General features: G+C 29.1%; 1 protein-coding gene across 1 annotated transcript; it reads left to right on the top strand.

The window, feature by feature from the left end:
* Positions 1–4,524: 4,524 nt before the first annotated feature.
* On the top strand, positions 4,525–118,291 carry Dcr-1 (Endoribonuclease Dcr-1). The gene is made up of 14 exons (XM_067280334.1): positions 4,525–4,831; positions 9,888–9,983; positions 21,801–21,951; positions 35,218–36,692; positions 42,546–42,694; positions 76,996–77,140; positions 77,227–77,302; positions 92,312–92,451; positions 92,521–92,700; positions 101,414–101,627; positions 101,703–104,521; positions 111,265–111,430; positions 111,519–111,594; positions 117,527–118,291. The coding sequence occupies exons 2-14, from the start codon at positions 9,888–9,890 to the stop codon at positions 117,696–117,698; spliced, it is 5,859 nt and encodes a 1,952-aa protein (XP_067136435.1). The 5' UTR covers positions 4,525–4,831; the 3' UTR covers positions 117,699–118,291.
* Positions 118,292–121,747: the final 3,456 nt, after the last annotated feature.

The raw sequence follows: 121,747 nt of genomic DNA on the forward strand, positions 1-121,747 counted from the left end.
TTATCCCCTATAACCTTCGGCATCCGAAAGCCTTAATTCATTCATCAGCTGGTGAAAGCACGATTGTTTAGCCCGTTGATTTTTATTTCGCCAAGTTTTAACCCAGCATGAACGTTTTTTCTTATTTTTCTCTTCGTATATTCTCGCCAGCTCTAACAAAATTATTGCCTTTTTTCTTTGATTCATTCCAGAAAAGGAACTGCTTGCTATTTTAATAAGAAAAGTAGCTAAAATTCCGTAAATACTCTGAAGTAGAACGTAAAACGGCGGTACACTCACGAAAGTAGACAAAACAAGCTACTGTAACTTTATTGGTTTATTATAGGGTCACGTGTTCCGAGTTGCAACGTCAACGAACAATGTGTGACCACGAGAAGACGCGCACGACTCGCGCTTGTTGCAGTCGTGGTCGCCTGCGCGGCTGGAAATCGCATAGTGTAACCAGGGCTTAAAATATTCATTAAGTCCGACCACACTGGAGATATGACACATGACCCCTTCTATGTCTCTACCTTGTCGACCTTTAATAAAGAACCAAAATTTAATAGCATGAATGCCCTTTATACACATGCTACTGTGCCAAATTTTGTTTCTTAAACTTTACTCATTCTGAGATATTGTTTAATAGTTCAGAACAGAATAAAGAAATTAAACAAATTAGACGCCAACGTACGCGCGAATTTTTCCCTTTATTTGACATTTTTTGGGTTTATAGGATCTCCAAACGTATAGATTTGTAAAAAACTCGGAGAGTCAAATGTGACACGATTCAAATACTTTTTCGTTTTTTATATACATAACAAGTTGGGAAAGTAAAAAAGAGTCGGAGTCGGGGGGGATTTTTGACGACTCCGACTAAAATACCAAAACTCCACGACTCCGACTCCACAGCCCTGATTTAAAGCGTTAAGAAATCATACATAAAATTAAACAAAATTTTCTATTTATATTTAACATTGCTTTTAGTCCACTTTAATGGACGGCCGGATATCCGCGCCGTCAAGGTGGCAACCTACCGCTCTGGGGAAGAGGGGTCGAATCCGAACGGGTCGGACAAATCCTCAGGAATTTTTCGGAGGGTGGTCCGTCCGGATATGTTGGGTCCTGACCCTCACCACATTTTGGGCTTGGCCGAACCCATAATGGGCTAGCTAAAAGACGCCCTCTTAGTGCCCATAGCGCGGAAAGGGTTTTAAAAATGTCCACTTAATAGCTTATTTCTATTATCAATAGCTTTTTTCTAATCTTAAAATTATAACAATAAGTTCAAGATTTGAATAAAACTATAGAAAATTTTCTGAGTAATTAATGATTTTTAGTTTTTCGAAACAAACCGTTATGAAGCTGTGTTTTTATTGCTCTGTGGGCGCTATCGTGACCTTTTTGAAACTCATTGTAGAACCGGCCAAACCCCCAATGGGATCGATGGTGAGGGCCCACAAGGACAGAGCGCTTGAAAAATTCGCAGGTATTTCGACTTGTCTGGATCCTATTCCGGGTCCCGCAGAATGATAAACTGGTACAGTACATCGGACCAGTCACGAAGCTATTGAGCTACCACACAGTAGCTTGAAACTTTTGCTGGGTGAAAAATGTTTGAAAGTGCATATGTGGCATATGTAAAACGCTTTAGAGATAGGCAAGTATTCTATTACGTACGAATCCGGACGAACAATTCCTTAGAGCCGCCGCAAACACAGCTTTGCGGCGGCTCTAAAATTTAAAACAAAGTAAGCGATCAAAATATTCTTTACGTTTTGTTGGTAAACTAAAGCGGAATTTTTGCTACAACGGGATTATTAGTGTGTGGTAGATCACTAAGTCTACTTAGAAAAAAATAAATCTTTTGAATTTCTTTAACTTTATTTAAAAGAGATGGGGCTGTCGTTGACCAGACTGGCAGACAGTAGTCATATACGGATTGGAAATTCGTAAAATAATGAGCTCTTAGTACTGACCCAGACAATATACAATAGATTTTGTATTATACTAAATTCTATGATATTCTGTGAATGTTTGGACTGATTTATGAATTAAACGTCAGTATAAATATTTCCTGATAAATAATAAAAGGAATATTAATAAAATTACAGAAGCCAATTTTGCCAATTATTTTCTAGAAACAGAAAATAAAATAAAATAAAATAAGATTTAGGTTTTCTTAATTTTACTTAACATTTTTATTAGTTTTAAAAGATATTTCCACACGATGTAGGTAGCACGCTTTTACTTTCCCGGCTATATAAACATAACAAGGGAAAGTAATGGAATCGTGTCAGATTTGAACCTCCGAGTTTTTTGCAAATCTCCACGTTTTGGAACCCACTGAATCCAAAAAGTAAAAAAAAAAAGGCAAAAAAATTCCGTGGATATTTATGTGTGCATGTGTGTGTTGGTGTCTATGTCGATTAATATCTCATGACGGGGTGAAGATAAAGATACAAAATTTGGCATGGTACAGGTACTTGTATATAAGAGGCATTGACGCTATTAAATTTTTAGTTGTGAAAGGTCAAGGGAATGGAAAGATAGAGGTAGTCACGTGATATATCTCTTAAGACTTAATGAAGATTTTACTTGTTATTAGCATTTATAGTGTTTCATACAACTCCTTTCTACCCTCAAAATTAAGTATTTTGCTATTTTATAATAATTAAAAATATAAAGTTTTTATAACAAAATCTCATAAAAGCTGGGAAAGTTACACAACTCGTTGCTAAAAGTTTTTCTTTACGTTAGGGAAAGAATTAAACTTGTGTAAAAACAATTGAAAATACTCTGTTTATAATTTAAAATATAAAAACCCTTACAATTACTAACAAAGTGGGCATTTCGAACGAATTTGAATTAGTAATTTCAAAATCAATTATTTTCTCAATTCTATAGTTCCGCAGTTTAGTAGTTCTTGCAGTATCTTAATGGCGGCGCGACGGTGGCGCTACAGTACGAGAAAATACACGAACCTTCTCTTGAAACTTGTGGATACTGTATAGTCATACTGACCTTGCCACTAAATATCACGTTACATAAAAGCTAGAAGTCCGCGCTCTATTCATTTTTTAAGGCTGCCAGGACATACGCCCTCGTGTAGCAGAATTCAAAAACACGTTCTGGAAATTTGTGGATAACCAGCCTGCTTTCGGCTTATATCTTATCCACAGCGCTTCAGGTGAGCAAAAGTGGCTCTAGACGTAAAATTTCACTTTGCTCTCTAATCATATTACGCAGTTACCTTGATATACATTATCGGTACAGGTTCGGACAAGTACAGTACAATCTCACTCCAGTAAAATTCTTTCAAATGAGCTTTTTTTGGAATGAGACCAAACTGAGGTTAAGCGTTACAGTGTAAATACATAACATTGTAAATATTTGATCCACGTGCCGAACCGCCCGGATCCTGGGCGGTTCGACACGTGGATCGAATCTAAATATCGAGAATCATTCTCAAACCTTACCCATGCTGATAGAGTGGCAAATTTTATTCCAATTCAGCTGCATTTATTCTATTCTATGGCTCGCTCGTAATAAGTGAGATTGTGCCGGTCGTATAGCTTTTAGATTAATTATACTGGTGAATCATTTAAAACAATCAAACTATCATAATATTCATACTATTTTGCATACCGTAAAATAAATTGCAATAAACGAAAGATGCTAAAAAATTAAATTAAAAATATAATTTCTCTACATATGAATACTGAATAGAGTTCTACCAAGTGAGCTAAGCTGAGCTACAGCTCAAGATTTTAACGATCAGCTCAGCTCTGAGCTGAGGTCCAGAATCGCACTCACAGCTCAACTTAGCTTCGGTCCACATTCCAAATTTTTAGTAATCCAAGATATTCTCGGTTCCGTTCACCTCGAATTATCGGGACTGTACTGTACCGTACTACATGTTTTGATAGAAATGATTTTCGTTATTCGTATCGTTTTAAAATGTTACCCTTTGTTACGTTTAATAATTCTCTTAATCTAAAAAATTTTATAGTTCAATTGCTTAATGTTCGAGTATTTTTAATTTGAATACTCTCATTTTAATAACAAGTAAATGAAAACATAACTAACACACTGTGTATCCGCTATTAGAGAGATTGCGGCCGAAGTTTTCATCTGTAAAACGTGAACGTCGAACGTCGAGCGCCACTATCTTGTAAGCGGCGCTCGACGTTCGACGTTTTACATGAAAACTTCGGCCGCGACTTTGCTACTATTACAGATGCAATTTAATTTCAGAAAATGGGCGTTATTGCAACAGCTCTCAGCTCCTGTCCAAATTCACAGCTTAACTCGGTATTTCCAAATAGCTGAGCTTTGCCTAACTCTAAATATGAATAATAAATATATTTTAAAGAATTATTGATAAGTAATTTTAAGAAAATATTCTGATCTTATTTCTTTATTTTCGTGTAGAATTATTTAATTTTCTATGTTATTATTATTATTATTATTATTATTATTATTATCATCATTTTGTTACATTATTAATTATTAGGATTTTGGTTATGTTTTATTTTAGCCCATCAGATGGCATCGTCATTCGCCATTTTGATTACATATTTTGTTCTTCCAAACGGAATCACATGCATGATCGGAATTATAGTTTTGCATTCATATAGCGTTTTAAGTAGAACATGCCTTTTTGCTGGGAAATTTTAAATAATGACACTTTTAAATCTGATTGTAATGTTTGCGTTTCGGATCTTTCAGTAGATCATTTTTTTGAATCGAGTTCCTAAATTGTTTATGATTTAAAAATGCTATAAATAAGAAATTTGAAATCAATTCTATTTAAATTGTGGTGAAGTTAACATTTGTTCACTTTCTGAAGGTAAATCTCTTTGATTTAACTCAATTAATAATTTTAAATTTAAATTTAAATTTTCTTTAAATCTGTTAATTGTGATGTAAAGATGCAAGTATTAATTTTGTGTTTTTGATTATTATTATTAACATATACAAGTATAATAAGCAAAGGAACTTTTTATTATATGATATTCTTAGTGTTATTTATTTTTTAGTAACTAAAATTAAACTTTACAGATAGCTTTTTGAATGTTTAAAAGATGATCAATATTTTTATTCTTTTAATTAAGTTATATAATTTTAGCTATTTACATTTTTATAGCTCTTGAAAATTACTTAAAATTGAATAGAACATTCTAGAATTTTTCTTTTGCTTGAATTTAATTTCTTACCTTTTTCAAATCTAAACATTCTGCTTTCATATGATGATATATTTTTACCATTAGTGAACATTTTAATGATATGGTTTAGTATTAACAAAGTTATTGAAATTATTAAATGGTTAATTCCTTTAAAATTGTTAACTGATTAAATGGATAATGCAGATAATTGGGAGAAATGAATAGCAAAGAAATTTTAATTTGTTGTTTGCTAAATAACAAAGCTTTTACATATAATAACAACAATAAAGTCATCTTATGTAACAAGGATAATAGGATATGCAGCTTATTATTTTGTCATAATAAAGGCCGAATAAGATTTATTAGATATTTTAATCTATTTTATGATGAGAAATTAAAAGATGCAAATATTTTGGTAGACTGGGAATATGTTAAATTTTCAGATTCTTAACTTATAGTATTAATAATAATACAACATTTTTTAAAAATTATTAGTATCATAATGAAAATATTATGATTTTAACAGCCTTTTATATATTCTTTCTGTAATATCTTAACTTTTAAATTGGTAATCTATGACATCTAAGGTCAAAAAATGAAGAATGATGATTAACAAAAAGAGATCTGAAAAAAATTTTAATATGATTTCTCTAAACAGAGATTCTAATTTTATCTTATGATAAATTTTTGATATAATTAAATTTAAGATTGTCTCTTTGTGAACTTTTGGCTGTCTATTAATTACGTGTACGGTTTTTGAGTCATTTATGACTCCCTTCCTCCACTTTCTGTACAATGATGTATTTTTGGCAAACTCCATCCCGTTTAATTTAATGTACTGTACAATAATTCATGGACCCCCAACATTGAAGAAATAACTTAAAATATGTGTAGAATTTTTTAAAATGATAGTTTATTCAGGACTAGTAATTAGGCATGAAAAAACAAATTTGTGTACCACTAAAAAAGACCATGTAGACAATCCCTTGATCCCCTCCTTCCCTTCTTATCATGTACAGTACAATGATATATTTTTTGTGATCCCCTCTTTTTTAAACTGTACATGTAATTAATGGTTGGTCCCTTTTCTTATTTTATCAAAGTAATCACTATGATTAATTATAATATAAAAAGATTATCAATAACCGTAGAACTCTGTATAAAACAATTATTAAATACAAATCAGTTTAATTTTGGAAAAATTTATAATATTGACATTTAGATTGGTTGGTTAAACATCTTGGTGCAAAAACTACAAAGATCATAGTTTGTTAATATTCATATTTATTAAATTAGGATATGATTCTGTTTGTATGTACAATATCATAACCAGAAAAAACTATATAAAAATGGTGGTAAAATAATTAAAGTTATTTAAGTAAACTACAGAAAATATTGAAAGATTTAAGACAATTCAGAAATAATTTTATAATTATAAGTCTAGTCCTACAAAATTACAAAAATGATAATCAATTATGTTAGAAATGTAATAGAATCACATTAAAAGTTTCACATGAAACTTAAATACCTTTCAGATAAAGCTTTTGAGCAATTATGATGATATCACATTAATTTAGCTTAATTACTTGACACATTACTAATTATTTTAGCTAATATACTGTATAGTACAATGGTACAACATATATACATTTTTATTTATTTATTTCTTTGACTCTTGCTGCTCTCCGGGACTTAACAAGGCCTTTAAACCTGCCCATCATGGGTTTGGCTAGGCCTACATTGGAAGTGCCTGGGTGAGGCCTAGCATGTCTGGAGCAAGATCACCTCTAAAAAATTTCAGGGTTTTTCAACCATCTGGACTTGATTCTGGTTATTCCAGAGTGACAGGCTGATTCCTTAACCACCTTGACCATCTGGCTGTCACAATATTTGTACTATAAAAATTGTCTTTAGAAGTGAATATATTTAAAATTAAATGATATAAAATTTAGTCAGAAGTTAGAATATAAAAGGAAATATTTTAAATTTATTCTGAATTGTCATTTTATTGATTAAAATTTTTAAGACAAATTGGTTTAACATTTATAAATGTGATTTCATTTATATATTAATCAGATATGCCAATATTCATTATATATTAATAATAATGATTGCTACAAAGTCATTAAAGGCCAAATAATCAATCAAGAAGTTACTAAAAAAATGTCTATTTATGAATTGGATAAATATAAATTCAGTGTATTGTATTTAAACAATATATAGATATAAATATTAAATAATTATTAATATATGTAAAGGCATTCAGATTTCAAATTTGTCATTGAAGTTTTAAAATAGCTGAAATTAGTTGGATGGGATAAGTTACCACTATATAATATATAATGGTAATATATAATGGTAACTTAATGGTAATAAGTTATCATTTTCATAATAAAAATATATAACAAGTTGTTCAATTTTGTTCAAGACCAATGTAGAAAAAAAATTACATAAGTAATTTTAAACATATAGTCAACTATTAATCAAGTTTAAAAAATTTTTTTTTGAAATACTTTAAACTGTTATTTTAAAATCAGAATTAACTCTGTATACTCTTTCACAAATAAATTATGATACATTTTTCAGTATAAATAGCAGTGTTCTGATATACTGTATTAATCTGTAATGTCTTCATTTTCATACTTATTTTATTCAACTGAACTAAGTTCTGCCAGTTATGTGAACTGTTTCAATTTTAATTAAATTTTTCACATAATGAAGTTTTATATTTGTAAAATTACAGAAGAGATTTTTTTTTGTTTGTTTTATATAGCTGTTAAGTTTAGATATTTTGTTAACCCCAACTTCTATCTTATGATTTCATAATTATGAAAGTTACAACTAAGTCATATCAACAAATTAATAATTTATAAGTATAAAATATTTGTAAGATTGTATTAAATTATTTTTAGGATTTAACATACATTATTATGTGATAAAATTTGACTGGTTTATACTAAACTGTGAAACAAGTATTTAGTCAACCTTGTTAATTATGATAATGTAATAAATTGACTTTACATACCTCAATTAAGAAAACTGTTTAGTATGTTCATAATGGATATGAGATAAGAATTTATTAGTGTAATGGGATATTATACCTCAATAACTTTATATTGAACTGCTGCACTTTTGCAATGTAAAGATATAGCTACCTTATTTCATTGTTTTATTATATTTACTTTCTCTTTTTTTATACATGTACTTAAAAAATTTTAAATTTTATTCATAATTATAAATGTCATGAAACAAGCAAAACTGTATTAAATTTAGTATTATAACCTGTAAAAGATATTCTGTATTAGTGTCAGACTTCTTGTTTTTGACATTTTTTTAATGAACTTAGTTCATTATAATTTTTCATCTGTATGAAGTTCAGCGTTAGGTTTTGTTTTTTAAAATTAGTACTACAATATTATAATACTAATATTATAAAAAGCTTTATGATTTTTAGTTTATGAGTCAGTTATAATATTTATAGTAGTACTTACATTTTCTATGATAATTTTTGATATAATGGCATATAGTTTTGTGCTTACCAGTTACATTTTCACTGGTAAAAAAAAATTTGTTCTGGTTCCATTATAAAAAGTGTTAATGTGTAGAATAATTACAAAATATATTTTTTAGGTATTAGAAGGTTTACTTTGCATTCTTTAGTAAGAAAACTTTAATTTTTAAGTTAGATTAGTTATGTTAGGTCAATAAAAATTTGCTGGTTGAGATTTATTTCATTTCTAAAAAATGTTTGTAAATAAATCTCAATGCTAAACATATATAACTATTTAGATAGAGTTAGATAGCCTAATAAATAGGATTTAACAATTTGGAGGGCTTTTCTGTCGGCCTTGGTATAAGCCCTCCAAATTGTTAAATCCTATTTATTAGGCTATCTAACTCTATCTAAATTAAAGTTGTGGGCTAAAAGTGTCATTCATTATTATATATAACTATGTTAGTTTACAGTTATATAAATTATGTAGTACTAAAATACATACATAAAAGAAATATTATATAAATTATATTTTTATATATTATATATAAAATTATATATAATTAATTAAATTTTAAAGCTGGAGATTTTAATGAAAATTTCAAAAATGAAAGATTTTAAGGAAATTTAATGTAATTTAGTAATCTTTGAAATATTTTCTTTTTTATCTTCTTACTCTGTATTGATGCAACATATCAAAGAACTTGTGAGTCTAGCAATTGATTAATTTTGTGTGAATATTTAGTCCTCTTTAGGCATTTGAAAACAACAATAATTCAGACATGCGAGTCTAAGTGTTTAGTGCAAAACAATGAGTCACAGTAGTAGTTTCCCAAAATGAGAATGAGCAAGATGCTGCAAGACTTCATGCACCTTACAAAATATGATGTGGATTTAGAGCACAATTAAGAATTTTTATTTTATGTATTTTCCATTTTTTCCCCCCTGATAGTGTAAACCCTGAAACTGCATGTGTCAAGTTTTTATATGTTGGGGTCTTACTGTATTTTAAAATCAATTGCATTATTATAAAATTATACAGAAAGTATCTTTGATTGTATCAATTTTATGCAAAATTTACATTTGAAGTTACATAACTGGATACAAAGTTAGAGACTGCATATATATATAATTAATAATAATAGTCTTACTTCTTGAAAGGAAATGTATATCAATTTATCAATTTTGGAGAAAAGAATGCATTTTAATTTTTTCTATATTAATAATTATTAATTTTTTTTAAATAGATGGAGAGTAAAATTCCTGAATCATCTACTCGTGGACGTCGCCAACATTTAGTTGAAAACGTCAATACTAAAACTTTTACTCCAAGAGAATATCAGGTTAATAATTTTTTATTTATATATTTAAAACATTTATTCAAAGAAAGAATAAAATGTATAACTTGTTTATAGGCATAAATATATATGTTCATAAAGTGAATTATTTTCACTGAATTTTTGTTATAAGAAAATATTTGATAAATTTAAATTATTAGCTACTTAACTATTATGTCAAAGAGAATGGCATCTAAAGACATTTAAAATGATAATGGAATCAAAAGTTGAAAGTATATTGATTATATAAATTTGATGTGATGTCATATGAGATGAATTTACTATAACATTGATTTGTAGTTTTTTAAATAAAGATGTTCAGCTATATTTTTTTAAAAACTTAATGATATCTTCATGTAATCCAGATGGCAATCAATTACAATGAAATTGGATTGATATTGAAAAATGGTATGATCTAAGGATGCACATTGAATTATCAAAGAAAAATTATTTGAGATTTAAAGGAATTTTAAATTTATGTTTTAATATTATAATCATATAAAATGGTTTTCTTCCAAAATATATATATATATTTTTTAAAGATTTTTATGAAATAATTAAAGTTTGATTTGATATTCTTGCATTTAAAATTTATTATGAGTATTGAACCGTATTTATATTCTTCATAAATCATATGTGATCTATGAGAATTAAAGATTTTGATAGAACATTCTTTACCAAATTTGAAATCACAAATTAATAATAATAAAAGTTCAGCTATGTTTATAAATTCAAAAAGTATTTTATTTATTAATTTTACCTTTAGAAATAAAATTGAACTTGTATTATTATTTTTCCATGAAAGTTTAATATATTTACTGGCTCTTCAGAGAATAAAATCAGTTAAAATATACTGAACAGTTTAAATAAAATTTGAGTTTCTTCATTTGTCTCAAAAACTACTTGAAATACCAGCACTTTCATCATTATGTTGGATATAGTTAAAATTTGTTACTTTATTAATTTTAACATTAAAAATGCAATTTATAATTAATATACAGGGTGTTCAAAATTAAACTTGACATTTCCCAGCTGGCTACAGCAAAAACTATTTATCTGAAAGTCAAGAGAGTTTGGGAATGCCTTAATGAGATGATGTGAATTTTTTCTAGAGCAAAAAAAGTTAGTCCCTAACCACTACTAGAGGATGTATTATAGCTTTAGACAGAACAAGGTCTATAAACACAAGGTCAGGACACCAAAGTTCCCTATGGAGCCATCATATTGGTTCCTTAGTTCCAAGGTCACGGTATAGATTTCATGCTCTGTACATGCAGTAAACCGCACGTTCCTTCGAGTTCAAGCCATGGAATTGATTTTATAATTTCAAATAGAGTATCTTTTCATTTAGAGGTTACTCTGACATATAATTAAAGGCTTTAACTAAATAGGTTTCAAAATAAAAAGCTGTCAATGGCTCATATGATACAGTACAAGGATAAATTTATTTAGTTTTGAAATGCAAAATCAGAGAAGAAATTTGGAGATACTTGTTAAAATAAGAATATATTTAATTTTCTATATACACATGCATTTTTGCATTACACAAACTGCAAACAGGACATCAGAGTAAACATTTTTATAAATTAAAATTAAATGAAAATAAAAGAAAGCTTTTCTCTCAAACTTTATATAGAAAGTAAATATTTAAAAGTGTTTGCAAGAGAAATTAAGAAGGTTCCTAAATGAGTGAAGTTATGCATATAAACTAAATTTAATTATTTTTATAGAGAATTAAATAAGTATAACAAAAAACAACAACTGTACAAGTAAACTGGAACTATACATGCAGAGAATCATACCTAAATGTAAAATTTCCAGTAAAGAAACACTCAAATTCAGTATTCGAATGTTTTCGACCACTACTTTATTGGCCCTCTTCAGGAAATGTGAAACAAAATAACTGTTCTATATATAGAATGTAGCTGTGGTCTTTGCTGGAAATTTTGCATTTAGGTGTGATTACTGTGTGTAAGTATATTTATAAAAATTTATTAAACAGTAGACAATACCAACAAATAGCAATATCAACTTCAACTTTATTTATTCTGTTGTTTATTTTATAGTAAAATGATTATTAAGCAACATAATTATTCATTTAAAATATGTAATTTGTAGTATATTCTCAATTATTTTATTTTAAATTCACAAACAAGATATTATAACAGATTTATTGTGCTTAATAAATCTTCTGTTGGCTTATTAAACAAGTCGTATTATGTTGTTACATAACATGTTAGAAGACAGTCTACAGATTGGTACTGATTCAAGAACCATGCTTTAATGTTATAATTACAAACATCTGTTAAACCATTGAAAAATTAAAACTTCTTTAGTCAAAACTTATAGTATCTTTGTACTGTATTGTGTATTTTATTTCTAAATTGAAAAAGTGAAGGATATTAGCTTTTGTAGTACAAGGATAGATTTTATTTTGAAATTTGTCAATTTCTATTGTACACTTTCAGTTTGGAATGGAAATAGTGAAAAGAAAATAGAAGAATTAATGAAGTAAATGATTAAGTGTTACTAAGTGAGGACTTACTATATAAGTATCAGTTCATTCAACAACATTTCATTATAACATTGAGAAAAAATACAAGTACATTAATTGCATTCATTATACTTTCATCTTTTTTCAAATATCTTGAACCTACAGTATATCCATATTAATAATATGTAATATTCATTTGTGGTTGACTACACCTATAACACTATAGTTATGGAACTCAAAATCAAGTATAAACACAGTGTTTATGGCACGGTTGACACAAACACTATGTTTATATATGATTTTGATTTCTATAAGTATATGGTTATAGGTGTAGTCTAACCACAAAATACCATATGACAATTTGTTTATAATTAGCTATTTATGGCATTCATGAAAATTGGCCCACTCGTTCTGCTCATATGCCAAACTTCCATTCATGCTACAATCACCTATATTATAAACTAATTGCATAATATATTATTAATTAATGTCAGTGTACTGTACAGTACATAGGTAGATCTAAAAAAAGGTTATAGGCAGCATTTGAAAAGTAATTAATGTGGAGAGAATATTTTTTCCTCAGAGTGGAGACAGATGGTACTAGTTGTCTTACACTACCTACCCTCACAAGCACTGTAAGTTTGCTGATGCGTCAGAGTGATTGAAATGGCAAGACATTTAGAAAAGTGGTCTCGCTTGGAGGTGCGAGCTGTGATTCGTTTCTTATGGGCATCTGATGCAAATATTCTGGCATGTTGAGTGATGTCATTCTGGCATTGTCATATGGTGTCATCCTCCTGCATGACAATGCTAGGCCCCATACTGTTTGCAAAACTCAACAATTGCTGCAAAAGTTCAAGTGGGAAGTCTGGAGCCACCCCCCCCATACTGCCCAGATTTGGCACCCAGTGGATATTTCCTTTTTTCGAAAATGAAGGAACACTTATCTGGAACAAGGTTCTCTTCAGTCATGTGAAAATGGCTGCTGAGAACTAAGCTCAATGGGCAGGGATGGGATTTCTACCAAGCTGGGTTATACAAGTTGGTCTTGCATTCAGATAAATGCCTAAATAGATTTGGTGATTATGTGGAAAAGTGATTGGCAAGTATGCCTCTTAATTCCCTTTTGTATTTTCTGTCTATTATTAATAAATAATTTTTTATTACCCTTGTAACCTTTTTTTTGGATCCACCCTCATAAATTGTAAATAAACTTGCCCAGTTTGTATTCACTATTTTAAATTTATACAAGTGTTCTCTGTAATTTATTGGAATTACCAATTATTTGTTTTTAACCTATTTGGTGATAGATGGCATTCCCTTACAGTTTTCACTTTGAAAATATTTATTCTTTACTAGTGATGGTAAAGATGAATAATAATGAGGATTAACCTCCCTCTCCACACCACTCATCACCACTATGACCTCCATCTCTTGTTTATCCAATTTTTAGTGAATCAGTAATTATCTTGCATATTTTTATTAATCTGTCTTAATTGGAATATGTATAGTTCACATTTATTTCAATGGTTTTAATATTAGAAGTGTTTTAGGTTTTCATTTAAAAACTTGATGATGATTTTGTAACCAGAAATATGCTATAGTAACTTAACTCTTGTTTACATTAGTTAGCCTATGATAAAATTGGTTTTGTTATACATCCAATTCTGTTTTTACACAATAGATATATTCTTGAAGAATATGCATACAAAATTCATGAAAAAAATACTGCATCTATGGAAAAATAAAGATTGTTCCAGACCTAAAAGAAAAAGCAGCAAAAAATAATATAGCAAACTATATGAAAAATCATGTTAGAATCTTATTGTTTTTATGTGCTTGCAAAGATCGCACATGTATTAATATATAAAGTAAATTATCATTTGAAAAAATAACATGTTAATAATTCATAAACAAAAATTAGGCAAAATAATGAGAGTTACATATAAGAAGATTTTATTCATTATTGCTCTTAAAATAAATGTATATATTTGCTTAAGACAACAATATTAGTGCTATTACTTTAAATATCTTGATCATCATTGTCTTCTTTCATGGTGAAATTTTTTGTGATCTCTTGAACAAAATTAGCACTAATCTCCTGTGATGCCAGTGTTTCAACTACCAAAATTACAATATTTCAGTTGTAATCGATAAAACAAAGATTTGAAAATTATAACTTTCCATTTATTGATTTTTCAGCAAAATAAAATAAAATTCATGCACATACAAATTTATTAAGTTTATTAAGTTTTATTAAATTTTTTATACCATTGAACATCAAAAAGCTACTTTTCACTTTAAACACCAAATTCAAAATGTTGACTAAAGCAAATTACCTATTGAATAATATACTAATTTCCCAGAAATTTCTTTTCTCATTGGAACCAAAAACAACAACAAGGAAGTGAATAATGCAAAAGAAGTGCTGCCTACACTGTAATATGAAAAAATATTCTTTAGAATGTGGGTCAATTGTGCATTAAAAAAAAAAAGTGTGTGTAAAAACAGAATTGTGTGTATTTCATTTTGCTAAAAAGTTAGTTTCTAAAAATCCTAATGATGACATATGAAGACTTTGCTATAAAGTTTTATTTATAATTTAGAGTAAAATAAAAAGTAAATATAATTAAATTAATATATTTCACTACTTTGTATGATTATTATTGTCATTATTATATTAATTCATAGAATAAAGACTTTACAAATGTCTCCATTTATAAGTTTTTTGAATTACATTAAATTACATCAATTAGTTTCAGTGTTGTTGATCATTAATCCACTTACCAGGTATTGAACAAAAATATAATTGTAGTATAGAAAGATTTGATTATAATTTTATCCATAATCGTAGATTATATACAGTAAAACCAGTGTAAACCAGAACTGCATGGTACCAAATATTTTTTTCAGTTTGGCAGGTTTTCATTTTGAACAGGTTCTTTTTAACATAGAAAATCATTCCGTACCAAATAACTTTTTTGTTTAGTCATGTTTCCTTATTCGGGTTCTATTTTGGACAGGTTTTACTATACTGTATTAACAAAAGTATTAAATGGAATACTTTTGTTCATAATTTATGATAATGGATTAATTTGGGCATAACTTATATGCAGTGTTTTTTCTTACTTATACTAATACTTAAATATGCCAAATATGTGATTTGGCATATTAAAAAAATGAAAGAAAAAAAAAATGTATGTCTTCTATGTTTAAAAATCAGTAAACATGTTAAAATTTATTCTAAAATGTCTGTTTCTTTTATTTTCAATTTAAATCAAAATTCTCAGTTAAACAATTGCTTATATTTAATTACATAATTATTTGTAAATTGCATAGAACATACATTTTGACATTGTTTTAATCATCAGTTTGTAGGAATCATTATCAGGGAATTATGTTAATCATACTACTATTGAATAATATGAAAGATGAAGCAGAGAATGATCTTAATTCAAATGCATTTTTTTTAGAGCTTCTGTAATGAAAATAATTTTTCAGAAATATTCAGATTCTAAATAATCATAGACTAAATATAGGAAGAGGTTTATACAAAGTAAAAAAAGAAATAATAATAATAATCCAAACTTGTCATGCAAGTTACAAAATAATTAAATTTATTGAAAGTTGTAAGTTATATTAGCTTAGTGGGAGAGCTTTTGGATGAGGAATTCTCAAAGTGTCTTTAAAGTACTCTAGTATTGATGGAACTTCATTACTTGAACCATTCTCTTGAATAGATGTTTTTGATAAGTCACTATCTTGTGACTTTTTATGTAACTGGTATATTTTATGAATCCTTCTTAATGATCATTCCTTTTTTTTTTTTTTTTTTGAGAGCTGTGTTGTGATATCTTATAAAGTTAGAAAGGTTTAGGTTATTTTTTTATGGATCCATTATTACACTTAACAAAATAGCATTATCTTATTGCAAGTAAAAGATGGCTGATAATTAAAAAATTATAAATAAATTTTCAGAATTTAATAAATCATATTTCAGATATAATATGTTGACATTTCTTGATAAAACTTTTATTTTGATTTTTATGTATTTGTATATAAAGATGAGCCTCAAGTAATTTGAATTATTTTGATGATTGCCAAAATGATATATATTGTTGTTCCATTATATTCTTCAAGCACATAAAACATAGAAGAATTGAGTTGATTATCATTTAAATTCTATATAGTTCATTATTTAGCAGAAATAAAGTAAATGGGATAGAAAAGGCAATTATAAATAAAGTGGCAATTTAAATTACTGATACTATGATTCAAGAAATTCGTAGTATTAGGCCTGAGCTTTACATTACTTGAGAATACAATTGAAAATGACATAGCTTAATAGTTTTTATGCTTTTATTTTAATAAACTTTATTCAAAATAAAGTTGACAATATTTTAACCTATTTTGTTTTTGCTAAGGCTTTTAGTTGTACTTTAATGAATAATAATGTTTTGTAAGTTATATCACAAAATGGAAGTTGTCTCATTGACATTATTTTTAATCTTTAATAAAAATGACTAATAAATGAAAATGTAATGCCTAGAAAATAGAGCATGAATTTCTTTACTACAAAGAAAGTGAAAAGTGTAGCGATACATTTTTAACTAATTAATTTCATCAATTTCTGTCAGGATTCTGAATCAGCCAACCTGCAAGATAAATGCTTAAATTGTTAAACATAGAATGTTTTAGAACAAACCATGTAAACAGAATCTTTGAATGTGGCCTTGTGAAGTAGTTTGATGAGTGGAACATTTGATGTAAAGTACAGGTATCACTTGTAGTGATGGGACAATTAATTGGAATTGGAAATCGGATGATTTTTGGGAATTGGAATCAAGAAAATCTCATTACAATTTCTGATTCTTAAAAATGATTCTTCCACATTTTATAAGCAAATTAACTATTTGTTTCAGTTGAAGATTAAAAATTTTTAAAATTATGATACTAACAATTTAAATATTAGTTTATTGGAAACTTTCATGTCGACAAAACAGAGTATGCGATGCCCCATACGTGATGCAATGTCCATCATGGTGGACTTTTCTTTCGTGCAGTCATAGTGATGAGAGATTGCCCTTAGTCGATACTAACTGTTCCCATTTTAGGGGAGATAGGTCGATAGGCCATCTTGACTGGGAATCTATATAATATATAATATTTGTGTGTGGTGGTTCTATATATATAACATAAATTTTAAACTTAATTTGATTTACAATTTGAAAATTTTAAAACAACTTTCAAACAGTTTTTAAAAACATTTGTTTTAATTTTCATTTGATTTAATTTTAATTAATTATAATTTTTTAAATTAATTGCAAAACTATTTCTTTTGCAATGTAACTATAGAAATTGTTTTAGTGTTGTTTTGCACAAAAGATAATCAAATTTAAATTTATTTTAAGTTTTTAGTAATTTCATTAATTTTTGTTTTTTATAAATTTCTCATTTTTAAAAAATTTTAATTATAAACGTGTTAGCCTGATAGTTCAATGTTATCTTGTTTCAAATCAAGGCTGGTGGTTGGCAAAATATATTTAAGTGTTGGAAAAACAGTTTAAAATGTATACAAAATTATATATTAATTGAAAAATATTATATAAAATTATTATTAATATTTAGTATGTTTATTTATAATGATAAAACTACTTTCTCATTATAATAATTATGAAAGTTTTTATGATTCATAGATGACGCCATAATACATTAAATTTTCAAATGTGATTTGTGCAATGCTAAGTAAAAATACTTGTTCACACTAAGTTTAATGTGTTTTGAGTTTTAAAAATTGATTTTTCAAGGTGTGTTGGTCAAGACATTTGTGGCTGAAGTGAATGAATTCAAAAATTGGTTAACTCGTGGTGATGATATTTGTTCAGTTCGTTGCATCATTTGCTGAACCTCATTTAGTATTAAATACAATGAAGTTAAATCATTTACGAGATATGTCCATTGCAAGAAGCATGGAAAAAGCACATCGCATCTACATTCCTTTTCCCAGGTCATCACATCTGCCAATAAAGCAGTTTCTAAAGATGGTGACCCTAGATGAGATGATGGGATAGTTTTTGAGTAAAAATGGAATTAGCTGTAATTTCTTTGGAGGTAGTGTTGCAATATTAGCTTTATCTGAAATAAGATTACAAATTTATTTTGTAGTACACAATAAAAAGCATGGGTATCCACATATAAATGGAGAATTTTCACATTTCTTTCAAAAAATTGAATCTGGATTTCCCAATTGTTTTTCATGCTTAAGCTTTGTTTATTAATTAATGAATGTACTCATAATGTATAAATCGTTAATTTTTCTAAACTAAGATAAACTTTAGAAAATATTCAAAAGAATCGGAATTGCGAGTTTTCAACAGAATGAAAATTGAAATTGGGGAAATTTTGGTATTGTCCCATTACTAATTCCTCATACAACACAGTATTTCTACAACATGGTTTGAAAATTGCAAATATCTCCCATACAACACAATTTCCAGTTTCACTCTTAACATGGTTTTGGAAATCCTCCACACAAAATTTCACAATTTTTAAGTGTAAACTTTGTTATTCAATATTTTTTTAATTTAAGTATGCGTGTTGTCTCAAATTTGCCCATGGATTTTAGAATAATGAAATTTTCAAATTATTTTATGCTTTTTGTCAGGTTTACTTCAGTGAAAACTGATAGTGCACTTTCTTTTTTTTTCCTTGTCCTAACTTTTTTATCAACTAGATGTCATTGTCATTGCTTTCAGATTTTAGTCCTTAAGACTGTCACTGTGTTTTCTTTTTGTAGATTCTTTTTGTATTTAGTAAAGTTTATTTAAATTTTAGGTAAGTGTTATTAAACACTTTTTAACTGCAGGTATTACTTACCTACAAATGATTACTTCATTCATAAAAATGATGAACAAAATACAGGGATATCTAAGTACTTGAACAATTCGGTATTCGAACACAAATTCTGGAAAAAGTCACTTGGTATTTGACTGAACAAATGAGACTCACTAGAACAAATTTTCTATGCTAAAAATAAAAAATACAAAAATGTTGCTGATACTTCTGATCAAAATCAACAAAAAAGTTGAGATGAAGATATTTTGTAAAAAGAAAACACCTTCATTTAACTAAAATCGATATTAACAAGTAATGCAGTACTTTTAATTGTGATTGTTAATTAATTGATTGGAAATAAATTATCAATTGCTTTAATAAACATATTTCTCTTAGTAATGAAAAATAATAGTATACATTTGCTAACTTCTGGAACATAATTACTTCATACTATACGAAGCAAAGGACTAATGCAAAACATAACCCTATGTTTTGCATTAGTCCTTTGCTTTGTATAGCATGGATTTGCATAATGCGGCACTTTTTTTTTTAACTATTGTGTTATACGAGGGATACCTGTATTTATCTTGGAATGTTGTGAAGAATGCCTAAGTTTGGAGAGGCATAATAAAAGATTTGTTATTCAAAAGTGTTTTTGACTGATAATTGTAGAGTTGAGTAATGCCCTAGAATAGAGTTTTCTTGGGATGAATGCTAACTTTTGAGAGATCAGTTGAAGTCAAAAGGAAAGTTGGAAGAATGATTTGATTGTTTGATCTAGGTTAGGGCATTGCAGCTAAAATACAAAAGTTTTAGTATAGCCATAACGTTGAGATAATTAATTGATCAGCTTCTCCATAGAAGATAAATCAAGCATATGTTCCAAGCATGGAATTGGGCCTTTACTGACACTTTTAGTTTGATTGTTATCAAAGTACTCACTCAAAATATTATCTGATCTATCTTCAGTTCAAGATTGTATATGTATTTACTTTTAATGTTTGTTTTTGTCTTCATATATTGTTGATTATATAAATTCAGAAGAATCTGGAAATTTTCAAAACTGAAAAAAATAGATGTGGTTACAAAGGATATATATTGTCAATAGTTATCAAGTTTGATTTTCAGGTAGGCTGATGCTTAGCTGAAGCAAACTGATACATAGGCATAATCACATTGATTTTTAATTTTTATCAGTTTGTTTTCAGGTAATGTGGAACCCTGGCAGTAGACTTTTTGAGAGTTAATGTTGGTGCTTTGTTTTTAATGCTGTCATTAGTTATCAGTTTACAGTAGATTCAATAATTTTAAGGCTAGGTTCTCAGATTAACTGTTCAAAAGATACAATAAAATTGTCTGATAATGGTTTCATCATAATTTTACCAAACGTCAAAAGAAATCTTAATGAATCTTATCTGATATTTGGAACTTTTTAGGATTTTCATAATAATAAATTTTAAATTACTAATATATATATATATACATACATACATACACACTTTAGTGATTATAATAAATGTTGAATTGTGGTAATATGTCAAATTTACTTTAAAAAATGATTTCTCAATATTTATAACTATAATATTTTCAAAAATTAAGATTAATGTGAAAATAAAATATTTTAATTGATGATAATTTTAAATGATAAGCTCTTCCTTAAATAAAATTTAATCTTATACTGTGAAAATATAACAATATTTATCTAATGGAAATAATTTGTATTAGAAATCAATTTTATTTTTAAAACTTTGTAAATCATTTCTCAAATATATTTGTTTATCATTTGAGTAAGTTTACATAGAGAATGTATACATTAATCATGAATATTTTACTTATATTTTTTTGTAAATATACCAGTTATCATTGCATTATATATTCTAAGTTGTATTAATCTAGTACTTCATAATACATTATGATTTCAGTGTAACAAATTGCAATATTTCAATATTGAATAATAAGTTATGCAATTTTTTTCTTTCCAACAATTAATGTAACTACAGTAGAGCGTCGTTTATCCGAATCAATTGGGGGCTGGGGTTGTTTGGATAAATGATTTTTTCGGATAACCAATTATGTACGAAAAAATATATTAACCTATCTGATGTTGAAATTTTTCTCTGTTGCGTGTCGCTTTGTGTTGAATTTTTCTGCATTGCATGTCGCTTCGTGTTGAATTTTCATCGATTTTAAGCCTAACGAAAATTTTTATAATAATAATCAAGGCTATTGTATCGTTAAAAATTATTTCTTTATTTTGTACAAACAAAATAAATATATTGAAAAATATAAAAACAAAAAAATTATACTTTATAAGTTAATCTAGTATCAAAAACGTTCGATTCAGCACGACACAGTCTGACTGGAAAGCTTTCGGATAACAGACGTTTCAGTTAACCGGCTTTTGGATAAATGACGCTCTACTGTATTTCATTTTATGTCAAAAATGTAAGAATTTTAATTTTGATTTTTATAAATTTTTTGTTTTTAAATTATAGCTTGAAATTCTTGATGCCGCACGAAAGAAAAATGTCATTGCCTGTCTTGGAACTGGTGCAGGAAAAACTTTTATCGCAATAATGCTGATAAAAGAATTGGCACATCAAATTCGAAATGGAGAAAAGAACACAGTATTTTTAGCTCCAACAGGTTTGTATTTAACAATGCTTCTTCTAATTTCTTAAATATATTTTTATGAAATATACCATTTTTAAATCTTTACTCTTTGTATAAGAATTTAGCATATTTTATCACATTCGTCATATAGTAAAAAAAATAATCAAACTGAACAGCTAACACTTAAACATATGTTTCATGAGAATGGCCTGTATGAATAAAAACAAAGGAAATGCTATTAAGCAGGTGTGTTAAACTCATTTAAACAACAGGCTATTAATGCAACTGGTAAAATTCATGTGGGCCACATCACATTTACAAATTTCTTTAAAATTATAATTTGAAGTGAGAATGCAAGAATTAAAATACATTATTAGGGGAATTAAAATACATTATGTAGCTCAGTGAATTCAACTCAGTAATATATATATAGTATTGCTTTTATTTAAACATTTATTTTATTTAATGTACATATTTATAAAACTAAAATTAATTGTTTTCACTGGAAACTTGCTCCAGTTTATCTTTCTCCTCTAGTTTGTTCTCAGTCTTTGAATCCAGATATTGGAAATCTTTATTATGGCAGATAGATGTTTATCAGTTAATCTTGATCTGTAAGCCATTTTATTTCATTTCAGAGCATCATGGCCGTGGGCCACAAAAAATCACATCGGGGCTGCCAGTTTGACACCCCTGCTATTAAGCATATAGTAGAAGTAAAAGCAAATGCTTTGAGCAAAAGGTAGAAGCAAAAGCATTTTCTCTGTTTGGTATGAATAATGATTATCTTATACTTCTGAGCAAATGCTTTTGTTAAATGAGTAAAAGGTTCTCAACATGTAAGTTATGACACATTTAATGTTGTCCCTATGTTCCATTTTATTAGCTGTATTAAATTTATATTAATCATATATGTGTTGGCCGTTGTTAAGTAGTATAGATATAGATATCCAACTAACATCAGTGGTAGTGAACGTGCATCTGGCATTGCAGGTAGCTGTATGTTTAATGTGGATTTTCCTTTTCAGTTAATGTACTCATCACCATGAACTCTAGGTTTTTCTATTCTTATGTGAGTGTATTTTCTCCACAACATTGCTCACAGTTTGTGACACTATTGATTGTTCTGAACCAATTTCTTCTCTTATGCCTTTTTGGAATCCAGGATATATATATATATATCTTATATCTAAATATCTTAAACATATTTTCATTTTTTGTAAAGAACATTACCGTATGATTCAGTTGTCACTCCTAAAAAAGTATGTGTCAATCATTCAATACTTTCTTCTTCAAACTTAATGCCTTGAAATCACTGACTTGTGGAGAGGAACGAAGTTTGTAATATTTATCCTTCTTTAGATTAACTACTTCAGCTGTGGTTAAATGTTAATAGAAAATAAACCTAGATAAAAGAACAAGCCATATTTCTTGCAGTTGAGTCTATATTTGACTAGATGCATGTATTTTAAACGATATGCTTATAATTCAAAGTAAATGCTTACTTTTATTCATATGAAATACTTATTACTAAAGCAAAACTTTCATTCAAAAGTATTTATTTCATGCTCATAAGTTTAAGGTTTTGCTTTATTTTTATTCATATGGCTCAAAGAATTTTCTTCAAATTACACAAGAATAAGGTAATGCTTGTTTTTCTTCATACGGCTCAATGTGTAAATTAAACAAAAATTCTATTAAGATATAATGATATAAAGCATTAATATTGCACAATAAGGGTTAACTTATAGTGAAGAAAATATCTTTAAAAAAATAAGCTGATTATTAATGGTTTATTATATTGAGTTATTCTACGTGGCAATTGAGTTACATTTTGAAATAGTTGCTTGGTTTACAGAATATAAAGAAGAAATATCATTAAATTTAGAAAGAGTGAATGTAAATCAATGAATTTATATAATAGAAAATTATTATAAATGTTTATACAAATATTTTTTTATGCAATTCAGAGTAATAATGCTGGAACAACTAACATCAAAACCATACCTTTCATACTTTTCCAGCTTGGGTTTAAGATAAGCAAACAAAGTTTTTTAGTTTATTCATAAATCTAATTCAGATTTAGCATTAGCATTCAAAAAATACATTGGTTCTGAAATTTCATAGAAGAATGTTAAATGCATTCTATGATCTTAATGTTTAAATTTAAAATATTCAATATATAAAAATAAGTATACTATAAAATACCCAAAGTGTAACTGAAATAAATTATTGAATATAATTCAGCACATATTGGGCCCTAATAACTTGCATTTTTTTTTTTTTTTCTATAAAACTGTCCCTTGTTTCTAGAGCAGGGATGGGCAACTTTTTTCTATGTAAGGGCTGCGACTGCGACTGTCAATCTGTGGGCGATATATATCATGCTCTCCTGGACTGCCTGAAGCACGACGCCACCCGCCAGCCGCTATACCATCTCAGCATTCAAAATGGCCAAAACTGGCCACCCAGCCTAGATTTTTTTCTGTTCTAAGGAAACTTACCACATTTTCGAGACTTTCACCAAGAACTGTGGACTGCTCTCAGCTGTAACTAATTGACCGCACCAAGCTGCAACAACATCAGCAATATTGGCAGCAACAACAACTACTATACCAGCAACAACAGTAACAGCATTAGCAACATAACAACATCAACAATATCGGCAGCAACAACATCAGTAACAACAACAACTATATCAGCAACAACAGTAACAGCATTAGCGACATCAATAATGACAACAACTACAACGGCTGCGGCAACATCAGCTCATTGATTGCATCAGCATGGTGGTGTTTGGTGACTCACTGGCCATGTATATATGTATATACATGTGTGTGTGTGTGTGTGTGTGTGTGTGTGTATATATATATATATATATTTTCATTCAGTCTCCAATGTACTCATCTATGAAAATTAACGCGTTCATCATTGCCAGAAAGGCAATTTGTTTGTTTATTTATGTTTGATTTATACTGTAACCTTGTTTAGTAATTTTGTATTGTATCTTGTACACTAGCAATTACTGAAGCAATTGCCATGGGCTCTCATGTCTTCTTTCACAATTTCCTATCCCCCTTTATTTCACACTTGGTCTCTCATTCCTTTCCTCTTCCTTCCGTTTCTTATAGGACTAAGTCTGCCACTAAATGAAACACAGCTCTTTACTCTTAAAGTAAAGTATGTAAGGACTGCATACAAGAGAAATTATTTATTCATATATAATTATAAATTAGCAGAGGTACACTTAATTAAACTTTTGAAACTAATGTAAACGTAATACACTATCTGGCCAAAAGTATCTGGACACCCCCCTAAAGAAGTGGATCTGGCAGGTGATGGTCTTTGATGTGTAACTTAAAGGTATAAAAGTGTTGGTAATGGTTTGTCAGGTCATATTTATGCGTTTGTGAGACAATGAGTAAGTCAAAGGAGCGTAGTGACTTTGATCGTGGCATTATAGTGGGATTCCACCTTTGTGGGAAATCAGTTTGTTCAGAAGCCAAAATTCATTGCGAGTGATGTAATTGTGAAGTGGAAATGTCAAGGCAGTGAAACTGGAAAAAAACGACGTGGCAGGCCGAACAAAATTAGTGAATGCAGCCGTAGAACTCTGAAAAGGGTAGTGAAACAAAATCACACGTCCTCGTTGGTTGAAATCACTCTGGAGTTCCAAAGGTCATCAGGCGTTAGTGTTAGCACTAGGACTGTTCATCAAGAGTTAAAATACCTGGGATTCCATGGTCGTGCAGCTGCTCACAAGCCGAACATCACTCCTCAGAATGCGAAGTATCAATTGCAATGGTGCAAAGCTCACCGTCATTGGACTGTGGACATGTGGAAAAGTGTTCTTTGGAGTGATGAATCTCACTTTACAATCTGGCAGTCCGATGGACGCATCTGGGTTTGGCAGATGGCTGGTGAGCGCTTCTTATGTGACTGCATTGTCCTGACTGTAGAGTTTGGTGGTGGCAGCATCATGGTGTGGGGTGTGTTTTTCATGGTTTGACCTGGGTCCCTTAGAGTTCATGTTTCCAACCACAGGAACTAAGATGTATGTGGACATTTTGGACAATGCTGCTCTACCAACTCTATGGCAATATTTTGGGGAAGGCCCATTTCTCTTCCAGCAGGATAACTGCTCCATTCACACATTGAGACTTGCGCAGGCATGGTTTGATGAAATGGGTGTTCAAAAACTGGACTGGCCTTCTCAGAGCCCCAATCTAAATCCCATAGAACACCTTTGGGACGAACTAGGATGCAGATTACGTAGCCAGCCACATTGACCATCCTCACTGCCAGCACTCACTTCAGCTGTGATGGACGCCTGGAAGTCAATTCCGATGGCCACTTATCAAAAACTAGCGGAAAGTCTCCCCCAGACATGTGCAGGCTGTCATCGATGCAAAAGGAGGACCAACATCATATTAATATATGCCTCAGGACTCCGAGTCCGTACCACTAGATGTCCGGATACTTTTGGCCAGATAGTGTATATCAGAAATATTTTGTTAAATATTAGTCATTGCTTGCTTTAAATTAGTTTTGATGTGTCTGTTAGCCGGTTTCTTGTTTTAATTTTTACTAAATTCGTTGTGGAAAAACTATTCACATACATAAGTTGTAGAAAATAATGTTTGAATTTTTGCTTCATACTTCCTTAAGCTGGGAAATTGATATATTTATTCATATTTTACACAAAAAATATTAATGCGGGCTGCAGGTTGCCCATCCCTGTTCTAGAAGGGTATCAAATAAGAACCTCATGCACCAGAAAAGGAGCGTTTTATAATTAATGCATTCATTTTTTAATGTTGCTTTGTAGATTTCTAGTGTTTTGAATGTTCTTAAATGCTGTTCATCCAAGACTGGTTTTATAATCTTATCTTCATTTAGTACTGCAAATACCCCAGGCTCCAATGCCAAAGTAGTTCTTTATGTAGAGAGAAAGTGCAAATTATTAGGGCCAGATTTGTACTTAATTATATTCAATAATAATTTATTTCAGTTACACTTTGGCTATTTTATAGTATACTTAATGTTTAAATTTTCAATACGTAAAAATAAGATCATAGAATGCCTTTTCCATATGTGGAATTTCAGAACAATGTATTTTTCGAATGCTAATGCTAAACCTGAAGCAGGTTTATGAACAAACTGAAAATGTTTGTTTGTTTATCTTAAATAAACCCAAGCTGGAAAAGTATGAAAGGTGTGGTTTTGATATTTTTTATGCATTTCATAAAATATAAATCAACATATAATAATGCATAAAATCATTCTTGTATAAAATGTCAGTCTGATAAAAGTAATAGAAGTTATAATTTTTTTTACAGCAAAGTACTAAAAAAATTTTGAACTGTTTCATTTGTTCATGAAAATGAATGTAAATAACATTTTAATAATTCAAAATTTTTAAAATTAAGATTTGATATTTATCTTCTTGCATAGCAAAATAGCATATTTTACACCACAAAATGATACTTGTGAATAATTTACTTGATTGCTCGCTGAATAATTTTACATGTTATTCCAAAGTGATTGCTTTCTTGATTCTAACAAAATTTAGCTGTTTTTAGAAAAACAAATAATATTTTATTTGAAGTTTCGTTTTATAAGTGTGTTAAAAATGACTAGAACATGAATGTGACAATCCAAAAAATGCACTTGCAAATAAAAACCTGATCAAGGAAAATTTTAATTTAATAATGAGTACTTATAACATAAATCTGTAAATTATCATGTGTAAAAGAGTAACTTTTCTTGTTATGGATATTTTTGTATAATGAAAATTTTTACATCTACAGACATCATAGCACTGTACTTAAGAAATTATGGGTTATTAGCTCTGAAGATAATTTGTTCTGGATGCAAACTTAGACCCAAATAACATTCTACTGATTTGGCATACTATCTAGAAATCTATTCTTTCAAAAAACAGCAGTCTTTCTGCAGATATTTTCACTGTCTCCTATTGATTTTCAATTTAACTATGGTGGTGGTAGTAGTAGTATTGCATCAATGACTGGATAGGTTCCAATCTATCTAAAACATACATTTTTACTATAAAGAATAAAAAAAGTGATGATTCATGAAAGCACTTCACTAAACTCCTCTACTTTCTTGATTGTTATTAGAAGAAACCCAAATTTGCTGTACAACTGTCTCGGAAATGAATTTATCCATAAACAAAGCTTGTAAGTTTAATGCTTGTGGCAGCATCCTTAATTAAATTGTTAATGATAAATTGAACTGTACTGTAGTTTCTTAATAGTATGTCACCATCTCTGACCATGTTACCCATCTTTATAAAAAGAACACTAGGTGCTCTCGGTTTAAACTCACTTATAAATAACAGATATTTCTTGAATGTTTTCTTTACATTTTTGGTCAAGTTGTTTACTTTTGAAAAGTTTAGATGTATTTCTTCTGTTTACCTGGTGAAACCCATAGAAAATGCATATAACATGAATCATGTTGAAATACAGGACTTTGAGTGCCTATTTTAGTGTATTAGGTGGTATTGTTATTAGCACTGAAGTGTTGTTATGTAAAATATCTGGCCAAAGCAAGTATACTGCTGAGTCAAACAACTTAGCAATAGTTGAATGAATAACAACAACCAAAATTCAATTTGAAAAAAGTTAGTAATTTCCAAAAAAAATCTTTCTCTAGAGCACCAACAATAGAGAGGTTGTGGTCAAAATCCAAACTTTAAACTTGTATGGCAAGCAGAAGTACAGTCAAACCTGTTTTTATGCGATGGATAGGGACCGCATAAAAAAAGTCTCACATAGAAAATAACTCAAAACCGTACGAAATAGAATTTATTGACAACAGATGTCAGCACTTGACTGCATCGTCTGGTCTATCGTCTGTTTTACATATTTTTGTCCAGGTGGTGTTTTGTTGACTTAAAAAGTAAATTATTTCATTTTTCGCATATTCATGCAATAATATTACTATAATAAGTGCATTTATGCTATAATAAGTTTATTTAGCTATAATAAGTCAGCGTGAGACATGACAAATCGCACGAGACTAGTTGCCAACTATACCGCACAAATAAAAAATCGCATTAAAAAAATCGCACAAATAAAAAATTGCACAAAAAAAGACCGCATAAAAACAGGTTTGACTGTACACGTTTAATGTTAGAACTCCAAGAAAAACACATTGCACCTCACGTTTACGTTGTGCATTGATTCATGAGATATTGTTGAAAAATGGCGGAAACATTCAAGAACGATGAAGGTTACCAGCAAATATAAATAAACAAATTAAACTATTTTAAAATATTTATAGGATGTTTAATAATGCTAAATAATTATTTTTGACTTTAATTAGTGTCATTTCTTTTACCATATGATATAATAGTAGGACAATTCCAATGCATTTTGCCCGTTTTCATGACATACTTTTGTTGACGGAAGTAGTGGCTTATATAAATCTGAAAGCAGCTTGGAAAATTATTTTTAGAAATTTACAAATGCTGTATTATGCTGTTGTTGGTAGAAGATGCAGTGAAAGAATAAACCTACTAGTACAGAATTATGATAGCTACTATGAACACAAATATATAAAAATTCTATAGGTATTTCACATCACTTGCAAAAAAAATTGAATAATTAAATAATTTCTGGATTAAAATCTTATGTTTGTTTACAATGTTATTCACAAATTCTTAAATAATCATTGTTTTTAATAAAATACATCATAATTTTAACCAAAAAAATGCAGATGTTTAAGTCAAACTTCTACTCACCATGCTCGATGTTCCAAACGTCATTGTCAAACTTCTGGAATTACAAGATGGTGGTGCTCGACATTCGACGTTCACATTTTTGAGACGAAAACTTTGGCCGCAACCTCTCTAGTGACATTTGTGACATACCTAGGAACTGTATCTGTGGGTTCATTTGAGAGATAACTAAATCATCTTGTCTGAATAAAGGAGGATGCACACATGTGACGTGGCAAGGAAAAGCGGTGTTGCAAACACATCTTCGCCGTGCGGCAGCACAACCACACAAGCAACAATCCGCTTACATTTTGGAACATGCGTTCAGTATTCAAGATGGCGAACGATACCGACACTGCCGCTATCCACGTGTTTACAAATTTTGTTTCGTACAGATTGCTTTATTTAACTAGCAGATTTTGTCGAAGATTTTGGATTAGAGATATTTTCTTAGATCGAGAAAGAACTGGTGTACAAAATACGCTTATTTCTTGATAAAGAATACTATTTCGAGTAAGATTCATTTGTTTATTTTCTTTGAATTAAATTATATATGATTATTTGTGTAGAATTTGTGTTAAATTTATTATCCTTTCCTCTTTATTCTAATGTTAGTTATCTTGGTTAACCACGTCTAACTTTCTGTCATTAAAACACCACGTGATTGCATTTTCTCACGTGACTACCAGACGAACTGTTATTGGCTGATAGAAACGCATCATGGGAGCGGTGGCCGCAAAAGATAAAATTCAACCAACTTTTGTGTTGCGAGAAAAGTGGCAAAAAATTGACTTCTGCGGCGAGAAAAAGTGATGTCAAGACATTCATTTATCACTAATGCAGTTATCATCATTTTATTTCAAATATACATTCATCAATGTCAAAATCATATTTTTTACTAATCAGTTTTTCATAAATTCTTTAAATTTGGATGGCTAATATTCCTTATTAGTATTAAAATTTGGATGATAATATTCCTTATCAGTTTTTCATAAATTCTTTAAATTTGGATGGCTAATATTCCTTATTAGTATTAGTAAAATTGGATGGCTTATATTCCTTATTAGTATTTACATACACTAATATTTTACAAAGACTGATATCAAAATCATTTTTTTTTTCCTGTTTTTAAATTCTTGCAAAAAAGTTGTGAAACATTTCTCTGTAATTTTTTACCTCTTCACTTCATCACTTTTCAGGATAGTACTATTATTACATTTCAAGTCATGAGAAAGGGTGCAATTATTACAGCATCAAAACAGATATAATATGACATGATAACTAAACTTCAAGAAAATTAATTGGTCACTACCATTAAAGAGATAAGTAATGCTAATTACTGTATGCTATTGTGACAGTAATTTTCTTATGAAATCCATTAAAGAAAAATTTATAAGTGTGACTATGAAATACAAATGCAGGATTTCTTAAAAAAATAATGAAGGCAAAGTTATAAAAAATGACCAAAAGTACTGCAAGAACCTCAAAAAATGACAATAAAATTATCTGTAAAATTAGCATTATTCATAGTACCTAGTGCTGGCACTTGTATGGATGGAGACATTGTTGTGCATAAATTCCAGGGAAATATGATCTTCAAGGGAAGGAGTTAATGCATTCTCCAACACTTCCTGGTAGACCTCACTATTCATGTATTCCATCATGGTGTATTCTTGTATTCTTTCCCGTTCATTAATTTTGTTAACTTCTATTCTTCTTTTGTTAAAGATGGCTTTTATTGCCTTCTGGTTGACTCCAATTTGCCTCTTTGATGTGAGCTAATTCTTTGATTCTTTGCTGCAGTGTGTGTAAACTCTCTTTATAAGCACCCGGAACACTGCTAGTTTATAACTTGTTGGGTCATGGGAGGTCGTTGTATTAACAACGTGTTATAGGTCAGCTTTCTGTACACTTTTGTAGCAATTTCCCCTCCTTTCTCTACTTCTATTGTTATGTCTAGGAAATGTATAGTTTATCATTCTTGAGTTCTAGGCTGAACTTGTCAATTCCAACAAGATGAATCAGAGACGTCAATTCCAACAAGAATTGACATCTCTGATAAATTGTTGTATGTCTGGTTTTTCTTTCCAGATAATGAAGATGTTGTCAACATATCGTGCATATATTAAGACATACAGTGAGTGATTGGTTAATGAACAAATCAGATAACGAACACTTTTGCGAAAGATTTATGTTTGGACAACAAACACATTTCAGATAACAAACACTTCACAGAACAAAGACAAGAAGAAGCAACGTAAAATAATGAATACCGATTGGTCTTCCCTTGTCTTCATGCAACAATTCGAAACTTTTCAGAGTGCGGGAGACATCAACATCAATGCTCAACCAAGTATATACTGATCAGATAGTATTCCTCCAAACTTTGAAACTCTCCTTTTGTAATTCCAGTTTTTTATTTTTCTGACAGAAACAATTCTTATATAGTATATGCGAGATTATCGGGTGGATACTCGTTAAGATTTGCATCAGTTTTTATTTTCAAAAGGTGAGAGTATAATAGCAAAGGTAGAGAGTGGGCAAAAGATGTCTGATGTTGCTGGGCAGAATGACTTATACAGGTCTACAGTAGGCTGCAGTTCAATCTTATCTAAGAAAGATACAGCATAATCAAAAAGACTCAAGCAGCTTAAGGAGTAACAAAAATCACATCTGAGAAATAAAGAATATTGAAGAGCTCATAATGGAACCTGAAATGGATCTGACGACAGAAGAACACCAATGTCTCTAATGAAGTACACCAAGAAACTTGGCAAGATATGTTTTCTTCTGAAAAAGAGGATTTATGCCAATATCTGCTATTAAAGATCTTTCGAAGAAGTGGGAGGATGTCAGAACAATGGTCAACGGTCTTAGAATGGCATCCAAACCAGGGTGAGGTTAATAGGTTTGGTGATCTCTAAAATTACAATGCTATTAATTACTTCTGAAAAATCCTGAAGAGAGAAAAGCAATCAACATCAAACAGATTCTTTAACCTCCAAGAGGAAAAAACATGACTAAAAAAATGCTAGACTGTGTGTGTGTGTATTTTTATTATTACATATAAATAAACATAGTAAAAAAGTATATATTTTTTATTTTTTGGGGCCTTCAGAACGAATCAATCAGATTCCCATAAAAACCTATGGTAAATCACTAATTGGTTAATGAACAATTCGGATAGTGAACAAAGTCTTGGAACATAATCTTGGATTATGTTCCAAGACTTTGTTCACTATCCGAAATATGATCCGGTTAACGAACATAATCCAAGATTATGTTTGTTAATCGATCACCCACTGTATACTGCATATTTTGGTATGATGGCCTTCTCTAAAGTCCTCAGGATCATCTCTCATAATGCACTGGATACAGGACTTTCCATTGCCACTCCTCTATGTTGAGTGTATGTTATTCCTTTAAAATTAAAGATCGATGAATAATGTCAGTTCTAGTATCTGTTTCCGTATTTTTCACGTTTTTGATCTTACTCATTAGGAAGTCTCTCAGATGGCAAAAACATGGCTCTAGTTTTATTGAAGGGTATAAAGCCTTGAAGTCTAGTACCGTCATGCAACTTCCATCTTTCAATTTCCTATTTTTAAATTTCTGGTGCAATTCTAGCAGATGTTTTATGCTGTACTTGTGTGGAGGCATGTGCATGTTAATGAAGTTTTTGAGTAACTGTTCTAGGAGTATCGTAGGGGAGCAGCATTTATCAACCACTGGTCTTATGCTTCTTTCTGGTTTGTGTGTCTTGGCAAATCCGAACAGTAGGAGCTGATGAAGAGGATACTACTATCTTTTTCATTCCAAGCTTTTTTGCGAGGGTTGTGTTAGAAAAGCATTTTACTCTTGCCTGTAACTGCTCTAGTGCATATGGGTGGGCTGTCTTGCATTGTGTTTCTTTTATGTACTTTAATAGAAGCTCATTATATGTAGATCTTTTCATTACCACCATGTCCTTCGATTTGTTTGCTCTTGTAAGTACTATATTATTTTGATTCATCCATTTTTTACTTTCTCTTATATTTTTCCATATTGTGCTACAGCCTGTTCTTGTACATTCATCCTTTATTTTAAATACCGTTTTCCATCTGAATACCTCTTTCTTAAGTTCGCTTATCCCTTCTAATGCTTGTTTTACATCGGGGATGATCTTTTCATACCTGAGCTTAGTCTGCGGTATGAATTTGGGATCAAATTTGTAGGCCTCATTGATACGTGCTGGTGGTGTAATGTTATCCCAGCATATCATCCCTGATTTAAGGTGCTTGCATCTTTATTCTGCTCTGTTGATGCTTCTTTATCCATTCCATTTTCTTCTTATAATTCTTACGCAATGTTTTTGTCACTTGATTCGCTAAGTTTGTCACTCTGTTATTGATGTCTTCTAGTAAAGATGGCCCTATTTCATTTATCTTGTTTTCTAATTCAACCAGTTTTTTCTGCAAGTAATATTTTCTGCAGCATGTAGTATGAATTTCTTTTCTTAAGCATAATACTCTTAATTTTGGAGTAAGAGAAGCACATCTGTACAGTAGGCATATTCTCCAAATTGACATAGGGACTACATTGCCATTTCTGCATTCCATCAAGAAGTTTGATTATTATTTAACTGCAGTTTGAAAAGAGTGTAGAATGTTAGGCCTACACATTTATTCTTTTAGCAAAATAATCTTTAATTATTGACAGTCTCATAACTTTTGGTAGATCTTTAATAATGGTAAATTCAAGTTGTTGAAACAGTTTCATATTTATATAGGCATTTTCTGAAGTTAAAGAATGCTTGCAGAGTGTTTAATTCTGCCATGACTTTGCTAAGAAGTTCCATTCAGTACTACTAGTGGTGCTGATCTATACATAGATGAAAAAAGCAATGGGAAGTGAGAACAAGATGGCAAGAGGCATATGATTGCAGGAGTGCAGTCACCTGTTAAATTGTCTATACTTTTTCTAAAGACAGAATTTCAAAAATTGCATAAATACTCGCAATATCTTGACCAATATGATGCAGTGTGCTGTTTGCTGATCCCAAAGAAAGTTTGTTGCAGAGAAAGAAAAATACCTGGACTTATATAGGGTCAGGATCAGCCCTTCAGTTTCCTAATTAGAGCTTTTTGTATGACAGGCAGTTTGTTATTAGAGAGTTTACTGTATATAATTTTTAAAAATTTGATCTTTTTTACATATCAAATTTACATGAAAACTAATTATTATATTTGAATGTAATTTTATAAACTTCTATTACTAAAAACATCTGCCATTGATACCTAAAAATTGACAATTTCAATCTTTACATATTTTTTTTTTGCTCTACAGTGAAATTTACTTTTCTGACTTAAGATACCTTTTTATAGATTGGATTGGATCACATATACAGATTTTAATATTAATTCTGCATATATTAGTGTATTCTACTTTTGTGTGATATTAGTGATTTAATTTATGATGTAAACATTTATCATTACACTTTTAAATTTTTTGTTGCTTGATAAGAAATTTGATATTTTTATTGAAATTTAACTTAATTTTTTTTTCTTTTTTAATAGCTCCTTTGGTTAAACAACAAAAACAAGTTATATCAGATTATACAGATTTGAAAGTTGGAGCTTATTGTGGAAGACAAGAAAAACATGAAAGTACATTGGAGTTTTGGGCAAATGAACTAAAAAATGTTCATGTACTAGTAATGACACCTGATATATTCAGAATGATTGTTTGCCATAATCTTTTGCCATTATCAAGAATAAATTTATTAATTATAGATGAATGTCATAAAGCTCGAAAAGCACATCCATATCGAGAAGTAATGAGGTATTTTGATTTATGTAAAGATGAAGAACATCCTAGGATATTAGGACTTAGTGCTTCTCTGCTGAACAACAAATGTAAACCAACAAAACTTGAAGAAGAAATAAAAACACTAGAAGATATATTAAAGAGTACTGTTGTTACAGCTAGTGATTTAATGACTGCTGGAAAGTATGGAACTAAACCAGATGAACATCTTACATTTTATGACGACTATAAAAATAATTCTATCCACTTTGAAAATATAATGCATGTATTACACAAATGTTTAGATTTCATTAAGGATTTCAAGTGTCCCAAAAATGATAAAATGCCTGTAGAAAAACTTCCTGATCCTTGTAAACAGCCAAAAAGATATCTTTTAGAAATTCAACATGTAATCATTACTTTAGGACCTTGGTGTGCTGTACAAACTGCAGAATTATTTAGAAAAGAAATCAGTTATATGATAGATAATATAGAATCTAAGGAACATAAAACTATGCTTATTATTGTTAATACCACATTACATATGATTATTGAATTATTCAAAGAACTGATAGAAAATGAAAATGATGATCTGCTCAGCGCTTCTCCAAAATTAAAAGAGCTATTAAAGATCTTAACAAATTTTAAGCCGTTAATGGATTCTGAACCAATGGAAAATAAAAATAACTTTCAAAATGGACTTTTAAATACATCTATAAATAGCCAGTTAGATGTAGGCGAAGAAAAAGTGGAACAAGAAAATAAAATTCAGCTAAATAGAAATGAAAAACAAATAGAGGATCTCAAATCAGAAAAAATGTGTGGTATTGTATTTGTTAAAGAAAGAATAACTGCTCATGTATTAAATTTATGGCTTACTGAAATCAGTAAGAAACGTGAAGATTTTAAATTTATTTCATCAAATTTTATATATGGCCACAATCAAATTCAGAGGAACTGTGCAACAAGAGAAGCTACAATGTCACTTCATAAACAGGAAGAAATTTTGTACAAGTTTCGTAACAAAGAATATAATCTCTTAATAGCTACATCTGTTGTAGAGGAAGGATTAGATGTTCCTAAGTGTAATTTAGTAATAAGATTTGACAGACCAGAAGAGTTTAGATCATATATTCAATCTAAAGGCAGAGCAAGAGCTCAAGATTCTAAATATTTCATTATGGTATCACAGATTGATAGAGTCCGATTTATTGATGACATGTTTGATTTTCAAACAATAGAAAGTGTAAGTAGTTAAATATGTTATTTTACAATCTGTTATAAAATTATATATAGATAATACATTAAATTTGATGATTTTAATATTTTTTCAAAGAAAAAGTTCTTAGTTTATCAATTATTTAAAATTTAATCTTTCTAATTTATTTTTTAATGATTTATGATTTTAAACTGTTATAAATACAGTTGAACTTGGTTAATTTGAAGTTCAAGAGGAGTGTAAAATAATTCAAATTATCCAAAATTCAAATTAACCAATTTTATTGATAATTATTAAGTAATACAGATATATGGAACTTACTTTGTTGTCACGTTTTCTTGTTAAACTTAACACTGAGTGAAAAGCAAAAAATGAAAGTGAAACTCATCTAGACTGCAAAAAGTGAAAAGTGATTGGAATTTTGAGCAACTAATCATTTATAAACATGAGAAGATCGAAACACTTCCCATATTGTTTTTAACCATTGTTGCATATTTATTACAAATATGAAAGATATATTAAAAAGAAAATGATGTTGGGTGGGAGAAATGTTTAAAAGGTATGAATTGCAAGAATATCATGCTAATTTTGACGATTACTCTGTTGTGTCATGATTTTGTAACCATCTTAAAAATCACTAGAAACACCTGACAACATAGAGTGGTGATATGGTGATATCATGCCTTCTTTTTTATTCCTTTTTCTACTTTGTTAATTACTTTGACTTTTTTCTCCAAAGTTAAAGAATTATCATATGATCTATGCTTCAACAAGATACAATACAGTTAAAAAAAAAAATGCAACTAAACTATATTACACCGTTATTCCAAACTACTGTACAGGAAAGGAACAGAACAGTAGGCCTACAATATATACTGTACTACAATAAATGATTACAGATAATTGCTAGCACCTAAAACCTAGCACATGACATGGTGAGAATTTCAAACATTCTAGAAATTTCAAACACATTATACATTTAACAACAGTAAGTCTCCTATTGAATTTTATCTATTTTAGCTTACAAATTAGGACACAAAAGGAAAAAGGACGACTGCAGAGCAGGAAAGAATTTCAAGAAAATAAATATTCTACTATGGTTAAAACTGTAGTAATTTTTGAAATATAAAGCTGCTACTGCTTTGAATTATACAAAAATTAAAAAAAAAACTTTTCAAATTAAACAGATAATTTTAACATTACATGCAATGGGATATTTGGGGAATTTGAAAAATTTGAATTATCGAAAAATTCAAATTAACCAAGTTCGACTGTAGTTTATTTCAATAATTTCAATCATATTACATGTGATTTTAGTTTTTTTGTGTGCTTACGAAGTTATTTTAAAAATTTTCAAGTTATCTTAAAATTCTGAGTTTTTTCTTTTGCCTATGATTATAATTGCTTAAAGCAATGAGTTAACTTGAAGATAATTAACTTAGGCTGTATTGTAACTCTAGTTAAGCTATTGAGTAGTTTTAGTCACTTTTATAAGGAAAAGTTTCAATTTGAAATTTTTGTAATATTTTTTAGATAAAACATGTTTATTTTTAAATATGATTTCTTATATTTCAAAGCAATTTTTTTAAAAATTGTATGATTTTAATTACAGCTTAAACTGTTCAGTAATCATGAGTTAGTCATAGTTATGGGTGTTGAGGATCTAGCAAGACTGGAACAAACATTATATATGTTGTATTTATTCCACTCTTGCTTAATTATTTTATTCATTTATTAATATATTTATAAAGTTTATTCATTTATTAATAATTAAATTTTGTTCATTTTTATTCACTTTTAATTTTATAGTCATAGTAATATATAAGCTCCTCCTTGTCTGATCTTGCAAAGAGTTTTTTCACATACTTCCTACAGTTGTTAAGCCATGATCTTCAGTGACTTTTCTAGCAGTTGGCTTCCATATTATTTTGAAATAATTGACATTTTTAACAGGTTTTGATTGTGTAAAGTATTTTGTCTTGCTGTGTGCCAAAAAGGTTTCAAAAGGTTGTGCCTGAAGTATATTAGTGGTACATTTTCCTGCTTTTTTACAAAATTAACATTTTGTTGTACTTAGTTACTAGGTGTTAGTCTGTAGTACCAGTGGGTATGTAAGAGTCTGGCATTTTCTTTTTCATCAATGGCTTGCTACACCAAGTATTTTTTAAATTTCTTCTCTGAATTTATTCATGTCTGGTATTTCAATTTTATTAGTATAGTGATAGTACTTCTTATCAGGCATTTCACTTGGGTCAACAGGCATGTAACTGCAGATTTTATTTCTAAATTGTTTACCTTTAACCAATGTTTGGTATGGAATGTCAGTTGTAATAGCAGCAGATGATCCAACAAGTTTGGGTTGTGTGTAAATATTTCAGGGAGGGATTGAATACTGGGTTTTTTAAATAAGAGATGACCACACATCATATATTCAGCACTTCCATGTTTTTCATTTATCTTCTAATAATGGTAGGTAGTTGACTTTTTCACTTCTGAAAAATGAAAAAGGTTTTTAAGTTGTTGTAGTTAGCTACATCTTTGTATGTAGTAATGGCTAATTCTGATTGCTAAGGTCTCATTTCTAACTCTCTTCATTTCAGAATTATTTAGAATTTTGAAATAAAATTTTACATGGTGATTCAACTGGAAACATGTTCAAGACATAAGCAATATACAACTGATAGGCATGTGAATAACACAACAATATAACAAATGCCAATTTTATGAGCTCTTAGGCATCCATTTTAGAGACTATGTGATGATTCATCTTGCAAAATTGTTTTTAACCACCAAACATATAATGTAATTGTTTTCTGTGTTGCTATTTGTTCCATAGAAATATGTGCTAAAAATTTAATTATTATTGTTTATATAACATATCAAAAATACTGAAATTGAAATTGTTTTGATTGTTGACAACAAACAATAAGGAAGAAATAAAATCCATTTAAAAATGAAGCCTTATATTGGTTGGTACATATGAAATGGCAGATCTTTACAGTAGTAATTAAAAACTACATGTTTTAGAAAAATAATTTATTTAATCAAAATTATATTCATAAATTTGAATGCATTTTTTAAAAAGAATAAATACTATTTTTGAAATTTTTTTTTAGAATCAAAAATTCTGCTTTTGAAATTTTTTCTTTCTCAAAATACTTTTTTTTTTTAAAGAACTAAATCTACATATTTAAATAAGTGGAAATTTATTGATGACAGTTATGGTGTATAAAGGTATTGCAGAATTTTATTGAAGTTCACCTTTTTGCCACCTTCTCCTGTTTGTAAATAATTGTATTATATACGAATCAATGAAATGCGATAATTTAAATCAACGTAAATTTTGAGCTTTTTTTGAAGCTTTGAGCAGACCGTGTTATATATCAAATCAGCATTAAGTGGGATCTTACTGTACAAAAATTAAATTCAATTATGATTGCAAAGAAAAATATGCAAATTAGAGAATTTTAAATGAGACTAAAAAGTGATATTGAATATGTTTATAAAAGTAGTTTTGATCATCTCATTAAGTAATTTAGATGTATATGACCTTTTATATTTTTCTTGTAAATGTAATTATATTTTACATGAAATGATATTTAATTATAATAGGATGATGCTGAGTAGAGATTATAAATTTTTTTTGGCAATCTATATTCAGTGAATTATATTGATTGGATGGATCCTCAGAATATGAAAAATTTAACATTGGTTGTTGATCACATTGGTTAACTTTTAATCTTAAAAATTGTTTATAGGTAATGCTATGCACTTAGAATATTTTGTTTTTAAGCAGTCAATTAATAAATTTTTAATAACTAGAGCATTATTATTAAATTACAAATCTATAAGCCATTTAGACATTTTGTAATTTTGAGTATTTAATAATTTGAAATGAAATTTTAACTTTGTTTATATAGAACAGAATTATATTAAAGAAACTAATTTTAGCTGTTTCAGACTTATTTATTTGATTTTGATATTACCAATCATACACACATTCAAATACACAATGCTAAACATATTAGTCAGATTTTGATTAAATTTAAAAGTAACAATGCTGAAAAATAATATTTTATATATTTTTGCTTATTTTTGCTTATATATTTCAGCTTATATAAAATGATGGTTAATGTTACCTTAGGTGCCAAGATGGCAGCTCGTCTCTGATTCCAGCAAGGAAACAGTGGGGACGCACGTTCTAACCTAACCTATTCTAATAAATTACCATAATTATTAGCAACCAAATTATTAGAATAGATTAGGTTAGGTTAGAACGTGCATTCCACTGTTTCCTTGCTGGAATCAGACGAACCGCCATCTTGGCACCTAAGGTAACAGTAACCAAAATGATTAATAACCTATTTATAGAATTTGAAATAAATTATCAGTAGCTAAAAGATGCTACTGATTAAAATGTAGTGACCAAGAAATTAAATAGAATGAAGAGAAAGATCTATGTCTAAATCTATAGTATAACTGGCATTTAACTAATGGCATTTTAACTAGGAAGTGATAAATTTTCTAGTGGAACATGTATATTATTGTCAGTAATTTTTTAATTCCATTAATTTATTGGCCAATATAGATACCAATGATGAAAAAATAATGAAACATTAGTTAAATAAATATTGAAAATTGTAGAAAAATTGAGTGAAAATTATTATAACAAAAAACTTTGATTGTTTTTAAAATTGCAGAGTTGAAAATTTGAATTAGACCTAATGTTATTGAAATAAATTAGAACTTTACATTTGACAGCTCTTGATTCATGTAGTTTCAAAGTTAACATGAAACATTATCAGAATTAGAATGCAATGATGGTACAGGCTTAAGTTTGTTTAAAATTTTTAATATATAAATTTTTAGAATTTTTTTTGATATCTCTCAAATATAGTTGAATTTTAAATCTAAAATGAGACTTTTAGCTATTGAAAATTTATTTAAAATCTTTGATATTATCAAATAATGACACAAAAATGTATAAATAGTTCTTTATCTTTAGTTTAGTTGAGTTTTGATAAAATTTAAGTTTGTTTAATGCCATATAATGAATGTATATTGGATTGACAGTATTAATCTAGAAATGGAACTAGGATACTTATAACTAGTCCTTACTAATATAATTTTGTTCTTTATAAAGGAAGTCCCAACTTTTAATTTTTAATTATAAAATACTTTAATATTTTCTCATGATTTATTATAAAAATGTCTCATTGTAAAAGAGTATAAAATTGGACTGAAAAATGGATTTGATTAAATTTTCTTCAGTAATAATTAATCTGTAAAAAGTTAAAATGTTAGAAATTTTGAATTTAATCAGGAGAAAAATATTAGAGGAAGTATATAATTTTATAATCAAACATAATAGCTAGATTGTTATTGGACTATAATATGGCTAATTAATTATTAAGCTTGCTTCTAGTCTAACTTGCAAAGTATCTTTGTAAAAAGTAAATTTTAATTTAGAATATTCTGAAATAAAAGATTGGCCTGGACTCCACTGTGTAGATGCTTCAGCAATTATACTGCCTAGACTTTCATCTAATCTTTGCTTCCAGATCAATTAATATAGAATATTCTAAATTAAATTTAACATTAGATGGTGGCTTAACTGTCTACCTCTATTCCAAATTCTTAGTATCTTAATAATTAATTAGTTGTATTATACCCAATACAAATCTGAATATGGTTTGATTGTTAACATATGAGTAATTATGATTTTATATTGTTGGAAGGTAATTTTTAAATTGAAAAATTACCATGTACTCTAATATATTAATAACAATTTCATTTTTAATATTTTAAAAAGTTTAAATAGGACTGTGATGTAAAATAATAGCAATCAAGCTTAAAGTTATTTATTTATTAATTTCTCAGATATTACAAAAAAAGTGCTATGAAAGAGAAATTCCAGTTGAAGACGTAGATGATAAAAAAGCAGATCAAATGAAACCAGCATACAGGCCCAATGATAAAGATGGAGCTGCATGTGTGTTGATGTCTACTTCAATACCATTGGTAAACAGGTGCTGAAAGTGCTTTGTATAATTTTTTATGGTGATTATCTCTTATTAATATTTAGTGGAATTTTTAAAAATTCTAAATATGCTTATTGGTTAAGGAAGTTTTCACAGATATGACAATTTTGTACATATATAAACAGAGTTAAAAGATGAAGTATAATAGCAAAAAACTCTATCATACTGTAATGATTAAAATTATTTATTTTAGTTTGTAGCTTATGCATCATAACTGATAATGAATGAAAATAGAATTTCTAATTCCCACATATTTATGTAACATTTTCAGTTATAAAGTAAATTTGTAAAAGAAAAATTTAAGTTTAAAAGATGCTAATAAAACATTCTTTTGAAATGTATCTGTGGTTATTCTTAGATTATTCAAAATTAGAAGTTAAATTTGTTAAATATTCATATATTTCAAAATATTTCTATCATCTAACATTTTAAAATTAATAAAGACTATTTTAATTTTATCAAGAAATTTGAAATAAATTTCTGCAATAATTAATTTTAATATTTTAAACATTTTTTTTTAATAAATATAAAATAACTTTTATATTTTTATAATTAGTACTGTTTAGTAGTAATCAATTTATGAATATGAAAAATAAAACAAACCTAGGTTTGTTTTATTTTATATGATATATACTAGCTTTACCTACAATAAATTACTTACATCATTTCAATGATGACAAGTCAGACATGTGATAAGATTTACCAGACAATTCTGATATAGAATAGATGGATTTTTTACAGTTAGATTAAAACAACATATTTAGTCTTCTCAAAGAGAAAATGTTAAAATATGAGCAGGTCTGAATGAAGAATGTTTCTCTGTGAAACTGTCATTATATATATATTTTTTTTAAAATGGATATTGATTTTATCAAAATGGCTATTTTTTTTAAAATCAATATTCTTAAAACTTCAAAATACAGGCTATTTATTCTATATATGTAATTTGGAATAAAATAGATAAAAATGCCACTTTTTATTGAGTATGTCATAAATATATTAATATATATTTATATTAACAATAAATGATGATATGCCTAACAAATAATAATAATGATAATATGCAATAATAACAAAATATTACTTTTAATACATTGTTAATAATATCTCTCTCTAAAATAACATTTTATTTGGAACTATTATTATTGATATATTCAGGATTGGTATATTTTCTAATTTAGACAGTTATATGCAGTTAGCAAATGGTCTACTTAATCATATAGCAAAAATGATTAAATATTAATATTAATAAATGCTGTTTTTGATATTTAAACTTATATAAGTATTTTACATATATTTGGTAAACAGTTTTGCATACTTAATCTCTTCTTACACTTTGTTTAAATATGAAAACTGATTCAAAATTCTTTTATACACAGTAGGTGCTAGTTACTGTGATTATATTTAATTAATATTGAAGTGAATAATTAAAAATTTTAAAATTTTGGTACAGTTGTTGTTTGAATAACATTTGTTTTTTTTTCCTAGTGATTTAATATAAGAAAATTGATAAGCTTTTATTTTTTTTTTCATGTAAAGGATGCCCAAAAAGTAATACAATGCATTTAGTTTCTCAGCCAAATTTAGTTGGGAAAAAGATTTTGCATGCTGCAACTTTCAAGTATTTTGCATTTATACACATATTTGCAACATTTCTAGATAGATAACAATAGTTAAAATTAAAGGTCTTTGAAAATAGCATCTGTGAATGATGCTCATTCACTTTGAGTTTATACTTGAGTTTTTTTTTAAATAGGAATCAAACAATTATGAATATTCAAAACACTTAAAAACATCTGTGATGTTTTTAATGGACAGTGGATAAAAGTACCATGGGCCACTTTACAAAGTAATTAACATTGTTAGAATAAAAATTTCTGATCTTCCATGTTCTGGCTGTCTATCAACTATTGTGATGTTTGCAACTCTGCACTAAGTCAACATTCTAGTTTATAATGATTGACAAATCATAACTATGGAACTTTTCATTAAATTTTGCAATGCTAATAGATGCATTGATAAAACCATTAAATAGTTCAAGCATACACTTGAATATCCTTTGGGTTCCTCAAAACAGAAGGAACAAAGAAGAATCATTATCTTGGAATTTCTTGTTTGTTAAAAAGTTGATGGTAAAAGTTTCTTGTTTAGCATTGCCATGAGTGATGAGGCACAATTCATTCCTTTAGACATGAAACAAAAGACAATCCTTGAAATAGCATCTTATGATCTTTCAATGGAAGAAACAGTTTAAGATAGTGAGATGATGGCAACAATATTCTAGGATGGTGAAAGAGTGATTCTCATATATGTGTTGTCAAGTGATCAATCAATCAATTTGGTTGTCTAGGTAAAATTTCTGAAGAATCTGAGGAAACTAAAGAAGCATTTCAAGTAGATTTGTCTGTCCAAAGACTTGACAAAAATCTCTCTTTGCCACAACAGTATGAAGTCTCACACAAATATATGTCTAAAAGTCATTACAAAAGTTCAGTAAACTATCCTGTCTAATCCACTTTACAATCTGAGCTTGCTTCTTCCAACTGTTATCATTATCATCATCTTCCAGTATGCATTTCCACTTTCAACTATGCACTCTAAAATGCAACTATGCATTTTTCATGATAAGAAGTTTAAAGCTGATGAATTTGTTGCAACAGATATCTACAGAATCACAGAGAATTATAAAGACATACTATGCCACTAAGATGGGATCTCTTACAACTTAGTGGCATAATCTTCTTTCAAATTGTAGACTTTACATTTTGTAATATAATTTATGTAACCAAAGATTCAGGTGACAATTTGAAATATGTATTTGAAAGTAAAAAAATAAATATTGAATGAGAGAAAAACTTGTTGCATTACTTTCTAGGCAGTCTTATATACAGAAGAAATCTGCTTATTGTAATCAGATACTGTTATCAGTTGGTTAATGTTATCAGAATTAGTGCATCCAAAAACATAAGTACAGTGAAGCATTGAAAATCTAGACTGATTGGGGCTGGATCCCATACAGATGTTCAATTTGCTCTGACTTTCAAATACACAGCAGAATCTCATTTTAATGAATCACTTGAGGTGCTGAAAAGCATTCATTATTCTGAAAATCTCTTAAAACACAAACAACAGATTTCCTGCACACATGGAAAAATATCTGTTGTTTGAAATTTTTTTTCCCTTTTTTAAAACCTCCAACATATAAGAAATATCAGCATTTTAAATTATTCAGTCTCTTCAGATCTCTATTCTTTATTCTATAGAAACACTTAACCAGTTCTTTAAAGATTAATTATTTTAAACATTATTTACTTGCAGTACATTAGTTAAATTGCTAGAATTTGTAACTTTAATTACAACCTTGAAGTCAGTGAAGTTTGTTCAAATTTATAAATGGAGGAAAAATAACTGAATTCATGAAAAAGTCAGAGAGACAGATTTTAACCATACCTTTATGACATGCACAAGCAGAGTGAAATATATATGTAAAGTGCAGCAGAACAGATTATGGTCAAATATGAAAATGGATCAGCAACAGCAACCAATGAAAGTTGTTCATGTGACATAAAATTAAAATAAAGCAACTATAATGTCAAACAATGCTTACAAACTGTGGCAGAATTCATTACAAATGTAGTGCTATTAAGGTTTTTATTGAGAAGTGGAATCCTAAATGCCACAAGACAAACCTGCTCCAGATCCTGTGCAACAAATTATCATTCAATACTACAAAAACAGGAATTTGAAGTGTACAGTTTCATCTACCAATTGATGCAGTTAACAGTCCATGATATGCTCATTAAATATAAATTAACTGGAGTCAGTTGTCCTGGAAAGGCAGCAGACAGAGAATAGATACTCAACACATGTGAGTGCTGTATGTTTTGTTGCCATATTTGCACAAACCAGCTTCTAACAGCTACAGATCTAACACAATGGGCAAAAGATACCTTCCAAAGCCTGTCTTCACGTGTCAATGTGCAGATATATTCACTGACTGAACTACAGTTTCTATAAGGTAAAGTGCAAGCTCTACCTCAATGTATCTGTGAAGAGAATGAATTTAGCATGGACTCTTTTGCATTTGGGTTGTACAATATGTTGTTAGAAGCAAATACTTGTATTATGGTCCAATGAGTGAATTTTCACCATTAAATATGATGATATTGCCAACAAAGGAGGACAAAAATTTTTCACCACCTGTTACACACACAAGGTGCAAAAGTCACAATTTTTAATGATGCTGCAATTTCAGCTAAAATTCGGGTCTCAAGGTTGTGTAATTTGGTCATTTCAATGCCTCGACAACTGGCTAGCATGATAGATGCAAAGAAGACACTGATTTATTAACATTAACATGATTGAACATGAACAATTATTAACAAGAACAACCTTTTATGAGCTTTGTTGGAAGTGACATTTTGGTCATGGCCTAGTATTTTCTTAATTTGTTAATTTTTGTTCCATATACAATTTCCTAATGGTTCTGGCAGTAGTAACACACAATAAAAAGCTTTGTCTTCAAGATCCATCTGTGCTTAATTATATTTTTTGTCTCTTATGCATTTGAATGAAGTTTACTGATTTTATATATTGTTGTATATGCTGTTTAGGATGGTTAAAAATAAAGAAAATAACTTTCTAATAACAATGAATGAATGCATGTATACTACATATAAAATAATAACAGTAATATATCTTCAAGTTATATAATTAATTGTATTTTTTTTTTTTAAATTATTATAACAAGTCCTATAATCTGTTAATAAAACCAGAATTTCTACTAATTGTTATCTTATTTACTTACCCAATGTTATCTGTCAGTTATCATCAGTGTAGGGTAGTCCCAAAGTAATTACAATAAGCAGATCCTACTGTATATAAAATTTGTTAGTGGCCAAAATTTTTGCATTTTTGGTAGTATTTGACAAATTGTAAGCCCAATCCAATATTAAAATGTTTTAATGGATTATTCATAATATGAGTTTTGTTTTTACATATTAAATTTATATTTAATTTTATCTTGTCAAAATAACCAATATATTGTGTAAAAATTTTGATTTAATATGGTTGTAAAGATGATGATGGATGTGATATTAATATTAGATTTTATTGGAGATTTGGATAATCTGTTTACATTTTTTTAATTATAGAAACCAGAAAAATTTTCATTCTATCAATTTTTAACTGAATTCAGGTCAGATTTGTTTTCAGGCTATGATAGACATTTACTTTTGCATTGACAGTACTAATTGGTAGCACAATAATGACAAATTTATAAATTTAGTATAAAATAGTATAACAGATATATTTATGTAATAATATATGGGAAATTCAACATTTTATTCTTCTGACACAAGGCAAAATCATATTAAAAAATATTTTATTTATTGATCCTGAATTGTTCTTGTTAATTGACTGCTAAGAATATTTAGATAATCCATGGCTTTAAATACCCCCATTTAAAATATAAATGGTCAATATTATAGTAAGAAATACAATTCCTCACATTATTTGGCTGATCTAATTCTTTATAACGCTTCTTTAAACAGAGTGTTGTTTTTCAGAATCACAATGCCTGTTATGTCAACATATAGAAATTTAAGTTTTTCAAATTAAATTATCAGTTTATTGAAAAAATTATCTTTTTCCAATCATAAAACATTTGTTTTTGATGTTCCTTTGCCTGCCTGAGATCTTTTATTTATTAACAGATGACTTAATCCTAATAGAAATTGTTATTTTTTGTCTTTTATACAGTCGACTTGCCTTAAAATGAACATCAATAAAGTGAATTCTTGTGTTAAACAAATTTTTCCATTGTCCTGGCAGAACCCCATTGTCCCAATGTTAATTTTCATGCAATAAAGTGAACAAAAATTTTACCAGAATTTGTTAAACTGAACTATAAATTACCTTCACAACCCCCAAGAAATAATCCTATTTCCAATAATGATTTTATTATTCATATCAAAAAGTGTAAAAAGAAAAGTACTGTAATAAGTGCTTTATTTTGGATAGAATAGATTTTCTTCTCCTAGTAAGAAAAGGTGGGTTCAACCTCTGATTGTCGAGCAATTCAGACATCTGGTTTTATTAGACCATTCTTCTGTACTTAGAAAACAGGAGTTAAAGTTTAAGGATATGTACCCATTTAAATGGATGCAGTCCCATGCAGACACATGCTATTTTGCATGACAGGGAGTGCATACAGTGATGCCAGGTTTGGTTACTTTGTGCCAAATTTAGCTCCTTTTTTACTCTTTTGGCAACAAAAAATATTTTATACTTTTTCAAACAATCTTTAACAGAAAAAAATTATAGATTTCTTATAGTTTTGCTTGGTCCAAACTTGGTTTACTTTGATATACTGTTCCAAACTTAAATGGCAAATACAGTTTCCTCCTCATTTGGTCTTATTTGAAAATCATTTAGATCATTAATTTATTTTTGTAAATAAATTTTATTTTATTTAACTTTATTTAGCAAATGAGCAATTATTTATTGTGACATCATCACAATGCTGGCCTGCAATTTTTAATCATATTTCTAATTTATTTAGTTTAAAATATATGCCCTCCCACCTCAAATTAGTACTGTAGTGTCTTGCCCCTGTACATTATACTTTTCCTTTAACAATATAGTCATGCTGGTCATCTATTAACAGCTTTCAGGGGAAAAGTTTTAAATTGAAATAATGTGACTTCCAGTTTGCATTAGAAGTTTGTATATATTTAAAAGAGGCCTTCTACTCCTAGGGTTTCCATATCTGGTCTTGGATTTCATCTACCTAACTCCATTCTTGAAATTAAGGAAAAACAGATGGATTAACAGTGGGAATTTTTAGGTCTACAATTTTTTGCAAATTGCAGCCCAATTAATTCAAAATATTGTAATTTAGAGATTTTGCCTATTAATCCTTAACTCCATAAATTATACAACTTTGACCTAGACTGAAAATCAAACTAACTACTGTTCCTCTAGCAATTTGTATTAATGCAAGTTGACTGTATATTATAGTTGACTAATGCAATAACTGGATTATGTAATATTTATTTTAAAAAAATATATTATTGTAAAATAACTTCAAGATTTTTAAGAGTGAGGCAATAATTTTGGCCACTACTGATATATACTGTACTAAATTAAGAAACAAGCATAAATATATACTAAGATTACTAAAAAGTTTTGAAGATATATATATATATATATATAAAAATTGTAAACATTTTGTTTTTTTGAGTTATGATTTTTAGTTTAATTTTACAAAATATTATATAGTATTGATCTTATCATTTATTATAAACATTTTACATTAGTTTTATTTTTAGTAATTTTATGATGTCTATATTAAGGTCAAATAATTTTCATTTATTCTGTTTTTTATATTATTTTGTTTTTACAGATTTATTATTTTCATTGCCATTGTTCAATATAAATTAAGTGTTGATTTTATAATTTCTTCATGATTTTAGTATTATATATAATTTTTATTTTCAAATTACTTATTATTTATTATGATTAAAATTAAATTTCAATATTTTAATTGTTCTAATGATATTTTTAATATAATTCATGAAAATCCAATGGATCAAATAGAAATACGTTTAGTATTCACTTGTTTGCATTTGAATAAGTTTTATAGTATATAGTTTATCAAAAATTATATTTTGCTCATGTGTAAATAATTTGAATATTGGAATAGTTTATTCATTTGCATATATTATTTTCTTCACTATCATAAACTAAATTTTTATATTAATATGAAATAATATAAAAATTAAATTTGTGATATTAGTTGCTATGCACTAATATCTACATGGCATGATTAATAAGCATGTTAAATAATGTTAATCATAAAGCTGGCATTTGCTGTATATAGAAGATTTATTGTTTTCTGTATTTAATAAATGACTCTTTTTGGAATTATGTATATCAATAAATTTAAAACACTGACCATAATTAAAATTACAAATTCTAATATAAGAATACAAATCTTAACTATACTATAATTAGTTTTATTTTTGTAACAAATACTTATAATATTCTGTAGATCCATTAATTTCACTAATACATCAACTAATCAAAAACAGTTTTAAAATGAATTTATACGATTTGTATTATTTGTTATTAAACTCAAAATATAATCATTAAACTAATTATAGTCTTTAAATATGTTAGTCACTAATATTCATTTCTATTCAAAATTTTGCCAAAAAATGAATTTTTCTTCTTTTTGCTTTACAATAAAATAATCTCTTAAATTTAAAACTTTTATCTGATTAAATCAGTTTCATTACATATTCTTGCTTTAATTTTGTTAGAGAGAAATTAATATTTTATAAACTAATTATAATCAGATTTTAATTCAATACACATAAATTAAATATCTACATAAACACCAGAGAGAGAGAGAGAAAATTGCATGTAAACAAATTTGGTATAGAATATTCTAGTTTGTGGATATTTTTGTCAAACATTATATATAAATCACTTCAAAAATTTTCATCTTTATTATATTTTGAATATTCACCAAATGTTTGTTATAACACATTTACAAGTGTAAATCCCATACAAATTAAAATAAATTGTATAGATTGATTTTGGTTTTTTCTTTCAGTTATCATTTTAAGCTAGGCATTAGAACTGAAAGGTCAAGTATATTGTTTATCTATCATATAACCATTTGAAGGATCAAAACAATCTATATGCATATTTTATAACTAAATATTTTTTGTGGTATTTGATCAACTAGACTCATGCCAAATTTATTTGCATTATAAAATTATATATTTGGTAGCTTTATTAGAACAGATAAATGTATTATAGAATTCTGGATAATTAGCAAAAATTATTTTTTTGCTCTTATTTTGTTAGTTGAATTGAAAATATAAAGAGCCATGAAGCAAAGAATTATCAAAGGAAAAAATATAAAATTGAAGAGATTAATTTTAATATGTTTAGATTATTGCTACTTACATTATCGTCAAATAATTCTCTAACTTGCTACAAATTTCATTCTTCAGCAATCTGAATTTTTGTTATCACACTGTCAAAGGAAGATGTCATAATAACAATTCACCATATACATTTATGATAATGTTTTTATAATTCTGCTGACTGTTACTCTTTAGATTCAATGCTTTCATGTTTGTTATAATGTGTAAATTGCTTTATCATTAGTTATTACATACAATAATAGATTACTAATCTAATTTTTTTAGAATAGCAGATTATAAATTTAAAAATGTGTGAGAACACTTTTTAACTAATGTTGCCAGCTGTAATTAGCTTAAACTGATTGATAATGATAAGTAAACCATTTCATATGTATGACATGGCATATTTGTGTAAATGGAAAAGAATTAAAACTTTAAACCTTAAACTTTGTAACAAAAAATTTTAAATATTTATAATTTTTTTTTTGGAAGATTTAATAAAATCTTTATAAGGGCAAAGAATAACCAATGTACAGAAAATTATAGTTTGGTTGAAACAAAATAATATGTGGAATTATAATTTAAAATATGATGTGTTCTTACAGTTCATTTAATATCTGATTATACTCAATATAGTTGTTTTTAAAATTATACTAAACAGCAGACCTGTAGCTATAGGGCTAGGAGGTAGTTAAGACCCCACATAGATTAATCAGCAGTACCCATATGCAGTATTTATATTATATTCTTTCACATTCATCATATTAACTTAGGTTACTGTTACTTATTTTTACACCAACTATAGCTAATAGATCTAATTCTGGCTGAAAAAAAGGAAAGAAAATACCAGTCAGTTTTTTGAGGTTGCCCCCTCTGGCTTTCAATGATTTATTCCTGGCTACAGGGCTAACAGTCATATTTTTTGAAAAAATGATATAGAATCATTAAGTAAAAACTGAAAGAAGTTGAAAGTAATTGCCAAAGAACTATTCATCAAAGCAATGAATATTATAACAAAAATAAACAAAGGGAAAAAATTTACAATTGCATTACTTTTTTCTTTTGATATATTTAAAAATACTTAAAATTTTCAAATCTTATATTATTATAAATTCAGAATTTTTAGTATCTCTGCATTGATATCAATTAAATCAACAAGATAAGAACAAACTAACAAAACATATATAATTTGCTATAAATGATACATTTACAATACAGCATGATAAATCCCCATTAGTATCAATAAAAAATAAAAAAAACAATTTTTGGATATAAATTGTTTTATATCCATAAATTAATACCAGACAGGAACAAAAAAAAATACGAAAGAGAGATTGTTATAATTTGAGAATAAGATATTGAGGAAGTAGTAGGGTCATAATTAAAATATCACTATTAAAAATACTGTAACAGACATCTAGTCAGTAAAACTGAACTAAACTTTGTAGAAAAACACCTTAAAACAAGCAGAAACAATTTCTGCAAGGAAAAAAATCCCAAAAATCAGTATTAAAGAAAATTTCTCTTTATGAACAAAGAGAATTGATGAGATCTCTTAAGTGCACAGTTGTCCCGAAATCTAAATATAGAATGTAATCAATAAATTTATTATGCTGTTGATTTGCATACACCAGTTACCTTGCTGTGATGTTGGAATTTTATAGCTTATAAAAGAAACTGCTGAATGTATTTTTCATTCTAATATTCAAAAAACTGTATCAATGAACAGTATTCTCAATAGCAGGATATAAACGATCTGTAATGATATACTTTTACAAACAGTGTTGTTCTATCTTTTATGGTTTCAAAATTAGTAACAATCTGAAAAACTTATGCTTCTAAGGTGTCCCAATGGCAAAAGCTATGAGGATTAAAATAGTTAAACAAGATTGGCATGCTATTGGAAATGCAAGATTAGTCATTTTTGATAAAGTATTGTTGAAATTTTGCATAGAAATGATCAAATCAATCCACCCCATTTTATTGCTGCTATAAGAGAGTGAAAATTACCATGTCTCACTACCTCTAAGCACATCCACTTTGATGATTCTTTAAAGTAGAACAAACCCAGTCAGAAGATGTTGTGAATTCATACTATGAAATAACTTTTGGCAAGTGTAATAGAATTTGGATTGTACAGGGAGTTTTTATTGTAGGTGTGGTAGTTATTTACAATTTCATTTAAGTGAAAATTGTTTATGCACAAAATCCTTTATGCTCATGCGTTGTCAGTCTCCATTCAAACAAGAAATGACAGAGCAAATGTCAGTCAGATTTGTGTATCACTAGAAAGCAACTATTAGGTTTGGCTCATAAGGATAAAAATGCAACAATTTATAAACAATTTTTTAAATGATGATTTAGGTTAGGATATATCTGACATCTTGACAGTGCATGTGAACTACTAGAACCTCATTGTGGGATTCATTGATCATTCCATAACAGTAAAGCTAACATTTTCAACATGTGGATTAACTAGTTTTCATCTTTTTCTTGATCTAATTCTTAAAACATCAATTTCTTCAGATTGAACATTCATTCTTCTGATAAAATATGGTATAAATGAACCTCTCCACAATTGCATTATGTTGTTGGAAAAATTTCTAAAGATAGTACTGCCATTGTTTTGATAATACAATTTCATATGCAAATGTCAAATGATTGCACTTATGCTTTCACCAAGTGAATGAATGGGCAAATTCTGCTTTGGTAGTAATTTTTTAAACTCTCACAAAAGTTGGTTCATGTTCCAAAGAATATTCCTATTAAGTTTTGATATGTTCAGCCACTAGATGTATTTGCAACAACTCTTATTAAGAATACAGTAGTGAACCGAAAATCGGAATCAATTGGGGACTGGGGTTGTTCAGATTAGGGATTTGTCCGATTACGGTTTATGTACGAAAAAATATATTAACCTGTCCGATGTTCAAATTTTTCTCCGTTGCGTGTCGCTTCTTGTTGAATTTTTCTCCGTTGCGTGTCGCTTCGTGTTGAATTTTCGTCGATTTTAAGCCTAATGAAAATTTTTATAATAATAATAATCGAGGCTATGATATCGTTAAAAATTATTTCTGCATTTTGTACAAACAAAATAAATATATTGAAGAATATAAAAACATGAAAATTATACTTTAGAAGTAAATTTAGTATCAAAAACGTTCGATTCAGCACGACACAGTTTGACTGAAAATCGTTCCGATTACCGGCGATTCTGATTACCAGGGTGCTGATTTATGAGTCTCTACTGTATTTTAATTATGATTACCTTGTACACTTCACATATTCCAAATACATCAGAAGATGAGTGAGAATAGAAAATTATAACAACTTTATACAAAGAATACATAATAGTAAAGATAAAATAATAGCAGTAGTAAAGTGCAAGGAATTAAAATGGATAGGCATGACATGCAAAACTATTGAAATTATAGTATTATAGTAGTATAAGAAGGAAGAATTTCCAGGAAAAGAACTGGAAAATTTTTTTATTTTAAAAGACACTTGTAAATTATAAAATGTTTATTATTATTATTATTATTATTATTTACTAAAGGCATTTTTATATTTTACTTGGAACTAGTAAAAAGAAACAATATAGTAGAATTTTGATTTTCCAGCACAATTTTTTTTTTTTGTTAGCACATTTCAAACCTGCATATGTTGTTTTTTTTAAATAATGGTTAAACTTTTAATAGTGAAATAAAATTTATTTTATTAATGTTTCATATATCATGATTAATGTCTAAACTATTTCAATAGTTTCAGCATTAAAGTTATTGAGATTTATCATGAGTTTTGCTACATCAATATTGAAATCGGGAAGAATTGCTCAAATAACCTGTAAGATATCATTATAGTAATGACAAGCAGTTACATCAAACTCAGTAAATTAATATAAAATATAAAAAGTTGTAATTCTAAAAAAATAAATCAATTTTAATTTAACAATTGTTCTGCAAAGCCTCTGTTAAAAATTTCAAATCAATTTCAATATGTATCATCATTGGTGATAAAGCGAGTAGGACTGTCTCACACCCCATACTACCATAATACCAAACCTACCAATGCTCTTTGATTTAGTCTATAATAATTAATTTCATAAAATATATCTTACTTCAGTTACTTCATGAAATATATAATAGTATTAAGTTGGAATGAATCAAACATGCCTAGATTTAAGTAAAACAGTTTAATATAAGCTTATCATTTGACATGAGTTTTATTAATAATAATAACAATTTTTATAAATATTTCAATAATCTAATTATATCTATGTCCTGTATGATTCATGCATTTGTTTGCATAAGTTTACTGATCACATATTTAATTTATAATACTATTGTACTATTCAACTCTTAGGTAGACTAATTTAATGAAATATGCATTGAACTGTAGTCTATATGTGAGGCACATTATATATATTGAAGTTTCCTAAAAAAAACCATACATTTTCCTATAAAGCCAAAAAACAAAAGAAGTATAATATATAGAACAAATTTATTCAAAGAACTTACAAAATAGATGTAATTAAATGTATCATATTAACCTTTTATTACCATATTTCTTTGATTCTAAGATGCAGTTTTTATCCATTCTGCTATCTGAAGTAGAGGTGTGTATTAGAATCAATGAAATATTCAAAACAAAAATCAGCAATCATTGCCAGTAGACAATGTTGTGCATTATGTACCATTAATAGATCTCCTTTTGATTATACTACTAAATATTCCTAACAATTCAGCTTTACTGGTAAGTGTATTTGAATTCCTTTTTTAACATTTTAACTTGCCTTCAAGACAATGTGATGCAGTATTAAAATGAATAATTACATATAAAACCATTATTAAAATGAATAGTTATTGTATGTGCTGAAAAGTATGGGAATAAAGCTCTGCAACATTACCGATTTCATTGCATTTGTATTGTTTTTCTTACTCATTACTTAAAAAAGCTTAATAAAATTTTAAAAATTTTTCTGTCCATAAAAAATCTTAAAATTCAAGTTTAAACTCATTGTAATTTATGTCTAAGAATCAAGGAAATAAAATGTTTTAATACATAATATTTCTGAAATTAACTTGTGATTATTTAGAAATTTGTTTGATAATTTTTCATATATTACCCAAATGCTTAGCAGTGCCTTTCTGTTTTTTATTCATTTAAATTTTTGAAAATGTTTAATGTGCAATTTTTTTAATATATAAACAAACAAAATATTTCAGATATAAACAGTTATCAGTATAATGAGTAATAGCATCATAACACATAGCATTAAATAATGATAATTAACAAGTTTTACAAATATGGTGCATTACACAATGTTAATTGCTTACTTAGAAAATAATGAAAATTACATAATTAAGGTAAGTGAAGTTAAGTGCATTTGATATTTTTTCCAAATTATGTAGTTTTATACTTCGATTATGCAAAATCACACAAACAAATTTTAATCTATGAAAATTGCTAATAAACACCTCAAGAATAGAAACTTACACAGATTGAAAATGACTCAATTGAAGATGGCAATCTTTGATTCAGCACAAATATGATACAAAGAATCATCTTTTTTTTCTATTGCCTTTTTTTGCATATGCATCATAAGAAGACAGTGTAATTTTTGGGCAACAATCTCTATTATTAAATTCATCAATGATGCTAACATCACTAAACATGTAGAACTGATGAAAATCTATAAATTATATCAAAGTAAACTGCTTAATTATTGAATGTGGATGCTATTTAATGCTTTGAAATTTTTGTGTGACTATCCAACAACAATTTTAGATTTTCAATATTTATATTTTTTCTTGCATATGTTCTTTGCTTTAGTACAACGTATAATTAATTAATTATTTGAATTTGTCATTTTTATGTATATTTGTGTATGTGTTAAATTAATTAGTTTCTTTTCATTAGTTCTAAATTAGTTTTTTCATTCAGTTTAAGTTATGTGTGAATTCATTCAGTTTGTACACATGAAATTTTAGAATGTAACTGCTTATTATTTATTAGTTCAAATCTAATAAAAATTTAAAAATATTAATTTTTTAAAAATTTATTGCTGGATTACAGAAGAATATGATTAGATTCTAACATATTAAATGTTAAAAAATGCACTGTTCCTTTGAATTTTTGTCAATTGTTGAAGACAGTTTATATATATAATTCTAGTATTATTTAATAGGCATTTAATATTACTGACTTGGATGCAGATTGCATGCTGTATATTATACAGACCTGTTTTTTTTTAAATATTTTTAAACAGTATTTAAAAACAAATATTTAAGTTTTTAGATATATTTTAAAAATACTCACACAAATAAATATAAAAGATAGAATAACCAATTAATTGCTTCTGCTTAACTTTTAACAAAAGATACTGTGTAAAATGACAAATATAGTTTGTAATAAAAATTACATTATCAATATAGTGATATTTACATATCATAATTTTATTATTTGCAAATTTTTATTTTTTTTTTTATTACTGAAAATTGACATATTTATTCTGTCTATTCAATTTTCATATTCTTGGAGTTTATAATTGAGGCAAAGCATTAATGAAGCATCTTCTATGGGCTTACAAAATTGTATTTGATCTCAAAATTTGATTGATCAATTTTGATTAAACTTTGCCATTTTCCATTAATTGTGATGAGGAATCCAAAAATGTAATAAAAAATGGGGTTCATGAATTTGTTTTTGAGATATAAGGTCATAGCACGAGCTTGCGCAACGAAGTGATGTCGTGTGAATCACGCAACTATGTTGGGCAATGTCCCAAGGTTGCTAGCACAAATTCTATTGACTTATAGAATTGAATTCATTCTCAAAATTTGATAGGCTGATTTTAATAAAACTTTGCCATTTTCCATTAATTGCAATAAGGAATCCAAAAATGTAATAAGGGTCCATTTAAATTTAAAAAATAGGGGTTTATGAGCAGTGACATGTTATCCTGTGGGCAAAAAGGGCAATTGCCTGGGGCCCCCACTGAAAGGGGGTCCCAAACCAATCATTTATAAGAAAATATTTCCCCCCAAAAATTTCTATTGAAGAAAAATGTCTGAAGTTGACACTGTACAGTACATCAGGCCCCATAATTCAAATTCACTTGGGCCCCATGAAACTATAATGTGCCACTGTTCATGACTTCATTTTCAATATACATTGAAGTTAAAGTGACAATGTCCATGCTCCCTGAGCACACCTAACAGAATTTGGGAGTCAAAAATAAAAACAGCACTACATGTGCCTAACAGAAAATAGATGCAAAAAACAAACAAAGCAATTGCCATCGATTTCTTTGTCAGGATTGCCTCTCTGTGTCAACAAGCACAAGGATTGTCTCTCCATACCCAGCAGGCAAGGATCGCATCTCCCGTGGCCAGCAGGTACGAGGATCGCCTCTCCCATGGCCAGCAGGTATGAGGATTGTCTCGTTTCTGGTGGCAAGTACAAAGTTCACCCGTCTGCCACCATCAGGTGCAAGGATCTCCTCTGCTGTACCTAACAAGTGCAAGGATAGCTTCTTTCTTTCCAACTCTGTCTCAATTCTATTATGATATGAAAAGTCACTTGATGTCCTAGTTAAACTGTAAATTCCAAAACATTTAGTTAACTACAGATTTACCTGTATAATGTATTATCATTTATCAATGAATACCTTGTTTGATACAGCAAAGTTAAAATCTGTCTTGGTTCATTAGATCTTATGAACAGACTTTTATTCAAACTTTTTAGAAATGGATTAAATATAATATAATATATAACTAGTGTTTTATAAATTCAAAATTAAAATAATTTTTGGTCTAATTGGAAATGAGTTTACAAAAATAGACAGGTTACAATTTTTAGAGTTAGATTGTAAGTTTAGAAATAATAGTTTTCCAGTATTATAACAATCCAAAAAAATGCAAATATGGTAAAACCTGTTTAAACTGGAATTGCACACTACCAAATTATTCTTTTCATTTTGGCAGGTTTCCATTTTAAATGGGTTTTAGTATTTTTTTATCTTTAAACTGCACCAGATAAATGCCACATATGTTCATTTTTTATAGTAAAATCTCTTTTACATATGTAAAAAAATTTTATTACTAGGTTTGATCCAAATTAAATTGTGATTCCAACTAAAGATTGGAGTATTTGATTGCAAAAAGTTCTTATTTTTTTCAACAACTTATGCTAGATATTTGAATACTTCTCAGATGCGATCTTTGAGCTCACATGACAGTGAGAAGTCAATTTGAGTACCAAGAATTAGTGTCCTTCTCTGCCATTGGAAATTCTTATTGCATTACATTAATACAGAGACCAATTTTTTTGTGATATGGCTTCTCAACGAATTTTAATACTCTAATTAATTGTTTATTTCAGTCTCTGTAATTATCACCAACATTAATCAATTGGTTTCAAAAACTCTATTAGTTAGTTACTAACTACTCCACAAAGCAAATTTGCAACACATTGTTTTCATGAATTACATTCATTGCTTGTTCTGAATAACTTGATTCTTAAAATTATTCAATTTTGTCCTTGGTTAATTCCAACAAAAACTTTCTCCTTGTCATGTGACTTTCATTTTTCTGATAAGGTTTGAAATAGTTCTTGAAATACAGTTTATGTTCTATAATGACTGATACCTAGATGTGATTTTACTTATTTAAAAGTGGAATCTTATCTTAACCTGGATAAAGCAGAAAATTATGTTCTTACTCAAAAATCTTGTCTTTTTCCATATTGGGCAGGCTTATAATAGAATTTAACATAGAAAATCACCCTGTTCTAAAAGAATTTTCTGTTTGGGTTATGAATTTTCTGTTCTGTTTTATTGATGTTCCATTTTAGACAAGGTTTACTGTGTTAAATTTTTTTCATCATAAAAAGGACAAACAAACTTATTCTTGTAAAACACTTCCTTCTTATGATGTAATAATTGCATTTTTTTTATAATATTGGAAATAAATTGATTGAAATTAAGATGAAGATACAGAACATTTGCAACCTTTAGTTGTTAAAAAATTGTTTCTCTCTTCAGATTAAAAAAATTTTTTTTTAATCTGAAAATAGAATTGATGTGTTCCAGAAACATTAAACCTTTTATTAAAATCACGATTTTGTATTTGAAGTGTTTTAATTCCTTTTTGCTGTTAAACATGTTTGTATAGAGTCAAATTAATTAATTTATGTTTCAGCTAAAGCCCATGAATCTGATAAAGCAAGATTAACTAGTTAATGCTAACTTTATCCAAGTCTTTTGGTTAAAACAAGTAACAATTTACTAACTTTGAACTATTTTGCTATTTCTAATTTAGTTAAATTTGATTTATACAATATTAATTTTAAGTATTTATACAAGATGGTAGCACTGCCTATGTTTAGGCCAAATTAATTTAATAATATAATGAAAAAATTCAGTAATATATAGTCCAAAATCTAATGTAGTTTGGTTTATAGTAAAAAGCTTGGACTTTGCTTTCAGTTCTGTGTATTTTTACCATAAGAGAGTTATCTTAAAAGCCAGTGACTTAATTGTCAGCTAATTATTGAATATATTTTTCTAAATTTCTATAAACAGAATTTTTTTCCTATCTAGAATAGAGCTTTATTTATTATATGCTTTTTAAAAATTTACATATTTAAAAAAGATGAAATCTAATGATTAATAATGATCTAATTTTGATTGACTAATTTTTGTAAAGAAGTGTTAATGGTCACATTGCCTGGTAAAGTAGCTTTAATACAGCTAGATAGGCAAACCAATAATAATTGGCTTTAAATGAAATGGGCTATGTCATTGGGTTGCATATTCAGCTACATTATAGCTGTTTTATCAGGCAACATGCCCTATAATTTAAAAAAATTTTGTAAGCAGTGATATATTCATAGATTGTTAATATTATATTGAATTAATAATTATTTGATTATAAAAGTCCCTAATAATTTGAAAAATACAGTTAAGAATGGAATTCAAACTTATAATTTCATAAATTTGTTGCATTTATTATTTGTTTGATTTAAAAAGATTAATTTATTAGAATAATATTTTATCAAAAATAGATCATAATCAATTTTGATATTTTTATTTGTATTTAGTTTAATTATAATTGAGTCAATGTTTTAGTGAAACCTAATTAAGATTTCAAGTATAATGAAAAATATTTTTAAATATAAATACTGTAAATAATAATGTATATAATGTATTCTTAATAATAATAGTAGTAGTAATAGTAATAATAATAATAATTTTTTTTTTAATATTTCTAAATTTAAAAAGTAATTACATGTTGTTATTAAAACATTATAGATTAGATATGTTTAATCTATGTAATAGAAAAAGTTTTAAACTACACTCACAACACTCTCTAAGGTGTGATGATGTGAAAAGAATGTGAAGCAAAGAAGTAGAACAATGCAAGATCATCTGTGAAGAATTTATTGAGAAATGAAAAATAACAATAAATATGCATAGGAGGACAATGTTGTATTTTGTTATATAAATGCAATGTGCCAAAAAAATAACTGTGGTGCAAAAAATTGTAATGACATTAAAGTAATACATATGGTATTGCTTAAGAGACCTGTAAATTGTAAGTATAACTTTAATATCATTACAAATTTCTCACTGTACAGTAACTTTTTGGACACCCTGTATTTATGAAGCCTTAAGTTTTATTCCCAAATGTTGTAATTATAACTTTGTTCAAACAGAATAGCTTCTATAAAACATATTTAAAATAATTATTCTAACAATGTATCTTTCAAGAAAACAAGCCTCTTTATATGAGAATAATTAATTAATCAAATATTAAAATAATAAGAAACTCCTAAACCATAACTTCATAAAGCATCATTAAACAAAGAGTAATAATAATATAATGCAACAAGATTAAACAGACATCAAACATAATAATTATGTACATGAATAGAATACCAGCTAATATCCATATCTACGAATGCAAGGATAGTTCTTCCCATGTCCTATTAACTATTAATCATCTGTGGGTTGCTTGCCTGAGAGGATTAGATTAGTTTTAAAGACCAGTATGATGATGGATGCTTTATCCCATCTCACTTGAGGATCCCTATGTAATGCTTGTTTTGATAGGCCATAATCATTTTATTCATATTGAAATTTGATCTATTTTCAAATTGCTGCTGTTCCTAGATTTACAATGCAGGATTCTTTAAATTATTGGATTTTTATATATCAGTATTGTCTCCATTTTATTTTTAACCATATGATAGATCATCACATTTCTCAAAAGAGCAATTCAACAAAGTCTCTGAAAGTAAACAAAGAAATTTTATCATACTAGTCCTGTTATTTTAAAAAAGTTATCAGTCTTATCATCAGGAATTGGACATCTCATTCCTCTAAACCAGTGATCCCCAAACTTTTTTGAGCCACTGACCCCTTGGTTCCATAAACTAATACCCAGTGCTCCCAATCTATTTTTCCTTGTGTGAGAAAGGCTTGGAAATATTCTTAGAAAAACTTTTCTATGAACCTCACACTTACTGTACATTCTTCTCCACATCTAGAAATTATTAAATGCAATGTTTCTTCTTACCCATTTTAACAGAGGAAAGGGAAAGGTGGTCAGTTACCCTAACCCTTGCTTATAGTTACTGTTCAGCGCCTCCAGTGCCCTCTGCCACCCAGTTGCTTATTATTGCCCCCCTAGATTTACTGACCACCCACAGGGGCAGTAGCAACCACGTTGGGAACCACTGCTCCAAACCAAGGGTTCCCAAACTTTTTGAAACCTCCTTTTGGACGAGATTTTTGCTTGTGACCTTGTATTACTGTCTTTTCTTTCCTATTTATATCTCCCTCTTTCACACTAGGAGCACTAAGAGGGCTTAATGAAGGGAGAATGCCAGTCTCATCAATGACTGATAACAAACAAAAGCAAGAAATCACCTTGAACTTGAAAATGATTTAATTGCGATATTTCAAATGTAGAACCCAGATTTGAAAAGGTAGTTTCTGGAAAAAAAGCACATTTTGTATTTACAACACTTGATTTTTTGTTGTAAATACAAAATAAATGTATATTAATATGGTTTTTTTGTTTTATTGTGTAAAACCTCTCATGATTCCTTGGAATTGTGACCCACACTTTGGGAACCATGGCTCTAAACTATCTCACCTTTAGCATCTCCTTGACTTTTTGTGAAGTTAGTGTAGACAATGTTCTTTTTCTTAAAGTTTCTTTGTTTCATGCTTACAATTTTAAAGATACACAATTTATCACATCCAGAGCGTCAGTTGTTCTCCCTCAAAAGTTTTCTGCACTCTCTCCTCTCTTCGTCATTCTGGCACTTCCATGGAAGCACCATCCAAATGGTCACAGATGTCATGTCATCCATATGTGCAGTTAAGTTACATAACACAAATTTTCTACATTAGTGATTAAGATTATTTATGTATCTGTATATTTTAATGGTAATATTTTCTTCTTATCTCATAGGGATAATAATCAAGACTGTTTGTAAAGGTTCTAAAAGCTTATACTTATAGGAGACATTAGCATTTAGAGGTACTGAAGTTGACTTATTGAAGATGCTGGTGACAAATCTCAATACTTCTAACTTAAATCATATGCCTAAATAACTAACAGTTATCTCAATCACTGGTTCCATCTCAAGAGTCAACTATTTATTAGGATCCTTTTTAGCAATTCACATCCACTAGATGTTTTATATATTTTATTTTAGTGAATGTACAATTTTATGATGTCTATTGGATACTTGTACTGTTATCACATGGTAATTATACAAATGAAGTATACTTAAACTTTATTATTGGATATATTTTAGATAACTAAACATTTCAGTTCTTTAATTTATCAGTAAATTTGAAAATGAGAATAACGTATATCGTTAATTTTCTGACATTGATTAAAGAAAATTGTAGTAAGAAACAGAGTAGACTACATGAATACAATAAAAAAAAATTAAATTGTCAGTAATTTTGGTAGAATATAAAGAAAATTTAAAAAATATTACAAAATCTAATCTTTTTATTCTTATGTATTGCAAGCATTGGATTTAATTAAAAAAAATTTATAATGAATATCAGTCCTGTTAGTGTTAAATACAAGACAAGCATATAACCATAATAATGAAGAATAACACTACAGATTACTTAATTATAATTAAGGAATACAGAAAAGGATGACTAGGGCAGTCTTACAATAAGTAGATACAGTAACTTCTTGAGTTACGACCACCTCGACTTACAACCATTCGCACTTATGACGAAAAAATTTCATTAAAAATTTTTTTTTAAATATATCAATTTTTATAGTTTTTGTCAAACATATATCATATCTTATATATATATATATATCTTATATTATATATATCTTGCATGCTTCTGGCGATTGATTGCACACTTCTGCAATCGATTGCATCATCTTTAGTTTTGTTGTGCAGTTTAATGAAGGGGGAATGCCAGTCTCATCAATGAATGCTAACAAAACAAAAGTGAGAAATCACCTTGAACTTGAAAATGATTTAATTGTGATGTTTAAAATGCAGAACCCAGATTTGAGAAGGTAGTTTCTGAAAGAAAAGCCCATTTTGTATTTACAACACTTGATTTTTTGTTGTAAATACAAAATAAATGTATATTAATATGGTTTTTTTGTTTTATTGTGTAAAACCTCTCATGATTCCTTGGAATTGTGACCCACACTTTGGGAACCATGGCTCTAAACTATCTCACCTTTAGCATCTCCTTGACTTTTTGTGAAGTTATTGTAGACAATGTTCTTTTTCTTAATACCCTTTGTGTGTGCTTGTGTAAGATGGCTAATTGTTTTGTTATAAGTAGTTTATTCACAGTATAAATTGGAAATTATACTTTATTTTACATTGATTTGTGATATTTTAGTCCTAAAATGGCTGGTAAGACCAATGAAAGAAAAAGAAAGACAATAGACTTAGAGATGAAAATAAAATTAATAAAACAGCATGAGTGTGGCAAAACAGTGTCAAACTTGTCACGTGAACATAAATTGTTGCATTCAACCGTTTCAACTGTAATAAAGGACAAAGAATGAATTTGTGAAGCAGCAAAGAGATTGGCATCAGTAAAATCAACCATCATCACAAAAAAATGAAATGGTCCCATAGATGAAGTGGAAAAATGTTTAAAGACTTGGATGGAAGATTTATTACAAAAGAATGTTCCACTAAGTCTCATGACTATCCAAACTACAGCATGTAGTCTTTCTGAAGATTTAAAGAAGGAGGGTGACAACTATGACCAAAATTTCAATGCAAGCTCCGGCTGGTTTGAAAAGTTTAAAAAAAATGTGAAAATTTCCATAATGTGAAGATTTGTGGAGAGGCAGCGAGTGCAGATTCAAAAGCTGCCGAAATCTTCAAGGACAATTTTGAAGCGATGCTTGAAGAAGGAAATTATATGCAGGAACAAATTTTTAATGTGGATGAAACTGCATTATAATGGAAAAAATGCCCGAATGGACATACATTCAAAAAGAAGCCTGGTTTTAAAGCATTTAAAGATCGTGCTAACCTTTTGTTTGGTGGAAATGTCGCTGGTTATAAATTGAAGCCATTTATGATATATCATTCCCAAAACCCAAGAACCTTCAAGGGAATCAGTAAGGACACATTACCACTACATTATCATGCCAATAAGAAGGCATGGATGACACAATGCCTTTTTGAAAACTGGTTTAACAGCTGCTTTGTTGCAGAAGTAAAGAAATATTGTGATGAAAAAGACATTGCTTTTAAAATTGTATTGTTTCTTGACAATGCTCCAGGTCACACTTAGGAGAGTCCCATCCAAACATAAAAGTGGTTTATTTACCACCTAATACCACAAGTATACTACAGCCAATGGATCAAGGGTGTATTGCTAACTTCAAAGTGCATTATTTAAGAATCACTTTTGCCCAAGCAATTGCAGAAACTGAGAAAGATCAGATATTGAGAGAATTTTGGAAAAATTATAACATTTTTCATGCAATAAAGAATATATCAGAAGGATGGTCCAGTGTAACAACGAAATGTATGAATGGCATATGGAACAAACTCTTAAAAAGGTTTAATAACAATATGAACTTTAACTACCTCTTCTATTTCCTCTTCTCTATTAATGTTATTGTACAATTTGCTCAACAATTAAATCTGGAAGTTGATAATGAAGATGTAAATCAACTTTTGGAAAATAATGTGGAGGAACTCACAAATCAAGACATGATTGAAATTGAGGAACAGTGCATTGCAGATAAAAATGTAAAAGAGCTAAAAGAACACATAGAACCATCCAAAAAATTTGTGCTGAAAGAAATGGCATCAGCTTTTAGCAAAATCAATGAGGCAATTAAAAAATTTGAAAATATGGACTCAAACAATGATAGATTTTCGAAGGTATAACGCAGCATTCACGAAGCACTTGCCTGTTATAATGAAATTTATAATGAAAAGAAACAACAAACTGTCCAAACAAAATTGAACTTGTTTATAAAAACAAAAAGCACTACACTACACTCTCTGATAAATCTCAAGAGTCAGCAATGAATATCAGTAGCACAGATGATGACAATAATCCAGAATAATGCTTATATATATACTATTATTTATGTATGTAATTACTTACTTATATGTAGTTAACAATTAAAACTCTGAAATAAAAGCTTCTATTATAATTATATTTTATAATTATTATTTATTTTTGTATGAAATTCGACTTGTGTCTGAAGTTGTGGAACCGAACCCCTATTGTAAATCAAGAAGTGACTGTATAAATATATAATGTTTCATTATTATTTATAATAATAATATGGATATGAATGTATGAAAGTAAGAAGTTACAAATGTTCATATGACTATATATATATATTATATATATATATATATATATATACAGGTATCCCTAATATAATACAATAGTAATGTTCCAAAAAAATGTTTATGCAAATCCATGCTATATGAAACAAAGGACTAATACAAGACTGGGTTAGGTTCCAAAAGTTAAAACTATACTACAACTCTTAGACAAAAAATTAGAATGTTCACCTAACTGAAAGTTGAGTGTACATTTTCTCATGAACAACACAGAGTACAAAACTTTTTTCGACACTACATAAACAGTGCTTATGTATATTTATTATATCAATTAATCAGACAAATTAACTGAAACATTTTTTTGTTACAAATGGAAATGAAATGACAAAAAATAGAATAACAGTTTGACCATGACAAAGAATTAGAATATTAGCTAAATGTGAGTTAAATATAGGAAATACAACAAAATAAACTTAATATTTTGTGGCGTCATAATTACTGCTTGCAATCTATCTGGCATGGTGTGTATTAATTCTTCACATTTGTTTCTGGTGATGCAGTTCCAAATGTGTCGAATGCACATCACTAGTTTCTCTTTAGAAGTTGGTCAACACAGGAGAGACAAAACAGGGATTAGTCTGTGACAAGAACGTTATTCCAATTGTCTTGTCCTCACATAAGCTTCTCTCTGCACCATCTGACATGCTTTGTCATTGCTTTTTCATTAGAGATGGCTTTGTCTTGGGAACATGGCAGTTGAAGTGCAAGTCGTGCAACCTTTGGCATGTGGTTTGGCTACTAATATTCACTCCAGTTGCTCTGTATTGTTCATGCAAGTGTTTAACGCTTTTAAAGCAGTGTCGCATGACAATCTCTCTCAAGTTTCTCTTATCCCTCGCAGTCATTGCTTATTTACATCCACATTTCTGGTATTTGTTAGTTAAAACTTGGACACTTGACTGCGAGCACTTTACATAATTCGCAGTTTCTTTTTGTGTTTTTCCTGCTTTGTGCAAGGCTATGATACTATCTTTAGTTTCGTCACTGATTTTGCACTTATGCCCCATGTTGTACTGTTATACTGCTCTGCCCAGCAATGTGCAAATTTGTATTAAAATTTAGTTTTTATGGCTATTTGTCTGGCTATTTCTGCTAATATTCTAAGTTTTTGTCATTACGAAACTATTATTTTATTTTTTTGTCATTTCGTTTCCATTCGTAACAAAAAAGAAAAAAACATTTGAGTTAATTTGTCTGATTAATAGATATAATAAATATACATAAGCACTGTTTATGTAGTGTCGAAAAAAATTTTGTACTCTGCTGTTTATGAGAAAATGTACACTAAACTTTCAGTTAGGTGAATATTCTAGTTTTTTGTCTAGGAGTTGTGTTCTTGTTCATTACTAAGAGAAATATGTTTAATAAAGCAATCAATAATTTATTTCCAATCAATAATTAACTAACAATCACAATTAAAATTACTACATTATGCATTAATATTAATTTTAGTTAAACAAGGGTGTTTTTTTTTACAAAGTATCATCATCAGCTAAGCTTTTTTGTTGATCTTGGTCAGAAATATCAACAATGTCTTCATTTTTCTTATTTTTATCATAAAAAATTTTTATGGATGACAAAATAAAAATATGTTATTAATTGAAATTTGTTCTAGGGGACCCTTGTTTGTTCAGTTCAAGTACCGAAGCACTTTCTCTCCAAAATTTGTGTTCAAATACGAATTGTTTGAGTTGAGAACAGTTCAAGTATCGAGATACCACTGTGTTTCATTTGCCTTTGTATGAATGGTTACTTACATACAGTTAAAAAAAGATTAAGAACACTTACCTAAAAATGTTTAAATAAACTTTACTAAATACAAAGATTAATCTATAAAATCAAAACACTGTGACAGTCTTAAATACTAATTTCTGAAAGCAATGTCAACAATACCTCGTTAATAGGAAAGTTAGTGCAATTTTTTCCCTCCTTGTTCTATTAGTTTTCATTAAAATAAATTTGACAAAAGGAACAAAAATATTGAAAATTTCAATATTGTAAAATCTATGGGCAAATTTGAGATAACACATATGCTGACTTGAATAAAAAAATATCAAATTACAGAGTTTGCAGTTAAAAATTGGGAAATTTTGTATGGACACTTTCTTGAATTTTCAAACCACGTTCTTGAACCAGCGAAACCAGAAGTCATGTTGTACGTGGGATAACCCCACTTTTCAAATTGTGTTAGACCGAAACCATGTTGTAGAAGTGCTGTGTTATACTAGGGATACCTGTGTGTATTATATATATATATATATATATATACACTATACTATACTATACACAGTATACTATATAAAGATTAATACACATATACACTGAGTGGCCAAAAAATTAGAGACACCCCTTATTTGAAAGTAAACCAGTCTGATAGTGATGTAGAGTTGCTTATATAAGGTGTGCTCAGCTTCAGACAACATAGTTATCATGAAAATTAATGTCAAAATGGGTAAGACGAAAGATTTAAGTGACTTTGAACAAGGGATGATTGTCGGTGCAAGAAGAATTAGTGTCAGCATCTCTGAGATGACAACTCTTTTAGGATTTTCTTGCCCAACAGTATCTCAAGTGTTTAGAGAGTGGCAGTTGAGGAAAAAAATCTTCAAGCGATAAGGACAATTCTGGTCAAAAAGGCTGGTGAACGAGAGAGGTGAAAGGCAATTAACACGCAGAGTCCACAGCAACAGAAGGGCAACAACATGACAAATTATAGCTGAATTCAACACAGGTGCATCACAAAGCATATCCCAACGCACAATAAGATGGACTTTGCAAAAGATGGGCTTAGCAGCCGGAGACCATTAAGAGTGTCGTTGGTATGACAGAAAAATAGGAAAAAAGGCACCTGTTGTGAGTCCAGAAAAGACTAAATTGGTCACTTGAAAACTGGAAAAAAGTAGCCTGGTCTGATGAATCTCGTTTCCTGCTCCATCATGCAGTGCAGAATATGGTGCAAACAGCCTGAATTCATGGACCCCTCCTGCCAAATGACAACTCTTCAGGCTGGTGGTGGTTCCTGGAGTACACTGGGTCCCTTGATATTTGTGGACACATCTCTGAATAAAACAGCTTACCTCAACATCGTTTGTGATCACATACACTTGTTTATGGCTGTAATGTTCCCTGATGGAGATGGTCACTTTCAGCAGGACAATGCACTTTGACACCGTGCTCGATTGGTCTCAAATTAGTTTGAGGAACATCAATCATAGTTTAATCATCAATCGTGGCCAGCTCAGTCCCCTGACCTCAATCCTATGGAGCATTTATGGGACGAAGTCAAAAGATCAGTTCAAAGCTTGGAAAGCCACCATCCAATCTGACCCAACTTAGAGCTGCCATTATGTTAGCATGGGCCAACATTCCTCAGCAATGGTATCAGCAACTTGTTGAGTCCATACCAAGAAGAATATTGGCTGTGATCAAAGCTAAAGGTGAACCAACTCATTATTAGAGAGTGTATCTAATTTTTTGGCAACTCAGTGTGTATACAGTAGAGCATTGATCATCCAAAACAATTTGGGACTGGAGTTGTTTGGATAACTGATTTTTCGGATAACTGATCATTTATGAAAAAATGTATTATACACAAAACTGTACTGTATATATCTTGTATCATACGTCTTACAAATACATATTTTGCATAAAGTAGTACATTAAAGTAGGCCTACAGTTTAGATTGGCAGTCCGCTAGTGCTGCAGCGCTACAGCACTAGCAGAAATTTGAATTTGCCGACTGGAACGCTTTCAGTTAATCGATGTTTTGGTTGATCGATATTTGGATAATCGATTCTCTACTGTATAAACACTATATAGTATATATAATCTTTATATACATGTATTAGTCTTTCAGTTCTGTAATATTAGATCTTTTATTAATTTAACTATAATTTTGTTTATTCTTTCAACTAAGAGAAAGTCTTAGTATCCTTTTCTGTTGTGCATGACATTTTTGTTATTAAAGATGAAATATGAATTGTAATAATAAAGTTTATAAAAGAAGAATGAAAAGTTTTTTAAAAGATGGTCTTTATTTTTGTCAGATATTTTTAGAATTGACAAGTTAATAATATATATTCTTGTTTGTATTTTGAATTAGTAAAATTAGTAAATTTTAAATTGTATTTTGATATGATATTATAATATCCTTTCCTCTTTAACAAAGCAAAAAAACATCTGCAGAAATAACATAGAAGAATATTATGAAGATTAATAAGATGAAATAACCAAATTTTTTCATAAGACAATGACTATTAGTAACATTTATTTGTTAAAATAATTATTTTTTCTGATCTGGACAAAATTATAAGAAAACAAAGAACATTTTAAAATAATATATACTGAAACAAAAACTGAAGACTGAAAATTTGAACACTTCTTTATAGTTAAATGAATATAACTTGAATTGAAAATTTTCATATATATTATTTAAGTGGTTTTTAGAAATAAAAAGAAAATTTGAATTTAAAAAAAAAAATCAATAATACAATTTTAATTTTCACATGAAGACATTCTCTTATATACTTTGTAAAGTATGTATAGAAGTTGATCAGATATGTTGAGAAATAAGATGAAATAACTTAATATTAGCTTATATACAAAGGATTTATAAAAATAATTAGTGAATTTTCTACTTTTTTGTTCTTTTATTGTTTTGAGAGCTGTATCTTATTTTTATTTAACTTTTGTTAGTTTTATATATTATTTTATCCAATACTATATCTTTTACCATTATTTTATCCTACATCATATTACATCAAATTTATATAATTCTACATACTGTATAAATATGCAGAATTTGATTACGTGTGTTCATTGTGAATTATAAAAGATACGTCAAACTATTTTTGTTAAATATTTTAATTTTATGATTATGTTTGTCATAATATATAAATTAATGCCATAAAAATTATTTGTATTGCTTAATCTAACATTACAGTTACTTTTTGTTGAAATTAGTCATTAAATTCTATATAATTCCAGGAATACTAATTAAACTTATTAAATTTTGCTGTTCTCATTTTTGTTACTTGTTTAAAAACTTTTTTCATGATTTGTTGACTAAATCAGAATTTAATTTATATGATTCTAAAATGTTTTTGTTTCAATATATGTTTTTGTTTCAATATTGTATTCTCTTAGCATTCTTTCTGTCTACCAAAACATCAACTAATATTATAAGTGTTTATGAACAAAATTATAAGTTTTATTCATAATTATATTATAATAGGAGAAGATATTTCTTCTTCATATTCATTTAAATCTCTTAGATTAGAGAAATGACCTGATAATAGCTGAGGTTATTCATTTTTTAAACATTATTTGCATTTTGATGAATTTTAAAACATTAGAAGGCAAAAATCCAATAAAATTGAGAAGAAAATTATAAGAAATGTTAATATGATTATTGTATTATAAATTAAGTATAGACATTTTATGCAATCCAGTTTTCAGTATTCCATAGAGTATTATTACTGTAATAAAAGCAAAAGATGGTCCAATGAAATATCAAGGAATTACTAAGGTAAAGGAATTATTGTATCATTTTATATTATGTTTAATAATAATTAATAATATTTTGCAATTTATATAATTTTAATTTTATAGTTTTGTAAACATTGCAAAATATTCATAATTTTCATAATAATTATGTATATTATTACTGTTTAAAAAATTTGTACAATCACAGGTTAGCCCTGGATCATCCATGTATGAGTAAATGTGAAGTATCAGATTTCGCAAAGATAAAAAATTTTTTATGTATTAATATTTGATGCTAGTTGTGTGAAATCTTGATTTTAAGAATTTATTTTATTTTTATTTATTTATTTATTTTTTTTGTGAAAATGTTTAAAATTATTGATTTTTATCATTTGAAATAAATGTTCTTGAATAGATCTAATATATGTATTCTATTGTATATTTCTGAGAATAAATGTGTGAATTATATTTTGAATAATGTATGGTTTCATATGTATATTTAAAATCTCTCTTTAATTTGGCTATTTAGTAGCATGCATGATAAGTGCATTTATATATTTTATCCATTTAATTTGTGTTGAAGTTTCCAGTGCTGGTTGCCAGTGATTTGGTGCTATTTCCTGAAAATATGTTCGGTTGGTAGAGTGAATGAGTTGCTTTTTATTCAGCAAAGAGTTACTTGCACTATTAATTTCAAAGGAATATTATAATTCATTTAAATATAGAACTTATCTAAAATCTGCATGTGAATGACTTTATACTTGATAAATATCTAGGTTGCTGGTTTTAATTATAGTATATTAAGTATGAAAGACTAAGTTAGGTCTTTACTGATACCTAGCTGTTAACTAGTTACTTAATCCTGAGGTTATGAGCAGATCTATTGCTCACCAACAACCATAAGGATTTAGGTGCTTTTACTATTCTACTTTAATTAAAAGAGAGATTACTTAATATTGCTATTGTATGATATGATGATGATGATGATGATGATGATGATGATGAATGTTTATTTAGATGTTTTATTCTAGTTTTTAATATCTTTTAACAGTTTTTTAATGCAGTATTTAATACTTTTATAAATTGATTATAATAAACAAAATATCAGATTTCCAAATTGTTATTTAATTTTAAAATGAGGTGAGCTGTCTTTTTATCTGATCATTTTTTTTTTACTGTTAATGATGAAATTTCAGATTGCAAATATATCTGTCTTTGTGTGCCACAAAGGTAATAATTTCTGTCTAAAAAGAATAGAATTTGTATACTCTTCCCAGTCTGGTGGGCCAAACCAGATTGGAAAAACCACAGGAACACTGGTAGCTGGTTACGAGTTTGTCTCTCTAACACCTAAATAGGGGCCAGTTTCCCATAAAAGTCCTTTCATGAGGCACTCCTCATCTTGGCAGATTGCCTATGTGTTAAGTTACATTATACCATCAATCCAATTTAATCTGGATTGAAAGTACCTTAATACCAAAGTGTGATGTTGGTATTAAGGATACTGATAACAAATGGGATACTGATAACAAATAGGAAGTTATAACTTTGATCAATTTTGATTTGAAATTGAAACCAGCTTTTGCAGTTATCTTCTTACAACATTAGGATCTAAAAGAGGCTAACTCATCAGGATTCAATAATTAATAAACAAAAGAAGAAAATTCATAACATGGCAGCAGCATCTTGATTTACTGGAATTATATTTGAATCCCATTCTAAGCTGTACTTCACAAATTAATTATTAAACTATTGAAAGTTAATACATCAGTGAAGTATGATTCCATCAATAGCAAATTTGTAGAATTTAGGATTCCTATATTTCTTTAGTTTCTGTTTAAAATTTTGATTTTTTTCTGAAGAATGATCAAGACATATTCTCTTCCTTGTTTTTAAAGCATGGAATATTGGTTACTTGGAAAATGACAGATATATCTCTCTTCTAATTATAAAAAAAATTTTCACATCCTACTTTAATAAAATAAGAGGGGAGAATTTTTTTGTGAGAATTGTGCCAAATTCTTTAGGAATTTATAATGGTGTTAATTATATCTTTATCCTGAACAATTTTTATATGAAACAAATTTTCACAAGAGAGATTATTTGTAATTTTTGTTGATCTCAAGCAAGCATTTGATAGAACCTCATTCATTATGTAACCTTTTGGTAAACTCTGGAAAAAAACCCCTTTTTCCTAAATATAAACAGAGTATCATAAAAGCATCAGTTAAATTTAATAATGCTTTTGGCTTCACTTGAAGTATTCCAGCTGACTCAGATAGCTTTGAAAACATTTTTGAGTTTCATTCTCTTTTCCTTTTATGTTAATAATAATGTTAATGATCTTAATAGTTTTAGTTGGAGTTTAAACTTTATAATGATACAGAGCTATACATCCTTTTTTTTATGCTGCTGATATTGTGATCCTTGCCCTCCAACTCAAGATTGACATGTTAAACAATAAAAGTATTCAAGTGACTTCTACTATTCATTAAAACAAAATAAATAACTATACAAAGTAAAAAAAAGTTTTTTTTCAGTAAAAGAAATTAATTTCCTTAAGTAAAAATGATTTTTGGATAAATTGCCAATTGTGAAACCATCAAGAACAGTATATATCAATATATTGGTTTTTTTTCAAGTTCTGGATCATTTAATCAAGCAAATATGTTCTCAGTTTATCCATTGGAGCAATATATGCTAGTAAGTCAATCTTGACAAGAATAAAACTTATCTCAATTAATCCCATATTTAAATCCTTCAATAATTCTCTTATTTTATTGACAAATTCTTATGGCTTGTCTTTAAAATTTGGGTTTATTGATAAATGCAAAACTGAGATACAGCTTTTGTATCTTTGCAAAAAAATTGCTTAACTATAGTTGCTTCACTTTATGTTACTTTCTGCAATTGGAGCTGAGATATACTGTCGTCATTATTAAATGCATGTCGTGCTGTTGCATCAAACTTCAAGAATGCCTAAAAATATATTTTCTAGCAAGTGTTACTTCAAGTAGTTGAATAATAATATGCACATATCAGATAAGAGATACAATTAAACTATGGATATCAAGCAAATTCTCACAGATATAATTTTTTTCCTTTGTTTGAGAGGGTCAAAATTGGATGCATAGCCTTTGTCTTATTCATTCTGAAGACTCAGAAGTAGCAACAAGATGATAACTTGTTATCAAATACTAAACTCAACTTAGTTTTTAGAATTCAATATTATGTTATTGAATAATGGAAATAAATATCTAATGTAAATTTTTAAGAAATAGCATTCATACCAAATAATAATCAGTAAGTAATGTGCCATTTGAAGTTGAAAGTAAGTTTTATACAATTACAAATAAATCCTTTTGGCCTTCACAATTTCTCTGGGTTTGGAGGTTTGTACCTTTTTTGTTTAATAATAATAATAATGCTGTTATTATTATTAATTAAATGTAATAAATTTAATTAATAAAATGTACTAGTAATAATAATTATTAGTGTTGTGGTTATTTTTGTATTTTCGAGAATTTATGGTGCCATGATAAAATTGTTGCTTTTATTTACAGCTTAATGTTTTCTTTATTGTTTTACATTATGACTAAAATGATTAACGTTGCTTATTTTTTGTGAGCATTACTGCATTAGATATGCCTTTTTTGGATTTCATCAAAAAATCTTAATAGAATTATTTATATTTATCTTTTGAGAAAATGTTATTTTAGAAATGGTTTTATTTATTTTAAGCAGGTTATATATCTATCACATGTTTATTTTTTTGTATTTTAAACTTAGATATTTTAGTTATTCATTTCAATATTCAGTTATAAAATTAGGATTTTGTGTTAATTAGAAATAAATTTTATTTGATAAAATTACCAACTAAATTTTCTTAAAAGATCTTAAAAAAATGCATACATTTTTAAAATAGTTAATAAGTTGTATTTGAGAAGAAAATAATTTATGTAATTGCAGGTATTGTGTAAAACTTCCAAGCGATACTTTTACTAAGTTAACTCCAAAGTGGAAGATAAAAGAAATTTTTTTTGAAAATTCATTTATAGGTTATCAGTGTATTATACGACTTCCTATAAATTCTCCAATGAAAATTCCAGTTAATGTAAGTATGTTCTTAATTATTTATTTTCAGATAACATTGTTAAAATTAAATTTCATAAAATGAAATATTGTTGTTTTATATAATAGGGAGATGTTATGCCAAAAAAACAATTAGCTAAAATGGCAGCTGCTTTAAAGACTTGTGAATTATTACATAAAGCAGGTATATTAATTTTAAGTTATATTAAAATAAGTATTTTTAATTTAATTGGTTTTATAAAGTACTTCAGAATTATGTTAAAATATGAAATGCAGTAATATGGGATGGCCATAATTAAACTTTTGCTATTTGAAATTTTCTAGTATTTGACAATTGGAATGACACTAAAATTGGGAGGTATAGTATACAGGACATGGGGAAAAGCATTCTACGAAAACATTTTAGTTTCAAAATTTACCTGTAGAGGTGCTTTTGACCCCAAAGAAGGAAAACTTATCATAAAATTGATTTGTTTCTCATTTTGTCAGTACCCAAGGGCTATAATTGTTGCAATCAAACTGTTCCAAGCATATATCTTATTGGTAGTTATTATGAACATGCATCTACTCTGACTGATTACGCATTAATTGTGTTTTTAGTAATTTTATGAAAATGGGTATAATGCAGCAACAGCTCTTTCTGAGTTTAGACATTATAAGAGTCTCATTATATTAACATTACTCTAAATAGTGAATATGCTGAAAAATGAATATGTATGATAAAAAAAAATTATTGCTATGCTATTTAAAACTGGCCATATTATTCTATTCTTTCCAAACTGGTTTTATGAAAATGAAGACCTTATTTATAAATCAACACTTGCAGATGAAGTCACCATCTCTTAAAATTTTTAAAATTTTAAGAGATGGTGACTTCATCTGCAAGTGTTGATTATTAATAATTTAATATTAATAAATAATTTTTGGAATATTTAGAAAATATTAACTCAAAATAAAATTCATATTTATTATTGTAAATTGGGAAAATATATTGTTGTCATTTTGAGTTTTTGATTTAATATCAATTTTAGATTTATTGAATTATATATGATAATATATTTATATATCATATATTACAATGAATATGAAGAAAATACCTTAGTAAGAAAAATGTAAAATTAAACCAATTGAAATAATTCTTTCAGAATAAAAAAACTATAGTCTATTTCAGATAAGTTGACATCTAATGTAAATAAATTGATAATCAAGTGATTTTGGTATCACTCTAACATTGTCATTATCAGCATTCATTATGTTAATAAAATTACATTTTTAGTTTTGATTAGATATTAAAATAACTTTTCTATTATTAAAGAAATTTAATTTATAAAATATTTATAATCTATTACATTTGTTTTTTTTAACTCTGATTTATTATATCAAGATAGAAAGAAAATACATCATTTAGTTATTACAAAGGATGTAGATATCTGAACTGAATTTATAAAGTATATACAAAGAACTTTTAACATGCAGCTTAATTTTGCTACCAACAAATGTTTTTGGTCAGCTTCACTGACCTTCATAGCAAACTGGCACATTTGAATCTACGATAGTTTGTTTTTAAAAAAAGCATTCCAGAATTTCTGTTTGGCAAAAGAATTTTCAATTTGAATGAAGTTTTTTTGTGTTCGAGCCTGAAGAAGGTCAGTGAAGCTGACCGAAAACATTCGTTGGTAGCAAAATTAAGCTCATGTTAAAGGTTATTTGGAGCATTTTTGATGTATGACAGTAAGTGCAGTTTGAGATATAGGTGATATAGTATATGTTACAGTAAAAACCTGTTTTTAGTTAAAATGCGTTTTAACTAGTTGAAACTAGTTTTTACTGGATGTCATTGTTAAAACCCATTTTGTCTAGTTAAAACTAGAATTTATTGCTGTACATGTTTTGATTTTAGATAAAACTAGTTTTAATTTTTAACATTAGTTAAAACTAATTTTAGCTACATAAATATGTTTGGGAGAAATAAATAAAGTGATGATTGGGATTAAAACATTTGTATTATTTAATACGATATTTATTGAAAATATTGGTCACACATCTGTGTTATTAACATTAATTAACCCTTTGTCTCTGAAGGCATCGATCGATCGGTACCCTGGCTTTTTAAGCAAAACTTCGAGGGTACCGATTCATTGTTACTTTGGTAAATATTGATTTTTGTAAAATTTATTAACAACAGATATAATCTCGTTCGATATGAAGTGAATAAAGTATAATAATTCATTATATTAGTTGATAGCGGTATAAAATTTTGATTTCAAACAAATGTTTGATATAATGTGCGATAATTTCACAACGAATAAACATACTGTACATGCATAAGTGTTATATTGAATTGTACAAAACAATATTCTACGTTTTTCTGGCTCAGTGCAGCAAACAACTATGTAACTAGACAATGTTAATTTTCACAAAATGTTACAAATTATCAAGTTTGTGTGTCAGTTCTGATATATATTATTTTTTTCTTATAAATTTTTCTAATAAAATGTATTGAAAAATATCGTATTTAAAACTAAAGATATTAATAAATGTAAGTGATTTTTCTCATATAGATATAATGATAATTTGATTTTTGGTGAACTTTTAAAATAATATCGCCTGACTGACCTATATTGCCCTAGGAGGGATCGCAAAATAAACGTAAACAAGGTGTCGGGGGAAAAGGGCTAAAGCGATACGAAATTCATCATACACTACAGGAACGTGTTAGCTGAATGACCTTGGTCGAAACAGTTTTTACTGAGCCATTTTGTTAAAACCCGTTTTGTCTAGTTAAAACTAGTTTTAACTCAAATTCATTTTTGACTAGCAGTAAATTTTAGTTTTAACAATGACATCCAGTAAAAACTAGTTTCAACTAGTTAAAACACGTTTTAACTAAAAATGGGTTTTTACTGTAACATATATACAAAGTTTTATTTTGAGAAATTGAAACTTATATTTAAAATAAATACAGTAGTTGGCACTTATTGTGATCATTGGTTAATGTTATCAGCCACTTAATGTAAACAAAACCTGTTTACCAAACCAGTTGTATATTCCTGTGTAAAATGTTGCTGGTTATTGTGATCAGATTAAACTTATGCATTTATGATATTAATAACTGACAAATTAGGATTAGTTTAAGATAACTTTTCAAAAGTATTAACTTTCTTGAAGTATTATTTAATAATTATCTTGGCTAGTTTTTAAGTATGAATCTGACTGTAGATTTATTAGAGTGTTATATGGCAGTTGGTGTATCACCAATTGATAACTGCTGTTCTATGACTGCTACATCTGAATAAGATACTTTTAGAGCATCAAAAAGTTTAAATAAACAAACATTGGAGTTTGCATTGTAATACTCTATTTTTATTTATTAATATTAATTTAGATTTCCTTTAGTTTTATGTAGTTTTAGTTATAATTTATTGAGAGATTAATTTACTACTCTATTATAAAACAGAGGTAGCCAAGTTTTTGTTATTTACACTTGTTTTTGTTTTATGGACCATCAGAGGTTGAAAAAATACTACCCTCGTATATTGGGGATTTAAAAATAGTAGTTATATTTACTGTATCTCTACATTACACAACCATGAGCCATCACTGACCTTGCTCTGGCATTGTATTAGGACTAGTATGTACTGTACACCAAATAGGAAAATAATAACAACAACAACAACAATTTTCTCCCCAGTTCAACCTTGCTGTGGTGAGAGAGTTCAGTAATTCTGATGAACCACAGAGCTCTGCCAGCTAGAGCATTGCTTCCGGTAAGGTCACCGATGTCAGTGAGGTCTATGGGGAGAAATGAAACCAAGAGTGACTGAACCCACATGTGTGAAGATCTAACCATGGTGATAACATGATCCAAGTGTAATACCAGCTTGCACGTCGCCCAGGTTAACAAGATCCACACTCATGAGTTAGGCAGAGGCTTGTGTTTGAAAAATTTGTCACAGTCTCTCTTGGCCACCAGAGGTAAAAGCAGCACTGGTCCTAGTATGGTTACTGTAATCCCCACAACAGTTGTGGGAAACCAGCTTACTTCTGATGTTTCTGAAGTAATCTAACCACAGACCCTAAGGCAGGTAAACCACACCAGCGGATGAAATGGACATCAGAAATGAATGAGTTTATTATCCGTACTTACTTCACCATCACAAAACTTGAAACAGACTTGACAGCATATAAACAACAGTTACATCACTTGTTTTCACATTATGCTTATCTCATAGTCATTGTACAAAGGGTTGTTGATAAAAAAGAAAACAATTATATATAACAATCTTATACCACAAACAATATCAAACAACAAATTCCAGAACAATTAAAGCAACAAACAAATACTCAGAGCATCAATAACAATCACATTACCCATCAGGATTATCAAGATATATGCCTTGACAATACTGTTCCTACCACCAGTATTTTCACTGAAGCTGACAATATCGACACTTCTTCACTGTTTGAAATAGATTCAGGTTTAATTTATACTCTCTCTCCTTTCCAAGAAGCAATCACTAAATTTACAGGCACTAACCTTGCACAATGGCCACGCATTCCCAAAATCAACACTTCTAAACTAATAGGAAAGTGAAGATCCTTATTACTCCGTTGCGATCTTTACGAATGTTCCGTCTCGAGTTGTTCTTTACGACTCGAGAATGTCCGTTAGATGGTTCGAGGAAAGCTACACCTCCACACTCAACAAGTAGTTATATACAGTTTATTTACACTACAAATATTTACAAAGTCTGTACAATGTTCAACAACATTACATACGCTACTGTAACAAAGCTGTGATGCCGCACGTCGGCTTGTCTGTCCGGGGAACTCAAGTCGCTTTTCCGGAGATGGCTCAACCGCGTGGCCATCCGTCTCTACACTAACCTTTTTCCGGAGGACTTTCCAAGAGGAGACCGCTCTCTCTATACACCTCAAAGGCTTACCCAGTGTCAGAGATCACCACGTATCCGGTCTCTCGCCCTTTCTCCCCGTTTTGCTCGCCACCCTACCAATTTAAGGGATCCTGCTACTACCTCCTGCGACCAATCAGTTCCTTCCCTTTCTTAGAGCTTTCAAAGACGTCCGCCCTATTTCCTGCCGACGTAGCTTACATTTGCGTCCGTGCTTTATTTACATTTTTTTCCCAAGCTGGTCGGCACGTGGCCAACACATGACCCTTAAGCGGAGACGCTACTCCTTTGATCCTTCCGGCCATTTATGGCCCCAGCGCCAGGTGGGACTAATTATCCTGTCGTGCGGCGTTTCGACTCAGGACGCTAAAAGCGACCTTTACAAGGAAAAACACTGTTATGTGAACACTTACATAAGGTGTGTTTCAAATTTATACGGACATGAAAAAATTAAAGTGAAACCCAAATTTGCTGCATTAAGTGACAAATGTGATTAAAAATGACATGGATTTACATGTTTCCACACTGCAAAATAAGAATTTTAATCAAACATTGACATTTTGTCACTGAAAAAAATGTTTTTGAAAATTTTGTACAAAAAAACTGTTACATATTTATATGGACAGGCACTCATTTCATGACTTAAATAGAATATTGTTTAGTTTCAAGCATTGAAATGTGCAAATTAGCTTACATATCTAATTGTAATACAAATTCTTTATGTTGTTCAAAGTTCTAAAATGGGTAGAACAAAGAATTTATCTGATTATGAAAAAAGGGTAGATTGATGCCTATAAATCACAAGGCAAGTCAATAAGAGAAATTGCAGCATATATAAATCGTCCAAAATCAATGTTAGTGATTATTTATCAAAAAGACGTGGCAAGGATGTACTAAAATTCAAGACAGGTCCAAAACCCAAGCTTACACCTTGAGATTGTAGACAAATCATCAAGGTTTGCTCCACAAAACAGACATCAGTAAGAAAAATAAAACAAGAATTAGACTTGCCTTGTAGCAGCACAACAGTTTGGAGAGTTTAAATAAATCTCCAATGTTAAAATTCAGAAAAAAGCTGTAATGCCACCACTTTCATTAAAGCACAAAAGTGACAGACTTGATTGGGTACAAAAACACATGACATGGTCCAAAGAATGGATTGAAGTTTTGTTCAGTGATGGAAAAAAAATTCAACTTAGATGGTCCAGACGATTGGAAGTATTATTGGCATGATTTAAGAACCGAAAAACAAATATTTTCAAAATGCCAAATGGGTGGAGAATCAATAATGGTGTGGAGTGCGTTTGGATTCAATGGAACCACAGATTTAACATTTATAACTCAAAGAATGAATTCAGAGAAGTATCAAGGCATGCTTGAAGATCATTTATTGAAAGCTGGACCAAATATTTGTGGACCAAATTGGATCTTTCAACAAGACAATGCCCCTGTGTATGCCTCTAAATCAACAAAAATGTGGTTTACACATAAAAATATTAATCTGATGACATGGCCTGCTAGAAGCCCTGACCTGAATCCAATGGAAAATCTTTGGGAAATGATGGTTCGTACAGTTTATACCAATGGATAGCAGTTTTCCACAATTCATGATTTGAAGGCAGCAATTTCAGATGCTTGGGATAAACTTAAGATTGAATTCCTTCAGAATCTAATTGAAACAATGCCTAATCGAGTATTTAATGTAATTAAGTTAAATGGTGGTTACATTGGCCATTAAATTGTAAGGAAACTTTGCAATTTGAAACCTGTCCAGATAAATATGTAAGTTTTTTTGTACAAAATTTTCAAAAATATTATTTTCAGTGACAAAAATGTTAATGTTTGATTAAAATTCTTCTTTTGCAGTGTGGAAACATGTAAATCCATGTCATTTTTAATCACATTTGTCACTTAATGTAGCAAATTTGGGTGTCACTTTAATTTTTTCATGTCCGTATAAATTTGAAACGCACCTTATTACCAGATTGCTCTCATTCTATTTCTACTCTCTCAGACATTCACACACTAGTCTATGCTGGTGCAGTGACAGTAGTGACTTACCATGGACTAAAACTGCATCCATAGAAGCAGACAAATTAAAAATCTTTCTGAAGCCTGCCTGGCAAAGAAGAACAGAAACACAAATAAACAATATTAGACAGCATATAGGCAGACTGACACAATATGCTAATAACAAAACAAGAATTAATGAAATAACTAAAAAAATTTTCAGGAAAATTAAAATACACAAAATACAAACAACACAATGTCTACATCACATAATGCATTGACACACTGAAACAAAAACTTGCAACCAAAGCATAATGATTCAAACAGTACAACATTTGCTCTGTATGGAAACAACAAAACAAATTACTCACAAACAATGAAAAACTCTTCTACAGGCAAATTAATACCAAATCCACTACTGATTTCCAACACAATGGCATGTCAACTGAAGAAAAACTCACTTATTGGTTTTCTCTTTGGTCTACTGCTGTCATGCACAAACAGGAGAGAGAAATCATGCAGGACACACCTAGTATGCATTGCATTGAAATAAATACACAAGACATCTCAATGCAGAAAGCACACAACTGGACAGCATGTGGTGTAGATAACATTCACAATTTCTGGTACAAAAAATATGCATCCCTGCACCAGGAACTAGCTAAACATTTAACTCATATCATCAACAATCCACAAGACATGCCAAATTTTCTCACACAGGGCATCACCTACATGAAACAAAAAAACACCACCACCACAGTACAGTCAAACCTGTTTTTATGCGGGGGATAGGGACCGCATTAAAAAAAACGCATTAAAAAAAATCTCACGAAACTTCACGAATGGCTGTAAATAATAGTTTTCGCGAAACAATTAAAAAATATTTTTTTTATGCGGTCAACAGGGACCGCATAAAAAAAAGTCTCACATAGAAAATAACTCAAAACCGTACGAAATAGAATTTATTGACAACAGATGTCAGCACTTGACTGCATCGTCTGGTCTATCGTCTGTTTTACATATTTTTGTCCAGGTGGTGTTTTGTTGACTTAAAAAGTAAATTATTTCATTTTTCGCATATTCATTCAATAATATTACTATAATAAGTGCATTTATGCTATAATAAGTTTATTTAGCTATATAAGTCAACGTAAGACATGACGAATCGCACGAGACTAGTCACCAACTATACCGCACAAATTAAAAATTCGCATTAAAAAATCGCACAAATAAAAATCGCACATAAAAAGAGCGCATAAAAACAGGTTTGACTGTACAGATCAATTACATGTCTTCCAACCCTTTACAAGATTCTTGCCTCTTGCATTGCAAACAAAATATACAATCATATTGATGAACACAACATTCTTACAGAACAACAAAGAGGCTGCCGCAGAAATCACAAAGGTTGCAAAGAACAACTACTCATTGACTCTGTTATCCTATGGCAAGTTCATAAGCAACACAGAAACATATACATGGCATATATTGATTACAGAAAAGCATTTGACAGTATCCCACACACTTTGCATCTACAAAATCCATCCCCAGCTCATTAGTTCTCATGGTTCTACCATGTTCCACTGGAGAACAACATTACATCTTAACCTCCATAACACACAAAAACAAATCACAAATTTTTCAAGGAGATTCTTTGAGTCCTCTTTGATTCTGCATTGCACTTAACCTTTTATCTAACACATTGAACAAAATACAATATGGTTACAATATCAGACACAATAAAACAATACAGTTCACATTATCAAACTTCATGTACATGGACAATATCAAACTTTACGCATCCACACAAAATCAACTTCAAATCTTGCAAACTACATGCACTTATTCAAATGATATGCAAATGGTTTGGTCTAGGCAAATGCAAAACACTACACACTGAAAAAGGAGTTCTGAAGAAAGGAGACTTTGTATTTAGAAGTGGAGATATTATTGAATCCATGGAAGGGGGCAAAGTTTTACAAATATATAGGATTCCAACAGACCAAACTTACAGAACATGCACAGATAAAACAAAGATTAACACTCAAATATCAGAACAGATTACATGTAGTACTAAGAACATACCTAAATGCAAAACATACTATTAAAGCTATTAATTAATACATATGTTGTCTCTGTACTCACTTATTTTTTTGGAGTTATACACTGGATATGTACAGATCTCGAGCATTTCCAAAGGCAAACAAGAACAACACTTACTAAGCATAAACAATATCATTCAAAATCATCTGTAGAAAGACTAACTCTTCCTTGTAAAGAAGGTGGCTGTGACCTGACTAATATAATCAACCTGTACTACAAACAAATTTTGACACTGCAAGAGTTTTTCCACAAAAAGCAAGAAACATCAAGATTACATAAAGCTATAATTCTGGCAGATAGTAACTACATATCTTTAAATTTATACTCAGATCACCTGGACATAAATATAAATAACATAGACACCATGAAGCAGTCATGGGCCCAAAAAGCACTTCATGGCAGGCATGTCCATGACCTAGCTGAGGACTGTGTTGACAAAATTGTGTCAAACTACTAGCTGACTAGGAGTTGTCTGTTTAGAGAGACTGAGGGTTTATGGTTGCCATTTAAGATCAGGTCATAAACACTAAAAACTATAGAAAACACATCGTGAAGGATGCATCACTTACAAATGACTCTTGCAGAAAATGCCACATTCTGTCAGAAACAATAAAACATATAACCTCTAGTTGCAAGCTTACACAGACTATTTACATAGGCATAATCAAATAGCAAATATACTACACCAAGAGCTTGAACACAAATACAGATTATTAAATATCTAGGTACCATACTACAAATATATTCCATGGGAATTATTAAAAAATGACACATACACACAATATACAACAGAGCCATAATCATTGATAAAACAATTCATCACAATAGACCTGACATGACTCTCATTGACAAATGCAATAAGATTGCTTATATAATAGACATTTCTGTTCCACTCATAGCATAAAAAATGCTCACACTGAAAAAATCAACAAGTACACTCCATTCGCTCAAGAAATAAGACACATATGGAGGATGGATAAGGTATTTATTGTACCTGTTATCTTCTACTGGTGTTATACCACATACACTACACAAAAGTCTAGAAATGTTAAACCTCAGTAAAAACATACAGGCAGCCCTCAACTTTTGCACATAATTCCTGAAAGTAGAGGGATGTAAAAAAATATGCACCAAAAACTGTTTTAAAGTATTTATTTATCAATATGTGTACATAATGAAGTTAACAAGGCATGTTTAAGTGCTTTAGGGGGTTTTCTTTATAAACTTGTCAAGAGTTAGTTGAATACCACTCTTTTTTTCTTTTCTTGATAAAGATTTCTATAACATACTGTTTCTTTCTCAATCTCCCTACGTACTTGACATATACGTTCTCCATTGGGATCACATTCTTCCGTAATAGTCAAAAATTTGTCAAGATGCGTAAGGGCTTTATTCATATTTTTAATTGTCATCAAAATCTTGATGTTTTTTCAGCTTCTTCCTCACTTTCATTGTGTATTTCATTGTTGCTCAATTGTTTTGCTCAATTAAGTATTCATTTGACAGAAGTAATGAGTGAGATTCAATCAACTCATTAACATCTTCATTGTTGATGTCCAAGTTTAGTTCATTTCATTAGGCTAACTATTTCATCTGTGATAGTTTCTGGTGTTTCTTCAAAATTCATAAAATCACTTATTATTTATGGGCATAATGTCAACTCTTGTCGACTCTTTTATTTCAGCCCACGATGTCTCCAATATTGTTTATTGCATTCCATATATTATAGTTATTTCAAAAATCTGTTAATATTGGCCCATCTTTCCTGTCAGTTGCCTTGATGGCCTTAGTCATTATTGTCCTCATATAATATCGTTTAAACATAGCTATCACTGTTTGGTCCATGGGCTATATGAGGCAGGTAGTATTGGGAGGAAGAAACACAACATTGATTTCTGGGTACAAATTCTGCAGAGATTTTGGGTGTCCCAGAGCATTGTCTAAGATTAATAATGTTTTAAATTGTAAATTATTATTTTTACAATATTACTTAACTGTCAGCATTAAATGAAAAGTGAACCAATCTTTAAATATTAATGCAGTAACCCAGGCATTTTTATTTGATTTCCAGATGACTGGAAGCAATTCTTTATATTTCCCTTTCAATGCTCTGGGATTTTCTGCTTGGTAAACTGACAATGGCTTCAATTTTTAATCACCAACTAAGTTTCCACCAAGAAGTAACGTCAATTGGCTTTTGGAAGGTTTTTGTCCAGGGGCAACTGATTTTTCCTTCAATAAAAATGTACGATTAGGCATTTTTTTTCCAAAATAAACCCATCTCATCTACATTGAATATTTGGCTAGGAGAATATTTTCCATCTACAATAATTTTGGATAATGAGGAAATAAATTCTTTCACAGCATCTTTACCTGCATCAGCCAATTCTCCAGTGAATTTAATATTATGTAAAGAATATCTTATTTTAAATTTGTCAAACCAGCCATTACTTGATTGAAACATCATGTTAGAATCTTTATTTAATCTAGTCTTCCAATCTTCATGTAAACTAAGGGCCTTGGCTTGAATAATTGAAAAACTCAGTGGGACATTATTTTGATGTTGATCATCAATCCATGATGACAAAGATCTTTCCATTTCATCCATCACTATGCCATGCCTTTTGGAAACAATCTTTGAAGATATATTTCCACAATTTTGAACGTATTCCTTAATTTTACTCTTATTTTTTAAAATTGAATATATCGTAGATCTGTTTACATCGTATAAACGTCTGATTGAAGCAAAAGATTCACCGTTTTCAGAATGTTTAATTATTTCCATCTTTGTCTTGATCATATGAAGTTTGAGTCCTTAATTTCTTTTTGTTCGTACAAACACTGCAGTTTCTCTGTTTCTCACTCATGTTTTTCAATTTATAAGGACGAAATATTTAAACATAAACAAGTAAATTGACAAAACACACAACATGTTGTTGCACACCCTAATGCAAGACTGAAACTGTTTTGACCTCTTGCTCGGAACAACACAGTAGTGATTATGATTCTTAGATGTCCGCTATTGTAGGAAGTAATGTGTGTCCAAGAACGTAGAGTGAACTACCGCGCTTTGTAGTGTATGAGCGTTCTGCATGGAAGCAAATTTTTTCATTGACAAAAATATTAGAAAAGTTGAATTTTTAAAAATGTGCAAAATTGCAAATTGTGCAAAAGTCAAGGCACTACAGAAAGCTGCAATATTGAATGCAAGTCACATTGTTGGGAAGTTTCCAGACATTGACAAATATACCAATAACACAGCTTAATGTTACACCACTTGTTTGTGTAGCTATGCTGTCTTTAGTCTGGCATTGAACTTGGCACCAGTATCAGCTGAGCATAACATTCAAACATTATTATATGAGAAATAAGACAAATGAAATAATGTGATAAAAAATATTTGCCTTTCCCAGTCAACTTGTATAAAATAAGCTTCCTAATAGGGTAAAGGCTTGATGGATTGTATTGGTTAGGCCGTCCAATAGGATACAGAGATTCTATTTTGTTCATCAAATTATTGTTTAAAAAATGCTACATGAAAATTTATTTTACTGTTAACAGAAAAATTATCTAATATTTTAAATTGCATGCAAATGTTACTTTATAGTGTAAAATGTTATATTAATTAGAGTTTAAAAAATAAAAAAATGGTAATTAAATCATTTTTAGTTTTGACTTAATAACAAAATTGTTAAAAGTAAAACCAAACATTGGTCAATCAAGCTAAGGTTATCATTTTAAATGTATATAATTATTTTTAGTCATCAAAATTCAGTTTTATAGAGATGAAAAGATTAATGAGTTTATAGCTTGTTAGAATGATAATTGTGCAATACATCTTAGTCTCTGAAATGACATTCTTATCTAATTTCTGTAATTTCTATATTTCTAATGCAAAGGTGATGAAAATTACTTGGCATGTATCTTATTAAATGGAAATTATGCATATGTTAAAATTCAATGTAGGCTCCAGCACCATCCACTTTCTCAAACGACCGGGGATCCACTTATCTGTGTGTCTGCAACAGAACCTGTGTTCATTAGCTTTAAATGACAAGTCTTGATTTTTCTAGACGGATTGTGGCACGATGTCTCTTCATCATATGAAAGGATGTCATGCACAGCAACCACTGATTTCCATAGTTCAGCATGCAGCAATCTGCACTTGCTCCTTGAACATACAAACGGTTGGTCATCTTTTTGACACTGCATGTGGTCTCTTTCAGTCACTGCCCACACCACCAATGTCGGAATTATAAAATTCCATTGATTGATGTACAGTACATGCACACACACATTCTATTATGATAGCATTATTATTAAAAAAAATAATAGTGATTGCTCAATGCCTACTTACTTTCTTTTCCACCAACCCTGTAGACAGAGGATAATTACTGGACATTTATCAAGTTTTAAGATACAAATTTAAATAGGAGTATTTAATAATATCAGTTATAACCTGGATTGAATAAACAGAAAATGAATGGGCAAGAACTAAAGATAAGTATCTTTTATTGACAAGACTGTGTCTTAATTTAAATTTAATTTGTATACTAGTACTTTTTATATATTAACAGGACTTATTATACTGGAAAATATCTGCATCCATATTTTCCAGTATAATAAATCCTGTTAATATATAAAAAGTACTAGTATACAAATTAAATTTAAATTAAGACAAAAAGGACACAAAGACGTAATAATTAAGACTATGTCTTGTTTATAAAATTGTACTGCCTGCTGTCTCATCAGCTTAGAGGTATGAAGGAGTACATGTCAGGAGTTGAAATTTGGCACAGAGTATTAGGTGCCCAAATCATGCACGCGTAAAAAAAACCAGACTTGTAGATAATCAGGGGACCGAGAACCAAAACACAATAAAATACAAAATGGCGACACTCTCTGCAAACAGGCAGTAGTGCGAGATTTGCGCATGCATTGTTCGTTGGTAAGTTGGAAATACGAATATTGTGAAATTGATTTTCACAATATTCGTATTTTGACAAACACATCCATTGGGAAGTTCGAAAAGCGGATGTTGCTAAATAGAACTTTGACAAACAAATCTTTGAAAAAACCCATTTACCTGTCCAATGTTATTCCCCACATATTTCTGGTCGCCATGTGCTAACCTTGACCGACCGATCGACTGGAGATATCTCATTTCATCATCAGAGCTTTTTGAAACTAGATGGCATGTCGTTATAATTTTATATTAAAACTAACTTCCGAAATAGAATTATTTTTTCTTTTTACATTTATTAATATATATATATATATATATATATATATATATATTTCGTTTGTGCAAAATAAAAAAATAATTACGAACAATACAATAACCACCATTATTTTTTTCAAAAATGGGAAATTTTCACATTGACAAAAATTCAACCTGGGACGTTATGCAACGAAGAGAAATTTCAACATTTGATATGTTAATTTCAATGAAAATGCATTGTGGAAGACCTCATGGTCATGACTGTGGCCAGCAAAGTTTGAATGATCATGCTCAAAACCAGCAATACCAAAGATGATTGCAGAATGAGAACGAGACTCGCCGTGAGCGTCGAAGTGATCCTGCTTAGTAGTGAGTCTCCGAGACATAGTCTTGTCCCAAATATGGCCTTGCCATTTTACTTGTTTATTTTTATTTGTATATACATGTCTTTGGTGGTGGTTTGGTGAAAAATTGTAATGACAGATGAATGTCTGTGGGTGTATGAAGGATTTTTCACATTTTCTAAAGATTCTCTAGTCTTAGTGGTTTTAGATAAAGGAAGCTGTTTGATGAGTTTATAATTGCAATATAAAATCAGCATTTAACCCATTCCATCAAGTAACATGCATCCTGTTTCAAAGTGCTTTCTAACATAGATACTCATAGGGTAGTCTTCTTGAAAATACAGTAATTTATCACATATTGTCTGAAATCTGAAAAGTTAGTTTGTTGGAGACTAATAAATCAAATTATGTTTAGTCAGTTCAGAGATTTTTTTAGATTATTTTAAGTTATTTATAATGCAAATAGATAATTTTTAAAAATTCATTTTAAAGATAAAGTTTTTTATTTTATAAATCATAGATGTAATTTATTACAACATTATATTTTTAATGTTTATATATTTTTGTTTGTTATTTATTTACTTTATATATCTTCTGATTAGGAGAATTAGATGATAATCTTTTGCCAACTGGTAAAGAAGCTGTTAAATTTGAAGAAGAAATGATAGGAGATTATGAAGAAGTACCTCAAGGTGCTCCTCGACCTGGCACCACAAAAAGACGTCAATATTATTTCAAACAGGTTTGATAGTTTGAATAATTTAATATCATAGTAATTGTTTTTTAATAATTATATATAAATATCTTATAGATAGCAGAAGCTTTAAGAAGTAATCCTCCCGAAGAAGATTTAGAATGCTTTCTATACATGTTTTCTATGAAATTAACTTGTCCAATACCAGAAGAACAGAATACAAGGGGAAGAAAAATTCATGATCCTGCTGAAACAACTTGTGGTTTTGGATTAATCACTACTAAACAAATTCCACCTGTAAGAAATTGTAAACTGTGATAAAGTATTTTTAAATTTTTTGTCTATGGTTTTAATATTAATATTAAACTAATGTACTAATATTAACTTTGCATCAAATTAATAATTTATTAATTTCTTTATTTTCTAAAATGATGAGAGCTTTGGAAATTATATTCAGTCTTTTTATAGTAAATAAACATATGGAGCCATCCACTAATTACATATACGGATTAATGGTGGGATAGGATTCCAAAAAATACATCATTGTACACATTGGGGAGGGAAGAGGTTGAAGCATTGTCTATGTGATTTTTTTTTAGCAGTATTAGTGGCATACAAATTTGTTTTTATAAGCCTGCTTATAGTCATGTGAACAAACTGTCAGAGAATATTTACTGAACTTTTTAAAGTAATTCCTTTAATGCCAAGAGATACATAAACTGTTGTAATTAAAGATGCGTGGATTTTCCAAAAGTGCATTATTGTATACAACAGGGAGGGGCTCAAAAACTTTACATGTAATTAATGGATAGCCCTATACAAAAAAAGTCTTTAGAAAATTATGTTAGTTTTAAAATTTTTTCAGTTTCTTTAAGCCAGATATCCAAGCTTTTCAGTGAATCGGATTCACTAAATTTTTATGCAAAAATAAAAGACAAAAAATTCAAGATGCAAGTTTTAATATCATTGATGAAAATTCTATATTTATCTGTCAGATCATGGGTCTTTTACAAATATCATTTTTATAGACAATATAAATATTCTAATCAATTTCATTAGACAGATTTTTTTTATGCAAATTAATTTTTGTTGAATCAGATATATTACATGTTTGGAAACTCATTAATATTTTTATGCTTGTTCTATGACAAACTTACATTTTTAATTTCAGTTAGTCCTTCTGAGATTAATATAAATATTGTTTATTGAAAATTTATGTAAGAATAATTACTATAACTGTTAATAAATATTTATTTATAAATTTTTTAGTAGAAGATTGAGAAAAATGAGAAAAAATAAAGCATAATCTTTAGTACTAGAAATTTCCCTATCAAGCATAACAGAATACTTTTTATAAGAAAATAGAGATTGAAGAATTGAGAAGAGCATCAGGTCGATTTTGACATTGCGATGCTGTTTCTGCAACCTTTGACAAAGCCATTCTTATTTGATGTTGCTCATGTTGGACTTCACGGCCTTCAGGGATTTCAGTTCTTATTCTTTTAGATCTAGAATTTACTTGACAATTTTACTCTTATGCTTTTCTGTAAGCTTTTTTTTATTTTTGACAAAATAGCTAGTTTTTTAAATTCCACATTGTTAAAACAAGATTAATTTTATGTATGTTAGTTAGATGAGCTGAGCGATAACACTTCTTAAATAATGGACTTGTTAGATTGTTACTTCTGATTGGATAATAGAATGTCACATGGTCACTATAGAAAGATTTTTTGTTTTTTTTTAATTTTTTATAGAAGTGACATAATGGAACTATCATTTTTAAAGTTTAAATTTTAAATTTAATGAAGTAAGTTTAAAATACATCATTTGCCAAAATATTTAAAAATACAGCTTAAAGGAAATTTCCTCATCAAACATGAACTAAATGAGGTGACTGACATCACTGCAATGTAAGTGTGATCACTGATCTGAAATCACTAAAACATTTATTCTGCAGCTAATATTCTTGCAAAATGAGTAGCCTATACTTTCTATCAGAACATAAAACGAATATAACCAAAATTTCATCTGAATTGGACAAAAATTGCAGGAGTTATAAGGAATTCACACATACATACATACATACATACATACACCACACACATACTACAGCTTTTATATTATTAAAGAAATATATATTCATTGCTAAAGATTTTGCTGTTATGTTTATTTCCTAACAGCATAATAGTCATAATTCTGCAGAGTTATTATTTTAAAACAGCATATGAGAAAGTATTTGCTATATTGTATGATGAAATGAGATAATCATGAAGATAGAACTATAAAGATACATCTTTAAATATTTTTTATATCAAGAAAGCACTATTGTAATTTTATAGTGAGGACAAATTTTTCTATTAAGGCTTCAATTGTAAATCTAATACTTATGTAGCAAATGTTAGAATATATATAACATTTTAACTTTTGTTGACTGGCTACCTTATTGGAGAAGACCAGTGGAGCCCAATTAGGAGTCATCTCATTCATTGATTAGTTTTGATCTGATATAACATCAGCATATAGGAGGAAACTCTACTTCGTTTTATTTTAATTTACTTATTTTTGTTCAATTATGTTTATTTTGAGGATTTTGTTTAGTTTAGATTGATTATTTCAAACTCATGACCAGACAAATGAAAAAGTAAACCAATCTTATTCAAATCACTTTTTGTCTGTTGACTTATTTATTATGTTTCATGCCAGTGCACTTTTCATGTAGGTGGACTTATCACATTGGACGGTCATGGAACAGAAAGGAAATGAAAAAAGTGTGTCAATTTCTATGTATTTATTGCAAAATGCATTTTGGATATATCAGGTCCCTCATCAATCACTATATGTAGATTTTGGTATTCTATACAAAATATGAATTTGGTGAGTTTGTGCTGTATAATGGTGTCACACAGCAGTAATTTATAAATGTTCAGTATACATCACGTTTTTACATCTGCTTTAACATTGCCTTTGGGTGTGTTTCCTCCAGCTTACAAATATGTGTTGATTTGTTTATTTTTCCCCCTTCCCCATCTGTTAGGAAACCCTTCCAAGATTCATGTAGCTGTAGGCCTGTGTTTTTGTTTATTTGTTTATTTTTTATTTGTGTAATTTCTAACAAATAAATGAAAACATAGGCCTACAGCTACATATATCTTGGGAGGGTTTCCTAACAGATGGGGAAGGGGGAAAAGTAAACAAACCTTTTTATTGATCTCGATCAGAAATATCAGCAACATCTTCATTTTTTTATTTTTATTATAAAAAATTTTTTACGAATGACAAAATAAATACATCATTAATCAAAAATTTTTATTCTAGTGGGTTGCATTTGATTAATTGAGTAATGAGTGGTTTTTTTTGCAGAATGTGTTTGTGTTTGAATGTGGAATTGTTCAAGTTGGGAACAGTTCATGTACCAAGATAATACTGTATTCGTTCATCAGTTTTATGACTGATTACTTATCTACAGTTTAAAAAAGTTTAATAACACTTACCTAAAAATGTTTAAATAAACTTTACTAAGTACAAAGATTAATTTATAAAAACAAAGCATGGTGACAGTCTTAAAGGCTAAAAATCTAAAAGAAATGATGACGACACATGGTTGATAGGAAAGCTAGAACAAGGAAGAAAGAATTGTACTATCAGTTTTCATCAACTTGTGTACTAGGAGTGTAGAAAGAAACTCGTGATTCAGTGTAGAATGATTTTATTTTGTGAATTTACCAAACTTGTAGCAGAACAGCAAGTTTATTTGTTGCTCCATCTTCATCACTCAACCAAGACTTTAGCTTCTGCTGCTAACTGAACACTGTGCGCCTTGTAACCAAGCTGCTTTTGGCCTTCATCTGCCTTGCTTGGCCTCTTGCAGTGCACAGTGTTGCCACAGCAGGCATGCCAACATCTTTTGCTGACCTTTATTGTCAAATGTGGGGATCGGGCCGTAAAAGGTTTGTTATGTACTTTTCTAGGTAGAGTCCTGCCACCAGGTGTGTTTTGTCGGACACACCACCGTTTGAAATAAAAGAAGATGATTAAGGCGCGAGGGTAAGAGTCACTCTGAAGTCCAGGAATGAGTCTCTCAGGAGGAAAAATGCAGAGTCAGATATAACCAATTTAAGGACATTTATTAACATAAACGAAAGTTTGGAACAGAGTTATAAAAACCGATTTTCTTTTGGAAATTTGCCTATTCTTTTCTATTCAACGAGAGGGGTACCTAATAGGGGGGTATTTCGCGACTCACAACATACCAGATAACAAGATGTCTTCTCTTCTCTTGTGACGTTGACTTTGACGGCCAAAACTGCGGAGATTTCCGGTGTTCACTGTACTTCGTCTGGTTCTTGCTCGTTTAGAGTTGTCTTCTCTTAAATTACTCTTTCTCGAGTTGGAACTGTATCCACAATTGCTGACTATTTCGCTGTTTTCTTCTAACTGTCCTTCTAACGGGACCGTGTCCTTGCTCTGACTGACCTTTTCTGTCTGGTCTACCACCTCTGGTCTACTCTCTGACTGACTTTCTCCGGCTGGTTTTTTCTGACTGCCTTCTTTCTCGACTGTCCTTCTCTGCTGGCTTTCTCTGACTGACTTTTTCTGGCTGGAGCTTTGCTTTTTAAACCCTTTTCAGCCTAAGAAAATTCATCATCAGGTGATGATTCATTGGCAGTGTTTTTCTTATGACGTTGAGCTTTCATAGAGTCATCTTTGAGTTGGTGTCTTCTTATTCTGTGATGACATCAGGTTTTCATAGTCATCTTTGAGTTGTCATGATTCATCTTTGCTCTTAGTCATTGTTTGTTGATTGTTCTGACTATCATAGAGCCATCTTTGAGTTGGTGTCTTCTTATTCTGTGATGACATCAGGTTTTCATAGTCATCTTTGAGTTGTCATGATTCATCTTTGCTCTTAGTCATTGTTTGTTGATTGTTCTGACTATCATAGAGCCATCTTTGAGTTGGTGTCTTCTTATTCTGTGATGACATCAGGTTTTCATAGTCATCTTTGAGTTGTCATGATTCATCTTTTCTCTGGCATGTTGTGATAAACCGTTTTATTTTACTTACTTGATATAAAAAAAAGGGGGGGTTCCCTAGATTGGTAGAATAGGAAGATTTCCTCTTACCATCTTCGGTTGTTATCCATGATACAATTTAGGTTCATACATAATAAAAAGGATATAAAGTAAATAAACAAAGTTACAAACAAATTTACAATATATATATATATAGATGTTTTTGGAGGGCGGTGGTGGTCCTCACACAAAGGTTGTGTATATCAGGGCTGTGGAGTCGGAGTTGGGAGGAATTTCTGGCCAGAGGAGTCAGAATTGGGAAAAATGTGTCTACTCCAACTCTGTCATTTTAAATTTAATTTAGTTTTTTTTATTTGAATAAAAGAAAATTTATTTTATATTTATTAATTTGTTAAAATGTTTTTGTATTTTGTTATAATTTATTTATTTTATGTATACAGGGTGGGCCAACGAAAACGAAACAGCAGAGTGTTCGTGTTCGTCCAAGCAAATTGCTCGGACAGGTCGATTTTATTCTCGAGGGGACATCTTATGCAATAAAGATTTTGCGAATCTGAATATTAACTAAACAAACATTTTTTTCGAAATAAATGTTTGTTTAGTTAATACAAAATAAATGAGTTTTTAAAATTTTTATTTGTCTGTTGTATTCAGAATCGCAAAAACTTTATTGCAAAAGATGTCCCCTCGAGAATAAAATCGACCTGTCCGAGCGATTTGCTTGGACGAACACGAACACTCTGCCGTTTCGTTTTCGTTGGCCCACCCTGTATGTATATATATATATATATTATATATAATTATTTATTCAATTGGGTCAAAATAATTTAACTACTAAACACAAATTCTACAAAGAAAACTATTGATACATATTTAATAAATTAAATTGTTGCATTTTATGTATATAATTTTATATTTTAAATATAAAATGCAACAATTTAATTTATTAAATATGTATCAATAGTTTTCTTTGTAGAATTTGTGTTTAGTAGTTAAATTATTTTGACCCAATTGAATTTGAATATTTTTGAATCATTCCTTTGTTATCCCTGCTCTAAATAAGTACTCTGTTTTTCTGAATGAGCCAGACTAATTGATCAGAGTGTATATTTTTCTTTTCTGAACAAGGGACTGCTAAAGTAGCTAGTCGCACACTTTTTAGTTGGACTAAATTTTCTGGAAAAGTGAAATTGAAGTGCAAAAGTTGTAGAATAAAGATATGTGGATGTAGAATTTTATTGCTCCCCTTTTTCCTCTTATTAAATATTTGTCAAAAATTAATTTTTTTATACATATAAATATTAATGCAAGTTAAATATTAAAAATACTAACTATAAAAGTATTTGGGTAAATTCCCAGGGCTCCTTTCAGAGTTCAGAGTAGGGTAACCCCCTATGAATGCCTCTGCCCCCATAAAATGACTTGGTATTTAAATTTGCCGGAATTGGCTTACTAAAATTATCAGGAGTCAGAGTCAGGTGTTTTTTTACCAACTCCGCAGCCCTGGTGTATATATATAAACAAATTAGCTTTTATATGATTAATAATAATATCTTTGCTGTTCATTAATATCAAATTCTTGACATAAATATAGAAATGTTTTTTATCTAAATAGAACATGAGTTTATATATGTAATAAAAATTTAGATTTGAAAATTCAATTAATAACAGTTATAATTAGAATGAAATAATTACACAGTATTAGACTGTACTTATTTTTTGTCTTGAAGATCTTTATTTGCAAAAATGAATTTTTCTATTTGACATTATCACATTTCTTTGGCATAACTTCTTTGTACGGACAGACTTTAGATAAGATTTTATAAATTTCATAATTTGTTTACAAAAATAATAAAGTAAAATGTTGAAAATCCAGAACGTCAAAAATCTGAGTTTGGCCATTAAAAATAAATAAAACTGTTAACCCTTTTAATGGTTACTTCATTATTGATGTTCTTTTGGCCTTGCATTGTTGTTGTGCTAACATTCATTCAGAATTCAGAATTTTTTAATTTTGAAATTATGATTGGTGTATTTTTTTTAAATACAGTAAATCTGTGAGTTATATTTTGAATCTTTGTAAGTATTTCTACATTCCTTGTGAAATACTGGCTTGAACTTGGAAAACTTAAACTTGACTTACAATGTGTTTGGAATTTACAATACTTAAAATGCTACTTTACACATACATTTGAAAATCTGCATGGGGTCCAGCCTTAATTAGTCTAGATTTTTGACACTTTCACTGTATAAATTAATTTTATCACCAACAAATTCACAAATATTTTTGTTTTAAGTGTCATTATAAATTTATTAGTTTTATTATATGCAATAGTACAAGGATGCTGATGTATCATTTTGATTATACTATTATATTAAATCTCAAGTGCTATTCAAATGTTAAGTGTTTAGATAACAGATGAGATGTAATAAAGCCACTATAAAAATTAAGACAATTAAAAAAAAAAGTAAATTTGATGTAAAGCTTTAAAAAAATTTTAGAAACATTTTATTAGTAAATAAAATTTATTTACTAATAAAATGTTTCTAAAATTTTCCCTTTCCCTCTACACTTTTCATCAGCATTGATAAAATTTATAAAAGACATCTTTAAAACTTTACTGTATAAGTAATATTAACAATATCATTTAGACAACCTAATTTCTTTCATCTACTAATTATAATCTTGAGATTTTATCATAGTAACAGATCTATTAGCTTAGTCTCAGTAAACATTTTTATAGTATGTATAATTATTTTTTTAATTTTTATTGAAAAATAGAACATCCACAAGAGCCGAATTATCGGGCTAGAGTTGGCTATAATAAATAAATAATTAATAAGACAATTTGGCACTAGAGCTTGGCGTTAGGCGCCATCTCTTAGTAAACTTAATAATTATAATTAAATTAAATAAATAATTTTAATAATTTGGAACTGGAGGAAAAGAAATCGGCCCGAAGCGGGACTCGAACCCGCAACTTCTGCTATCCGTGCAGACACGTTACCAGTCACGCTACCCGGACCTTCAGTCCGATTGCCTCCTCCAGTATATATAAGCTAACACGACGACCATCGACGGTCATTACAATGCCGGCTGGGGACACATCAAGTGCCCACGTCCTCCCAAGGCACTCAACCGGCCATCGCAAACCCCGGCAAGGCGTATAAATATAAATAAATAACGACTAACCCGTTACAAAGCTATACATCCACAAGAGCCGAATCAAGTGCCCACGTCCTTGGGAGGACGTGGGCACTTGATGTGTCCCCAGCCGGCATTGTAATGACCGTCGATGGTCGTCGTGTTAGCTTATATATACTGGAGGAGGCAATCGGACTGAAGGGCCGGGCAGCGTAACTGGTAACGTGTCTGCATGGATAGCAGAAGTTGCGGGTTCGAGTCCCGCTTCGGGCCGATTTCTTTTCCTCCAGTTCCAAATTATTAAAATTATTTATTTAATTTAATTATAATTATTAAGTTTACTAAGAGATGGCGCCTAACGCCAAGCTCTAGTGCCAAATTGTCTTATTAATTATTTATTTATTATAGCCAACTCTATCCCAATAATTCGGCTCTTGTGGATGTATAGCTTTGTAACGGGTTAGTCGTTATTTATTTATAGAAAAATAGAACATTTGATGTTATCCTAATGTTTTGTTATAAAAACAGAACTTTATTTTTAATATGCTAATTATTATCTCAACATTTATAGAATGGCTAATTGTACTGTACAGTACATTGCACATCTAAGCAAAAGATATATGGTCTAATACTATTATAGTATTATCTACAGCAATATATTTGTATGTTTTATATTTAATTTCATAAAGAATTAATTAATTAATTAATTAATTATTTTTAAAATTTTAAGTACTGTATTTAATTTGAAGCAAATGTTTTTGAAGTTACTATATGTGATTTTTATTTATTTATTTTATTTATGAATTTAACAATTATTATTTTAAAAAAATAGATATGCAGTTTTCCCGTCTTTACTCGATCTGGAGAAGTGACCATCAAGCTTGAATTTATTCAGTCAAATTTAACAATTACAAAACAAGAATTAGAAAAATTGGCATTCTTTCATAAATATACATTTGCTGATGTTTTAAGATTAGAGAAATATCCAATGTTGTTTAATCCTAATGAAGCTAGGCATTCATTTTTCATCATTCCTGTTGATAAAGGTAAAACATTTAAAAGTTTTAAGATTAAATAAAAATTAGTAAAATTAATATATTAAAAAAATATTTAATTTTTAGATCCTGATGATGGAAAATATAAAATTAGTTGGGAATTTGTAGATATTATTAATAAACAAAAACAAGTTGTTGCTAGAAAAATTCCTGAAGAAGAGAGAGAAAATTTTGTGTTTTGTGTGGAAAAGTACAAGGATGCTGTTGTAATGCCCTGGTATAGAAACTTAGATAAGCCACAATTTTTCTATGTGGCTGAGATTTGTGAAAATTTAACACCAAAAAGTGATTTTCCTGATGCTGGTTATGAAACATTTGAAGGTTACTATAGAAATAAATATGGTATTAATATAATGAATGGCATACAACCTCTATTAGATGTAGATCATACTTCTGCGAGACTGAATCTTCTAACTCCTAGATATGTTAATAGAAAAGGAGTTACACTACCAACTAGCAGTGAACAAACTAAAAAGGCTAAAAGAGAAAATTTACAACAAAAGCAAATATTAGTTCCTGAACTATGCATTATTCATCCATTTCCTGCTTCATTATGGAGAAAAGCAGTTTGTTTACCTTGTATTTTATATCGTGTAAATTCTTTATTACTAGCAGAACAGTTACGTTTAACTGTAGCTAAAGAAATTGGGGTTGGGACTTCAGAGATGAAATTAGGATTTGAATGGCCTATGTTAGATTTTGGATGGACATTAGCAGATGTTTTAAAAGCTCAAGCAGCAGCTGATGAAAAAGAAGCTCAAAAAGTGCAAAATATAAAGCCTAATGAAATTATTAGTTCATCAAATTTATCTGGTGAGAGAGAGAACTTTCCTATTGGAACTTGGTCAAATGAAATGGCTGGTAATAAAAACAATGGAAGTGACTTTGTTATTGATACATTTGATCCAAGTAAGGTTCATATTCCAGATGATGATGATTTTTTGGCTGATCAAGAAGTAAGTAAAATTCAATTTGATGACATTACTGGAAATGTGTCTAATTTTGATATGTGGGGAGCTATTAATCCTCCAGAAGTAAGTAGTCCTGAATTATTCCAAATTAGGTATGGTTCACCTAGTAACTTTGAAGGAACTGGTTGGGATTCAGAATGGGATACAGAAACTGAAGATGCAAATTTTTATTCTCTCAATCTTCCGGGTTTGGGTTATATTTCTGCTCCAGGGGTATTTAATATGGAAGGTCTTTCTCTTGATTTAGCGTCATGTAGAGATGATGATCTTTGGGATAGTATGGATGAAGATTCTATTTATGATGAAACTGAACTAGAAAAATTATCTCCAATTCCACAGTTAACATTCCAAAATGGAGAAGCAGAAAATTTAATTTCAAATAAATTAACTGCTTCTGAATATGATGTAACAATTTATGAATCAGAGTGGATTTCTTCAAACTGTAATATTGAATCAGACGTTACAAATTCTTCTCTAGATAATTCAGATGATGAATTAGAAAAACCAAAAGAAATCAGCAAAGTTATTGATCCTTCTATTTCTGAAACTCCGAATGAAATAATTGATGTTGATGATGATGATGATGATCTCAATTCTGAAAATAAATTTTTACAGAATGATGTCAGTGATATTCCTATAAATCTTTTGGAAAATGAGTTATGCATTATTGATCATTTTCATAACAGTGTGTCTGCAGAATCAACTCTTGCTTTTGGTGATTTACTCCCGGATAGAGAAAAATTGCAGTTTTGTGATAAAGATATTTTTCGTGTTCATTTTGATGAAAATATTGATCTAAATCAACATAATGGTCCTAGTCCAAGTATCATTTTGCAAGCATTAACTATGTCTAATGCTAATGATGGTATAAATTTGGAACGATTAGAAACAGTTGGTGATTCATTCTTAAAATATGCTATAACTGCGTATCTTTTTTGTACGTATCCAAATCTTCATGAAGGAAAATTATCATATTTACGCAGTAAACAAATAAGCAATCTTAATTTGTATAGATTAGGCAAGAAAAAGGGTTTAGGAGAATTAATGGTAGCAACAAAATTTGAACCTAATGATAATTGGTTGCCACCTTGTTATACAGTACCAAAAGGTTTAGAACAGGCTCTTATTGAATCTGGAACACCATCTGGTCATTGGAATATTGGAACTTTAGGACAGGGTTTAAATCTAATGAATGAAGAACAAATTCGCCAATGTGTCTTAAATAAAAAGTGCCAAGAAAATATTGTTGATGGACTAGTACCAAATCAAGAAAATCAAATACCATACATCCCTTACAATTTACTTACACAACATAGCATACCAGACAAAAGTATTGCTGATTGTGTAGAAGCTTTAATTGGTGCTTATCTCATATCTTGTGGTCCAAGAGGTGCCTTACTTTTTATGTCGTGGTTAAAATTAAGAGTATTACCTAATACATCCAATCAATCTGATATAAATAACATTTATGGAAATCTTGAGCCACCTCAGTCACCTTTACTTAAGCATGTACCAAACAGTGATAAAAAGTTAGACAGATTACTTTCTGGTTATGTTTCATTTGAAAAAAAGATTGGATATAATTTTAAAGATAAAGCTTACTTATTACAAGCTTTTACACATGCTTCATATCACTATAATCAGTTAACTGACTGTTACCAGAGATTGGAATTTTTAGGTGATGCTGTTCTTGATTATCTCATAACTCGACATCTTTATGAAGATCCTCAGAAACATTCTCCAGGCACATTAACTGATCTCAGATCAGCATTGGTCAACAATACTTTCTTTGCATCTTTGGCTGTGAAGTATGATTTTCATAAATATTTCAAAGCCATTTCACCAGGCCTCTTTGGAGTTATTAACAAATTTGTGGAAATGAAAAAGAAAAGTTCTGGTTTTGATGACTGTGAGGTGAGAATTATTTTAATAAATTTACAATTTGTATTTGTAAATAATTCAATAGTTGAATATTTTGTTCTGAAATATCAATAATTAGATGGCAAATTGCTATTAACCGAATATTGAGTAATATTTAGAAACAGGAGGGTGAAAACTAATTACATAAATTATTTATACTTTATATTCTTTTTTATGATTTTTTTAAAATTTTCATACTGTAAGGTTGCCCAATAAGTCCATGTGGTTTTTGTTTATAGATGGTAACATATGTTATGGAAAACAACAAACTTCAATTCAGTTTCCAAAATGCATAACCATTTGAAATTGACATTTTAATATTTGTCTTTTTTTCTAGTAAGTGTAAAGTGTGTTATGTGTTTGATGTCAATTGAAAGATGGATAAGCAAAATTAGCATTTTTAGTATATTCTTTTTTATTTTAAAAAGGACAAAAACACAGTGCAAACTTTAAAAAACTATTTGCAGTGTATGGTGAGGATGCCTTGAAAGAACATGTACCAGAAGTGGTTTTGCAAGATTTGTTCTGGAGATTTTTCTGTCCAATACAACCAACCTTGGGCCAGCCAAAAGAGATCAACACTGACAAAGCAAAGGAGCTAATTGACACCAATCCACATTACATAACTTGGGAGATTGTAAGTATTCTCCAAATATCAAAATCATCTGCATCATCTTGGCTACATTAGCAAGCTCATTGTTTGGGTTCCATACAAATTGACTGAAACAAATCTCCGAAGAGTGCATTTCTATCAGCAATTCACTAAGAAAATATGAGAACAGAGTTCTATTTCTGAAGCAGATGATAATGAACAATCGATACTGTATAACAGCATAGTGCAAATGATCATGGGGCTGTGTGGCAAGCTACCATAAACCACTTCAAAGGCAGTGTTTCACCCAAACAAGATCATGTTCTCAATTTAATAGGACTGGAAGGGCATTTTGTTCTGTAAACTGTTTTTGAAGAACAGAACAATCAATTTGGATGTGTACTGTGACAAGCTGCACAAATTTAATGCAGCTATCCACAAAAAGTGTCTGGAATTTGTAAACTGCAAAAGCATTGTCTTCTATCAGAACACCAGACCACACTCATCTTTGAAAACATGGCAAAAATTGTTGGAAATGGATTAGGAGGTCTTACCACATCGTCCATATTCACCAGATATTGCCCCTTTGATTACCAGCTGTTTTTACTCTCCTTGGAATTCCTAAATGGGACAGCACTTTGTTACCAAGGAAGGCATCAAATGACATTTGGATAGTTTTAGCCAAGAAAGGCAAAGTTTTTTGAGCGAGGAATTACAGAGCTGCCCAAAAGATGGCAAAAGTTTGTAGATCAAAACAGCTTGTATATTATTGAATAAAGTTATTTCTTTCCCTGAAAAAATTGTCTTTCATTTAAATGTTAAAAAACTGCATGGACTTATTGACCAACACTATATTTTATTAGTAGACCAACTTGTAAAGATACTTTATAAATATATGTGTAATCATTGAATGACACATCACATTTTTAATTTTTTATATTTATTTATTGTGAAGATAGAGCATTTTGAAATTTTAATCTTACTTAAATTTACTTTTATTTTGATTTATTAAATGTATTATGTATACAGGGATGTAACCAGAAATTTCTGACAAGGGAACTGTTGGAGTGTCTTTTAATAAATATTAATAAAATTTAGTTAATAATTACATTAAAAGTATACAAACTCTATATTAAATTTATAATATTTACTAAATCAGGGTTAATAGCAATCAAATGTCGTACTATTTTATATTAGTTTAACACAAATATGAAAATTTTTAGTAGTGAAAGGATTGCGGAGGAAGATGATGATATATTTAGAATAAATTCTAGAATTTTCGAAAATGGAAGAAGACTTAAATGTAAATATTAAAAATATTATAACAGAATTTAAATGTTTGTGATAATGTCTGGCCTACAGAAAAGATTTGTAAGCCTATTATTTTGGACATTGATAAACACGTAGCTAAAATGCTTTTTAATGTATTTAGCGATATTTTAAGTAATTATGTAAGTAGAGATGATGAAGAGTTTTTTCAATTAAGTTTCCAGCTAGTAAAATTCAACGCAAAGCAACAGGCAACGGAGAAAAATTTCAACATGGGATAGGTTAATATATTTTTTCGTACATAATCGGTTATCTGAAAAATAAGTTATCCGAACAACACCAGTCCCCAATTGATTCGGATAAATGACGCTCTACTGTATTTGAGTCTGTTTTTCTGTTTTATCCAGGTCAACTGCTTGTGACATTTTTTTTAATGCTGTTTGCTTTTAAACTTAGTGGTTAACCTTTATACACGGTATTAAAGAGTGTGGTTAATCTTTATACACGGTATTAAAGAGTGTGGTTAACCTTTATACAAGGTATTTGAAGCTATGCTGGCTAAGTTATACAAGAAGGTAGTTCTAGCCCTAACTAGGGCTAGGGCCAAGCTGAAATTCCTTACGATGTGCAAGAATAACGAAGTGTTCCTTATGTCCATTCAAGTATACGTTCTAAAAAATTTTAAAATCTTCAAGCACAACGGCTCTTCGAATCTCGGAACTTTTAACCTGAAGAAGACTGAAAAATACAGCTGAAAATGTTTGTATTACAATTAAATATTTTACTGGTCACTTGAAGGTTGTTGTGAATCTATTTTATAAAAAAGACAATCAACTATAGAAAAAATTCAAGTAGGAAGGTGAAAACTGCCATATAGGGTAGATGTACCAGTTTTGGCCAGTGTAGTACCAGTTCTGGCCAGTGTAGTACCAGTTCTGGCCAGAAAACAAATTTAACTTAAAAATATAATGACAAATGAAACAAACTTTTATTGTTAACTGTTCACACAGTTAACAATAAGAGTTTGTTTCATGGGACATATTTGAATATGTGGTGATTATATTTCTAAGTTAAATTTGTTTTCTGGCCAGAACTGGTACACTGGCCAAAACTGGTACATCTACCCTATATTGATAATTAAAAATAAATAAATAATTAATGATAAGATAAATGTGACTATTTCATGAAATATATTTGACAGAACAAAAACGTTAACTTTAAAGCAGAAATTTTAAAATAATTGGTTTTTTTTTTTTTTTAGAAAAATAGTTGTCTTTTTGCAATTATTAATTAATTTATTTAAAAATTCTCAGAATTAGCTATTTGGTATTTTCTCATATTGCAGATATTTATTAAATATTCATAATAAATTGTAACATCTTATGAAGTGGTCAAAGAAAAGGAGAAATAGCATGGTGTTTGACAACATCACAAATTAGAGTTGGCAATATCTTAAGCCAGTCATTCTCATCACTATTTTGTAACAGAGCTTTCTTCTATGGGATGACATTTGAAATTTTAAATAAATAAAGTTCTTGGACAATATAAGGCCAAAATTTGATTAACTGTATGAACAGAATCATAAGATAGTCTTGAAATGAACACATTTCATGAAACTTGCTTCTAAATGTACCTGAATGTCTTTTAGTCTTTCTTTGGATAATCTTTATTTCTGACAAGTTTTTTGTTACACATAGTGATTTTGTAATTTGCCATTTGTTAAAAACTTTTAAACATAAACCTTTGTACGCATAGATAATTTGGATATTTTCACGTAAAGTATTACTTTTATCTATATATACAGTATAAATGAAGAGGAATGTTTGTTTGTTCTCTGTACACTCCTAGGCCATTTGACCAATTGCTACGAAACTCTGCAGATACATTTTCTCACTTCTAACTTAGATCATATCATACATCCCACCCCAAAATATCTATTGGATTTCTGTAAATCAATTAATTTCTATCTACATTCAGTTTGCTGATTTACATGTGATGCCATCTATTGGCAAAAAAATTAACAAAATAATAAACTAAATATAATTATTATAAAAAAAAAATATAATTCAAAAAAATATATATTATATTTACTTAATTACTGCAACAATGATGTAGTGCGAAATAGACACACTATATCAATACTGCGACAGGTAGCGCATAGCACTTGCCTGTGTGGAATCGAAAGTGTTACCCTGTGGAAATTTATAAGTATTTAATTATCCACATCTAATAATTCGGATTTTTTATTTCTGAATGGTACTCTCTTAATTCTAATAAGCGCCCTCCAGTAGCTGAGTGCATAAAACCACCAAACTCTAGTACTTAGTTAGTCATGGATTTGGGCATGGCCAATGGGCTGGCCATGTGGAGTTTTCCTGGTTTTCTTTATGTTAGTAACACCTAAATAGAATCCAGATCTAGCTTTCTGTGAAAAATCTTTCTGGGATGCATCTCCTTGGCAGATCATTCAAAAGTCCCTTCTTTCTGTTGGACCAGCAGTTTGGTGCCATTCGAATAGGAAAATTATATAATGTAAGGTTACCGGCAAGCACAAAATATGTTTTAAGAGGTTTTCAAGAGTGCTGAGTTTACCTTGTCACGTTGCCATAATCAAATAAACCAACTTAATTCTAACGAGCGATTATTTATTGTGACGTCGTCAGAATGCTGGGCTGCAATTTTTCATCACAATGTTCTCAATTCTTTTAGCGGTGGCTAGCCCTTGTACATCATACTTTTTCCTGTTAGCAATAGAGTCGTGTTGGTCATCTATCTAACTCTGTTCAGGAAAAAGTTTTTAATTGAAGTAATGTGACTTCTGTTCCAAACTGTAAGTTCGTACAGTTAATCTGGGCCTCCTGCCCCTAAGCTTTCCATATTTGGTCTTGACTTTCATGTATCTAACTCCTTTCTCAAGATTAAGGAAGAAAGAACAGACTGACTGACAAGCAGACATGACAACAGGTGGAATTTAATTAGGTCTACAATTTTTTCAAATTGCAGCCAAATAATTTTTCTATAAATGCAATATTTATAAGAACATACTTCCCATGTAGTTTATACAATCTGTTGCCAAAATTTAAACACTATTATCACATAAAAGGAATTATTCTAGCATTTTTATAAGATTATTTTATTTAAACAAGTTTTTATATGAAGTCTTTCGGATGCAACTTTGATCATGTGCGGGGCCATCACAACCTGTCTAACACAGATCATTTTTCAAATATTAATAGTAGACCAGTATTAATTAGTAGTCATTGACCATCCTCTCTTCTGGGAGGAGGTCAACAACTACTTTTGGTCGAATTACTTCAACCCCTTCTGCAAAAGTTCCTTGATGGCATTCAAATAGGAAAATTATATAATATAAGGTTACTGGCAAGCACAAAATATGTTTTAAGTGGTTCATAGGAAAATTTTCTCGATACCCTTGCCAAGAAAATTTTATAAATTATATTATTTTATAAAATTTTCCTATAAAATTTTCTTGGCAAATTACATTTATTAATACTCGCAATAAATATGAGAATGGTAGACTGAAATAACCAAACTGTTTATATGATTTTTGTTGTAATGTTTGTTATATTATAGTACAGTAGAGAGTCGTTTATCCGAATCAATTGGGGACTGGGGTTGTTTGGATAACTGATTTTTCGGATAACCGATTATGTACGAAAAAATATATTAACCTGTCTGATGTTGAAATTTTTCTCCATTGCGTGTCGCTTTGTGTTGAATTTTCGTCGATTTTAAGCCTAACGAAAATTTTTATAATAATAATCGAGGCTATTGTATCGTCAAAAATTATTTCTTTATTTTGTACAAACAAAATAAATATATTGAAAAATATAAAAACATAAAAATTATACTTTAGAAGTAAATCTAGTATCAAAAAAGTTCAATTCGGCACGACACAGTCCGACTGGAAAGCATTTGGATAAACGACATTTCGGATAACCGATGTTCGGATAAACGACTCTCTACTGTATTTGATTTATATAATTACAAAGGTTAGGCTAGGTAAGGATTTATCACACCAAGTGACCAATCTAACACATTTTTAAAATTCTTTGTTCCTCTACTGTACACAACTTCAAGAATTTTTTAAATGTTTAGATTGGGAACTTGGTGTAAGATAACCTTTGTAAATATAAATAAAAATACTATAATATAATATATTATAATAGAAGGGTTGGAAGTACAAAATAATCTACTAATCTTAATCTTTGTTGCTGTTATTTTTTGCTCAAGCAATGCCAGACTCATCTGCTAATTTTTGATAATTCTTTTGTTATATAATTTTTCACTAGGAAAATTTTCTGTTCTGCAGTGTAAGACATTTCCAGTTATCAAGACATTGTTTGTAACAATAACTAGCTGATACTATACTTTGTTGGTGCCTGACTCACTTGTCACGCCAACTTGTGGTATCACCAAACTGCACACATTATTCACAAGTTCTTTTGTTGATCACCCAGTATAAAAATATAGTGACTTACTGTATTTAGCTGTAGCATAAATGCATTTAAATTTATTAGTTATTAATAAATTTAATTAAAGTTCAATTATGTTAAATATTAAACAATGATTAATATTGCATTGAATTTTGCAGACTTTTTTCAAATTTAAGAACCTGGAATTAAAGTACAATTATATAATTACTTCTTATAGTTTTGATACAGCTTGTGTGTATTGTCTACACATACTATGATATATAGATTATTTTTGTTGTTTTAAAAAGGGCAGAATACAATTTTTGTCTGTATATTTAACAAATTTTGTTAATTTTTCCAGTTATAAAAGATTTTAATTTTCTATACGAAGTGCATTTAATTTATTATTTAATTAATAATAGTTTTCAAAATATCTTCAGAATTATTATTTAGAAGAAGAAGAATGTGAAGAAGCAGAAGAAGTTGAAGTGCCTAAAGCATTAGGAGATGTATTTGAATCAGTTGCTGGAGCGATATATCTTGATAGTGGGATGTCCTTAGATTGTGTATGGAGAGTGTATTATGCAATGATGAAACCTGAAATTGGTATATTTATATATCTTTATTTTCAAATCTTTATAGTAAATATTAATTGTAGTCGATTATCACTCATGTCATGTAATATATATTTTAGAATTCTTCAGTACCCATGTTCCAAAATCTCCAATTAGAGAACTTCTTGAAATGGAACCACAGACAGCTAAATTTGAGTAAGTTTATATTTGAACTTTTTCCGTAGAATAATAATGAATGCAAATAAATGTTATGTTAATTTTAATGAAATTATCATTTGAAAAGTCATTCTAAAATTACAAAGAACTGTCTTCTATGAGTAATAAGTGTATTAAACAGTCAAATATACTAGTATTTCTTGTGGATAACCTATTATTTTAACTTTTGCAGTTATGAACTTCTCAATCAATTTTTTCTTTGTTCAAACTTACAAAGAGCATCTTTAGAAAATTGAAAAATTTTTTGTACATGGCATATTTATCTGCCATTGCAATTTTTCCAAAACTGTGAAAGACACACATACATACATTTCCTTTAGTTCTCATCTATTCATTTTCTGCAGGTCAATCCATACTTTAATTGACATTATTAGACACTCCTACTTAAACTTGTATCTCCACTGTATATATTGATGCCATTTCAAAGAACTGTTTAGAAACTGATTGCCAATTTAATCATAATGTTAGTCTTCCAACTAAAGATGAATTTTTATAGTCATTTTTGATGAGCAATTAGTCTCAATTGACAGTTAAGACACTGGATACAATAATTATCATTTTAATAAGCTCATTGATTTTTTCATTGCTATAAAACAAATTTTGAGGACCAAAATAATTATATCTATTTAAAGCAACTCTGGCATGACTATACAATGGTTTACTCTTGTGCACAGCAGCATTACTTTCTGTCACTTTTCTAATGAAATCAAAACTAAAGATTGTCTCATTAAAATAATAGAAGTTCATTAATCTAGCACCTATAGAACCAGCATAGTACTGGATTATTGAAAATGCTGAATTACTGGATGTTTTTGTATTTTTGCAAAAACCAATAAGTTATATGAAATGCAAACATTGCTTTACATTTTGTAGCAGTGCACACTTCTGTATGCTTCTGACTTATTTATTCACACACTAATCAGATTGAAGATGATATAGTGTATTACTGTACTGTGTTTAATGATTTTGTAGTTTTTCAATTTATGAACTTAAAATATATATATGTTACAGTAAAAACCCATTTTTAGTGAAAATGCGTTTTAACTAGTTGAAACTAGTCTTTACTGGATGTCATTGTTATAACCCGTTTTGTCTAGTTAAAACTAGAATTTACTGCTGTACGTGTTTTGATTTTAGATGAAACTAAAATCAAACATTAACTTTTTAACTTTTAACATTAGTTAAAACTAATTTTAGCTACATAAATATGTTTGGGGGAAATAAATAAAGTGATGATTGGGATTAAAACATTTGTATTATTTAATACAATATTTATTGAAAATATTGGTCACACATCTGTGTTATTAACATTAATTAACCCTTTGTCCCTGAAGGCACCGATCGATCGGTACCCTGGCTTTTTAAGCAAAACTTCGAGGGTACCGATTCATCGTTACTTTGGTAAATATCGATTTTTGTAAAATTTATTAACAACAGATATAATCTCGTTCGATATGAAGTGAATAAAGTATAATAATTCATTATATTAGTTGATAGCGGTATAAAATTTTGATTTCAAACAAATGTTTGGTATAATGTGCGATAATTTCACACGAATAAACACACATGCATAAGTGTTATATTGAATTGTACAAAACAATATTCTACGTCTTTCTGGCTCAGTGCCAGCAAACAACTATGTAACTAGACAATGTTAATTTTCACAAAATGTTACAAATTATCAAGTTTGTGTGTTGGTTCTGATATATATTATTTTTTTTCTTATAAATTTTTCTAATAAAATGCATTGAAAAATATTGTATTAAAAACTAAAGATATTAATAAATGTAAGTGATTTTTTTTTCATATAGATATAATGATAATTTGATTTTTGGTGAACTTTTAAAATAATATCGCCTGACTGACCTATATTGCCTTAGGAGGGATCGCAAAATAAACGTAAACAAGATGTCGGGGGAAAAGAGTTAAAGCGATACGAAATTCATCATACACTATAGGAACGTGCTAGCTGAATGACCTTGGTCGAAACAGTTTTCACTAAGCCATTTTGTTAAAACCCATTTTGTCTAGTTAAAACTAGTTTTAACTCAAATTCATTTTGACTAGCAGTAAGTTCTAGTTTTAACAATGACATCCAGTAAAAACTAGTTTCAACTAGTTAAAATGCATTTTCACTAAAAATGGGTTTTTACTGTAACATATATGTAATTCTAAAAAACTTCATAAAGGAAGGTACTTTAAAAAATAAAATTACTGATTTTTTTAAGTCCTTTTTTTATTTATAACAGAAGAGATTTACTTATACTATACAAGAGTACCAAGATACTCTTGTATGGTAAAGAGAGTGTTCATATTGTATCATTCATTCTTTTCATTTCTAATTCAACTAGTGAAGAGGAACTGTGAAAAAATAGTTTGAAATACTGTTTCTAATGGGAAACCATACTTTTTATTACTGGAAGAGGCAGGGAGGTAAAAGTTACATTTTTTCATGACCTTATTACTTTGACCTTTAAAAGCATTCACTACTTTTAGCACTACCCAGGAGTAATGATGTGGACGTAGTAGTTTTCTGCTCCCTTTGAGGTGCTTATTTTCAGTAAGTCTCCTTGCCTCTCACTATCGTGGTGCTTGTTTTCGGTGAGTCACTTTACTTCTCACCATTGCTTGAGATGTTGGTTTTGGGGGAAAATTTTATAACAAATGTTCAAAATGATGCCCTTCCACTTCGATGCATTTGTTGAACTGCGCTTAAAATTATCATGCTTGAGATGACCTTCAGAGATCAAGTTTGGGGTACTCGAGGTCATGGCTGATTGTGAAATTTCTCGCTCTTTCCATGTAAATGTAACTTTTACCTCCCTACTCATTCCAGTAATAAAAAGTATGGTTTCCCATTAGAAAAAGCTTATAATTTAAACCTTAAAATAATCTTTACTTTAATAATTTGACTGAATTAAAATCAGGAAGAGAGTTTTCGTTTACAAGACAATAAAACAATTAATGAATTATTGACATTAGTAGTAGTAGTTAGTCAGTGTGGGCTACACTGACCATCTACCCCAACCTTAAAAGTAACACCTTCCTCTCAAATTTCACACAAAGTAATTAATCAAATGTAAGCTGAGATAATTTACAGCAAGTTTCTTAAATTTAATATGGTTATTTTGTTATTTTTGAATCAAATAACAATAAAATACACATAAAATACTTGTGGAATTTCAAAAGTGCTTTTTTTATGTTGTTATAAAGAAGACAAAATGAAGAAATTAAACATATAATCATAGTTTTTGATGTAATGCTGACAGTTTCACAGATTTAGAATAAAAGCTTGTTTGTTTTTATGTAGCATAATGCATTTGGTTTTTTTTAATGTGCCCTCTATTGAAGAATGTATAACCTCACTCAAACTGGCATGCTTGTATTCCCGTGGGATAAACTGGCATGCCAGTTTTTACCATATGGAAATATCCAATTTCCTGGTCTTCTCTGGATAGACCTGCATGTCAATCATTCTGTGAAAATATGGTAGAATATTATCCTTTCATGGGCAAGCTTCTAGTTTTGATTTTAAGATTGTATCTACAGGATTCGTAGGTGTTAGGAGATTTTCTGCTATGATGCAAATTTTAAGATGCAGATAAACATGATAAAATGTCAAAGATGCAGATGGTTTTTATTATATTGACTTCATGTGTAGGTACTTATCTATGATGATCAAAGAACGTTATGTTTCAGCTACTAAAGGGCTAACATCTAGCATCTAGCTAACATCCAATTCATTATCACAATGGGCATTAGAATCAACAGTTCAAACAATGTGGAAAATCTCATTTTAATTATGGGAATTGACGCTGTACTCTTAGCTTAGATTTATAGAGCAATTATATATTATATAATTTAGTATATTAAGTATACTAAAATAATTAACATTTATGATTCACAAGATCTACATGTCGCTTGGAGTTTGTTGCTAGATGATAATTTTTCTACTTACTGGCCAAATCCATGTATGCACAGATGTATCACATGCTTTTTAAATTATTTATTCTTAGATTACAGTTTTTATTTACTTTAACTGTTTATGAATATTTTAATTTTTATATTCAAAAGTAAAAAAATTAAACTTACAATTTGTATTTCATTTTTTAATTATATTCTAAAATTTCAGTATAATTGTAAGTTATTCTAATGTTAACAGATAATTTTATCATGGACTGTCAAAGTTGGCTATCTGGTCCTATTTATAGGACCAGATAGCCAATTTTAGAAAAATGTTTATTGTCATTATATATTCAAATTATATTTAGATGAAATGTATTTTCGTGTGTAAGTTTTTTAATTTTGTAATATTAAGCATAACTTATATCAGTTTGTATCTATGTATTAAAAGTTCTAAGTTATGTGCTTAATATTAAAAAAATAATCTTGCCTGATACTGGTTCTGATAACTGAGTGTAAATTTTCAGCTACTATAGAGGTCTGTGAGAGTCAGCTATCTGGTCTCTCTAATCTGTGAATTTTATACTCTATTTTAAAATTGCATTAAAGTTCTACTTGAGGAGTTAATGCAATTAATCTGAAAATATTTCTTTTTTAATAAATACTTTATTTTCTGTAACAGTTTGTTTTGGAATTTTTAATATGGTAATGAGTTTCTTCAATTCTTCAAAAAAATTATACATAAAGCACATTATTTTAGTACATTTATGTACACTATACAGTGGGTGATCAGTTAACGAACATAATCCATTCCAAGACTTTGTTCGCTATCCTAATTGGATTATCGATTTACCACAGGGTTTTATGGGAATTTGATTAATTCATTCTGGAAATGCCAAAAAATAAAAAATATAAATAAACGTAGTAAGAAAGTATATATGTAATAATAAAAATACATATATATGCAGTGCATTTTTATTAGATGTTTTTTCCGTTTGTGGGGATTAAAGAATCAGTCCAATGTTGATTGCTTTTCTCTCCTCTTCAGGATTTTTCAGAAGTAATTAATAGCATTGTAATTGTAGAGATCTCCAAGCCTATTAACCTCATTCTGATTTGGATGCCATTTGGATGCTCGTTGTTCTGACATCCTCCCACTTCCTCAAAAGATCTTTAATTGCTTCAGACTTCTTGATGTATCTTTCATAGCTGAGATTGTGTTTACTGTAGACCTGTTCAAGCCATACTGCCTGGCAACATCAGACAGCTTCTGCCCACTCTCTACCTTTGGTATTATTATTATCTCTTGCTTGGTTTCTACAGAGAGCACAGTTCTTGACACTCCATTTTTTTAATGCTCCATAATATTATCAGTTTCTTTTTTAAATAATAAGTTCAGAAAACCACTTACAAAAATTCAGAGAACAGAAATCAACTAGCACACAAAAAATTATTTAAATGCAAAGGCTTGAATGAAATTTGAAATTTGGTATTAAAACATTAACAAATATCTGATGGGACAGTTAAACTCTTGCCTTTCGTAAATAAAAACCGACACAAAACTTAACGAGTACCTACCTGACAGTCTTGCAAAGACTATAAAAAATTATTTGTCAAAAAGATAAACAAAAAGCTGGAATTACAAGGGAGAGTTTCAAAATTCGGAGGAATACTATCTGATTGGTATCGGGTTGAGCGTCAATGTCAATGTCTCCAGAGCTCCAAAAAGTTTCAAATTGTCACCTGGAGACAAAGGAAGACCAATCTGTATTCACTATTTAATGTCGCTTCTTTTTCTGTACGTTCTGTGAAGTGTTTGTTGTCTGAACATAAAAATCTTTCGCAAAAGTGTTCGTTATCTGAACTGTTCATTAACTGATCACCCACTGTATAATCTTTATTAACACTTAAGAGAATTAGCAGTATTTTAAAAAAATGCTATTTCATTTATTTTTATAATCAAAGCTGATGGTTATTTAAATATAAATGCAAATAATTCTTTTTGCAGGAGAGCTGAAATGACAATGAGTGGAAAAGTCAGAGTCCGAGTTGAAGTTTTTGGTAAAGGTCAGTTTGTGGGCATTGGAAGAAATAAGCGTATTGCAAAATGTACTGCAGCTAAAAGGGCTTTAAGAGAACTAAAAAAAATGAAAAAAGAAAAATCTTGGAAAAGTTTTTGAAGATTGTAGATAGCAAAAAGTTAAATTATGTATCCATCATTGTTCATGTTTTATAATGAAAAAAATATATATATTAGAATTTGCCACTGAAATATAATATAAAAATTTAATATTTCAAAAAGTAATTTTAATTGCTAAATTTTCAAATAGTGAAAAATTAATTATATTGCAAAAATATTAGTACATTTACTATAAATAGACTTTTAGGAATTGTTATTTTTTTAATGTTCCTAGTATATTTATAAGTAGGTCATTGATTATTCATATTGGATATTCAAAAAGAAATTTATTCACTTGTTTAATGAAAATGATTTTCTTGTTAATACATTCATAATGGTAAAGTTGTGTAATGTAAAAAGTTTTTATATTCTTTTGTTAAAGTTTCCTTAAGAAAATAATAAAATATAGTCAGAATTGTTAATATTTAAAATAAAAATTTTCAATTTTTTTATAGCTAATTTATATTTAAATTTAATTTGATTTGTTTGATAGAGTGTGACTTATTTAATATGAAAATTGTCAGTTGTAACAGTGACCACAGAAACTGATGAGATGTAGAGTAATCACTTGTTTGTTTATGGAAATATTTTTTTTTTTAATAAATATCATTGTTTGATACAGAAACTAAAAAAAGACATCATTAGCTTTTTTTAATGATTATGTATAAGATCATAACTAATAAACTTTCAATTTACACAAATTGTTAATTGAAAATTGATGATGATGCAATTGTTCTTCTAGAGTGAGATAAGAATCAGCATATGCTAGAAAAAAATATACTGTATATAGTTTTTATATCTGTGAATATTATACATTTTTATCCTGATTTTTTTTTAAAATTTGCTCACATTATTTTGCTCAGTCTTCATCAATCTTATATTAAGAAATGTATTATATAGCAGTCTGTATAAAAATTGAAATGATTTATTCTGTGAAAAGTATCATATATCTAAGAGAATAAAAGATAGATAGAACTATTAACTGTGAAACATTTTTCATAGAATAATTAAATTCGTTTGAAGAGGGCTGTAAAATATGTTAACTTATTTTAGATAGATATACTATACAATACAATACAAATGGGACAAAATTAACACTAAGTAACTAATTTTAATATCAAAAGGGTCTTGTTTTATATGGGATTGATTTATGGATTTGTTTTTGTGGATGACCAATGGTTAGGTTAATCCACTCCTAGTGCCAATGAATCTGTCAGCACACCATACTTCTCCAGTGGTGTCATCATACTTTCCATGGGTGTCAATAAATAAGGGACATATTCCCCCAATATTGTTGTACCAGTGAATTATTCTTCATTTATTTTTTTATAGCCACTGAAAACCTGGCAATGAGAAATTTTTTACTTGTCATTGGCCTAATCCCCAGTATAGCTAATGCTAGCTTTGGACATTCCAAACATAAAGAACTATTGAATTCTATGGTGAACATTTGTTTGCATGTATTTTTTTTTTTCAGCAACATTTCCAGCAACATTAATGTTGTCAAGGCTGCCATTTTAAATGTAATGTTACAGATAGAATTACTTGATTCCATATAAAATGAAGATGATCTCATTATGGATATAATTGTTGAATATGAAAGAGGAAGAAAATTGCAAGACCCATAGAAAAGATAGAAACTTTTGTTGAAGATATGTACCTTTTTATAATCCAAGTGATTTTAAACAGTATTTTAGACTTACTAAGAAATCTTTTGAAAGGCTTCTTAAAAAAAAAAATAAGGCAATGTTAGATACAAAAAAATTAATGATGCTGGAAGATGGTCTATATCTTCTCAAAAGTTTTCAGTTTTTATGTTGCCTATGAATGTTGGCAAATCAAGAATCATTCAGGTTGGTTTATAATATATGAAATCAGATTTAATATATATGAGAATAGTAGACTTATATATATATATATATATAATGTGATTGGTTTACCTGGTGAACAGGTACAACAATGCTCCTTCATGAAACAGTGGTCACAGACCAATGCTTTCTGCATTTAATATTTTGAGCACTGACACTGAATGACAATAATAATGTTAAAAAATAAGATAGGCAAGGTTCAGTCAACTCATTTTTAATACATTCAGGTTTTAAAAATGGGTTGACTGAATTACAAAAACAAAATGCCCATTTATTATTATTAATAAAATATTCATTTGTTTATATTGATATGCTGTAATTTCTAAATGAATAGCATTTAAATTCACATTTAAAATCCAAAAATAATTGACATTAAATACAAAACATTTTTTTTTTTCTTTATGGGCATTGGTGATCATTTTAATTAATTAATGTGTCTTGATGCACACTGCATGGAATATTTTAAATAAGGTTGATTTTCTCTTAGTATTAAATGAAAATAAAAAAATAATCTCTTGGCCATCATAGGATATTGAAAAACAATAGAATTTCTTTTATATCCAGTCTGGAATAAATTCTAGGGTTGTATTGATGGAAAGCGTATATGGCACCAACTGAAAAAGTAGCAGTTTACTTCAATAGAAATAAGTATAACTCTGTCATCCTACAGCAGTTTGTAATAAGAAAATTGTATTTTTAGTACTTCTTTGGATACTTCACTTGTATTAAATAACCACGCTACAAAAAAACCTTAAAATGCAGTCATACTGTTTAATCTTCTAATGTTTTTGGTCATTTTTTTTCCATTCATTTTGAACAAAAACCATCATTTGATTGGTATTTTTATTCTGAAGGACAATAAAAATGACTGAAAACATTAGAAGATTAAAAAGTATGACTGTACTTTAAGGTTTTTTTCATGGTATGGTATTTTTAGACTGCTATATAGGTGAAGCAGGGTCATGCAGCACGCCTGTGTTTTATGACAATCAACGTTGCATGAAAGGGTAAATGTTGGTAATGGATTGATTTTTCAGTCACAGTCATATTTTGGATGATAGTGCCTAACTATTATCTGAGCTTTTGCTTATGCCATATCAAGATAATGGAAATCTCAACATCATGAAAATAATATATAATAATAAATTGCACATATTGTTGGAGGGTTCATGTGGGTAGAGTTTTATACATGTAAAATGGACTTGGTTGTAAAACACTTATTGTTTTGTGTGCATTCTGCACAATATTTGTATACAAACTTGTGATGTGATAGACGTTCATTTTGATGATGAAGAAAGTGAAGAAACCACAATGCATCCTATTATGAGAAAAGCTACAACAAAGCATGATGACATTGCAAATGGAATATTTGTTTATCTTAAACAGTTATTGAGAACATTTGGTCAGCTAAACATTTAGATGAGTGTTTTACAATTCAAAATATTTGTTTCATTATCTCAGTTGATATATTTCTTTGAATAAAAATTAGAAATACTTATACTGTATTTATATAAAAGATTCTTTGTATGATTTTGTTCAAATTTTATTACATGTATAGTGTGTAAATAAATGTGTATATCTTTTCACTATTTAATTAATACAATTGTATAATTTCATTGTGTAATTTAAAATTAACATTTTTTATATACATTATTATGTATTGCTTTGAAAATACTAGAAGTATTTAATCTTAGAAATTCCTAAAATGCAAATAATTGAAATGAATTTTTATTAAAGTGATTTTTTTTTGTTTTTGTTTTGGAGATGTCATTTTCCATGCATATAAATGAAAATTTATTCAAGTAAACATATACGGTATAAACTTTTATATATAATTTTGACTTGTTATTAATGCTGTTTATTTCCTTATGATTTATTTAATACTCTGAACACAACACTTTTAAATATTCCAAAAGTGTATAAGGCAAATAAACTTCTGAAGTAGCTTATGAATAGGATTTGTTTATGATCTAAATTCATTAAGTAAAAAGACAATTTTCTTAAATTTATGATTGTCATATTCTATTCACATCAACTAATAAAACTAGTTTATGTGAAATTTATAGTTTTGATGTCATAAATACCTTGTTAGTGGTGATATATTTTTTAGAATGGATTGATTTTTAAATAGCATAAAAAAGAACATGGAAATAGTTTCAAATTTTATGCCTTTGTGTCCTTA

The sequence above is a fragment of the Centruroides vittatus genome, unplaced genomic scaffold, assembly GCF_030686945.1.
Source record: "Centruroides vittatus isolate TY-2023 unplaced genomic scaffold, ASM3068694v2 contig_883, whole genome shotgun sequence".
NCBI classification, from domain to species: Eukaryota; Metazoa; Arthropoda; class Arachnida; order Scorpiones; family Buthidae; genus Centruroides; species Centruroides vittatus.

Excerpts from the sequence above, each read along its gene's own strand:
- Dcr-1 (XM_067280334.1), top strand. The coding sequence starts at position 9,888 with ATGGAGAGTAAAATTCCTGAATCATCTACTCGTGGACGTCGCCAACAT. Across the intron at positions 92,452-92,520 it reads GTCAATATTATTTCAAACAG|ATAGCAGAAGCTTTAAGAAG; the intron begins GTTTGATAGTTT and ends AATATCTTATAG. Across the intron at positions 111,431-111,518 it reads AATGATGAAACCTGAAATTG|AATTCTTCAGTACCCATGTT; the intron begins GTATATTTATAT and ends TATATATTTTAG.